Raw genomic sequence first — 136,219 nt, forward strand, 5'->3', positions numbered from 1 at the left:
TCACATCCCTCAGTTCAGTTTCATCACATCTTCTGCAACATCTGTTTTACAGGAAGGTGTGACACAGAGGCTGTTAGACTCCACTCCGAAGATTCAGTTGGTATTCAGTCTGCCCTGCAGTCTGTAGTATTTAGTAGACCACCAAATATACTCCAGTAGTTTGTCCAAAATGTTCTTAAACTGCAACAATAATGTGTTCGTGGTGGTTCTTCTGGGTTCAACTGGACTGGTTTAGCTCTTTGGAAAACGTTTCATCTGTCGTCCAACAGACTTCTGAAGTTCTAATAAACCTGTGGGGGAGTGGTCTTATAAACCTGTGGGAGGGGGTGGTCTTATAAACTTATGGGGGAGTGGTCCAATAAAGCTGTGGGAGGGGGTGGTCTTATAAAGCTGTGGGGGGAGTGGTCTTATAAACCTATGGGGGAGTGGTCTTATAAACCTGTGGGGGAGTGGTCTTATAAACCTGTGGGGGGAGTGGTCTTATAAACTTATGGGGGAGTGGTCAAATAAACCTGTGGGGGGTGTGGTCTGTGCAGGTGTTAGTCCATATGCTAATGACCTTCAGTCAGGGCTGTCCAACCCTTGTTCTCCAGATCTACTGTCCTCTATGTTTTAGTGTGTGTCAGACCACTCCCCCTGTGGGTGTGTCAGACCACTCCCCCATGGGTATATTTCTTCATTTATGTTCATTTCGTAGATGTAAACATTTTCATTACGGAATTTTTTCACTCAAAATATAAGAAAAAACTTTGGAGTTGATATTATTTTTCAGTTCTTATCCTATTATTTATATTATTTCACTGGTCCGGCCCACTTTAGATCAAAATTTTATCAATGTCATTTTCCTTCGTTAGGTGTCTGATGCCTCAGATCATCACTGGACTAACTGTTGGGTTTGACATTTTGTTATAATTTTGTAGCCAATTCAAATCTTAATGATTATCTTCTAAAACCTCTTGTACTTTCTCAACAGATTTTAGACTGTTAGAATGTTAAGAATTATTTTAATATGACAGTGTTCACAGTTTTCTCCTTTGCAGTATTATCTCTAGTTTCTGTATTCCTATAAACCCCAAATGGACTAGTTGATGTAGCTAAGCTAGGCTCATGGGATGATAAGGGGTCTGCCTCTGTGTCCAACTTCTCCTGCAGTTCACACACACACACACACACACACACACACACACACACCCACTCACACACACACACACACACACACTCACACACACACACACTCACACACACACACACACACACACACTCACACACACACACACACACACACACACTCACACTCACACACACACACACACACACACACACACACACACACACACACCAGAGGTGATTTCTCTCAGACTGCAGTGGAAGCACATCTTCTCCTAAAATGACTCAAATTAAATGCTCAAATCTGTTCAGTTGTGTTGACATTTCATTGACTCCAAATGTGTTAGAACACGTTCATCTCACAGACGAGTTCGTTCAGAATCAGCTTTATCACAGATCAGTGGACTGGATGTTGTTCACTTCTCCTCCATTCCTGTGTCTGTGTTTTCTCCTCCATCTCTGCTCAGTGCATTTGTCGTAGACGCTCAGCGTCCATGCACTTCAATGGGACTGAGTGGAACTGGCTTTTTCATTGCCTCAAAACTGGACGATAATTGGATAAATGCCACCATATTGTCCCGCCCCCGGACGCTCAGCGTCTCTGGGGGTGAACGGAGCTGTGGGCGGAGCTCGACCGGGCTGGACGCTGAGCTTCCACCTGCTGATTGGAGGATCGGTCCAAAGACTGAATCCCGTTTGATTGACAGCTGTTTTCAGATCTGCTCCTTCACTGACACAGTTCAGTTTAAAACCGTCACACATTCTGCTGTGGAATCAGACAAACCACTACGAAATGAACTGTTCATTTACTACACTGGAAATAAAACACACTCATTGTACTTTCTTGTTTCATTTTAACATAATTTCAGTGTTTTCTTGTTTAGTTGGTGCGATAACGTCACTGAGCATTTTCTTAAAAAGGAACGAATTTATGTTTAAATAACTGGACATTTTTTTTGATGTAAGCCGACAATGAGCTTCTCCTGTCTGAAAGATGAGCAGCTGACACACACACACACACACACACACACACACACACACACACACACACACACACACACACCCCTTCAGATGGGCTCCTACTCCTCTTCCTGTTTAAGCTCAGCTGAAGAAAATCACCGACCAGTTCACTTCATTCCAAACCACTGTCCAAACACAGATCGAACTCACAGACTCACCAGTAATCGAGCCAACGCCCAATTTCCACAAACACTTCACCTACAAGGCACTTTAATGCACGCAATGTACTTTACACCCACACAAAGAACACAAGCGTCACAGAACATAGAACACAAACATTTATGTGCAGTTTGTCAAAGCAGCAGAACTCCTTAAAACGCAACAGTAACATATGAGGAACCTCTGAGACTTCCACTGTACTTTTGAACATGTGTTTTCTAGAATTTGCACAGTATACATATACATATACATATACATACACATATACATATACATACACATATACATATACATACACATATACATACACATACACATATACATACACATATACATATACATACACATACACATATACATTACATATACATACACATATACATACACATATACATATACATACACATATACATTACATATACATACACATATACATACACATATACATATACATACACATATACATACACATACACATATACATACACATATACATATACATACACATATACATACACATATAAATATACATATACATATACATATACAAACTCCTCCACTTTTCATCTCAGTATATTCACTCATACTCCAACACACCAACATATCCTGCATTCTCCTCTACTCACAGACTTTTTTTTTTTTACCCACACTCCTCTGTCCTCTGCTCACTCACTTTCCACACAATCACACACAAACATCCAATCCAATGGATTCATACAACAGCCATGTTACATGCAGGATTATTTAACATCAAGCAGGTGTGAGCTAATATTACAGCATACAATTCTAGGACAGATATAACATTATTCTAGAATATCCCATAAGGCGCCCACGCAGAGGACTGCATGAATCTGCAGAGTCCTGAACTAACTCACTAAGGCTCACTACTTTCTTGTAAAATGGACAATGCACAATTAATTTACACAACTCCTTGCAAACAACAGATGAACTTTGAATATTTCAGACTCTGGTCCCTTTTTCTACCAGTTCCTACACCTTCTGTACAGTACTTACACCACAGGCTGGACTGTAGATAAGCAAAGGCATGACAGAGAACACTAGAACCATGACTCCAAATAATGCAGTGGACCGTATTCATAGATCCAATCCTGTCCCCAGGGCCGAGGACTGACACAGCACTCACACTCATTTACTTCTGCTCTGTCTCAACAAAACACTTTGTCCCTCATGGACGGCACATAAACTCTGAACTGCCAGTTCTTAACCCTTTCATGCATGAATATGAGAACCTTAATCAAGATTTTTTTCCTGAGTATTTTTATTCATCTTTAGGCATGAAAAAAAAACACAATTTGATTGATTTTTTTATGAATCTATTTTTCATGGAGTTACAAAAATGTCCACTCAGCTGGACACCATGAGTTTAATTTTAGAAGCAAAGAAACATGCATTTACTGATGTTCAGTGGGAAAACTATGAAGTAAAAACACTTTTAATGCTGCTAATCTGATGTTTTCTCACATTTTAACACACCTGCATGGAGATAATAGGCTAAAAATAACCTTTTTGTTTTAAAAGAAAACAAAAAAAAACAAACAGAAAACTGTTAATTACAGTCTAATAATAACTGCCTTTTTTTTTTTTTACACTCAGACATGTTAGTGCAGATCAGGTTTATCTAGAACAGCACAGTTACAGTAATGGTATGAATGTCAGTGTATGGGATGATGCAGAAGTGTCCACTGTGAAGCTGATATGGAACTAAAACAACCAAACCCATGAATACACAAGAGAACACCTTTGAACAGCTGTCCACTGTAGTGACCACTATGCATGAAAGGGTTAAAAACCAGACCTGGGTCCATTTATGGAAGACACCCAGGGGTCCCAGGGCCTGTTGGTGAGTGCAGGTTCCCCAGATCACATCCAATCACTTTGCAGTTCTTTTTCCAACAGAGCCCAAATTCTCCTCACAGTAAGCTGTGATGAGACTGTGCACGTATTTGGATAGAAAGAAAGCTCTTACCTTTAGTTTGGGCCCAAACACAGCGTCACCACGACCCATCTGTGAATCCACCAAGGCCTCTGTCCAGCCCCACGGTGGGCACCAACTGTTGAGGCTCAAATAACGAAGAAACCACGACTTCAGGATGCTCTCAGGAAACATCTGCCTTTCTTTATTCAACAGCTTTTATACAGAGGCGTAGGCACATCCTTACTGCCATAAAAGGAACGAACCATTCACTACGTGTGTGATAAACACTTTTGCCAAATATGATGTTATGTCATTAATGACTTTGTTTTGAACATGGCTTTGGTTGGAACTCTCTCCTTTCTGCTCCCAGATCAAATTTCCACACGGTGCTCTGGACACAAACAGGATTTAATAGAAGTTACTCAACTTCATGAAATAAGATACGCACACTCCTCCCCTGAAATTATGAAAATTAAATGGTTGTACGGTTGTGTTGACATTTTATTGACTACAAATGTGTTAGACCACATTCATCTCAAAGATGAGTTCGTTCAGAATCAGCTTTATCACAAATGAACGGACGCGATGTTGTTCACTTCTCCTCCATTCCCGTGTCTCTGTTTTCTCCTCCATCTCTGCTCAGTGCATTTGTCCGTAGACTGCGGGCGTCTCTGGGCTTTAATGGGACTGAGTGGAACAGTTTTTTTCATTGCGTCAAAACTGGACGGTAATTGGATAAATGCCACCATATTGTCCCGCCCCCGGACGCCGGGCGTCTCTGGGGGTGAATGGAGCTGTGGGCGGAGCTCGGCCGGGCTGGACGCCAGAATCCCATGTTCTGATTGGAGGATCAGTCGAAAGGCTGAATCCCGTTGATTGACAGCTGTTTTCAAATCTGCTCCTTCACTGACATAGTTCAGTTTAATACCGTCGCGCATTCTGCTGTGAAATCAAGAGAGAAACCACTACGAAATTACTCGTTCATTTCTTGCACTGTAAATAAAACACACTCATTGGACTTCCTTGTTTCAATTTAAAATAATTTCAGTGTTTTCTTGTTTCAGTTCCATAATTTAATCATTTCTTGTTCGAGTTTAATAGTTTTGTAGATAGTTAAATCAATCAAACTGTCGGCTAGGTCACAGTGAAAGGAGCATCTGTAGTTTAAAAAGGCTGAAGTCTGACACCCACAATACACTGGGCCAAAGCAATCTGAGCAGAGAGGACACTGGTCCAGTCCCTGGAAAAGACGCCAACTTGGTACGATAAGGTCACTGAGCATTTTCTTAAAAAGGAACGGAGGGCCAAATGTACGTTTAAATAGCTTGACAATTTTTTTTTTTTTTTTTTTGATGTAAGCCGACAATGAGCTTCCCCTGTCTGAAAGACGAGCAGCCGCCACTGTTCTAATGGTACCAAAGGCAGGTTCTAATGTTATCAAATACAGGTTCCTTTCATCTTATGTGTGTTTGTTGTATGTTTTATATTTACTTCTTGGATTTTTTTTTTTTTTGCCACTTACAGGTAAAGAACCAAATATGGTAACTTCATTGACCTTGATTTTCTACATAACAAATTTGAAAAATGTCACAAAAGTTTCAGAGTATTTCTGTGAGTGAACTATAAAGGGTTAAGTCCAAACCAGTTCAGTCTTCATTGTTTCAGACGTCTCTGGACTTGAGTTCGTTCCTCAGTTGATTTGTCAGTGTCACATTTTAAGACGATCCCAGAAGTGAACGTTTGTGCAGGTTTATGTCAATGTGAAGACTTCCCACCCAGCAGTCTGTTGTGACACTGAGTACATGTACGTAGAGTCCACGCAGTCGTAAAAATTGAGCTTGGCGCAGACGTGTCCGATGGATGTGTGCTTTGGGTCCACATTGAGTCCACCTCGAGTACGTGTGGACATCAGCGAGTCAAGTCCGTCAGACTCTGTGGGGGCCGACTACCCCACTGTTGAGCTGCTCATTTTCTTTTTCCCTACCTTCAGAAACTTTCATTTGAGGGGGCAGGACGTTTGTTTAAAAGCACACTGACCCCTCAGACGGTCATCCTTCAGGAGTCTGAGTCTGCTCAAGGTTTCTGCTGTTAAAGGGAAGTTTTTCCTCACCACTGTCACCAATCACAAGTGTTTGCTCCTGGAGGATTCTGTTGGGTTTCTGTAAACTTGATTTGATTCTGATTTGACCTGATAAAGCACTTTGTGACTCTGTCTGTGAAAAGTGCTCTATAAATAAAATTTACTTACTTACTTGCTTACTCTTGACACCCCCACCCCCACCCCAGATCTGAACCTGGATCGACCCTATCTCGTGACTAAATCCAATCTGATCTTCAAAAAAATGCCAGATTGGCAGCTGACACTGATCTTTAGATTGGATCAGGACATCCCTGCTAATGTTCATTATTATTTTTATGAGGAGTGCTGTGTTTTCTGTTGTTCCAGTTCAAACATGCCAGGCTCACATTCAGAGGTGGATTCAGTCTCACAGATATGGACCGTTTGTTTAACAAGTCTTCACTTGTTGCCATTTTGTCACATTATCAGAAATTCAGCAACGACTTCCAGGTGAAAATAATACACAGGGAAAGATGGGAAACACACACCACAGATCTGTCATGTATCTGTGCTCTGAGGCTTCTTCTGAGGAGTACCACTGTCCACAGCTTCACAAAAGGGTTATTTAAATTCTATAGATGAGTGACAAATTAACCCTTTCATGCACAGTGGTCACTACAGTAGACAGCTATTCTCCAGCTCTTCTCTTGTATATTCATGGGTTTTGTTGTTTTCGTTCCACATCAGCTGACACAGTGGATGCTTGTGCATCATCTCATACACTGACACTAGTCGCTTTTCCATTGACCTTCAAATTGCGTGAATATAACTTGTGCATCAAAATTTACCTAATAGAAAAACAACAATTTTGCCAGAACTCTCGTTTTTTGATTAAAAGTTTTTGCGCTGGCAAGAGGTGGTTTTTCAGCTGTAAGCACAAATGGCATATCACGCAAAACTGCAAAGGAAAGACCTTTTTCCACAACTAGAGTCACGTGGATTCAAAAAACCCGATGTTGACGGATGTTACAACAAGAGAAGAAGAGTTTTAAAAGAAACATGTTACGGTATGTGTGGACACACGAGGAAACCCAATCATTTTTTCATTTAGTAGGAGATAGATGGGTAATATCTAATAATAATGAATATATCTGTAAATCAACACCATATTTACGTTCATCGCCATGTTTATGGAATGACTTCTCGTGTCATTTCACAATAATAAATAAACAAATCATCGCATTTGTGATTTAATGGATAAACTCACATTACACACTTCTGTTTTTTCGACATTTAGTAAATATCGGTAAAGTTTCACGCATATGTCCAGTGGAAAAGTGATTATTCACATAAGTACTGTAACTTTGCTGTTCTTGATAAACCTGATCTGCACAAACATGTTTGAGTTTAAATTAACTGCTAGACTGTAATTAACAGTTTTCTTAAAAATTTTTTTTCTTTTTTTGGCACATTATCGCCATGAAGTGAGTAATAACTAGTATTAGAGTATGTTAAAATGTGAGAATACATCAGATTAGCTACATTTAAAAATGTTTTTATTTCATTGTTTTCAAACAGTATATCACTTTTTGATATTGCGTTTTAAATACATGTTTCTTTGTTTCAAAAATTAAAGCTGAATGGACATTTTTGTAACTCCATAAAAAATAGGTTCATTAAAAAAATTGTAATCACATTGTTTTTTTCATGCCAAAAGTGGACTAAAAACAGTCAGGAAAAAAATCTTGACTAAGGTTGTCATAATTCATGCATCAAAGGGTTAATTCTATAGATGAGTGACAAATAAAATGAAAAAGATAAACATAAAGGTGCTGTTTAACTCCATTGGAGAGATGGGCAAATAACAAACAATTTCCAACATTTGGTTTTTCCAGATGGAGGTGGAGCGCTGTCTACCACCATAGTCCAAATATTGAGTTGTGATGGACATTCAGAAGACCATAGTGTATTATTCACAACATTTTTAAATCTTTACAGACTCTTCATGCCACATGAATGTGTGGATTACCATTTTGGAAGACCCCATTTTCATTAGAATTTATCACTCATCTGTATAACATTTTTTTTTATTGTGATGTTATTTTGTTTTAAATCGCTTATTTATAATTAATTTGAGCATAGAGATGCTGCATGTATGCACTATATAAAAATGAATATCAGATTTTCATTCCTATCTACAGAGGGAGCAGGTGAACTTCATGGAGTCCACCATGTTTGTTCAGTCAGTTAGAACAGACTTCCTTTTCTTCTTTGATCATTTTGTAGCAGCTGATACTCAGTGTTTCAGTGCATCACAGATATATACTATGGACTGTAGAAAAGTGAAGCATTTTCAAGCTTCCATGACAAACCAAGGAGTTGAGCGGCAGAACAACTTCTGATGGATTCTTTACAGTGACGGGTAACTCCAGCTGTCAGTAACACATTGAACCCCCTCTGAAAACACTCCTGAGCAGCCAAACCTCCTGTACATTTTCTACATCTGTCTGCACACAGAGGACAGAGTAAGGAGAACAGATCTGGTTCATTCTGTCAGAACACTTGAATTACAATGCAGTGAAAGTGCTGAAAGTTCATTATGGAATGTTAACCCAGTGAAGGCCAAAAACTACAACATTACATCTTTATTATCCTCTTAAAGGTGTAGCAGCCAAAATAAGGGAGGAAAAAAGGCCATTTGAAAATATCCACCTTCTGTCTAAATTCTAATGAAAATGGGGTCTTCCAAAATAATTATCCACACATTCATGTGGCATGAAGAGTCTGTAAAGGCTTAAAAATGTTGTGAATAATACACTATGGTCCTCTCTATTACCATCACAACTGTTACGTCCTAGTCTAGGGGTACAAAAGGGCATAACATAAAATGACTCCCCACTCGAATCCCACTCCCAAGGAAGACTGTGACAGATGATGTTAAATTAAAGCCGAGCAGGAATTTATTTAATGTAGGGTGAGCAGTGACAAAAAATAAACAAAACCAACTCAAACACTCTATACTTCCCTAGTCAAGAATAAAGAAACAAAAAATACACAGGAATAACCTGGCCTCCTAACTCAAAGCAGGAGAAAACGTGATGAAAATAAAATAGACTTCTCACCCTAAACAAGTGCTGCGGTGACCATAAACTATTTACAATGTGATTAAATACAAATATCAAAATGCCGAAAAACTCTCTCTCTCTCTAACACAAAACTGGCGGTGTTGGTTGGGAGCAGGGTGAAGTCAGGGGAGCGGGGCTGGGCTGTCCACAGGCTGTTTTAAAGGCGGAGTCCGTCTTCCTCCACCAATTAGCGGTCCGTGCGCTCCAGGCTGGCCAATCCACAGGACGCGCATTCCACCAATCTGATACAGCCACCTTGACTTCAGCACACACATATATACACATATACACCACTGGCCCTCTACAGGCCAGGGTGGGATAACAGAACAAACTAGAAGCACTCGGAGAGCGCAGACCTCCACCAAGGCTGATCAGTGCCCCCCCCCCCGTGGGCCCCCCCACCCCCGATCACCACCAAAATTTAATAATTTCTTCCTTATCCCATTTCCAACAAACCCTGAAAATTTCATCCAAATCTGTCTGTAACTTTTTGAGTTATGTTGCACACTAACAGACAGACAAACTGTAACATCTCTGTCTTTTTGTTCTGCTGTTTCTTTCTTTCTCTTTTTTCCCCTCACTCTCAGCCACACCTCCTCATTGCCCTTTCTGTCACACCTCCTCATCAGTTCATTCCCCTCACCTGTGAGCACACCTGGGCTCATTAGGTAGAGGGTTTATATTCACCTCTCCCTCCTTTGTTCTTTGCCAGATTGTCTTCTACCTGTGAGAAACTTTCCAGCGTTATACCTACCTGATTCTTCGTGTCTGATCTCGTTCGTCCCTGACCCGCTCTGCTACCCGTCGTCTGATCCCTGCCTGTCTCGTCAGCCTGGTTCTGCCTTTTCGTCCGTTTCCCTGGTGCTCGACCTGCCCTTTGTCCCTGACCATGTCTCTCTGCCTGCCGCCTGGTTTCGACCTGTTTTCGCCTCGGACCCTGTCTTCTGTCTCAGCCCCTCTGGACTCTACGGACTCCCCGGTTACTGGACTATCTGCCTGTCCCCGACGCCCCCCTTTGCCTTACCCCTGTCGGATTACTGAGACTGAGTTTGTAACTGTGTTTAAAACTGTAACTGTCATGTCTGCTCCCAGACTGTGTCTGTCCTTTCTGTTTTGTCTGTCATTTCCTGTTTTATTTTGTTAAGTTTCCCTCTTGTGTCATGTCTGGTGTCTTTACTTCCCCTCCTTGATTGTTTCACCTGCTCCTGATTACCTGACTCCTCCCTGATTGTCTCCACCTGTGTCCTATTGTCTTCCCTCCCTCTTGTGTATTTAAACCCTGTGTTTTCCCCTGTTCCTTTGCCAGTTTGTGTTCTACCTTTGTGTGCTCACTTACCAGCGTTTTTGGATACCTGTCAGTCTGTCTGCCCGTTTTGACCCGTTTTGCCTTCCGACCACCGATTCTGCCTGTTCCTTGTCTGCCTGCTCGTCTGGTTCTGACCTGGTTCGTACATCGACTTCTGATTCTACCTATTCCCTGTTTACCTCAGCCTCCAACGTGTTACCTTGTGTTTCGACCCTCGCCTGGACCTTGACCGTGAGTAGCCTTTCCCTCATGTCCCGTTGCCTCCTGAATTGCCCTCCTGTGTATGACCTGGCTTGTTTTTTGACTATCCTCTGTTTTGCCCTAGTCGGGGTGTTGACGGGAATCCTCCGGCTCGGCCGTGCTGACCATCCATATTCCCCGTTCACAGCCCGGACAAAGAGTCCAGTATCACACGCCTTCACAGACGTGTTAACTATTTTGTGCTGTGTTTTTACTACCGTGATTGTGTTTAATAAACACTCTCAATTGGTCATCTGTGTTCTGGTCTTGCATTTGGGTTCAGCCTTTGTACTAGTCCCATTACAGTACAAACTGGCCAAGAGAATGAACCCAGCAGACCTAGACCAGGTCCGGGAGGCAGTCAGGTCCCAGGGCCAACGTCTGGGGGGACATGAACAGATTTTGCATTCCCTGGTGGACAAGATGACTCAGCTGTCCTCACAGTTTTCCCAGTTTTCCCATAATCAGGCTTCTGCTCCGGTCCCGCCAGTCGAGAACATTAACTCTGTCTCACCCGTTAAAACCTTGGAGGAACCTAACATCCCACCTCCATCTAAGTACACAGGTAACCCTGATACTTGCCGTAATTTTTGTACGCAACTCCAGCTCATTTTTGATTCCCAGCCCCGCCATTTTGCTAATGAGTTAGCTAAGGTTGCATATATTGCTAGCCTGTTGGAAGGCCCTCCTTTAAGCCTTTTCAATGCTGCATATGAACAAGTGTCTCCCATCACTCAGTCAGCCTCGAGTTTGATGGCTGAGCTTAAAAGAATTTATGACCATCCTATCCGTGGACCACAGGCCGGTCAAAGACTCATGAGGCTGAGGCAGGGAGATCGCCCCATTAGGCAGTATGTCAGTGAGTTTCGTTCTCTGGCAGCAGAATCAGAATGGAACGAGAAATCTCTGATCACTGCGTTCCAGAGCGGTCTTAACCGCACCATCGGTCGTGAGATGGCGCTCCGGCAGGAACTCCATTCACTGGATGACGTCATTGAGGCAGCTATCTGGGTTTCTGACCAGTCGGCGTTTTGGCAGCCAGAACCATCAGGGAACCGCCAGACCTCTGTGAGTAAGCCCCACACAGAACCCCTTCACCCAGTACCTGAGTCCAGCGGGGGTTCGATAGTAGAACCGATGCAAGTGGGTCGGACTCATCTGTCGGCAGAGGAACGTCAACGCCGTCTGGTGGCTGGTCTGTGCCTATACTGTGGTCAGGAGGGGCACAGAGTCAGCAACTGCCCAGTGAAACCTAGAACGATGGCAGGTGAGGACTCTCTTTTGAGCAGAACGTTCTGTGTGTCCAGCGCCTCTCGTGTTCAGCCCTTGGTCTGTGTGTGCTCTAGTTCTGTGTCTCTGCAGCTTCCAGTCCTGATAGACTCCGGGTCAGACGCTAATCTTATGGACGAAGAATTAGTTAAGCAGCTCCACCTCAGCCTGCTCCCGGTTCTGAAGCCCCTGGAGGCGAGGGCTTTAGACAATCACATTATCTGTAGAGTTACTCAACGGACTCAACCAGTTACTATCCGGTTCAAAGATGGTCACTCTGAGGAAATCAGTTTTCATGTTTATCGCTCTGACTCTCACCCTCTCATATTAGGTCACCCCTGGCTATCTTTCCATAACCCCTGTATTAACTGGCAAACGGGGGAGGTCCAAGCTTGGGGAGAGGGGTGTGGTTCCTGTCGTGAGGGGGTCCGGAGTCCTGATCCTCCGTCCAAGCCAGTCCAGGTCACAGTGGCGCCTGTCATTTCTCCGGAGGAGCAGGAGACGGTGTTCCCTGCTCTTAGTAAGGTACCCGAGTGTTATCACGACCTTAAGGAGGTATTTAATAAGTCACGCGCTACTGCGCTGCCTCCTCACAGACCGTATGACTGTGCTATTGATTTGCGTCCTGGTACCTGCCCCCCTAAGGGGAGGCTGTATTCTCTGTCTGGTCCGGAGACGGCCGCAATGAAAAAGTATATTGATGAGTCCCTGGCGGCCGGCCTGATTCGTCCATCCTCATCTCCAGCCGGGGCAGGGGTTTTTTTTTGTCGACAAGTAAGATAAGACGCTACGCCCTTGTATTGACTATCGTGGCCTTAATGACATTACCATCCATAATAGATATCCATTACCCCTCATGTCTTCAGCCTTCGAACTATTACACGGGGCCAAAGTATTCACCAAGTTAGACCTCCGTAACGCATATCACTTGGTAAGAATTAGAGAAGGGGACGAGTGGAAGACTGCCTTTAACACCCCAAGTGGACACTATGAGTACTTGGTGATGCCGTTTGGTCTTACTAACGCCCCCGCTGTTTTCCAAGCCTTAGTCAATGACGTGTTACGTGACATGCTCAATGTTTTTGTATTTGTGTATCTGGATGATATTCTCATTTTTTCCCCGGATGAGGAGTCACATGTCCAGCATGTCCGCCAGGTTCTCCAAAGACTTCTCCAAAACCAACTGTTTGTAAAGGCTGAGAAGTGTGAGTTTCACCGCCCGTCTGTTTCCTTTCTGGGTTTTATCATCGTGGAGGGGAGTGTCCAGATGGACCCAGACAAGGTCAGTGCTGTCAGGGATTGGCCCACGCCCACCAGTCGTAAGGATGTCCAGAGATTCCTTGGTTTCGCTAATTTCTACAGGAAGTTCATTAGGGGGTTCAGCAGTGTGGCTGCCCCTTTGCATGCTCTAACCTCTCCCAAGTCCGTTTTCAGATGGAACCCCGAAGCAGACGCAGCTTTTGTGAAGCTGAAAAGGGCGTTCACCTCGGCCCCCATTCTGTCGGTTCCGGATCCAGCTCGTCAGTTCGTTGTGGAGGTGGACGCCTCTGATCTGGGGGTCGGGGCAGTCATTTCCCAACGCTCTCCAAAGGACAACAGGCTTCACCCGTGCGCTTTCCTCTCCAGGAGACTGTCCAAAGTGGAAAGTAACTATGACATCGGCAACAGGGAGTTGCTAGCCATCAAGGTGGCCCTGGAGGAATGGCGCCACTGGCTGGAGGGGACGGAAATACCATTCATGATGTGGACGGATCACAAAAACCTGGAGTATCTGCGGTCGGCTAAGAGACTCAACTCCCGTCAGGCCAGGTGGGCTCTGTTCTTTACACGATTCAATTTTTCACTGTCATATCGGCCTGGTTCCAAAAATGTGAAACCTGACGCTCTGTCCAGACTCTTTTTGCCTGTCAACTCTGATTCTGAACCGGGTCCTATTCTCCCTGAGACCTGTGTGGTGGGGTCGGTGCAGTGGGAGATTGAGAGGTCTGTTATGAATGCATTACATGACTGTGACATCCCGGCTGGCGTTCCGCCAGACCGTCTGTTTGTCCCTAATCACCTCCGCCCACAGGTCATCCACTGGGCTCACACATCCAGGCTGACATGTCCCCCGGGAGTCCAGCGGACTGCGTTCGTTATTAAACAGTGCTTCTGGTGGCCTGCTATGGAGGAAGAAGTGGCGGAGTATGTCGCTGCCTGTCCCGTCTGTGCTGCGTGTAAGACCTCCAATAAACCTCTGGTTGGTCAATTACACCCTTTACCTGTTCCCAGTAGACCCTGGTCTAATGTGTCATTAGACTTTGTGACGGGGCTGCCCCCGTCAGATGGAAATACCACTGTGTTGACCGTTTTTCTAAGATGGCTCACTTTGTCCCACTACCTAAGCTCCCCTCTGCTAAGGAGACAGCAGAGGCCATGTTATATCATGTCTGTCGATTACATGGTTTTCCCAGAGACATTGTTTCGGACAGAGGTCCTCAGTTTGTTGCACGTTTTTGGCGTGCTTTTTGTTCCCTTATTGGGGCGTCTGTTAGTCTGTCCTCGGGCTATCACCCACAGTCCAACGGTCAGACTGAGCGGCTCAATCAGGTGCTGGAGGCCGGTCTTAGAGTTTTGGCCTCCCACAACCCTGCTTCCTGGAGCCGCCAGCTGATCTGGGTTGAATACGCCCACAACTCGCTGCCCTGTGCTTCTTCTGGTCTGTCTCCTTTTCATGTAGTTTGTGGTTATCAACCTCCTCTGTTCCCAGCCCTGGAGAAGGACGCCAGTGTCCCCTCAGCTTTGGCTCTGATAAGAAGATGCAAGAGGACCTGGATTCGCGCCAGACAAGCTCTGTTAAAGGCCTCAGGTGTCTACAAGGCAGCTGCGGACCGGCACAGGACTCCAGCCCCGGTCTACCAGCGTGACCAACGTGTGTGGCTGTCAACCCGTCATCTTCCCTTGAGGATGGAGAGCCGCAAATTGGCACCCCGGTTCGTGGGCCCATTTCCTATTTCAAAAATTATTAATCCTGTCTCTGTCCGTCTGAGGCTACCTAGGACCATGAGGATACACCCAACCTTCCACGTGAGTCAAGTTAAACCGGCTGAGGAGAGCCGGTTAGTTCCTCCCACCCAGCCACCACCGCCACCCTGGATCATTGATGGAGGTCCAGCCTACACTGTACGCCGGCTCCTAGCGGCCCGTCGCCGGGGAAGAGGATTTCAATACTTGGTGGATTGGGAAGGATACGGCCCTGAAGAGCGTTCCTGGGTGCCCGCCTCTTACATCCTGGACCCGGACCTGATCCGGGACTTTCATCGCCGCCACCCGGAGGTTCCTGGGCCGTCCGGTGCCTTCCCCTAGAGGGGGGGGTACTGTCATGTCTGCTCCCAGACTGTGTCTGTCTTTTCTGTTTTGTCTGTCATTTCCTGTTTTATTTTGTTAAGTTTCCCTCATGTGTCATGTCTGGTGTCTTTACTTCCCCTCCTTGATTGTTTCACCTGCTCCTGATTACCTGACTCCTCCCTGATTATCTCCACCTGTGTCCTATTGTCTTCCCTCCCTCTTGTGTATTTAAACCCTGTGTTTTCCCCTGTTCCTTTGCCAGTTTGTGTTCTACCTTTGTGTGCTCACTTACCAGCGTTTTTGGATACCTGTCAGTCTGTCTGCCCGTTTTGACCCGTTTTGCCTTCCGACCACCGATTCTGCCTGTTCCTTGTCTGCCTGCTCGTCTGGTTCTGACCTGGTTCGTACATCGACTTCTGATTCTACCTATTCCCTGTTTACCTCAGCCTCCAACGTGTTACCTTGTGTTTCGACCCTCGCCTGGACCTTGACCGTGAGTAGCCTTTCCCTCATGTCCCGTTGCCTCCTGAATTGCCCTCCTGTGTATGACCTGGCTTGTTTTTTGACTATCCTCTGTTTTGCCCTAGTCGGGGTGTTGACGGGAATCCTCCGGCTCGGCCGTGCTGACCATCCATATTCCCCGTTCACAGCCCGGACAAAGAGTCCAGTATCACACGCCTTCACAGACGTGTTAACTATTTTGTGCTGTGTTTTTACTACTGTGATTGTGTTTAATAAACACTCTCAATTGGTCATCTGTGTTCTGGTCTTGCATTTGGGTTCAGCCTTTGTACTAGTCCCATTACAGTAACTGAAATATTGAACTCCTGTTGCTTCAACAAAGCCTCAGTAAAGGTTTTCAAACTCATACCTTTGTGTCGGTCTGCTTCTGGGTTCCGGTTGTATTTATTACACAAACAAACAAACAAACCCTGGCAAAAACATAACCTCCTTGGCGGAGGTAATGACAGATATATACACTGAACAAAAATATAAATGCCCCACTTTTGTTTTTGCTCCCATTTTTCATGAGCTGAACTCAAAGATCTAAAACTTTTTCTCTGTACACAAAAGGCCTATTTCTCTCAAATATTGTTCATAAATTTGTCTAAATCTGTGTTAGTGAGCACTTCTCCTTTGTCCTTTGCTGAGATAATCCATCCACCTCACAGGTGTGGCAGATCAAGATGCTGATTAGACAGCAGGATTATTGCACAGGTGTGCCTTAGGCTGGCCACAATAAAAGGCCACTCTAAAATGTGCACTTTTACTGTATTGGGTGGTCCAGGGGGGTCAGAAAACCAGTCAGTATTTGGTGTGACCACCATTTTCCTCGCACAGTCTTCATGAATTCTCTGAAACAGCTTTGGAGATGGCTTATGGTAGAGAAATGAACATTCAATTCACAGGCAAAAGCTCTGGTGGAGATTCCTGAGGTCAGCATGACCAGTGCATATTCCCTCAAAACTTGTGACATCTGTGGTATTGTGCTGTGTGATAAAACTGCACATTTTAGAGTGGCCTCTTATTGTGGCCAGCCTAAGGCACACCTGTGCAAAAATCATGCTGTCTAATCAGCATCTTGATATGCCCCACCTGTGAGGTGGATGGATTATCTCAGCAAAGAACAAGTGTTCACTAACACAAATTTAAACAGATTTGTGAACAATATTTGAGAGAAATAAACCTTGTGTGTACACAGAAAAAGTTTTAGATCTTTGAGTTCAGCTCATGAAAAATGGGAGCAAAAACAAAAGTGGGGCATTTATATTTTTGTTCAGTGTATATACGACCTTGGGGTCGTAACACAACTCAATATTTGGACTATGGTGGTAGACAGTGATCCACCTCCATCTGGAAAAACCAAATGTTGGGAATTGTTTGTTATTTGACCATCTCTCCAATGGACTTAAACACCACCTTTATGTTTATCTTTTCATTGAATTTGTCACTCATCTATAGAATTAAAATAACCCTTTTGTGAAGCTGTGGACAGTGGTACTCCTCAGAAGAAGCCTCAGAGCACAGATACATGACAGATCTGTGGTGTGTGTTTCCCATCTTTCCCTGTGTATTATTTTCACCTGGAAGCCGTTGCTGAATTTCTGATAATGTGACAAAATGGCAACAAGTGAAGACTTGTTAAACAAACGGTCCATATCTGTGAGACTGAATCCACCTCTGAATGTGAGCCTGGCATGTTTGAACTGGAACAACAGAAAACACAGCGTTGTGCAACATGCAGGCACAAACAGTCCTCCCTGTTCTGCCTCCTGTCTCTCATTCATCTCTGTCCCTTTAACTTGCCAGTAGGGAGGACTTTTCCAGAGAACACACCTGGCATCAGTCTGGATGATGGGGCACCCCACACCAGTTTCTTCACACCCACTCACTGTGACCTCTGCAGTAGATAGTGAGTCAAACAAACCAGAAGGAAAAGTGTCTTTGTAAATGAACATTCAGAGCCTTTTGGGACTCAATGAAACTTTCTATGAACTTGTCAAAATGTAATGAAAAGTAGCAGACATGGGGAGAACATGCAAACTCCACACAGAAAGGTCCCACCCCATGGACTGGTGTTGGAATGGAACCCAGAACCTTCTGTCTGTGAGGCACAAGTGCTAACCACTGTACCACTGTGTCGCCCAAATTAAAAAAAATCTTTTACAGTAAATAAAACTGACAACACTTTCAAATTAAAACTAACTTAGAATCCTACTATATAATATTCTGTGTCCCATCGATGCTGCAACACAGGAGGGTGTTTGTACAGGTTTTCCTCAGCCTTCACAGGCCCCATCACCGCCAAACTCACCAAAAGAATACAAACATTACCTGACTATCTACTAGGCACGATTTTATGTCCGTATTCAAATGGTGTGAGGTATGCTGGGAGATTTTAGCCTCTCTACTTTGAATTCTTCATCCTTGCCGCCATACTCCATTTTGGAAGTGGTTATGCTGCCGTTCATGAAACTTCAACTGTTAGCAGATGATGCTACAATGTGAAGGCTGCATTTACAATAATGTATAGACACTTTTCACACACAGTGGCACCACGGGTACAATGCTGCTAGTTTAAAAAATAAGTAAAAGTCAGATAAGTGTTGATGCCAGCTTCTCTGAAGGTGGTCCAGTCCAGTCTTCTGTGGTGGGTGGGAACAGGTGGTCCAGTCCAGTCTTCTGTGGTGGGTGGGAACAGGTGGTCCAGTCCAGTCTTCTGTGGTGGGTGGGAACAGGTGGTCCAGTCCAGTCTTCTGTGGTGGGTGGGAACAGGTGGTTCAGTCCAGTCTTCTGTGGTGAGTGGGAACAGGTGGTCCAGTCCAGTCTTCTGTGGTGGGTGGGAACAGGTGGTCCAATCCAGACTTCTGTGGTGGGTAGGAACAGGTGGTCCAGTCCAGTCTTCTGTGGTGGGTAGAACATATGTTGGGTTCTGCTGTACAGGGTGAGTCAGAAAAAACGCTCTTTCCATTTAAAGAAATTGTACTGCTAAAACGGAAACACTGATTTTTCTTTTGACCATACAGTCATATTGATGTGGTTATTGAGCATGTCTGGTGATGTAGTCATAGATTTATTGCATTGCATAAGAGAGAGAAGGTCCATTGTTTATTGGGCACTGAAATACCTGCCAACACAATGTATGCCACAGTGAACAAACTTGAAATTGACAACAATTACAGGAGTCGGGGCTTTGCTTTCACACTCAGGACATAGGCCTACATGACAGTGCCCAGGGAGTTTTCATCATGGCAAGACCACAGCGATTGCAGGTATTATTTCCTCATCGAGTTGTCTGTTTGGGTCAGGAGAGAGAGTGGCCACCTAGATCCCCGGACTTGACCCCCCTTGATTTTTTCTTGTGGGGGTATCTTAAAAACCGTGTATCAGACTGTTCCACAAACTCTTCAGGAACTCCGAAATTGCATCACGGCTGACATCCAAGCCCTACGACGAACACGGATGGTGAGAAGAGCTGTGTTAGAGATGCGACAACGAGCACAGATTTGCATCAATCTGAATGGTAGCCAGGTTGAAGGTCGTGCCGGACGACTTCGTTGAGACAAAACATTTTGATGGTGAGTAAACATGCTGTAATGTTTGACAATTTCAATTTCATTCACGGTGGCATAAACTGTGTTGGCAGATATTTCGGTGCACAATAAACAATGGACATTCCCTCTGTTATGCTATGCCATAAATCAATGATTCAATTGCCAGACATGCTCAATAACCACATCAATATGACTGTATAATCAAAAGAAAAATAAGCATTTCCATCTCAGTGGTACAATTTCTTTAAATGAAAAGAGCGTTTTTTCTGACTCACCCTGTAGTGTCTGTTGGAGTGCAGCTCATAGGTCAGAGCTCCAGACTCCAGCAGGACAGAGGCCTTACAGTCCACCCACATGTCCCATCAGCAGTGCCATCTTCTTCATCGGACGTCATATCAGTTGTGACCCCCCCCCTCCAAAGATCTCCCCCTTGTCGACCAGTTCATCCCTCTTTTGCCTCCAGCTGCTGTACAGACAGAAGTACCATCAGTGCTGCACTGTGAAGTTGACAGAGTAGTAGAGTGTGACAGATTCAGATGAAACACAGATTTTTATAAATCTTACTGTCTTTATTCTCTGCTGTGGGCTGAAATGTTCATGGCTTCTGCCTGGACTGTTAGATCTGTTTGGCTGTATGTGTAGTTCCATCCGACTGTTTCTTTATGTCTTACAGGCCACTGGAATGAAAATATACAAGTTAGGAAGAGAAAAAAAAAAAAGATGCATAGGATTATAACAATAAAGAAGCAACACACAAAAAACTAGAACCACTTGGAGAGTGCAGACCTCCGCCAGGGCAGATCAGTGGGCCCCCGTGGCCCCTCACCACCAAAATTTAATCATTTGTTCCTTGTGGCAGTATCAACATTTCCTGAAATTTTCATCCAAATCCGTCCATAAATTTTTAGTTATCTTGCACACAAACAGACAGACAGACAAACCACCGCCGGCAAAAACATCACCTCCTTGGCGCAGGTAACTGTTAAAGTTACTTGATCAACAGAACTCCACTTTCTACTCCAGTCAAGCCTGGTCTTGCAGCTGGAGCTGCCGTTAAATGGGACTTCACTGCTTCATTGTGTGTTTCAAATATTTTTATTTCGAAGCTTCATCACAGTTACAGATACGAAATCCCCCGGTTGGCACATCATGCTTCATTTTTAATATCAACACAACACAACAAACACACATTCAAAAATAAACGGCATTGATAGGGTGAGAAAAGAAGAAGAAAAGAAGAAGAAAAAAAGGATAAAACAAAACAGAAAACAAGACAAAAAAAAAAAAGCAACATATCATCCACCCCCCCCCCCCCCCAACCTCCAACCCCCCTCCCCATCCCCAGAGCCATTAAAATAGGTTGGTGTAGTAATGTTGTGGGCTACTGCTTATGTAGTGGATCTGAACTATTTGGCCCTTCCATATATGACATCACTGGTTTCCAAATGTTTTCAAATTCTCCCAGCTTGTCATTAAGTGTGTATCTAATCCTTTCTAAGTGAAGGGTGTCCGTCGTTGTTATCCAGACTTTAAAAGTTGGTGTCTCTTTAGACTTCCACAACTGGAGAATAAGCTTCTTTGCACAGAGAAGGCCATAGGACAGGAGGTGGCGCTGTACCTTCTGCAGATTTCTGGAGCTTTCTGAAGCACCCAGTACAACCAGTAGGGGATCTGGTCTGAGCTGAACCTTAAAGATATTTGAAAAGAATGAAAATATTGCATCCCAGTATTCCTCTAATCTTGGGCATAGTACATAGCTATGTAGCAAATCTGCGTCCATTTGATTACATTTTTCACAAATAGGTGATATTTCTGGATAAATTCTGTGCAGCTTCACTTTTGAGTAGTGTAGTCGATGTAGAATTTTAAACTGGATCAGACGGTGTCTAGCATTAAGGGAGCAGGTATTTATATACTGTGAGCCCTTATCCCAGACATTCTCAGCTATTCCCATTCCCAGTTCTTTTTCCCAATCCTTTATTATACGATCCATGTTCACCTGTCCATGTTCTTGTAATACTTCGTATACATATGAAATTGCACTTTTTTCTCCTCTACAGTCTCTGAGACATTGGTCTAACTTATCTGGTATTACACTCTCAAAATTTTTGAGGTGAGTCTTTACAAAATGTCTAATCTGGAGGAATCCGAAAAAATCTGTTCCTGGTAGGCTGTATTTTTCCTGAAGTTGCTGAAATGATGCAAATGTACCTTGAATATATAAATCCCCAACCGTGTATATTCCACTTTCCCTCCACCTGTCAAAGCCTCCATCCAATACAGAAGGGGTAAAAGAGGGATTTGCTGACAGGGGTAATGCAAAGGATAGTGGATTTAACTTTAACTGTCTTCTTATTTGTTTCCAGATCTGAATGGCGCTGTGAATGATCGGATTATAATTGTAGTTTGATTCCTTGAGACGAATGGGAGACATCAGAATAGCACCAATCGAATAGGGTCTGCAGTCCTCTCGTTCCACATCCAACCAGCTAGCAAACACCGTCTTCTCATCTAACCAGTAGGACATGCAGCGTATGTTTGTCGCCCAATAATAGCGTGTGAAATCTGGGAGGGCCAGCCCACCAGTTTCTCTATGTTTACATAAATGTCCCTTACTAATCCTATGGGTTTTATAATTCCAAATAAATGGAAGAAAAATAGAATCTACATCATTTTTAAAGAAAGACTTAGTGAGATATATGGGTAGATTCTGAAAGCCATATAGCAGTTGAGGAAGACAAACCATTTTAACTGCATTTACTCGACCAATCAAAGAGAGTGGGCGTGTCTTCCAAATCTCTAATGTGTTTCTGAATTTCATCAATAGACTCATGAAATTAGCCTCAAAAAGGGAACTATATTTTTTTGTGATCTCCAGGCCTAAATATGTAAATTTTTCTGGTGCTAGTTTAAACGGAACCTGTGTTAGTCTGTCTGGGTTCTTACAACGCACTGACATTAGTTCACTTTTCCCCCAGTTGATCCTATATCCTGAGAAAGAGCTGAATGATTCGAGTGTCTCTAACAGCACAGGCATGGAAATCTGTGGTCTCGTTATATACAACAAAATATCATCTGCGTATAGTGACATTTTGTTTGACGTGTATTCAGTATTGTAACCATGTAACCAATCTGTTTGCATGCACCGTTTCTGCCAGTGGTTCTCATGCAACTGCAAACAACACTGGGCTGAGAGCACACCCCTGCCTCATGTCCCTGTACAGGTTGAATGCCTTTAACAGTGTCTGGTTGGTGAGGATTTTAGCATTGGGGTTTGAATAAAGTAATTTAATCCATGCAATAAATTTTGCTCCTAGTTCAAATTTTGCCAGTACCTCATATAGATAAGACCATTCCACACAGTCAAACGCCTTCTCGGCATCTAGACTCAGAATGAGTAAATCTTCCTTTGGCTGTCTTGGAGAATACATAATATTAAGGAGCCATCTGATGTTATGGTACGATTGTCTATTTGGGATAAATGTCACTGCTTCATTGTGGGGTGAGCTCAGTCTGTGAAAACAAAATAGAAATAGTTCAGAAAAGGCTCATATGTACTTCTATAGAGCAGAATGGATCCAGGCTCTTTCAGATCTGACCCTTGCTCTGGTTCAAACCGTCTGTTGTTTCCTTCACTGTTTTGCAGACGGCGCACACCTTCCTAAAAAAAAATACAAGACAAAAAAATCAGTCACTTTGGGGAACAAACACTTCCAGATTCAAGCAGGTCAATGTGACAGATTCATTACTTTAATCAGTTCCACAAGTAAAACCTGTTATGACCCTGGGTCATAATTTGTCCATTTATCTGTATATGTATATGTGTTTTCTGTTTAGTGTGTGTTCTCCCCCCGTCCTGTAGGTGTGCTGTGCCCTTTTGTGTCTGGTTTGTGTTGCAGGTTGCTGATTGGTGGAACAAGATTGCCCGGCCCCTTTAAAAATGGCCCCGGAGCTTCCGTTCGTGCTCTCTCTTGCCTCCTGCCAGCTCTCAACCCTGTGTTCTGTGTGTGACCATCAGTGTTCGTGTGTTCCTGTGACACTTCGATTGTATATAGCTGTAAATAGTTTTTTTGTAAATTGAACCTTTTTCTGGTAGGGGAGGCCGGCTCTTTTGTTTTCCCGTTTTCTCGTGTTTCTTGGTTAGGTAGTTTAGGTAAGTTTTCTGTATTTTATTTTGTGTATTTATTTTTGAGTAGGTAATTTAGTTTGAGCAGTAAAGAAGATATTTTGGTTTTTGTTTTAGCCGCTCCCTCCCCTAACCCTTCCTTAGTTGTTTAGTAAAAAAAATAAATACTGTGAATTCTAGTTTCGACTGGCACATGTGCTTGGGAACTGGGAGGGGTCAAACTGAGCATATTATGTTCGCCCTGGTGAACCCCTAGGCCAGGGCGTAACAAACCCCACTATCATACATTGTGCAATTAACTAAGAAAGTCACACAGATAAAATTCCCACCCAAATAGCACATATCATATTATTAACTGAATATGTACTTACTGCAGTTTTTGGATTGTGAACCAGCCTTTTTTTTTGGTTCTTGTCCACAGCCACAGTCTGGTCGCTCATCCAGCTGTGTCTGCCTGGTATTCAAGTCAGTCCGTACGTTTACATGACAACTTTTATTCCTAGTTTAAACTGATTAAAGGTTAGATCCTATTTCAGATGACCATGTAAACACCTTATTCCAGTTGAAAAAGAATAGTTCGGGTTAAATTTAAACCTGAATAAAGTCACTGGTTTAATCCCCTTTTAATTCCGAACTAAATTATTCCTCGGACATGTAAACCCTTTATTCCGTTTGGACTTTATTCCTTCCATTCTGCACATGCTCAGTGTTTTGTCCTGTTGCGATGACGCACACATTCTGCGCTGGTGGAAGAATATGCACTGCAGTCTAGTCTTCCCAAAGCGTTCCAGTGGGCTATTCTGATGGGATCTACCAGCCTGGAAAACCCTGAAGGAAGAGTTCAACACCTGTTTTTTATTAATTCATTTGTCATGCACTAATGAGTTCGATAAGTGGGCAAATCAGTTTGCACTGCCGTGCACCGACTGCCTTGTTCTGGCAGCCCTTCAGTTAGCTTATCTTAGCCTAGCTTAGCATAATCGCTTCATTCCTATGGTCAGACGCTTTTACAGGTGATTGGTAGTATTTTATGAGTGATTTTATGAAATTCAGTTCTCCCTAATCATTCCTTTAGTCCACTGGGGTCAATATGATCACAAACTGAGCCTCAGATCATGGTCATGTGACTTACTGCAGTAAGAAAATCTTGGGAAATAAAAACTAATGCAAAACTAAAACGGTAAAGCAAAGCTAATTTAGCGCATGCATCCCTTCCAACAAAAAGATTTTCCAACTTCCGTCAACACAACAGTCCCAAGATTGTATGAGTGCAGTATGTCACAGATCTAAAGAAATAATTAGGGAGAGTTGGATTTCACAAAATCACCTACAAAAGACAACAAATCACCTTTAAAAAACTGCCTTCGTGTGACCATGGAAATGAAGTGACTATGCTAAGCTAAGCTAACAGAAGGGCTAAGCTAAGCTAATAGAAGGGCTGTGAGAACAAGGCAATGTGAGCACTGCAGCACAAACCCTTTAGCTCACTTATCTACCTCATTAATACCTCATGTAAACCTTTATTCGGGTTTAAAATTTCCATGGAAACAGAAGAGAAAGTACTTTAGTTCCGAATTAATTTCTTATGGAAAAATAAATCGGATTTAAAAACATCATGTATCCGTACCCAGTGAGTTGTCGTCTCACCTCCACTGTAAACTGCTGTGTCGTGTACGACTCCATTTGTGTTTGTATACCTCACTGCAGGAGCATTTACATATGGAAACCTCACATAGTCCGAGGGGCTGGAGGAGGGGTTACTGCCAAGGCTCTCTAACCAGAGGTTGGGAATTCACGCCAGTTCCAGGGAGTTAGAGAGAATTTTCTGTGCCGACTTTAAATTCCCACTAGTAGGTGTTAATTTGAAATTCCAAAGCAATTTACAGTGACATTAACTGACGAAAACCCCACGAGGAAGGCTTCAATGTGGGCTGTGCTTTAACCCTTTCATGCATACTGGTCATTACAGCGGACAGTTCTTCTGCAGCTGTTCTCTTGTATATTCATGGGTTTTGTAGTTTTAGTTCCATATCAGCCAACATATTGGATGCTTGTGCATCATCCCATACACTGAAATTCATACAATTACTGTAAATGTGCTGTTCTGGATAAACCTGATCTGCAGTAACATGTTTGAGAGTAAATCAATTGCGATTACTTAACTGTAATTAACAGTTTCTTTTTTTTTTTTTTTTTTAATATGTCCATGAGGTGAGTAATCACTTGTATCAGAGTATGCTAAAATGTGAGAAAACATCAGATCTGCTGCATTTAAAAAAAATTATTTCATAGTTTTCACACAGTATATCACTTTCTGATATTGCGTTTTAAATACATGTTTCTTTTCTTCAAAAATTAAACACATGGTGTCCGGCTGAGTAGAGATATTTGTAATCCCATAAAAAACTGGTCCATAAAAAATTTCAATCACATTGTTTTTTTCATGCCTAAAGAGGAATATAAACACTCAGGAAAAAAATCTTGACTAAGGTTCTTATAGTTCATGCATCAAAGGGTTAAAATATGATATTCATCTTTTAGGTGAGGTAAGCACAGATCTGTCAGCTCTGCAGTAGAAAGATGAGATGAGGGAAATTATTATTATTATTTTCTTTTTTTTTTTTTTTTCTTTTTTTTTTTTAAATTGTCTTGTTTTCTTCATCCTAACAGCTGAATGGTACTCTGTCTGCTTTTGGTGCTGAACACATTTGCTTTGCTGAGGGAAGCTACATAAAGTATATGAGGCTCCCCTTGATATTCTACTGTCTTTAATATGAGTTTTGTTGAACCACATTTTGATGCCGGACCTGACATGGAGGGGGGGCGGAGTGAAGGGGAGAGAGCAAGAAAGAAGAAGGTGGCAAAGAAGACCCTCACAAGAAAGTATCAACAATACAAACAGTAACAACCATGGTGATAATTATAATGGAAACAATAACTACAACCAGACCTGAGTAAACTGGGCAGAAGAGAAAGAAAAAACAAAACAAACAAACAAAACTACAATAAAAATAAAATAAAATACATAAGACCTATTAAATGATGAATATAAGAAAAAAAAAAAAGAATGAACAGAATATCATACACCACGTCCGCCCAAACAATACCAGTAACGAATCCACACAACATCAGCTGTTCAAAGATGAGCGAAATTCAGTAGTAAACAGTAGAAGTAAACCAGGAAGATACACAGAGATGAATGGATTCAAATGGTGAATACAGTTTTGGATTCCATGCAGTGGTGATTTCTCACAGACTGCAAGGGAAGCCCGGCTTCCCCTAAAATTACAAAAATTAAATGGTTAAATATGTTCGGTTGTGTTGACATTTCATTGACTACAAATGTGTTAGAACACGTTCATCTCACAGACGAGTTCGTTCAGAATCAGCTTTATCACAAACCAACCAATACGATGTTGTTCACTTCTCCTCCATTCCCGTGTCTCTGTTTTCTCCTCCATCTCTGCTCAGTGCATTTGTCCGTAGACTGTGTCCGTCTCTGGGCTTCAATGGGACTGAGTGGAACAGTTTTTTTCATTGCGTCAAAACTGGACGGTAATTGGATAAATGCCACGATGTTGTCCCGCCCCCGGACGCCCGGCGTCTCTGGGGGTGAATGGAGCTGTGGGCGGAGCTCGGCCGGGCTGGACGCCAGAATCCCACGTGCTGATTGGAGGATCGGTCGAAAGGCTGAATCCCGTTTGATTGACAGCTGTTTTCAGATCTACTCCTTCACTGACAGTTCAGTTTAATAACATCGCGCATTCTGCTGCGAAACCAAGAGAGAAACCACTACGAAATTACTCGTTCATTTCTTGCACTGTAAATAAAACACACTCATTGTACTTCCTTGTTTCAATTTAACATAATTTCAGCGTTTTCTTGTTTCAGTTCCATAATTTAATCATTTCTTGTTTGAGTTTAATATCATTTTGTAGATAGTTAAATCAATCAAACTGTCGGCTAGGTCACAGTGAAAGGAGCATCTGTAGTTTAAAAAGGCTGAAGTCTGACACCCACAACACACTGGGCCAAAGCAATCTGAGCAGAGAGGACACTGGTCCAGTCCCTGGAAAAGACGCTTACTTGGTACGATAAGGTTACTGAGCATTTTCTTAATTCTTTTTTTTGTTTTGTTTTGTTTTTTTATGTAAGCCGACAATGAGCTTCCCCTGTCTGAAAGATGAGCAGCCGCCATTGATTCCATGATACATGTATTTGTTATGTGACTGGTTTATTTAATTGTCTTTGTGACCTTCTGTCACTGCTGCTGCTACACCAGGGTCACCAGGGTTTTTCAGTCATACATCAAGGTTGTGAAAATGTCCATTTTGTGTTTGTGCTGTTTTTACGTCAGTTCAGATGGCACTGGCACCATGGTTGAATAAAAAAAAGAGGTAACCACAAAAGTATGAGAATGATTTCCCCATCTTGACACTTCAGGAAATTGACTGTGTGGATGCTGACATGTTGCCAGTGCATCACAGAGCTGACATTTCAGAACAACCATCCACTCTCACATTCACACCTATGGGTGATTAGATTAGATTAGATTAGATTAGATTAGATTAGATTAGATTAGATTGACAAATTAACCCCTTAAGGTTGTAATGTAAGATTATGCTAAACTACATAATGTGCTTTACTAAGAACTGTTTTTTGACAGAAAGTTTTATTATTTGGTTGGTTACATCACATTTTTGCTTTCATTCCCCAACGATTCTGTCAATATTCTAAAAGAGAGGGTGAAGCAGCCAAAGGTGAAAAAAATAAATGATTACTAATACCCCCAGTTGCACAACACTTCATCCCTCCAGCTCACTGATACACTGCCCCTATCCAGAGATGAATTTTGAGTCTTAACTTTCAGTCTTTTCAAAAATTTTCAAAAATGTGCAAAAAGGGGCGATTGTGGCTCAGTTGGTAGAGCAGGTCATCCAATGACCGAAGGGTCGGCGGTTCGAATCCTGGCTCTGACTGTCCACATGTCTGAGTGTCCTTGGGCAAGACACTGAGCCCTGAATTGCTCCCAGTAGAGCCAGGCAGCGCCTTGCATGGCAGCAGTCGCCCACTGGTGTGTGAGTGTGTGTGTGAATGGGTGAATGTGAGGAATTGTAAAGCACTATGGGCACCCTGCAGGTGTTGAAAATGTGCTATATAAGTTCAGTCCATTTACCAAAAAAGAGAAAGGCACATATAACAAACGTGTGTCCAATTTGAAAAGAATCGGGTGAATAGCGTAAAAGAAATTCATTGGACAAATTTTCAAAGTTAAAATTTTCAGAAAAAAAAAAAAAAAAATCAAAAATTTAAATTCAGACAGAAATTCTATGTGCTGCAGATACCTATCTGACAATATCAGATCATAGTATAACTGGAACACAAGAATGACGATGCATTCATGGAAAATTCCTGTTTGTCAGTGTGTCGTTCATGTGTTGTCAGTGTCCTGTTTTTATCCAAAAACAGAAGGACTCCTTTTTTTAATTGGCTCAGTCTAAGATGGCACGATGTTTACTCTTGTGAAATATGCAGGTGTGGCATGACAGTGTGTGACGAACAGTACTTTTAAAAAGGACCAGGAGCTGCTCAGAGGCGAAGGTGAACACTCTGCACTCCTGCATCCGAAAGGAGGAGAACTTTGGAAAGAGGTAAGAACTGATGGATTCATTCTAGGGTTTTTAACATACAGTGTTATGGGATGAGACAGATGTAGTGTCACTCTGATCATTTTAATATATTTTTAGAATGTATACATTGAAATTTTCTGTAATTTATATACATTTTCTGTGAAGCAGACAATAACTGCTTTTTATTTCTGGAGTCTGGAAATGATGGAATGTATTTTTAGATTGTTTTGGCCAATACAAGAGAGCTGAGATTTGAACTTTGATTTATGTTTATAAAATTCATCACAAAAATTTGTCATTATATGTCTGATCATAATAAAACCATTAACCATAAAAAAAATCCTAAACCAAATAACACAATCTCTCAACATTAAAAAAACGCAGGCTACAAATTAACAATAATAGTGAGATAAGTAACTCTTGTGGGCACATCTATCATAAATGTACCCATGTTTCTATTTTTTCATAAAAGATGCTGTTTACTTCATCATCTGTAATGTGTTTCTTTAGTTTCTGAAGATCACTCTATAGAATATTTCTTTAACTTTGACAACAGATGTGGTTATAGTCAAATTATCTCAGCAAATTTTTACTACCAAACCTGACCAAAATGACAAAGAAGGACTTCTTGTTCAGGTGCTTTCTTGCAGCTTTATTCTTGCTGATTCTATGTGTAACTTTTCCTTCTCAGAATGAAGACGTCCGCTCTGCTTTCTGCAGCTCTGCTGTCGCTGCTGTTTTCTGGAACTGCCACTCAGAGTAACCCTCATAGTTATTTATCACTCACTTCAGATATGTTATTATTAACACTTTGATAACAGATTATTTTTTGTCTTCCTGCTTTGTCTGTAATGGTTCAGTGAGTCATGGGAACACAGGAGAATCATGTGGAAGCAGGAACCACTTCACAACAGGTTGGCATTTGGTAGATAGTGACAGTGGTGCGATTACTCAAGTACTCAAAGGACACATGGCATTGCATGCTACTTTGTGCTTGTATTTCATAGGCAAATATACTTTGTAGTTGTTATGGAAATGTTCAACTGATAACCCACACACAAAGAGGAGGAGAGAAAGTTAGAGTTAAAATAAATAAATGCATTTATTGAGAAGTCAATCACAGAGAAACTCTGTAAGTGAAGTCTGATTAAACAAGAGAAAAACTAAAGATTATATAGAACCAAATCCAACCCCCTCAAACTATGATGTCATTCCTTTCGTACATCGTACCACCCCGTACTACTCCTTCTCTGCTCCGTTAAGAGGTCATGATGACCTCTTCACTCTAACCTTGCTTGGATCCAATCTGGAGTGCAGGCGCCATCCTCTATCTACACATTCAGACATTTAGGTGTTTGGGTTTTAACTCAAGGCAAGAACTCCGTTCCTGGGTTGGGGGTGTTACAGAGTGGTAAACATCACACATAATGAATAATGACTCAGCATTAAAAGAAGATGTACTAACAGTATAAAATATAAAGAGTATAAAATATAAAAAGTAAATTTTTCCACCACATAGTCCAAAAAAATCATTTGACAGCTCTAGTAGTAAGTATAACACCTTGCTGAAGATTAAACCTGTGCTTTCAGGCCTATTTTCTTCTAACATCTCACGAAAACCAGTATGTAGTCAGCTCACAGTTCTGATGTCTATGAGTTTTTTAATAACTCCAGCAAATACTGATTTTTCCCTATATATAAACATAAATCTGTTTAAATTAAACCATCCGATATCCAAACAAATATCAAAGATAAGCAGAAAAGGGCAAAAACAAACAAACAAAAAACTTCAGAATTCTCCCATTAATTGTATAATGAGTCGTCAGATTTCTCTGGTGCCCCTGAATATGAAACTGGATAGAAAGTCGTTCAAACCACCTCCACCTTCAGCTGAAACAACAGTATCATACCATTACTTTTTGTTGAAAATATTTTAATTACTTTTTCTGGCCAACATTTGTACGTTGTCTGTTGGCTTTACTGGTGATGGAATACTTTTACTGTGTGGTTATTTTTACCGAATAATGGATCTGAATACTTCTTCCACCTCTGGGCAGTGAATTTGACCCTTTTCAGCTCTTGGATTTTGACAAACTTTAGCCTAATTTTCTCAGGTTCTGAGGAAACTCCCATTACTGTCGTGGTGAAGAACAATATAACAGGTGATCCACCTTCATCCTACCCCACCTCTGTGCGTTCCGGAGGCATCCTACTCAGTGGACTGATGAGACTCCAGTATACCACAGACTTTAGGTAAGACTATATCTATGCCTAAAAATGAACATGTAACCTGTAGATTCTTCTTTATATAATTATTATTTATGTTTGTCTACATCCTTTGTTGTTCTTGTTGTATTCCATTTGAATGTGTGCAGGTTCACCTACATACAGGACCCAAATTACGGCCCCTACCTGGAGGGTGTCAACGGTCTACATAGAAGTCTAAAAGATCACACTTACTGGGAGCTGCTGGTTGAAAAACCAGACCACACAACCATCAGACTTGGTGTTGGTGAGTCAAACAGGAGGATGGTTTATGTTTTTTAATATACAGTCTTCATCTTACTCTTACTGGATTACAATACTTGGTTCTTGTCCACAGGTATTGGATGTTACATCCCGGCTGCAAATGATCGAATCATCCTGAATTATAACAAATACTAAATCTGAATCTTTTCAGCATCACTGTAACTGTCACTTATGAAGCAAATACTCTGTGTTTGCTGATGTTTCTGTTTAGTGAGAATGAACAGACATGGGAATAAACTGTTCAGTACATTAACTACACAAAGACTCATGGAAAATATCATGGCATCTGTATTCTATGGTGATTGTGATGATTGTTTTTACATATTTTGTCTTCACTCAGTCTTTATGGGAACGTCATTTATCCATTATTTCGACTAATCAGTTGGTCTGTGGTAGAACATACTACTGTTTCATACTTGCATGTGTTTCTGTTTAACAATGTCATTCAATAATACAATAAATCCATCTTTTACAGCCTAAAGAGATGTCCAGTCCTTTATCTATTGAACACTGCTCTCTTTGTAAAAATGTGTTGTTTTGCTTAAATACAAAAATTAGATGTAGGAAACACACAAACAAACGGGCTGTTGATGTTTATTATAACAATGTATCAACTGAGTTTCATTTCACTGAGTCCATTTACATGCACACCAACACTCCAATCATTATCCCATTTCTGGAGTTATGAGATGATCCAACTGGTCATGTAAACAGGATAATCTGATAGGTTTGATCTGATAATGGCTGTTATCTGATTATGAGAAATCAAAAACACACCTAGATTTCTCCGATCACTTTAATAGTGCAAATGAACACCTCTTTCCTCTGTAGACTTAATGTGCAGTGCCTAGCCTGGCTGCACTGTAGGCATGTCACTCTAATGGGCGGCAGCAGTGCCCATTTATGTCTATGGCGTCACCATCTGAGCGTCACATGATATCCGTGATATATTTAATTTTTTTTAGATTGAATTTGAAAAGCATTGTATTTGAGAACATTGAATTAAAAAACTTGTTTTTTGAATAATTGAATTCAGATTATGAAACTCTGTGTAAAAATTCAACTATTCAAAAAAAAAAAATTCAACTATAAAAAATTAAAATATTGAAATACAGCCATTAAAAAAACAAAAAAAACCCCAACAACATTCAACTATAAAAAAAATTCAAATGATGAAATACAACTATTCAAAAAAAATATTGCAAAATACAACCGTTCAATATCTGATGGCACACATTTGCTTCCACAGTAAAAACAAACAGCATTTTGTAAGAATAGATAAAGTAAACCAAAGAGATGAAAAAGAAGCAATGATTAAAAGGAGATGTATCACAGAATATATTTATTTCATGACATTTGTGATCAGTGCTGTGGTCCAGGCCCAGTTTGGAACCAAACCCCTGAATCCAATCAGTCCCAATACTTTTGTCCACACAGCGTATTTCAGTACAAAAATACAAGGACTCAGGTCCAAATGGTGTCTGAGCTGTTGTCACATGACCAAACACTCATAATGTTTTCAAGTATATATTTTAAATTTATTTAACTGAAATCCTTCACATCTGTGGTTCAAAAAGGTACAAACTAAGAAGTCTGAAAAGTCTGGGTTTAAACTTTTAGGTCAGAGCGCCCTCTACTGGTACAAACGTGAACACACTCTGTACTCTGTAGACCAAACCCTCCTGGTTCTGAAGAAAAGGGTCTGAGCTGTCCGTCACCAACATCGTGGACCTGCTCCTCATACTCTGCTTCAGTGTTAAACAGGAAAACGCTCTGAGTGTCCAGTGTTGAACAGAAGAACAGGACGGTGTTGGAGCTGAAGTCCTTCTGTTCATCTGTGTGGACCAGGATCAGGGTCATGGGACCAAAGGCAGGTTCTAATGGTACAAAAGGCAGGTTCTAATGGGACAAAAGGCAGGTTCTAATGGTACCAAAAGGAAGGTTCTAATGGGACCAAAGGCAGGTTCTAATGGTACCAAAAGGCAGGTTCTAATGGGACCAAAGGCAGGTTCTAATGGTACAAAAGGCAGGTTCTAATGGGACAAAAGGCAGGTTCTAATGGTACCAAAAGGAAGGTTCTAATGGGACCAAAGGCAGGTTCTAATGGTACCAAAAGGCAGGTTCTAATGGGACCAAAGGCAGGTTCTAATGGTACAAAAGGCAGGTTCTAATGGGACAAAAGGCAGGTTCTAATGGTACCAAAAGGAAGGTTCTAATGGGACCAAAGGCAGGTTCTAATGGTACCAAAAGGCAGGTTCTAATGGGACCAAAGGCAGGTTCTAATGGTACAAAAGGCAGGTTCTAATGGGACAAAAGGCAGGTTCTAATGGTACCAAAAGGAAGGTTCTAATGGGACCAAAGGCAGGTTCTAATGGTACCAAAAGGCAGGTTCTAATGGGACCAAAGGCAGGTTCTAATGGTACAAAAGGCAGGTTCTAATGGGACCAAAGGCAGGTTCTAATGGTACCAAAAGGCAGGTTCTAATGGGACCAAAGGCAGGTTCTAATGGTACCAAAAGGCAGGTTCTAATGGGACCAAAGGCAGGTTCTAATGGGACAAAAGGCAGGTTCTAATGGTACCAAAGGCAGGTTCTAATGGGACAAAAGGCAGGTTCTAATGGTACCAAAGGCAGGTTCTAATGGGACAAAAGGCAGGTGCTAATGGTACCAAAGGCAGGTTCTAATGGGACCAAAGGCAGGTTCTAATGGTACAAAAGGCAGGTTCTAATGGGACAAAAGGCAGGTTCGAATGGTACCAAAAGGCAGGTTCTAATGGGACCAAAGGCAGGTTCTAATGGGACAAAAGGCAGGTTCTAATGGTACCAAAGGCAGGTTCTAATGGGACCAAAGGCAGGTTCTAATGGGACAAAAGGCAGGTTCTAATGGGACCAAAGGCAGGTTCTAATGGGACCAAAGGCAGGTTCTAATGGTACTAAAAGGCAGGTTCTAATGGGACCAAAGGCAGGTTCTAATGGGACAAAAGGCAGGTTCTAATGGTACCAAAGGCAGGTTCTAATGGGACAAAAGGCAGGTTCTAATGGTACAAAAGGCAGGTTCTAATGGGACAAAAGGCAGGTTCTAATGGTACCAAAGGCAGGTTCTAATGGGACCAAAGGCAGGTTCTAATGGTACAAAAGGCAGGTTCTAATGGGACAAAAGGCAGGTTCTAATGGTACCAAAAGGCAGGTTCTAATGGGACCAAAGGCAGGTTCTAATGGGACAAAAGGCAGGTTCTAATGGTACCAAAAGGCAGGTTCTAATGGGACCAAAGGCAGGTTCTAATGGGACAAAAGGCAGATTCTAATGGGACCAAAGGCAGGTTCTAATGGGACAAAAGGCAGGTTCTAATGGGACCAAAGGCAGATTCTAATGGGACAAAAGGCAGGTTCTAATGGTACCAAAAGGCAGGTTCTGATGGGATAAAAGGCAGGTTCTAATTGGACAAAAGGCAGGTTCTAATAGGACCAAAAGGCAGGTTCTGATGGGAAAAAAGGCAGGTTCTAATGGGACCAAAGGCAGGTTCTAATGGGACAAAAGGCAGGTTCTAATGGTACCAAAGGCAGGTTCTAATGGGACAAAAGGAAGGTTCTAATGGTACCAAAGGCAGGTTCTAATGGGACAAAAGGCAGGTTCTAATGGTACCAAAAGGCAGGTTCTGATGGGATAAAAGGCAGGTTCTAATAGGACCAAAAGGCAGGTTCTGATGGGAAAAAAGGCAGGTTCTAATGGGACAAAAGGCAGGTTCTGATGGGAAAAAAGGCAGGTTCTAATGGGACCAAAAGGCAGGTTCTAATGGGTCAAAAGGCAGGTTCTGATGGTACCAAAGGAAGGTTCTAATGGGACCAAAGGAAGGTTCTAATGGGTCAAAAGGCAGGTTCTGATGGGATAAAAGGCAGGTTCTGATGGGACCAAAGGCAGGTTCTGATGGGACAAAAGGCAGGTTCTGATGGGAAAAAAGGCAGGTTCTGATGGGAAAAAAGGCAGGTTCTAATGGGACCAAAGGCAGGTTCTAATGGGACAAAAGGCAGGTTCTGATGGTACCAAAGGAAGGTTCTAATGGAACAAAAGGCAGGTTCTAATGGGACAAAAGGCAGGTTCTAATGGTACCAAAAGGCAGGTTCTAATGGGACCAAAGGCAGGTTCTAATGGGACAAAAGGCAGGTTCTAATGGTACCAAAAGGCAGGTTCTGATGGGATAAAAGGCAGGTTCTAATGGGACAAAAGGCAGGTTCTAATGGGACCAAAAGGCAGGTTCTGATGGGACAAAAGGCAGGTTCTGATGGGAAAAAGGCAGGTTCTGATGGGAAAACAGGCAGGTTCTAATGGGACCAAAAGGCAGGTTCTAATGGGACAAAAGGCAGGTTCTGATGGTACCAAAGGAAGGTTCTAATGGGACCAAAGGCAGGTTCTAATGGGACCAAAGGCAGGTTCTAATGGGACAAAAGGCAGGTTCTATTGGTACCAAAAGGCAGGTTCTAATGGGACAAAAGGAAGGTTCTAATGGTACCAAAAGGAAGGTTCTGATGGGATAAAAGGCAGGTTCTAATGGGACAAAAGGCAGGTTCTAATGGGACCAAAAGGCAGGTTCTGATGGGAAAAAAGGCAAGTTCTAATGGGACAAAAGGCAGGTCCTAATTGGACAAAAGGCAGGTTCTAATGGGACCAAAGAGCAGGTTCTGATGGGAAAAAAGGCAGGTTCTAATGGGACCAAAAGGCAGGTTCTAATGGGACAAAAGGCAGGTTCTGATGGGAAAAAAGGCAAGTTCTGATGGGACCAAAAGGCAGGTTCTAAAGGGTCAAAAGGCAGGTTCTGATGGTACCAAAGGAAGGTTCTAATGGGACCAAAGGCAGGTTCTAATGGGTCAAAAGGCAGGTTCTGATGGGATAAAAGGCAGGTTCTAATGGGACCAAAGGCAGGTTCTAATGGGTGAAAAGGCAGGTTCTGATGGGACAAAAGGCAGGTTCTGATGGGACAAAAGGCAGGTTCTGATGGGAAAAAAGGCAGGTTCTAATGGGACCAAAAGGCAGGTTCTAATGGGACAAAAGGCAGGTTCTGATGGGAAAAAAGGCAAGTTCTGATGGGACCAAAAGGCAGGTTCTAAAGGGTCAAAAGGCAGGTTCTGATGGGATAAAAGGCAGGTTCTAATGGGACCAAAGGCAGGTTCTAATGGGTGAAAAGGCAGGTTCTGATGGGACAAAAGGCAGGTTCTGATGGGAAAAAAGGCAGGTTCTAATGGGACCAAAAGGCAGGTTCTAATGGGACAAAAGGCAGGTTCTGATGGTACCAAAGGAAGGTTCTAATGGGACAAAAAGCAGGTTCTAATGGTACCAAAAGGCAGGTTCTGATGGGATAAAAGGCAGGTTCTAATGGGACAAAAGGCAGGTTCTAATGGGACAAAAGGCAGGTTCTAATGGTACCAAAAGGCAGGTTCTAATAGGACCAAAGGCAGGTTCTAATGGGACAAAAGGCAGGTTCTAATGGTACCAAAGGCAGGTTCTAATGGGACAAAAGGCAGGTTCTAATGGTACCAAAGGCAGGTTCTAATGGGACAAAAGGCAGGTTCTAATGGGACCAAAGGCAGGTTCTAATGGGACCAAAGGCAGGTTCTAATGGGACCAAAAGGCAGGTTCTAATGGGACAAAAGGCAGGTTCTGATGGGAAAAAAGGCAGGTTCTAATGGAATGAAAGGCAGGTTCTGATGGTACCAAAGGAAGGTTCTAATGGGACCAAAGGCAGGTTCTAATGGGTCAAAAGGCAGGTTCTGATGGGATAAAAGGCAGGTTCTAATGGGACCAAAGGCAGGTTCTAATGGGTGAAAAGGCAGGTTCTGATGGGACAAAAGGCAGGTTCTGATGGGACAAAAGGCAGGTTCTAATGGGACCAAAAGGCAGGTTCTAATGGGACAAAAGGCAAGTTCTGATGGTACCAAAAGACAGGTTCTAATGGGACAAAAGGCAGGTTCTGATGGGAAAAAAGGCAAGTTCTGATGGGACCAAAAGGCAGGTTCTAAAGGGTCAAAAGGCAGGTTCTGATGGTACCAAAGGAAGGTTCTAATGGGACCAAAGGCAGGTTCTAATGGGTCAAAAGGCAGGTTCTGATGGGATAAAAGGCAGGTTCTAATGGGACCAAAGGCAGGTTCTAATGGGTGAAAAGGCAGGTTCTGATGGGACAAAAGGCAGGTTCTGATGGGAAAAAAGGCAGGTTCTGATGGTACCAAAGGAAGGTTCTAATGGGACCAAAGGAAGGTTCTAATGGGATAAAAGGCAGGTTCTAATGGAATAAAAGGCGGGTTCTAATGGGACAAAAGGCAGGTTCTAATGGGATCAAAAGGCAGGTTCTAATGGGATCAAAAGGCAGGTTCTAATGGGACCAAAGGCGGGTTCTAATGGGATAAAAGGCGGGTTCTAATGGTACCAAAGGCAGGTTCTAATGGGATAAAAGGCGGGTTCTAATGGGACCAAAGGCAGGTTCTAATGGGACCAAAAGGCAGGTTCTAATGGAATACAAGGCGGGTTCTAATGGGACAAAAGGCAGGTTCTAATGGGACCAAAGGCAGGTTCTGATGGTACCAAAGGCAGGTTCTAATGGGACCAAAGGCAGGTTCTAATGGGACCAAAAGGCAGGTTCTAATGGAATAAAAGGCGGGTTCTAATGGGACAAAAGGCAGGTTCTGATGGTACCAAAGGAAGGTTCTGATGGGACCAAAGGCAGGTTCTAATGGGTCAAAAGGCAGGTTCTGATGGGACAAAAGGCAGGTTCTAATGGGACCAAAGGCAGGTTCTAATGGGTGAAAAGGCAGGTTCTGATGGGACAAAAGGCAGGTTCTAATGGAATAAAAGGCAGGTTCTAATGGTACAAAAGGCAGCTTCTAATGGGACAAAAGGCAGGTTCTGATGGTACCAAAGGCAGGTTCTAATGGAATAAAAGGCAGGTTCTAATGGGACCAAAGGCGGGTTCTAATGGGATAAAAGGCAGGTTCTAATGGTACCAAAGGAAGGTTCTAATGGGATAAAAGGCAGGTTCTAATGGAATAAAAGGCGGGTTCTAATGGGACAAAAGGCAGGTTCTAATGGGATCAAAAGGCAGGTTCTAATGGGATCAAAAGGCAGGTTCTAATGGGACCAAAGGCGGGTTCTAATGGGATAAAAGGCAGGTTCTAATGGTACCAAAGGCAGGTTCTAATGGGATATAAGGCGGGTTCTAATGGGACCAAAGGCAGGTTCTGATGGGACCAAAGGCAGGTTCTGATGGGACAAAAGGCAGGTTCTAATGGGACCAAAGGCAGGTTCTGATGGTACCAAAGGCAGGTTCTAATGGGACCAAAGGCAGGTTCTAATGGGACCAAAAGGCAGGTTCTAATGGAATAAAAGGCGGGTTCTAATGGGACAAAAGGCAGGTTCTAATGGGACCAAAGGCAGGTTCTGATGGTACCAAAGGCAGGTTCTAATGGGACCAAAGGCAGGTTCTAATGGGACCAAAAGGCAGGTTCTAATGGAATAAAAGGCGGGTTCTAATGGGCCAAAAGGCAGGTTCTGATGGTACCAAAGGAAGGTTCTGGTGGGACCAAAGGCAGGTTCTAATGGGTCAAAAGGCAGGTTCTGATGGGACAAAAGGCAGGTTCTAATGGGACCAAAGGCAGGTTCTAATGGGTGAAAAGGCAGGTTCTGATGGGACAAAAGGCGGGTTCTAATGGAATAAAAGGCAGGTTCTAATGGTACAAAAGGCAGCTTCTAATGGGACAAAAGGCAGGTTCTGATGGTACCAAAGGCAGGTTCTAATGGAATAAAAGGCAGGTTCTAATGGGACCAAAGGCGGGTTCTAATGGGATAAAAGGCAGGTTCTAATGGTACCAAAGGCAGGTTCTAATGGGATAAAAGGCAGGTTCTAATGGGACAAAAGGCAGGTTCAAACAGCTGTCTGTTTCACTCAGTCATGTGACTTGTCACATTATGCTCTGCATGTAACGAGTCGTGGAATGAGGAACCAAGTACAGACACTCAGACCAGCCCCAGTTGCAAACATAGGCTTTTTTTAGACCCTTCACTGATGCAAAACCAGAGTTTTTCAGAGCTTGGGTGAACAGGTGCATGTTCCAAATTCATACCTGGGTTTCCTGTGTAGAAGGTTCAAACACTGGCACTAAACCAACAGCTGCCCTGGTCTGAGGTCTCTGTTCAGCAGTCTGTGGAGAAAGGCAGAAGTAGAAAACAGGAAACACCAAACAATGACAGGAGGACGAGAACCAGGGAGCAAACACACAGATACAGTAGGAACAGACGACCGGTGGGTTTACCAGGGCAGGGACAAGGAGGTGAGGTCAATAACAGAAGACCGGTGGGTTTACCAGGGCAGGGACAGGAGGTGAGGTCAATAACAGACCATGGCAGAGGGTCGGGGAAAACAGACTGAGGAAAGAAGTACGTAGGACTGTCACTGAGGGGATGTCAAGGTAAAAGGAAGATGAGATGACAGGAGATACAGAGATCACCAAGATCCACACAGACCACAGACCAGGATCCACACAGACCACAGACAGACCTGGATCCACACAGACCACAGACAGATCAGACCACAGACCTGGATCCACACAGACCACAGACAGACGTGGATCCACAGAGAGGACAGACTGTGGACCCACTGGAGCCAGTGGAGACCGAGGTGCCCTTTCTGTCCAGTTTCAGGACATCAGAAACACATACTTCCCCCTGATCACCAACACACTAAAGGACTTTGAGGACCTGTCCAGTGTCCACAGGCTGTTGTACCTGCTGGGGGAAGAACAGCAGCACCATTCATCAGCCTCTGATTGGACTAAAACCACCATAAAACCAGAACAGGAGGACAGACCTGAACCAGGATCTGCTCCTGAAGGACCCTCCTACACTGTCTGTGGGCTGTATTTACTGGAGGAAAAAAAGGAGAGAAAACAACAAAAACAACAAAACAAAAAACAATGATACAATATGTAGACCGCTGTAAATACCTTATCTTTATTTTAATGTTAATATTCTTCTTAAATTTGTATTATTTTCCCATATTCATTTAACACATTTCACTTTAGAACACTGTTCTTCAAGCTTGGACCCCACGTGGGGTTGCCTGAAATGTGTAGTAATTGCTAAAAAACAAACAAACAAAAAAACAACAAAAAAAAAACCCTGACTTACCAATAAAAATATATATATATGGTGAGTTGAGAGAGACAGTCATAGTACATAAAAGACATGACAAACTGTGGTTCTGTTTATCTGTCAAATGTTCATTGTGGTCGGTTTCAGATGCTGCAGCTCTTTCATAATTCATAGTTTGAGTTCTTGTTTGTTCAGTATTAATTTTCAGCCTTGTAAATCCAAGCTGGACTGACTGTACATATCCTGACCAAGGAAAATAAAATTCTCCCTTTGTGCAGTAATCTACACTTGGCTTTACTGCCTCCATCCACAATAATGTGCATTATATAGACTAAATGTTGTCTAAAATTAACGATTATTTGCAACATAGTATAGAAAACTATTACATGATCAAAAACAAATTAATTTTAGCAAAAAAAAAAGAGGGTCTCCGTTTTGAATGTCTGGGTTCGCAAGAAATTTGTGATTTTAAAATGGGGTCACGAGCTAAAAAAGGTTGAGAACCACTGCTTTAGAACGTACAATTTGCTTCGGCAATGTAGATGTTTGTTTTTAGTGACAGTAAAGCTTTTTCTAATTGAATTGAGTTGAATTGAGTGACACAGACAGATGCAGAGTGCTTTTTCCATGCACTAGATTTGAAGGTAAAATGCAGTAAATCGTTGTTTTTGTCATCACGTGGATATGTTTACGTCTAGAGTCACATCCGGAATACGGTGATTGACGGATGATTCGGCCAATCCAAGGCTGACTCTTGAACAGCGCGTGAGGCGGAAGTGTGCTTGTGACATGGAGTCTGTGCAGAGTGTGTTAGCGGACAGGATCATCCAGTAGCATCTGTGTTTACAGGCACTGAGCCTCTGTTCGAACGGGACGAAGGCCCACCACCACATTCACGGCTGTATACATGTCTGAGCACAACATTTACTAAAGGAGGGAGATGAGCCTGTGCGCAGCAGCACAACTCCTGGACCAGATCAACCTCCAGGCACAAATCAAGGTAAACACTCTCGACAAGTATGCTAGTTAGCTTTAGCATGATGCTAAATCGGGTGCAGGACGAGCTGTTTTCATGGCCATTCTTGTTTGCATGTCCATAATTGACCTTTAATTTACTTCTGTGTGTAAGTGCAGCCTAAAAATTTAACCTAATGTCTTGATCCGAATGCAGTTGGTGTTGTTTGTTGCAAGTATTGTGTTAATAACTCATTTGGCAGTGGAAACACTTATGAAGTATTGGTACAGTTTAAGACAAAAGTCTAACACTACAAATGTCCAACACTACAAATGTCCTTACTGTCTGGTGTTGTGTCTTGTTGCTCGATTTTAAGTATTATTGGTTTTCCTTGTTTACTATTAGTTCAAAAATAGCCATGTCACCATCACCTCATAGTGTCTTACAGGAAATGGGCTGAGGTTAACTGTCATCAGATGTATTCACACAGGATACATACTCACACAGCACACATACTCACATATATGATCACACATGTTGACGTCTAGGGCTGTGTATTGGCAAGAATCTGGCGATACGACACAAATCACAGTACTAGGATCATGATACAATACATCATGGTACTGTTAAAAAGGCAATTTTCTGTACGTTTCTTTTTAAAAAATGATTATTTCCCTGAAGAATTGAATTACACCAGAAATCTGCACAAATACTAACCACATTTTTATTTGATCGCAACAGGATTTAATGCTATATCACAAAATGTTCTGTGTTCAAACTTAAATTCTGTTTTACAGACATTACAGTTTCAGATCCTGCTCAAATGTTCATATTCTGTTAGTTCAGAACTAACATCAGAACATTATTTTTGTCTTGACAGAGGAACTACCATCTACCTCTCAGACAGTAAAAAGTGCTTTTAGGACGCTTCAAATAACTGTTATTTAATAAAACAGTGTTAAATAATAATAATAAATAAGACATAAACAACAAAGAAAACCAAAAACGAACCTCTGCCATATCTGCATGTGAACAAATACCTAAAAATATCAATACAGTACTTGTTAATATCGATGCAGTATTGTGAAATGAAATATCGCAATACATTGCAGAACCAATATTTTCTTACACCCCTATTCATCAGATGTGTTCACACAGGATAGGCACACACACTCATATATATGATTACACATGTTGACATCACTTCTTTGGATTCTGTCTGAGTCAAATCCACTCTCCCCTCGGGTCTTCCCCCTTTTCTCTTGCTGTGTAAATGTAATTGTTCATGTTGATTTTCAATTTTTGTCTGGTCAGTTCCATATGTAGCCCTAAATCAGATCCAGATCTGATAATTTTTAATGTGACCTCAGTCCAAGGGCAGTCCGATCGAAGTGAATACAACTTTTATTCCATTATAGATTGAGATTCACTGTAACATTGGTAGGAGACATTCAACTGAAGCAGAAGAGGGCTTGGGAAACTCATAATCTTAATCTTGCATATGATGTATTTTAAAGAGCGATTGTGCAGGTTGTGTCACCAAAATAATCAAACAAACAAACAAATGACTAAATGAATGGATGCACTGTCCAAATGTTCCTGCTCTGAGCCTGCAGCCTGGCAGACAAACAACAACAGTATTTGTGGTTAATAGGTTCAACTAAGGAGACAGTAAAAGTACTCTGTTATGAAATGAAAATATTCTTTCAGCACTGGATTCTTCTCCAGATCAGCAAGAAACTAATCGTACTAAAAGATATTGTCATGTATTATGTGTGTTTATAGAAATAACTGCCTTTTCTTTAAGAAAATCACAAAAATGTTCAGAAGAGCAATATCTCTAATAATTACTTGGAAATTTTTAGACTCAAGCTTTAGATCTGAAAATCTTCTCTGCGGATTGATATACAGTATGTGGAGACCTAAATTGTGTAAAATATTCAAGTAAAAATGTGCAGCGGTATTTGACATACAGACAGACCTGATTACAATACTCTGGTCCAACCAAGTCCAATCTGAACTGAGCACTAAGGCTGTCTGGGACCTCTCAGTGCCTCCACTATAATAATATGGAGATCTTGAATGTCCTTTCAATTCATTTGATGTCAGATTTCATCAGGTTACTAATGTGTCCTGCACTGAGTCTAACAAAAAGATTAGTGCAGGAACACATGATTACTTCAAGAGATTTAGGTATAATTGGTTTCAGGCCAGCAATTGGGTCAGTTTATAGGTGCAGTGATGAATGAAAAATACAATAATATTACTAGCACTAATAATAGCATATTTAATTGTAGGCAGTAGCATACTGTCATTTCAGTTGTAAATGTAGTGTACATCCATTCGTCTTATTCACAATCAATTTAGGACCAAGAATAAGATAAAATGAAAACAGGTGATGTAAACATGATTGGATTCAAAAGCAGAATACAGGAAAGGTCTAGTCCTTTAAGAGCAAAGATAGGCCAAGGATCAAGTGTTTGAAGACAAATGTTTGAGAAATTATTGAAATGATTAACCCATAAAGACCCAGTGTTACTTTTGTGCCAGTTCCAAAATAGTATTTACTCTATATTTAACTTTTCTTAACTGATTTATCACCATTTATTATAATATTATCCTCTCTATTTTGCGTGTTTTCAGTGTAAATCATGTATTTTCCTGTATTTTATTCACTGATCGTGTAGATGTTCATTAAAGCTCAGATTAATGTTTATGGTTATTATATCAGAAACAGATCAAACTGAATAAACAGTGTCTTTTTCAGTCCAATCTGTCATTAACTGAACATAAACCCAGTGTGTCCATCCACTGTCATTGATCCAACTCCATGGGTTTTACTGGGGAATCAATGTTGGAGAAGATGACGGTGTTTCCACGGTAACTACGGAGCCTCTGAACGTCCAAATATGGTCATATCTGATGACCATGAAAAGATGAAGAACTGTATTTTACACCAATTACTGACATGGATTTATAGGATTAGTGGATCAACAGGTATTAAACAGTTTAGATCAGTAGATGGTTTGGGTTAAAGGTGGACGTTTGGGTCTGTAAGGGTTAAAGGTGGACGTTTGGGTCTGTAAGGGTTAAAGGTGGACGTTTGGGTCTGTAAGGGTGCAGGCCACTGTGATCCCTGAGTCAACACAGGAAACATTCATCTATTTCAGGATTATTGTGAGAATATTTGAACTACAATAACACTGCAGAAGCTTCCACTAATGCCTCCTCTGTGACACCACTGAAGCTGAAAAATACTCTGACATTTGGGGTCAACACACTTTCTTTTTGAATTTAGATTTCCCGTACATCCCCAGTTTTTGCTTATTTGCAGTTGTAAATTGTGATATGACATGTCCTATTGTCAGTATTAATACACTGTGGTAGAATACTTTATCAGTGTTTGTAACTATAACACATGTATTTGTGTTTATTCTGCAGTTTCTACTATGTGTGCTCATTGTTAGTGTTAATCAAATGTTTGCTTAAATATGTTATTACTTGGCTTTGGTAAGACTTCACTTTTGTGATTATAACATAAGTGTATGTATTAGTGTTGTCATGGTGACTGTGATATAACTGTAGTTGTATTAAGGCCTGTGGTGCATGTGCACTTGTATTAGACTGCAGCAGAGAAAGGCTTCCATTGTTTTGGTACTAGGAGTCTAGGATCTGAATTATGAAAATACAGACACAGTGCACCATGGTTTATATTTCATTTTTATTTGACCTTTATTTAACCAGGATGTCCCATTGAGATTAGAAATCTTTTTTGCAAGGGGGACCTGTCCAAGGTTTCAGCCATACGAAGTCCAAACAACATAAAAACACAAACATGAGACACAATGAACAATAAAACACAATAACAACTATTCAACCATAATGGACTCAAGAAAAACAGTGACATTCCTACTTCACTTCATTCTCCATCATACTTTTAAAATTATTAACAGAAATGAATGGATGTAGTTTAAGAGGTTTTTGAAGATTATTCGATGACTATGGTGCATGATAGGAAAATGCTGTTTTTCCAAAGTCTGTCAGAACTCTGGGAACAGTTAAAAGCAACCACTTAGAGGAACGTAAATGAAAACTACTAGAGCTAACAGAAAGAAGAGTACTGAGGCATTCTGGGAGTTTACCCAGTAGAGCTTTATAGATGAACATGAACCAGTATTTTTGTCTACGGAGGGTTCATGATGTCCAGATCACTAAGGCATAGAGGATACAGCGGGGAGTGAGAGATTCTGCATTAGAAATGAAACATATAGAAGCATGATCCAGTGAACTGAGGCTCCTTAAAGTGGAGGTATCTGCATGTGTGGACAGTAGATCACCACAGTCAATGACAGACACAAAGGGAGCTTCCACAACTTTTTTTCTTTGTAGAGAATGTGAAACAGGAATTATTTCTAAAATAAAAGCCAGTCTTCAATTTGAGTTTCTTAACTAGATCAGAAATATGAACTTTAAAAGAGAGCTGTTCATCGATCCATATTCCCCAGTACTTATAGAAGACACCTTTTCCATTAATGGACCATCAGATGGAAAAATTCTTAGATTGTGAACTTTTGATAAAATCATAAACTGTGTTTTCTTGGCATTTAAAACCAATTTTAGGCCCCTCAGAGCTCTTTGAAAAGTTGAAATGCAGCGTGGAGTTCTTCTACGGCCTGTGCTGCAGAAGGTGCAGAAGTATAGATGATTGTGGCTTCAGCATACAGATGTAATTCAGCTTCAATGTCTTTACCTAAATAATGTATAAGAATACAAAATAAAATAGGAGCCAAAATGGAACCTTGGGGTACTCCGCAGGAAATGACTGCACTCATATGACAGTTGGGATTGAAAGTTACATAATGGAGCTGTTTTTATTTATTTATTTGTACTACTATTGTATGAATATCAGTCCTTAGTACCAGCTATATGTGTTCAACAGACCGAACAGAACCAGCAGCTGGGAGTTCAGCAACAGGTACTGACGTAGACATCTGTAGACATGGTGTTTGGGAGCCCAGGTTATCAGTTAATTCAGTCATAACAAGTACACAAATGTGTTTGTGTGTGTGTACAGTCAGGTTGGTGTCAAATTATTTCCTAAGGTGTGAATTATTCTCTGGCCTCCTTTGTATAGTCCTTTTATTAACAGTATTTGAGGTATTAATTGATATCAGGACATAGAGATATTTAAAAAAAATTATCTCTGCATGGACACCATGCTTTTAATTTGAAAACTTTCTTATTGTCTTTCAAAGGCCTACAACAAACAGAAACAACACTTGTTTCCTACTCGTACAGTATGGCAGGGGGTGGGGATGGGGATGGGTACCTTTCACATTTAAACTGATGCTCGATTTCTGTGAACTGGTACCAGTATACAATGGTACCTCTATCTGTTGCTTTTTGTGTGTATGTGTAGTCTATAAAAAATAGTAAAAACTTCTGCATTCTAAGTATAACTGGTGGTAAGGTTTTGCTGTGGTGCAGCGCACAGCAGAAACACTGTGTGTGCGTGTGTGTGTGTGTGTATATATATATATATATATATATATATATATATATATATATATATGACATAATATAAGACAAATACAGAGACTCTAAGACAGGACTAACAGACAGAAGTCTCCTCCAGATGCTAAAGTTGGATCAGTTGTCTTTAACTCAGATTGACCAGAGGATCAGAGGCAGTCGAACCCACAGAGGATGACACCGATTTATTATTTTAGGGATCATGTCTTTAATTTAGTTCACACTTATTGTTTACACTTTGTTGTTGTTTACATTGTTCTGATGTGGATTCCAGTCCTGGAGTTGAGCTCGTGTTGGCAAAGTAGTTCAGGTGTACTCACACCAGGTAGAGTAGGACCATTAGCATTCACGTTTTTATTATATCCTCATTTTTATTCAAGTTTTATTTGTGTATATAAACATATAATTACATATATACATATGTATTTATTTATGTATGTATGTATTTATGTATTTCTGTAGTGTTAAAATGTTCTCTGTGGAAAACTTTACCGTAAGGTTGTTTTGCATGGAAGTTTTCTGTAGTTTTTATTGTGCCACAAAGTTTTTTAGGTGAGGGAAGATTCAAAATGGTGATCTGACTGTCAGAGCATGAGGATATAGCACCACCTCATGGAATGTGTACAATGAAAACACAAGACAAAGGAAATTAGAATCAATATTTCACAATAATTCCCACCAATAGAGTATATATTCGAGGGAAGTGTAAGTTTGAATTATTCTGATCCAAATCTTATCTTATAACTGCTAACTCTTTCAGAATTATCTGAATGACGTCATTGTTTGTCAATATCGGACCGATAATTATCGGTGCTGATAGTTATTGTGCATCCCTAGGCTAAAGCCTTATCCATATGAAACAAAGAGGAAATGTTGAAATTTCTCTGTGTGTTTATCTGTTCTTTTTCTTTTGACTTTTCTAGGAGTGAACATCTCAGGAGGAGTCAGCAGGCTGCTGTGTGTTTAGGGCTGTGTATGTTTATGAATGAGTGCTGAAACTGTTGGTGGTTGTAACGTGATGCCAAGATGCTGCTGTCCTTGGGAATGCTCATGCTGTCCGCCACACAGATCTATACCATCTTCACTGTTCAGTTCTTCGCCTTCCTCAACCTGCTGCCTGTGGAGGCAGACATTGCTGCTGTGAGTAGTTTGAAGCACAAAAACATTTAACACTAACACACATCTACACTTACTGACCATCGGAGTCATGAACAAATATCATTCAGTGGCAGGATAATAACACGTCATGTCTGTTCATTTTGATTTTACAGCTGTCCTTTTAAATGGTGCATTAAAATAAGATAGTCAATGAAGTGAATTCTCCCCTCTTTCAGTACTCATTTGAGAACAAAACAGAGAACTTTGATGACCTGCCTGCACGATTTGGCTACAGACTCCCAGGCGATGGACTGAAGGTGAGTATAAAGAGGCTTTGTGTTTTCAATCATCACAAATGGAATGACTAGGATCATCATTCTTAATAGTCAAACAGTGTGAATTAGGCTCCGTCCAGACGACAGCGCTCATAGTATTATTTGTCTTTAGTGGATTCTAACAGTTTGTTGTCCATACACGGATGGTTTCCATAAATATCTGTGTCCAGGTGGAAATGGTCCAACCGGGTTAACGGTGTAATACATATGCCACACCTGTATGTGGCGCTGTACACAAACACAGACAGAGCCTACGGCAGGATACATTCAAACCACAGAAGAATGCACTGAGCATGTGCAGGAGGTTCCATCTGGGGTTTTCTTCTTCTGGTCACATGGTACTGTGGCGTCATGGTTTCTATACAGTGGTGTTGGTCCTATCCATACGCCAACACCAGAGTGGAGCTGGGACATGTTTACGCTCTGGGACCCGTTCTACAAAAATACCGTATCAGGCACCAACAACGCCAGTGTCATGTGACCAAAGGACCAAACCATAGTAAACTGTAGTGGACTGACATAATGTGGTTGTGGTGTGGACAGGATGTTATTTACACAGTGGTGGCCTACCGTCAGACAAGACAGGCTTCATTTGAAGAATAACTGGTCAAGAAATACAGGGGTACCACAGTGGAGCAGCTGCCTGGTCCTGGTCCTGGATTAGACCTGGGGGTGTGCCATGTGATAATATTAGATGGTGATGGATTAGAACGTATCGACCATCTGATAAAGCAGAGAGATGGTGGAATGGTCTAGAATCTGATGTAGTCATAGAGGATTCAAGGGCTGTGGGTGGAGTTATATGAGACGCATCACAGCGGCTCATGTTCAGGTCACATGGATTTCACAAACGTTGTGTAGAGGAGTCATCGCTGACAAACAGATGAGTTCCTTCCTAAGAAGAACTGCACTTCCATCGTATGGAATTGGTTTGACTTTTCCCCAAATGACAAAGTACAAACAACAGTCGTGCAAAATTTGCACAAACAAGGTTTGTACGTCAGATGGAAACACTACGAACCTGTTCAATCAGCCGAAGAGACGACATCCCAAACAGTATGAGTCCAACTGAACTAGACCAACCACAGACTGACCCTAACCCTAAGGCGGGGTACACGCCTAAGGATTTTCTCAATCTGAAGAGATTTTTTATCTGGTACAGACCCCACATATGAAGACAAAAAATCAGACATTGAACAGTTTTGATCATACTGTGTGTGGTGTGCTCTGATAATCTCAGCACAGCACACCACACACATAATGATTCTGTCCCACCGCCGATCTAGAATCTAGTCCTCCAAGCCAGAAATCTCACGAGTTCAAATGTGATTTAACAAAAATGAAGAAGAAACATAGTATGACTCGGGAGCAGAGTCCTGAATCGGGTGCCCCCTGGGTATTTTTCCCTCTAGATTCGCGAACTAGTGGATGTTTGGTGAATCTAACACAATAAACCCGTCAGCGTCTGTAATTTCCACATTTAGCTCCTTCTCCCATTTTTCTTTTATGTATTTGGTTGAGTTTTGTCATGTGAGTTGAACCCACAATAGATTGTTGAAATTGTTCTTGATTTATTTTCCTTATATGCTTTGATAATGATTTGGACCACACTGTTCACTTCCCTGGAGGGGTTGAAACCTTACCAGATTCTACGTGTACAACCCCCCCCCCACACACACACACACACACACACACACACACACACACACACACACACCTCTGTTCAGAGATCCTGTCTGGACACTCTTCAATGACTGTGTTTGGAGGAGGGGTACTTAGTATTATGAGATAACCCACTTTGATGAACTTATGGCATCACAAGGCAGCACAAGGCTGTTTGTGCCTGAGGATTCCCCACAGAGGACAGACTTCCACACAGAGCCTCTGCTGTCTCCAGTGGAACAAACAGGGGGGGTTACAGCAGCTGCAGGGAGTCACTGTAACTGTGGCTCTAAATGACAAAACAGCAGGAGCTTCTTAAAGACGGACGCTTTAATTTGGCTTATCAAACACTGTGGAAACTACAGGACATAAAAGACAATAGATTTAGACACTTAACCAGGTCATAGACAACATACAAAGTAAACAGCAAAAGACTGTCCTACCTCATGACTACCTGACACTTCAGAGGTCCTAGCTAGGGCTGCACAATACTGAAAAAAATGACATTGGGTTTTTGTTAACCCTGCGATATATATTGCTATGTGAAAAAAATATTCAGGAGGATATAATATCTGTGTGATGCCGACGTAAATGCTGAAACTAATTAGTTGTGTTTCCTCTGGTTGTGTCGACACAGAACACATGTTTCAGTTTCATCCTTCTGTAGCTGAAATAATTCCAGATAACTGACCCTGCTTTTCTTTTTGGCACCAAGTCTTCATTTTCAGTGATTTTCTCTTCTTTGTTGCTCATTTTTCAATGTTGTTACCAGCAACTCACTCCATGTGCAGGGGTGTGGTCTACTTTGACAAACAGATTAAGAATGATTGTGATTGGTGGATGGCTGTGTGTGTCAGGTCCCCAGGATGAACTTAGATGAGAATGTGTTCATTTCATTTACCTCCTACATTACAGGACCTGCAATGGGACTATTGTGCACACGTACATTGCGATGACGATGCTCAAACAATATACTGAGCAGCTCTAGTCTTAACGAACAATCTTCCATGTGTGCTCATTCTAAATAAACATACCTTAATTAGAACACCTTTGATTACAAACGTACACAGTGTTACAGAACAGTTTTTATAAAATACCTTGTGCTGCTAGCTCCTTATCCCAGCTGCTGCAGACATGGCTCGGTCAAAGGCTGTTAACATGTCTGGGCTAAACATGACTCACAGTCTCTCACACTCTCACCAAGCCTCACGAAATTAGCCATATAATCGAAAAAAAAAGTCCAATATAACAAACAATAGGGATGTGTATTGACAAGAATCTGGTGATAAGATACAAATTACAATACTAGGATCATGATACGATATATCATGATACTGTTAAAAAGACAATTTTTTGTTTGTTTCATTTTTTTTATTTCCTTGAAGAATTGAATTACAGCAGAAATATGCACAAATACTAAATATATTTTTATTTGATCACAACAGGATCTAATGGTATATCACAAAAGTTGCCTGTGTTAAACCTTAAATTATGTTTTACAGACATTACAGTTTAACCCTTTCATGCATAGTGGTCACTACAGTGGACAGCTGTTCTACAGCTGTTCTCATTGTATATTCATGGGTTTTGATGTTTTAGTTCCATATCAGCCAACACAGTGGACGCTTATGCACCATCCCATAATACCCTGCAATTCATACCATTACTGTAACTTTGCTGTTCCAGATAAACCTGATCTGCAGTAATATGTTTGAGTGTAAATCAATTGGTAGTTGTTAATAGACTATAATTAACAGTTTTCACAAACAAAAAGTTTTTTTTTTTTTTTTTTTAAATATTATCTCCATGAACTGAGTAATAACTAGTATTAGAGTATGATCAAATTTGAGAAAACATCAGATTAACTGCATTAAAAATGTCCTTATTGTACAGTTTTCATATCATTTTCTGTTGTGTTTTAAATACATGTTTCTTGGCTTCAAAAATTAAATGCATGGTTTCCAGCTGAGTGGACATTTTTGTAACTCCATAACAAATAGGTTCATAAAAAAAATTCAATTACAAGAGGAATAAAATCACTGGAAAAAAAAATCTTGGCTAAGGTTCTCATAATTCATACATCAAAGGGTTAAGATCCTGTTCAAATGTTCATATTCTATTAGTTCATAACCAACATGATAGCATTATTTTTGTGCAATCCCAACAAAGGAACTAACATTACTTAATAAAAGAGTGTTAAAAAGTAATAAATAAAAGAAAACAAAAAAGAAAAACAAAAACGAACCTCCACAATATCTGCATTTGAATAAATACCAAAAAATATTGATACAGTACTTTTTAATATCGATACAGTATTGTGAAATGAAATATCGCGGTATATTGCAGAACCGATATTTTCTTACACCTCTAACAAACAACGCATCTTATGCATGAGATGAAACATATTCAACAACGTTAACTGTAATAATATTTCAACAAAATATCTTAACTCTTAAAGCAGAATATTAATTTCCTTTCTGCCTAAACCATTTCAGTGACACTTACAGTAACTCCACCACAACTAGTCATTTTCATTTAAGTTGATGAATGCTCCTCTTGGAGAACCTTCAGAGAATTCAACAGTAACCAAAGCTCCTCTCTGGTCTCTGTCAGATGTACACATCTGGAGGCTGCAGGTTTCTTCTGTGCTAAACTGTTCAAGCTTTGTCAGCTTCCAGCATGAACAGTTTTTCAAGTTCAGTCTCAAACTGTCTGTGAGACTGAGCTCTGACATTGGACTGGGACACTCCAGAACATTCACTGTTAAGTGTGAGGGTTCCAACAGGGTTTTAAACCAGTCTTCTGTGTGTGTTTGGCACTTTGTCCTCCTCCTCCTTTCTTCTGTAGTGGCAGGCAAGTGTTTTGATTTCCTGTTCAGCCAACAGAGGGCACTCCTGCTGTTCTTCCAAAGCTGGAAAGGCAGCTGTGAAGCAGTGAAAGGCACACTGGTGTTGTTCCTCAGTGTGTTTCTGCTGCAGTGGAGGCGCCACTCAGAGCTGACAGAGGCAGCTCCTCCACCCCATGGACCTGTGACAGTAACCGAAACTGCACAGTCTGACCCTGCATTCACATATGACAGATGGTAACTCAGAGCTCGTAATCACATTGGAACAGTTTGACTAAGTAGATGTTTAAATAATGTTGTACGGTACAGATTGAGACAAATGTGAGTCAGTAAGGTTCAGCAACACTGACACTAATCCACTGATTTACATCAATATACAGAACATTTCAGACACTGTATGTTTAACTTTACACTCTACACCAGGGCTGTCAGACTCCTTTGAGTTCAGGGGCCACATACAGCCCAGTGGGATCTCAAGTGGGCCGGACCAGTAAACAGGGTTCATATGGGTCCTTGAAATCCTTGAAAATACTTGAATTTCACTGTTGTGTTTTCAAGGTCTGATTTTAATTTCAGTGCTTCAAACTCTGTGATGTGATTTATTTATTCATTTTTTTTTTATTAACTCTGCCAGGTTAGATGTCCAGCCAAAGTATCGCATTAATGTGGTTTAAATGTGATCTAACAGATGGTTTTCATTCATTCATTCATTATCTGAATCTGCTTTATCCTCACTAGGGTCATGGGGGTGGAGCCTATCCATCACAGGACTGACATATAGAGACAGTCACTGTCACATTCAAACCTATGGGTGATTTAGATGAACCCATGAACCCCAGTGGATAGCATGTGTTGGTGTTGGAATTGAACCCAGAACCTTCTATCTGAGGCACTAGTCCTATCCACTGCACTATCGTGTCACAGATTGTTTTCAGTTTGTTCATATTAATAATGAATCCTCTCAGTGCACTACAGTTAGTTATGGAGTTCCTCAAGGTTTGGTTCTTGGACACATACTGTTTATCTTATACAAGTTTCCTTTAGGAAACTGAATAAGGAAACAGTCCATCACACTAGTTTATAACAGTTATATTTCAGTTTGCTGTGCGTCCATGTGTCCCCCATCTTCCCCCCCCCCATCCCTCTCTCTCTCTCTCTCTCTCCCTCTCTCTGTCTCGCTCTCTCTTTCTACCACTCCCTCTCCCCCCCCTCTCTCTCTTTAACCTCCTTTAAATTGTCAAGGCAGATGACCATCCTCCAGAGTCAGGGTCTCCTCCAGGTGTCTGGTCTGGTCTGGTTTAGACCAGCTCAGAATCTAAAGGGTGATGAGATAACTTCTTATGATTTGACTCTATATGAATAAAATTTGATTTGAGTTTAAAAGTTTGATGCTGAAAGTGTTTTTAGATTAGATAGAACTTCATGGATCCTTTGGGCAGAGTCCTCAGGACACTGAGGAGGTTCACTACACTGGAACATTTGATTATGAAAGGTATGGAGGTTCTAGTTGTGTTCTGCCAGTTTTGGTCCATTGGTCCATTTGGTACACATCTACATTTGATATTAAACTCTGACAGTTCTGTCCAAAAACACAACAAAGCAGAAGAGTGTTTTTGGAGCTGAAACCTTGATACCATAGTACAGATGTTTGTCAGTGATGAGCTTCATGTTGTGTTCAGTGAATGGTCCAGTCTGTGGAGACCGGACCAACACCTACAACACTGTCCTCTTTCACAGCCTTGTTCTCCACAGACTTCCTTTACTCATTCATGTTTTTGTCAGCATCCACAACACAGACATGTTTTTTACCCCTCTAATATCCAATGATGTCACCCCACAGGGCTTCCTGATTGGTGCTCGTCCAGAGAATGCATGTGAACCTATTGAGCCTCCTCCGAGGGACAACCTGACGGGCGCTTTCATCGTCCTCATCAAACGTTTTGACTGCAACTTTGACATCAAGGTACAGTTACTAACAGTGTGACCTCTGTGTTAACCTCAACACAACATCCACATGACAACTGTGATTTATTTGTATTTTTATAGCTTCTGACCATCTCATAATTTTTTTTTTTTTTAAATATGCAACTGTTTCCATTTTTCACAACATCTGACGTTAAACAGACTCAGTTATAGGACTAACCTGGTGGTTTGTTGTCAAAACTACAAGGACACGTGAGGTGCAGATGTGTTGAATGAGTCAGAAGGTGAGTTTGTTCCACTGAGATCCTCAGATCATCTGGTTTTGGTACAAAAACACTATTTCCAGTATGATCAGTTATGCATATTCTGTTATTTTACTGTGTCCTTTTTATTTTTCTATTTCTGCTGATCTTGAATGGGAAGTTGAAACTTTTGGTTCAGTGTTTCAAAGTCAGAATAATGGTAGAAGGATGGAGAGAGCTGATCCCTGTTGAACTGTCTTCTCTCATTTTTTTTTTAGATATTTGTCATTCTAATGTATTTATATGTGATCTAGGTTTGAATGCTGAGGGCTTTAATACATTTAATTGTATAGTTTCTCCTGCAGAGGCTGAACTGTGGCCACATACCTTAAAGCCAACACATTAAGACTGCCCTTTGATTACAACTTAGAATTTGTGATCTGAGCTGTGTGAATCTAAATTTTGCACAAGTGTTTGCAGTAATTATATCCTTGAAATGGAGTTTCAGGGATATAATGGTTTTACCCGAAACACCGCTGCTAGATCCACTGGATGTGCTGCCCCTGGTTCTCCTTGGTGTTTTGTCGATAACTTGGACAGATTTGGTTGGATTTCTTGATAACCACCATTGTGGACCCCTAGTGGGAGAACCCTATGGATTTCAGCTTCTATCAGTATTATCAGTCATCCACATGGGGGCGCTGTAGTTGAACATCAGTTTTTTGGACATAAATCATCAATAATAGGTGGATTCAGATCAAATGTGGTTCATATTGATGGTCTTCCAGATGTCCGTGTTCTACCATCCAGTGTTCATATGGGCTCATTTTCATTCACCAGGTGGAGTTTAGGGTTAAATGGGTTCATTATTCTGACACTGTCAGGTCCATGGAGCTCAAACTAAGTTCAGATCCAATGTCTAACAGTTCTCTGTCTTCATGACACTACCTTGAGTTTACATGATGTCATATTTGGACACCAGGGGTATATTTTTTCCAAATGACTGGGGGAGCTTCTGTTGAAAAATCTATTTTTTTGGACCTTATTAATAGATATAGTAGGAAAATCAAGCTCAAACTGGGTTCATATCGATGATCCTAAATGACGTTGGTATCTTTTGTACACTGTGTGGTTTATTTGCTTTATTATATAAAAGAGGATTGGGGGGATTTCGGGGATATACTGTTGCTGTTGGCACCCTACAGCGTAAGCCTCGTTTAATTCTGGTGTTAATTACAGTGGTAACATGGCACCCACTGTTGGTTCCCACAGAGGGTTTGTGTCAGTAAAGCACTTCAGTTTGTCCACTCTGTTTTTTCACTGTATTACCAAAATAAAGAGTAATGTACTGAAGACTTGTTCTTCAACTCAGCAGAATCATCATATTGTGGATGCAAAGACAGAGAACAGAACATGTCAGATAGAAAAGGGGGGAGGCAGACGGGGAAGGACAGAGGTGGGATTCAGAGAATGAGAGCATTGATGAGTAATGGGGTGAAAGTTGAAAGCATGCAGCTCCTCAGCATCTTTGTCTGCCTCCTTTTCCATCTGTGTGTTTTGTTAGTTTTTAATGTTCCTACTGCCGGTGGTTTTAGAAGTTGTTGGTCTGGTCCAGGGCTGTTCAACTCTATTCTCCCATGGGCCAAATGGTGGTAAGGCTGTGGCCTGTTAGCCGGACTATCACTCTCATACTGGTGCTTCACTACATTCTCAACATTTTAATGAAAGTAACACATAAAATCAGCCACAGTAACTGTTATAATTACGAAAGGTCAACACAACCAGCCTTTGGTGTAAAACTAACACTAAACAGATAACAGTAACAGTATTATTTCTCTAGTTTGAAAACTCACTGAAAAAGCAGAGATAAAGGTGACATTATGAAGCAATGATTATGAATTCTGCCCCCCCCCCCTTAAAAAAAGGTGAGGGGGGGCAAGGGGTATTGTTTTTGGTTTGGTTTGTTTGTTTGTTTACACTTTAGCAGCAAAACTATTGGTCGAATTCAGACCTAATTGGGTTTATAGATTACTAGTGACCCAGAATAGATGTGATTACATTTTGGGAAAAGTAGGTCAAAGTTTAAACATTTTTTACAAATTTTTTTTTTTAATCTTTTTTTTTCCCCCCATTTACCTATAAGGGATTAAATGTGTCTATGCTGTCTCTGTCTATGCTGTCTATGTTGTCTATGCCTATGCTGACATCAGCACATGCATAGACATGATGACATCAGCTGGATCGATGCCAAAATAAGCTACAATATGTGAGGGGCGGAGCTTGTTGTGCCTGGAACCACTAGTTTTTGTTGTTTTCTGGCCATACCTTGGTTTTATATAAATGAAGATTGTGCTACCAACTAACCCATAGTTTTGTGTCACATTGAAATGATTCCCACTAGAACCAAATGGTGAACAGTAGGGTTAGGGTTATTGTATTTTGGCCGTCTGTCTTGTTTCTGTCCTCCTCTGACAGGACCAGGACGCCTGCCTGTCGAGGCCTGTGTCCTGACAGGTCAATAACCCTGGTCTTATGCGTTGGTCTTGTGTTCTCATCTTGTTCTGTCATTTTTGTCCAGTGATTCTGATGTTGTTTTTGTCCTAATATATCTTTTATCTTTATTATTTAAAACCACAAATAACCATCTGGTTTATTCAACTGTCACTTAGTATCAAAAAACATGTTTTAAGACATAATGACCTGGCATTTATTGTTGTTGTTGATATGGCAAGAATGATGATTTACTTAAATGATATATACTGAACAACAAAAGAAACGCAAGTTTTGGTCGTTAATTTAGGCAAGAGTTCAGCTGTCGATAATGCCTTAACGATAATCTGAGAGAACACGCCATTGGTATGCTTGATGCGAGCCGTTAAACCAGCATCAAGCATACCAATGGCGCGTTCTCTCAGATTATCGTTAAGGCGAGGCATCGTGGTAATGCAGTAACTTTTGAATCTTACCATTTCTTTTTATAGCCCCCGGATAAACAAGGGAATTGCCACTCCCATTTGTTGCTCCCACTACCATATCACTCAAAACGTACCGCACCTCTGATACTTTGTACATGTGCTCAACACCACTCATGGCCATGTTTGCGTGCAAACACACGCTCCAACGGTTACAACTCACTTATTTTAATGTGTATCTCAGTTGACAGCTCAACAGGACAGCTGAACTCTTGCCTAAATTAACGACCAAAACTTGCATTTCTTTTGTTGTTCAGTATATTTGTGGAAAAAATGGCAAAATAAGGCCGGTAATAGATGAAAAAAAGTCTCATCAGTTTTTTTTTTCCTTACGCAAATGACTAAAATGCCCTGTTCCCAACAAAACTTCACATAAAATACAATTAAGTATGTTAATTAATATGTGTTTCTATAACACCATTTAGTGTTGGAGCAAAAATCTGTTGTAATTAAAATTTCATTAGAGGCAAAAGAAAGTAACGCCCACTGAGTAACAGATCCAAACAGACCATAGTCTGAAAAGCACTGTTTAGTTTGAAGAAAACACTTATGTTTCCAATTGCAACTGTATTATATACAACAAAGCTAATATAAGAGATAAGTGTTCCTTCCTTCATTCATTCTTCTTCTGAACCCACTTTAATATAGGATTCATTTATAGGATTTTGCAATGTACATTGCTGGACATGAGTACTGATTTTGTTTCATGTATACACTACATGTAATGACAATAAAGTGAACCTTGAACCTTTATCCTCACTAGGGTCAGGGGGCGGAGCCTATCCTAGCTACTTATGGGTGAAGGCGCGGTTCACCCTGGACATGTCTCCAGTTCATCACAGGACTGAACATATAGAGACAAACAACCACTGTCACACTCACACCTATGGGTGATTTAGATGAACCCATGAACCTATCAGTGCATGTGTTTGGATGGTGGGAGGAGCCAGAGTACCCAGAGAGAACCCACGACTGGTGTTGGAATCAAACCCAGGACCTTCTTGCTGTGAGGCACAAGTGCTGTCCACTGCATACTAGTAACTGTACATAATTAAACTGAGTACCTCGATGTTATTCTTTTATCATACATTAACAAAGTTTACAGTCTGTGCAATTTGCTGGAACTTGCAGTTCCCAGATGTGTTTTCACTGAGCAGATCTGCCCGTCTGTACACAAATGGAACTTTATGTCAACAGGAATTTTTCAAAACCAAAAACTAGACAAAATTTGCTTAAAGGAACAAAAAGTTATAATAGGTTATTGAGGGGACAATTAACATTTTTTTTTACCACACATGTATACCTCCTTTTGACCAGGCCCATATATATAATATATTGTCTGTTCCGTCTGTTCACGTTCTCAGTTTTTCCCCTCTGTGTTGTGGCTCTGGTTCAGACATCTGGCCTTATAAGGTCATACTGCCTCACACACACACACACACACGCACACACACGTACACACACACACACACACACACACACTCTTTTGTCAGTCAGGGCAGTGAGGTGTTCCCTGGGCTGGAGTCTAACCAGTCTGCACTTCACATAGTTGTGTGTCAGCCACACATATACACAGATACACACACACGCACACACACCAGTCTTCCTGATCTACGTATGATTTCTCTGAGGTATTCCATCTGTAATATGGTTGTTTTTAATCTGTTTATACGTCTAATACAATCCAGTGTCCTTTTGTGATGTTGTGGATGTCATACATGTACCTGTGATACATGAACATCTGTACTGGTTCAAATCCTGGGCTAGAATCACCGCTATACAAATGCTGTAAACACTGTACAGAAGGCAGTTCAGTGGTCCAGTCTGAGTCCTTTTATTGGTGTTAACACTAGGGCTGTGTCAATACATCGATTATTAGATTCATTGTGATGCGACACATGACGACACGATAACATCAACAACTAGAAGCACTCGGAGAGCGCAGACCTCCGCCAAGGCTGATCAGTGGCCCCCCCCCCCGTGGGCCCCCCCACCCCCAATCACCACCAAAATTTAATCATTTCTTCCTTATCCCATTTCCAACAAACCCTGAAAATTTCATCCAAATCTGTCCATAACTTTTTGAGTTATGTTGCACACTAACGGACAGACAAACAAACAGACAGACAAACAAACAAACAAACAAACCCTGGCAAAACATAACCTCCTTGGCGGAGGTAATTATTTTTCATAATTACTAAATGACAGGAACACAACCACAGAGCGGCAAGAAAATAAAAGTGGTGCATGTTGCCCAGACGCCTTAAAGAACAGACCAGAGGAACACAGTCAAACCAACTGTAACTGTTTGGATACAGTTCCAGAGCGTCACATTCACCCAACAGGTTTAAAAGCTAGTGTTTGGAAGCAGTTGTTGTGCTCTGATGCAGACGCTGGAGCGCAGATACAAACTTCTGAACCCAAAGTATTTTACCCAGAAAGCAGTTCCTGAACTGTACAATGAGACCTTTGGTTGTAGATAGCGGAATATTTTGTTTGTTGTTGGATTTCTGCTGCTCATGGAGGATTTAGTTTGGATATCATTTATTCTGACTGAATAAAATAGTGCTTGTGTTGGTTCAGACTGAATCAGCTGTTTTCTACAGAAGCGTGTGTGTGTGTGTGGGTGTGTGTGTGTGTGTGTGTGTGTGTGTGTGTGGGGTGTGTGTGTGTGTGTGTGTGTGTGTGTGTGGGGTGTGTGTGTGTGTGTGTGTGTGTGGAGGGTCTGAGAGTTTGAGTGGGTTCATGAGAAGCTTTGGAAGGGACACAAACCTAAAATTATAATTATAATTATAATAATTATTTATTTATTTATTATTAGACTAGTACAGAAATCTGTGAAAACTACTTTGGATTGAAATAAGTCTTATTTATTTCTAAAGACACTTTATTTGTTTTCCTAAAAAAAATGTGGATGTCTTTCCACCACAGGTTTTTTTGTTCTGTTAATAGGTATATATTTTTAAAAGTTTTGCTTTTGATCCAGTAAATGTTTTGCAGGTAACTGTAAATCTGTATTTGTGACAAAGAGCAGCTTTTGCTGTATCTGCCACTGCTGCCTTTGTCCTTTTGGTTCCCTGATGGAAAATCTGTCAGATCATTCAGTGGTTTGACACAAATAAAAGATAATGGAGGCATATTTGTTTGATTACTTAAGTTTATAGATACTGACAAATATGTCGTTTAAAAGTATAAAGATGCACTGAAAATCGTTATAATCGTAATAATCATTAATTGAATTGTAACAACCTGAATCGTAATCAAATCCAATCATCAGGTGCCTTCGATGACACCCCCCTAACATACACACAGAGGAGTCATCTTCTGTGAGACAAAAATGACACACGTGGAAAACACTGACTGAGGCCACCTTCATTAAATGGATTTATAATGGTCTGTTGTGTAGTCGAATTGGGAAAGTCACCTCTCCCCTTGTCTCCTGTGTGCTGACATCAGTCCAGAGTAAGAGCACAGGAGTTTGAGTGGAGCTGATGCCTCAGACCCCCACCCACCCCATCCCATCCTGTCCCTACTGCCCTCCAATCACATGATTCAACTCAGTCAAAACTCAGTACGAGACAAATGACCATGGTGTAACCAACTGAAACTAAACTGACTGATGCTGAAAATAACACTAATGCTGAAAAATGCTACATTTGAGGAGTCAAAGAAAAGCAGATGTACTGACCAGATCCACATAAAGATTAGGTATGAGTTCATACCTGTACACGTCTGTAAACCTGCTCAGTCAGTCCAACTCAAACACATTAGACTTATTTAAATGTTAACCCAACAGAAGGGCAGTGGGATGCTTCTGTTCATGGTTTGGGCTGAACCTCGTCTCTGTAGTTTTCATCCATTTACTTTAAGCATAAATCTATTGTTATAATAAATAAATAAAACTGTATGATGGATCTGCAGGAATATTTATCTGTACTTTATGATTAATGACACATCATTGATAGTTTTGTGAATACATTTTTCAACAGAATGTTACCATGTTTGGATTCCAGAATACTGTATCTGAACCTTTGGGTTCTCACCCCTAAAAAAAACGGACAAAAACAGACTATTAATAGGATTCAACAATTCAGCATTAAATAAGAAGTGAAACCTATCCTAATCTGGTACACACACCCACACACACACGCACACACACTCATGTCCATATGTTGAGACATAATGTCCTGCTTATGCAACATGTACTCAGACTCAGTCAAACTGTGAGTCCACGTTTGTCTCCTCCCACTTGTCTTCCTCTGACACACACACTGCTTTGGTCTCTACTGCCCTCTATCTGTCACCACATCACTTCTCACTGTTTTAAATGTGATTTTCACCCCCTTCTCAAACTAATTCCACCTACTGCATGATTTTGAAATAGGAGACAAACTGAGCAGCATGTCCAGGTGTAGATGGACACAGTGGTTCAGGGAAGTCCCCAGGACAGACCAGGGTTTAAGAGGGTCCTTTGGGTCTTCTCTTCTGTCCCACATTTACCACTCAGTGTCACTTACAGAGTATGCTGTATTTAAATATTTGTTCTGTTTTCCCTTGTTGTCCAACAAACTGAAGTCCTGAATAATCTTCAGATCCCCTCCAGTCACTGAGCAGTAGTTCTACTGTGGTCTGAGTGAATCAGCCAACAGTGTTCCTGTACTCACATCTCAGTTCAGAGCCAAGCTGACAAATTAAACACCTGATGGAAATGGAGGAGGGACTTCACAGTCCTACTAAAGGACACACAGACTAAAAAATTTTTGTATAAGTAAATATGTAGGGGGTGCTATGCAGCTAAAATTCTGACTTGCGGTTGGTTTAGGGGCGTGACCATAATAATATTTTTTGTTTGTCTCCTGATGATGACTCTGCGTACCGATTTTCGTGGCTCTACGACAAACTTTACACTGGACAAGGTCCCATTTGTGTAATGTATTTCCACTTTTCAAGGGGGCGCTGTCGTGGCATTTCTTTACGGACATCTACGAAACTTATATGTAAATTAAATGTTGTTGACTTCTGAATTTTGGGCAAAATTTGGTGAGTTTTCGTAAATGTTCAGGGGGTCAAGTTTGAGCTCAAAGGGTAGGAGAAAGAAAAATAAAGCAAAAAAAAATAATAATAATAATAATAATAATCTGAGCAAGAACAATATGGCTGTTTTTGTGGCAACCACACATTTGGCTTTATTTGAAAGCTCTCCAGGTCCCCCACGTCTCCGTGGGCTCCAGTGTCTCGTGTCGTGCACTTACACACACGTGACTGACCCTGACTGGGCGTGTCCTATTGACTCATATTCATTCCAAGCAGATGTAAATGTGTGGTTTGTGCACATGTCATGTACATGTTCTTAAAGGTCTCACTACCGTGAATATGAATATGTGTGAGAGTGGAGACAGTGGCGAAAGGCGACCGCATCACTGGCGATTTCGTCCCCATGCGCCCACTGCAGACTCAGTAGGCCCTGCGCCGGCTTTACTCGGCTTGGGCCTAAAAAAGTATTGCCAGAACAATCACTCGGTTGATGACGTAAAGGTTTGTCACTTCCATGTTTGTTGGATAGCTATAGAATTCCTTCCACACCACCACCGACTGTTTAGGCCCTGTAACACCCGCTCATACTCGGGCACAGGCTGCAGTATGTGCTTCTGAACGCAACATTTGCGGGAAAGGTGTGAACATTTCCCGATACGGTACGGCTCCAAATACCCAGAGTGAAAAAACCCCTTCACTGACCATGACTTCTGCTCTGAGGTTAACAATCTGTGTTTTCCCTTCAGCAGGATGATCAGTCCAAACAATGAGTGAGTTTTTTGGTTGTTGTGTGACCTCAGAGCTCCCAGTACACACACACACACACACACACACACACACACACACATGCACACACACACACACACACACACACACACACAAGGCCCGGTCTTTATCCAGACAATGAACTGTGCTTCCTGCTCAGTCAGTCAGTCTTATGACAGGGTATGACTATGGCTGACTGGACGGATGACGAGGGAGAAAGAGAGAGAAGGAGGGGGAGAGAGTGAGAGAAAGAAAGAGAGAGAGGGAGAGAGGCTGTGACTGTGTCATTTTTATGAGTGGTTTCCATGTCTGTTGTTAATTTGTTATGGCAACAAACTGCCTGTTCCTGAGGCCTTTTGACCTGTATGACACACACATGCAAATAGACACACACACACACACACGCACACACATGCAAATACAGACTCTGTTGTAGAGGTGTGGACAGTTTCCATCTCAGATACATGGTGATGCAGACATCATACCTGAATTGTGAAGCCAGTTCATCTTCACATTTGAAGGTTTCGTGTTCTGACATGGGTCCACAGTGTGGGTTGTTGAATTGTTGAGGATCGTTAACTAACTAATCAAAGCGAGTTTGTGTGGAAAGTGTAGATTCCCACCTCTACTTTGTATCAGTCTGTTGGTAATTATCACAAAAATGTCTCTACATTTTTTCCAGTTTGAAGGCAGAGTTAAAGTTATGTATTTTCATTCATAAAAGACTGTAACAAGACAAAATTCATAGATATGTGGTAACAACACAAATACTGTAAAAAAAAAAGATTAATACAAGAGGATTGAAATACCATAAAAGATGCAATAAAACACCAGCCCACCTGTAGTCGACTTAAGGCTTATTTTGTTGAATTTTTTTTATATTTTATGCAGTCTTTCTTATTCAGCACAACAAAAACACAGTAAAAGATTATTATTTGTGATTTTAGGCTTTTCTTTAGAGCTAGAACTGTGATTATAATATTAACTGTAATTAGTTATGCATGAATAAAATGATTCTTCCAAACACATACAGGCCAATAAAACACAGTCGTAGATGTTAATGCAGATCAGACTTCCTCTGTTGGTCCTTCCTAAATGTCTCTGACTTCAAAAGCCTGCACAGATGTTTGGTACCTGTTTCCTCTCAGTATGGGCTGGACTGCGTCAGTTTGAACACTTTCATGGTTGTAAACCCAACGTACTCCTTCTGTATACTTCACCTGTGCAGTGTTATCAGTGGGTGTGTTCTGCTGACGTTTGCAGTTTTATTGAATTCTTTATCTAATCAGTCGTCTGGACCTTGAAACCAAAACCCAGCTCTAAGTGTAGCATTCATTAGAAACTCAGGAACGGTGTGTGTGGGTGTGTGTGTGTGTGTGTGGGGGGGGGGGGGGGGGGCATTTAGTGGGGAGGGGGCAGTTAGTGTTAGTGTGGTACAAGGATAATGAGGACAAAGAGAGTGAAGGAAATATGTTAAAGTACATTACACTTAGACAGAGGTAGGTAAGAAAGCACAAGAGGTTCAGTTGAAGAGGTGAGTGGAAGAGGGGTTAGGGGCTAGGGGGTAGGGGTTAGGGTAGTGAGAAGAGGCGGCTGTGGCTCAGGAGGTAGAGTGGGTCGTCCAGTAACCAAAGGGTTGGCAGTTTGAATCCCGCTCTGTCCCAGTCATGTGCTGTCGTGTCCTTGGGCCAGACACCTCACCCTCCTCCTCCAGTGCTGCTACTCACACTGGTGTATGAATGTTTGGTGGTGGTGGGAGGGGCCGTCGGTACAGACTGTCAGCCATGCTTCTGTCAGTCTGCCCCAGGACAGATGTAGTTTACCACCACCAGAGAGAGAATGAATGAAAAATGGATCCAATGTACGCACTTTGAGTGTGTGTTCATAGAAACAGACAGACACACACACACACACACAGATGCAGGTGAGGTACAGGGACATCGATCCTATTTTAATTACTTACAGTAGTTATATTTTAACATTAAATCATTCAGTATATGAATTGCTTAAAACAGTGTGGATGAAATGGAACTTGGAAGGTAGAAATGGAATGAATAGAACTTTCTGGAACCAATTCACATTGTTTTAAGTATGTCAAGTTGTCTTTGAAAAGGACTCCACTTTTCCAGGGAGCTTCACAATAGTTGCATGTTGACGTATAAAAGTGTTGAATATTGTCCATGAACACCAAACCACGGGAACAGGTCAGTTTTATGACGCTGCTCCAAAATGAACCAAAGGCCAACCTACGATGAAAAGCACAGGTCAGTGTATTTCTGCAGCAGTGCACAAATAAGACCTACCAACTGGTTTAAAGCACCAGTAGTACAACTGTACTTTGACTGGTTAGTGGAGAGACTCTGAGCTGTAGTAGGTTTGTAGACACTGGGGTGAAATGGGATGTTTGTATCACATGAACAGGACGATCTATGGGGACTGACTGAAGCACTAGAGCGCTGCTGTCATTTTTAGTCTCAAATATTGTCACCTGCACTTTTTCTGCCACAACACCTCTTCTAAGAAGGTATGTGAACATTAATGTCATAGACAACAACAGGAACTGCACAGATATGTTTTCACTGATGACTGCTGTAGTTTTAATGGGGGCAGTTACAGGACAGAGAAAAAGGTGGTAGGATGTTAGTACACACACACACACATACACAAACCCATACACACATGCATACATATCTATACTGTACGTTTCTTGTTGTTTCCAGAGGTTTTCCATCTCCTATTGCCTTGTTTTCGCTGCCTTGGCCTCTCTTATTTCCTCCCTCTGGTGTGTCTCAGGAATGCTCTGAATGTCCTTATCTGTGCCCAGGCAAACACAGGGCTGAGCCAGCAGCAGAGGTCGAATTCCTCTGCAGATCCCAGGCAGACAGACCGCAACATACACCGACGTCTACACAGTCTGCAGCCAGAGCAGCCCCTACAGAAAACACACCCAGACCTGCTGTGCCATGGTCTACTGCAGGACTGGACTAGTTTGACAGAAAGTAGAAAAAAGTCCTGACACTATGTATGAAACTCATGTTTACTGTAGTTAACAAAAAATGGGGAAACTAAATGAAAACCATAATGTACAATGTAGGACAGACTACTAGAATGGTCCATGCTTTACTCCAATAAAATGAAAAACAAAGCAACACTGTTGAATAATTAGCTGTTTTTTTGCCTTGGCCTTCCTGACCCAAAGCTGTCCTGTCAGTCGGACCACTGTGTCATTGCAGCTCCTACTGTCAGCTCTGTCCACTGGTTTTATCAAAGAGTCAAATCAGTCACATTTGTACACGAGGCTGGTGGTAGGCATGGGCAGGGGTGGGCTAAGCCCACCTAAATGTCCATCTTGCCCACACAATCTAAAGTCAAGGGAAAATGTTTATCCAATAGAAAAACATAACAGACTACACTACTATTGGCTCTTATTTGTGATTGGATGGACAGCCTACAGCCCGCCCTATTCGGTCAGTGATTGGTTGTCATTACTGTTTTGCATTTCCTGAGCGCTTCATTCGATCGTACAGCACCTCACAGTCCGTTTCTGGGCTGCGGGGAGATAAATGTCCCTCCTTGGTCTCTTTTGCACCTGTTGGAGTTTCTGTTTAATACCATGATTCTCTCTATCGGAGTTTCACTGTATCTGTGGCTTGTTGATGTGCTCTTGGGCTGAGCATCGTCTCTGGGCTCCTGCAGAGCAACTGGCCCAGTTTGGCGGCCACTCATATCATGTTATGTACGCACACACTGACTAAAGCAGCGCCAATAAAACACACACACTGGGCAACACAACGCCAGTAAAACCAAAAAACATACACAGCACCAGTAAAACACACACGCACACACACACACACACACACACACACATACACGCACAGTCTCTCAACCGTCGCCCAAGGAAGGGACAAAAACTGAGTGAGGGGCAAATGATCTGTCACTTAATTATATGAATTATTATAATAATTTTGTCATGATGGTCTATATGTATACGGTTCTTCTGACATTTGAGCCTAAAGTTCAGGGTTTTAGATGAAAAAGAAAGATTTGTTGTTCTCTTTGTCATTTGTCACTTTTCAGATTGAATTTGAATCAGACTTTTTTGGTTTGTGAAATATGAAAAAATATAATTTGCTTCTTTATTTTTACTTTTGGCCCAGTTTCAGTTGTTTGTGCGGTTCTATCTGTGCCACTTTTCAGTCTGAGTTTGAACAAGAGTAGACTGCCTTCTTTTTATATAAATTCTGGCCACAGTGAGAATAATTTATTTTATGAGTATGTAGAATTCATTCTTTTATTTTCCAAGCTCATCCAATGAAGAGAAATATGCACAATGGACTTTTAAAATCATTTTTATTATTTTATATTAAAGAGTAAATGAACACAGATGAGCTGCCCGACAATTGAATTTCTCTTTGGGGATCAATAAAGGGATTCTTATACTTACATAAACCCCCAAACCACTTCTTTTCAGTGCCGCCAGGACTGCAGTCAAAACTGTGAGCCTTCAGGCCACTATTACTATCATCTGTACACACCAACCAAGTTGCCCATCTGCTGTTTCAACCAGCCCACCCTAATATAACAGGCTAGAACCGGCCCTGTTTGTACAACCTCTGCATCAGTGATAATGCTGTTTTCAACAAGCTAATGTCATTTTATCAGCGGTTAACAGACATAATGAAGGTCGGTTATATGTCATAACACTTGTAAACTTTTCTGTTTGTGGTTTCAGATTCATAGCCCTTTGTAGAGCCATACTGGGACATTCTGACAAGTCTTATTGTAGTAGATTGCTGGAATCAAGGATATGTGAACAAGTTCCTCTACTATGTGCCTGATCTGTACTATCTGTAAATACATACACACACACACACACATATATATATAGTTTTGGCATATTCTTCTTTGACAGTGTAGTTAATGAAATGTCTAAATTCAGAAAAAACGTCAGTTGGTAATAGATATCATTAATGGATATCATTAAGATTTGATTGATTCTTTTATGGATACTGCTGGTGCTTTTTTTTTTTTTTTAAACTTATTATTTATTGGACACATAGACATTCAACATACAGACATAAGACTTAAATTGTAAATACTCAAAAGACTGAAGTACCACATCAGATAGATTCATACCAACAAATTTACACACAGACAAAATGAAAACAGAATGATGCTGGTTCTTCAGTAATATTCTTCTCAGTTGTTTTTTCAGGCTAAGGTTAGAGTTCCAGTCCAAGCTGTAACCACTACTGTTTTCTAGGGATGCACCGATACCACTTTTTTCCAGACCGAGTACGAGTACTTACATTTGAGTACTTGCTGATACCGAGTACTGATACGAGTACTTAATAATCCCATTCCAGTTCTTAGTTCCTTTTGTAAATGTGCTTCATTGTCGTTGTCATTAGTCTGACTGGAACAAAGTGCTGCTACTGACATTTAATGTGTTGGAATGAGCGTTTCTCAATTAATCCACCAGGGGGCGCCGCTCTGAATTAACCATACTGGACAAATACCACGAAGAAGAGTAAAGTTTAATGAGAAGAAGAAGAAAGTCAGTAATAACAAACATGGAGGCGACAGAGGTAACACTAATGTGATACTAATATTGCAGCGTTTTCACTGATAAGGTTTAAGAGCTTAGCTTCAGCAGGAAGAGAAAAGAGAAATGAGTGATAAGTTTCGTTTTCACTTCTGCTGGCGGCGGTCCACACCGCTCTGTACTCCCGCTGGTATTCTCCATCAGGGTTTGCATCCACCAGCACCTGGAAAATGGATGGAATGTACACAGAGGACGGACAGAACGCTGCATCCATATATGTCTGTGTCGTTAACGTTACTGTCAGTCACTGTTACTTTGATCACCATCATTTATTTCGTTAAATCTCCACACTCTTCACACTCCACACACATTATTCCACTGCTGCGTACCTGCTGCACTGAACTGGGAATGTCACACGGCCGTAAGTGGTATCGGTGCAGTTATATCGGATTACTTTTATGAATACGAGTACACACACTGAGTATCGGAGCCGATGCCCGATACTGGTATCGGTATCGGAGCATCCCTACTGTTTTCTTAATTTCCTCATGGTGTAGTGTAGGTGTATGACACCAGAGCCTGGGCCTGTCAGCTGGAGGTAAAGTAGTACCTGTCGTCTGAGTACCAGGCAGGACCAGTACTGTTTAATGACAACTGTAGTCCCACACAGCCACAGTAACTGTAGCTCCTGTTGGTTCATGTGTTAAAGGGGCCTGTTGGGGTCAGGCCTTATCTTAAATGTAAGGACTTCTTCTTTAAGTGGATCTACAGGCTGTTCTAATACCTTCTCCTGGACTCAGGGCCTTATCCACAGCCCCCACCTATCTGCCTGTTCTCCCTCTAAACACACACTATCCCAGTATTTTGTGTGTCTTCTGCGTCCTGCCAGCCTGCAGCTGGAAGCACAGAACAATAGGCATTGATCTGTAAACACAATACAGGCACACAGGCCGACACATGGGATCAGAACGGACAGGCTGATCTGCACAGATTCACATATGTGTGGAAAATTAGAATGACAGGAGAAGGACAAAAGACAGAGGAGTTCAGCTGGAACGGCCATACACACTACAATACACACTATAATACACACACACATGCACACGACAATACACACTATAATACACACACACATGCACACACACACACACTACAATGCACACTATAATACACACACACATACACACTACAATACACACACACACACTACAATACACACACTCATACACACTACAATACACACTATAATACACACACACATACACACTACAATACACACACACATACACACTACAATACACACTATAATACACACACACATGCACACGACAATACACACTATAATACACACACACTACAATACACACACACACACTACAATACACACACTCATAGACACTACAATACACACTATAATACACACACACATACACACTACAATACACACACACATACACACTACAATACACACTATAATACACACACATACACACTATAATGCACACGACAATACACACTATAATACACACACATACACACTACAATACACACACTCATACACACTACAATACACACTGTAATACACACACACACACTACAATACACACACACACACACTACAATACACACTATAATACACACACACACATACACACTACAGTACACACTATAATACACACACACATGCACATGACAATACACACTACAATACACACACACACATGCACACTACAATACACACTACAATACACACACACACTACAATACACACACACATACACACTACAATACACACACATACACATGACAGTACACACACACACTACAGTACACACACATGCACACTACAATACACACTACAATACACACACACACTACAATACACACACACATACACACTACAGTACACACACATGCACACGACAATACACACTACAATACACACACACATACACACATATACACACACACACATACACACTACAATACACATACACATACACACACTACAATACATACACACTACAATATACACTACAATACACATTCACGACAATACACACACACATACACACTACAATAGACACACACATGACAATACACACACACGACAATACACACACACATACACACTACAGTACACACACACATACACACACATATACACACACGACACTACACACACACATACACACTACAATACACACACACATACACACATACACACACACTACAATACATACACGCTACAATATACACAACAATACACATACATGACAGTACACACACATACACACTACAATAGACACACACGACAATACACACACATACACACTACAATACACACACATGCACATGACAATACACACACATACACACTACAATACAATACATACAATACACACACATATGCACTACAATACACACACATACACACTACAATACACACACACATGCACACTACTATACACACACATACATACTACAATACACACACATGCACACTACAATACACACACATACACACTACAATACACACACACATATGCACTACAATACACACACATACACACTACAATACACACACATGCACACGACAATACACACACTACAATACACACTACAATACACACACATACACACTACAATACACACACATACACACTACAATACACACACACATGCACACTACAATACACACATACATACACATTACAATACACACATACATACACACTACAATACACACACACACACACATACACACAAACACCTACACACACACACACACACATATATACATACACACACAAACACACACATACATACATATACACACACACACATATACACACAAACACATACACACAAACATATAAAAGTATTACAGGTTTAGTTGACTGGAGGACACACTGTATTTACTCCAGTGATTGTTTCAGAGGGTTAAAGTGATTAAAGCTGTTGCTGTGTTTCCTCCCGCTCTCATGTGGTCATTTGGTCATTTGGTCATGTGGTCATGAGGTCATGCACTTGCATCATGTCCACATCTGTCGAAGGAAACACAGAGTGTATAATGACTCCAGGAGTATTTGGTCACATCCCGTTTCCTCCACTACATCTGCAGTAAACAATGGTAGTACAGAACCCAGGAGCTGCTACTGTGTCCAAGGCCCAGAGACTGTCCACACACAGACTGTCCACACACAGACTGTCCACACACAGACTGTCCACACACACAGACTGTCCACACACACAGACTGTCCACACACACAGACTGTCCACACACAGACTGTCCACACACACAGACTGTCCACACACAGACTGTCCACACACAGACTGTCCACACACACAGACTGTCCACACACACAGACTGTCCACACACAGACTGTCCACACACACAGACTGTCCACACACAGACTGTCCACACACAGACTGTCCACACACACAGACTGTCCACACACAGACTGTCCACACACAGACTGTCCACACACAGACTGTCCACACACACAGACTGTCCACACACAGACTGTCCACACACAGACTGTCCACATACACAGACAGTCCACACACACACACACACACACACAGACCGTCCACACACACACAGACAGTCCACACACACACAGACAGTCCACACACAGACCGTCCACACACACACAGACAGTCCACACACACACACACAGACCGTCCACACACACAGAGACAGTCCACACACACACAGACAGTCCACACACACACACACAGACCGTCCACACACACAGAGACAGTCCACACACACAGACATTCCACACACAGACAGTCCACACACACACAGACTGTCCACACACACACAGACAGTCCACACACAGACAGACAGACCGTCCACACACACACAGACAGTCCACACACACACAGACAGTCCACACACAGACAGACAGTCCACACACACACAGACAGTCCACACACAGACAGACAGTCCACACACACACAGACAGTCCACACACAGACAGTCCACACACAGACAGACTGTCCACACACACACAGACAGTCCACACACAGACAGTCCACACACAGACAGACTGTCCACACACACACAGACAGTCCACACACAGACAGACAGTCCACACACAGACAGACAGTCCACACACACAGACAGTCCACACACACAGACTGTCCACACACAGACAGACAGTCCACACACACAGACTGTCCACACACACACAGACAGTCCACACACACACAGACAGTCCACACACACACAGACAGTCCACACACAGACAGACAGTCCACACACAGACAGACAGTCCACACACACAGACAGTCCACACACACAGACTGTCCACACACAGACAGACAGTCCACACACACAGACTGTCCACACACACACAGACTGTCCACACACACACAGACAGTCCACACACAGACAGACAGTCCACACACAGACTGTCCACACTCACAGACAGTCCACACACAGACCGTCCACACACACACAGACAGTCCACTCACACACACAGACCGTCCACACACAGACTGTCCACACACACACAGACTGTCCACACACAGACTGTCCACACACACAGACTGTCCACACACAGACTGTCCACACACACAGACTGTCCACACACACAGACTGTCCACACACAGACTGTCCACACACAGACTGTCCACACACACAGACTGTCCACACACAGACTGTCCACACACAGACTGTCCACACACACAGACTGTCCACACACAGACTGTCCACACACACAGACTGTCCACACACTGACTGTCCACACACACAGACTGTCCACACACACAGACAGTCCACACACAGACCGTCCACACACACACAGACAGTCCACACACACACAGACAGTCCACACACACACACACACAGACCGTCCACACACACACAGACAGTCCACACACACACAGACAGTCCACACACAGACCGTCCACACACACACAGACAGTCCACACACACACACACAGACCGTCCACACACACACAGACAGTCCACACACAGACAGACAGTCCACACACAGACAGTCCACACACAGACAGACAGTCCACACACAGACAGACAGTCCACACACACACAGACAGTCCACACACAGACCGTCCACACACACACAGACAGTCCACACACACACACACAGACCGTCCACACACACACAGACAGTCCACACACAGACAGACAGTCCACACACAGACAGTCCACACACAGACAGACAGTCCACACACAGACAGACAGTCCACACACACACAGACTGTCCACACTCACAGACAGTCCACACACACACACACAGACCGTCCACACACACACAGACAGTCCACACACAGACAGACAGTCCACACACAGACAGTCCACACACAGACAGTCCACACACAGACCGTCCACACACACACAGACCGTCCACACACACACAGACTGTCCACACACAGACAGTCCACACACACAGACTGTCCACACACACAGACTGTCCACACACACAGACTGTCCACACACAGACAGTCCACACACACACAGACAGTCCACACACACAGACAGTCCACACACAGACAGACTGTCCACACACACGCAGACTGTCCACACACAGACTGTCCACACACAGACTGTCCACACACACAGACTGTCCACACACACAGACTGTCCACACACAGACAGTCCACACACACACAGACAGTCCACACACAGACAGTCCACACACAGACAGACTGTCCACACACACAGACAGACTGTCCACACACAGACTGTCCACACACACAGACTGTCCACACACAGACTGTCCACACACACAGACAGTCCACACACACAGACTGTCCACACACACACAGACAGTCCACACACACACACACACACACAGACAGTCCACACACACACAGACAGTCCACACACACACACAGACATTCCACACACACAGACAGTCCACACACACACACACACACAGACAGTCCACACACACACAGACAGTCCACACACAGTCAGTTTCCCCTCTATCCACTGCTACAGTCTTCTGTCTTCACCTTCAGTCCAGCTACAGGCATCATCAAAACAAGTCTTCAGTGGACATGTCCTGGTCTTCTCAGTGTTTGTATGTCTTTTATAAACAGGTGTGTGTGTCTCAGATGCATAATTGTGTCTGTAAAATCCTTTTGGTCCACGTTCACTGCTGCATGACTCAGTTCCTGCAGTAAAACAGTCAGATCCATCATCTCCAAATGGATCCTTTATCCTGATCATGTCTGTAAAACTAAGTCTGAACTCTGTTGGATTCATCGGGACATGACTGACTCAACTGGAAAGGAGTTCCATTAAAGCCGCTAATCCTTCTGATCAGAAGAATAACAAACATGAGTAACTCAGGGTGCGCAGACATATGCCCACAAGACATATGCCCACAACCTTAATGAAAAAAGAGACAAATGCCCACAACTTAATTTCATAATATTTTATTAGCAACAAAAGTAACAAAATTATATACATTGTTAGTAAGGAAATGTAAAAAACAGTACCTGTGATTCATATAGTCCCCCCCTTGGAATAATGCCATACTACAAATTGTGGGCATTTGTCTCTTTTTTTCATTAAGGTTGTGGGCATTTGTCTCTTTTTTTCATTAAGGTTGTGGGCATTTGTCTTGTGGGCATTTCTCTTGGAATCGTAAATCAGGCATGTTTAGGTGATCAGTTGGATGGTCCATTCACTTCTACATGGAATGGATCAGTGTTCAACCTTCTTAGTTGTCCTTCAAACTGAACATCTGTCCCTCCTCGTAGATTCTACAGCTGATATATTTGGTGGATAAATATAGTGTGTTGAACAGATTTACACCCATAGAATCTCCAAGGTGGACAAGAATGTTCTTTTAGGTTTGAAAAGTCCAACCTAATGATTGGACTGGATTTTCCACCATGATATTCAAATGAGTTCAGGTCAAAGGTCATGTTTGGTCATTCTGTGGAGCTGGATACGGATTAAAGGCACTATTTCACGATTATATGTATGAATGATATAGAAGTGGATCCAACCACATCAGAGCTTTGATGGGATTTGGAGGAAATATTGGTGGTTGAAGGTCATGTCAAATGGAGCTGAGTTCAACATCTGGAGGTTGAGAGAGTTGGACAAGATCAATATATGGAATCAGAAGATGGATCCAACTAGGAACCAAACAGTCAGCTGTGTTTGAGGAAGTCTAGGACAGTGGGACAGGTAGGGACAGGAAGGGTACATGTACATGTTTTCTGTGATTAATGAGATTGTATTCATGGTGGCATGTTTCCACAGTATGTATACAGTATTATATTATATTATAGTATGTGTTACTATATAATATTTTGTGTTATTTATAACACTTAAAAACATGTGGGCAGGCACAGACATGTAAAGGTTCACATTTTTCAGAATACTGTACGTTGATGCTTTCTGATTGGCCCCAAATTCAATCCCATGGACCAGATTCATCATATCTTTTTATCTTCTGCAGTAAGGAGACAGTGGATTGTATTAGATAATGGAATGTTTTAGCTGACTACAGTTTAAAGGACAAGCACCAGTGATGATCTGCTCTGGACATGATATAAGGTACAAGAAAAATGTGGTCAAAGCAGCTTTGTTTTCGAAGCACCTCCACAGGTCCTCCACCGTCTTCATATGGTCCAAACCCATGCATCTGCATTTTAGATTTGAACTCATGGAAGAGCTGAGACTGATGGACTTCTATGTCAGCCGTGGACACGCCCCTTTGAACAAATGAATATGAACACTGACTGATGATGATAATGATGATGATGTCAGACTTGGCAGAATCCCAGAGGAACCAGTTGTAAATGATGGATCTGCGTAGATGAGGAACACATTCTGTTGTGGATCTTCTGAAGGCTTGGGTCCTTCAGGGTTTTTCATGGAGGAACAAACTGCCCAGTGTCGAATGGAAACATCTGGTCTCTTCCAAACTGTTAGTTGGAATCAGGCTCTAAATGTGTTTGTCAGCAGATGTTAGGTCAGATGCTCCAGCGCCTTATCTGTTGTCTCTTCTGCTTTTTCACATTACTGTTGGACAGAAAATGCTGACAAACAGAAAACAGTAGCAGTTATTATGGACATGGGAGTTCAGTTTTCAAGGCCAGCAGACAACAATATCCTGAAAAGGGTTGTATCTAAGGCTCCGTTCACAGCAGGTCTAATGCACAATTTGGATATTTGGGTGAAATTTGATTTGTTTGTGTTCATATTCCACATTAAATGCAACTTTTTTCAGTTTTGAGTCTGAACTGAATGTGACCCTGAAGTGACCCACATGCACTAAAGACGTCCTGATGGAATACGCGACCACGCAGACACACACTGTGTTTACAGAAGGAAATGTGGTTTTCCTCCACTCCTCTTCCTGGTACGAACAAAGTGAAGTCACATTGGAAATAATCAGATCTGTATCAGATTTAGGACCACATATGAAAGTGGTCTGGGTCAGATTTAGGACCATACATGAAAGTGGTCTGGGTCAGATTAGTGCTGTTCAGACCGTCTGTAACAGATCAGATCCAGGTCACATATGGACACATTTGGGCTCCATTCGTCTAAACCCACCCTTACAGGTGTGTGTCTGTGAACAGACTGTCCCTTTGGATGATGGCTGTGACTTCAGTGACACAGAATGTCATTTTGGATTCCCCTGGTTCTTCCACTGCTTCCTATTTATATATGGTGGTTTAAATTGGAACCTGGGTTTGACGATGTTATCTAGAACCCTGATCCCCTTGGTGTCACATGCAGGCCTGTTTTGGTAGGTGTGGGGGTCTAACCTGTTGGTCACCTGGGTGCTCAGTCCAGGTAAAACTCTTGTGTTGTTGCAGGTGCTGAATGCGCAGAAGGCTGGGTTCAAGGCTGCAGTCGTTCACAATGTGGACTCCAACGACTTAATCAGCATGGGTTCCAATGACTGTAAGTACCTCCACCCTGTGTGTGTGTGTGTGTGTGTGTGTGTGTGTCTGCTGTCCGTCTGTCCACCAACACACACTGACTTCAGCCACAGGTGTCTGTTCACATCTGCCTTTGTCCGTCAGACCGACCAAACACAAACAGAGCAGTTCCATACAACCCCAGTTCCAACCACATCCTCTGTCCAACTGCATGTGAAGGACTGCCTCCAAAAATGGACCATTTCTCTTTACCATCAGCACCAGTTTGTGTTGCTGCAACTATTGCATTATTATTAGTGGTTTGTACATTTATTCGTTATTATTCATATGATCATACATATATTGTTATTTTAGACCATATACGGCTCTATCCCTTTCAGAGTTAAGGACTGATAACATGTTCTGAATCCTGCTCCTCTTTAGATCACTGAACACACCATCCATGGTTCACTAAAAGAATTTCAGTTCATCTGATCCCAGAACAGTGTATGAGGCAGCAAGTCGTCCACCTTTGATTTACACGGTTAGTTTTACAAAAGCACGGCCAATAAAATGGTGCAGGTCTTACTCAAAGCCGTGTTAATTATCTATATATTCTCTTATCTTGTCTTGGTCTAATTCTGGCTAAATCCATCTGTTTTTAGTTCAAATGCAGTGAATCCTCCATTAACTCTAGAGGGTCTGTGGACCAAGGTTATTATTGTTAACGAAAACTAACAAAATGACGAAAACTAGAATTGAAAAAACATTTTTGTTAACTGAAATAAATAAAAACTATAATTAAAAGAAAAAACGATAACTAAATGAAACTGTATTGTGTGCTTACAAAACTAACTAAAACGTATAAAAATTATGGATAAAATTCCCTTCATTTCGTTTTTGTCGATGTTGGATTGATATGGAATTGATTTATTTTGCTCTAGCAATTTTAGCTAGCAGCACCATATGACACTTCACAGTCCGTCACTTCTCATCATGTGTGGTTTAGAGTCCTCTTCTCGTCCCCACTCAACCTGGAAACACGGAGACTAATGTTGGGAGAAAGCAGAATCCTGTCTGGGATTTATGGGAATATGACGGCGAGGAAGATAAAAGATTTGACAAAACTAAAATTAATACTAAAATTAAACTAAAACTAAGCATTTAGAAAAAAATGAAAACTAATAAAAACTAGCAAAGGTGCTCTAAAAACAAATTAAAATTAACTGAATTAGAGAAAAAAAAGTCAAAACTAAATAAAACTAAACTGTAATGAAAAATCCAAAGCTATTATAACCTTGCTGTGGACGCGTCGGTGCGTCCTGATGACATGTGTGATGTCAGATGACGTGTCAGCAGACAGAGCCTCGCTGAAACACCATTTGAATGTGTGTATTTAGTGCAGATGTCAAACTAATGCTGTTCAGTCTACAGCGTTAAAGCACAGTTCAAACTATCCAAACTGAATGTTTGGGCCATAGTGTCATTGTGTTTAGTGTGTGTTCGCTGCAGGTACAGACAGAAAAACAGGCTTCAAAGGGAATTTAACTGCAAACAGGAAGAAAACATATGACTGTGTTTCTGTTGGTGGAAAAGTGCATCACATGAACCAATCACAGACGTCCATACTGTGTGTAATCTAGGGGTACAGCAGTACACATCATACCGTTCGGTTTGCCCCTCACGGTGCGTTACGAGCATGTACCACGGTACGGCTCCTGGATGTGAACAGCAGCAGCAGAACCACCAGCTGACCCAGGCTGTAGTGGAATATTACACCCCTTTAACTTCCATGATCTTTTGTCTTAGATAACAGCACTGCTTTGAAAATATTTCAAGGTCATCCAGTTGAGCTGATCCACAGACATGTCACATATTCAGTCAAAAGAGTGATTAATCATGTTGATAATACATTTGACATTTATCAGTATCAGAAAACTTGTCTCTGATTTTTACATATTGAAAATAGTACATTCCACATGTGACGAGAACAGCAGATTCACCTGTAATCTACGTTCCCTGTTCCAAACTGCGGTTCAACCTCTGATCTACAGTTTTCTGTTTGCCTTTTCAGTGGATATTATGAAGCAGATCGATATCCCGTCTGTCTTTGTGAGTGAAGAGACGGCCAACTCTTTGAAAGAAGACTACACATATGAGAAGGGGTGAGTCTACGTGCTGGTCCTGGTTCCTGTCTGTGTAAATACAAGCATTTCTTAACCATCGGTTGCTTTTATTCAACCTCACTTCAACATATGGACCCATTCTAGTTATGTCTTGTGTCTTGTGATGCTTTGTTACTGCTGCTAAAGTAACTAGAAGCACTTGGAGAGCGCAGACCTCCGCCAAGGCTGATCAGTGGCCCCCCCCCGTGGGCCCCCCCACCCCCGATCACCACCAGAATTTAATCATTTCTTCCTTATCCCATTTCCAACAAACCCTGAAAATTTCATCCAAATCTGTCCATAACTTTTTGAGTTATGTTGCACACTAACGGACAGACAAACAAACAAACAAACCCTGGCAAAAACATAACCTCCTTGGCGGAGGTAATAATAATGTGGTGATGAAATGTCTCAGCTGGGACATTTTATCCTGGGCAGAGTTGACTTTTGGGAAAAGATGTGAGTATATTTTATAAGTACTGACATAAATAGTTTGGTAAATCATTCTTTAAACTTTAAATGTCCATTAATATATTAATACTGATATCTAGGGACTGAAGTGAGTAAATGCGTTGTTCCTGTTTTTAACTTCATTTCCCATCATGCACTGTGGTACTGCGCTTCCCATTAACCACCATGGCTAGGGATGGGAATCGAGATCCCAGTAGCTTGATTCCTTGGAATCGTTTGCCTGCCTGCTTAACAATTCTGCTCATCGATTCCGCCTTCTTTGTGCAATGACATCACACATACGCTGCATTGTTTTGGTCAGAACGTAGCCAACATGGCGTTGAGGCAGAAACGGTCTGAAAAGACGACACCAGGTCCACTTGTAACACTTGCAAAGCTTCCATTTTTTCAAAAGGGTAGAATCCCTCCAATCTGCTCAAACATTTGTCCACAGCATGTGATTCATTTGATTCTCTACTTAGCGGTGCTTGTGAATCTAGAGCAGAGTGAACACCAGACCGTCAGCCGGGCCCAGTTCCGGTTCTGGTGTGGGCAACAAACGTCGTACCCCCTCAAATACAAGTTTCCAAAGGTAGGGGAAAGGAAATGAGGTGCACAACAACAGGAGACAGGCAGAGTCGAACTGGTTCCACGTAGTGGAAATGCGGCAATAGAGGAATTAGTAAAGTGTCTTTAGTTTAACTTTCATTGTACGCCTCCCCCCAAACCGGGCCTGGCATCATCTGTTTTATTATTTGTCCATACTGTATATGTTATATTTTCTGTGCAGAGATGGAAATATAAAAGACAGTTAATGCAAACACACCTGTTTGTACTATTTTATTCCCTCACCCAAAGAGAATTGATAAGTGAATCAATAAGGAATCAGATCGATAAACAAAATCGATAATGGAATCAGAATCGTTAAATTCTTATCGATTCCCATCCCTAGCCATGGCCATAGGAAGGTGATTGTAAGACTACCGTATTCAAAATGACTAATATCTGCCAAAATATTGGTCTGATCAACTTACTGAGATATTTAATGTGGAGATGGGACTGTTCCTCAACTGTAGGAACCAAATAGGTCAGATAAAAACAACTACATTTATCAGAACCACGCAGATACGCACACACACACACGCACACACACAGACGCTCGGAGCCCTTCCAGTATTATGATACAGATAATCATTATTATCTCAGATATTTGGGATGTGGTCATTATGTGGTAAATGTGAGTCCAAATGGTGTTGTGTGTGTTTGTTCTTTCTTAGGGGTCATGTGGTCCTCATGCCAGACTTCAGCCTGCCACTAGAATACTACCTGATCCCCTTCCTCATTATTGTTGGAATTTGCCTCATCCTCATTGTTGTGTTCATGGTAAGTCAGTGAAATGTCCACAGGTAGCCGTGCTTGTTCTGACGTCTAGTCTGTTTAAGCTTTATGAATGAACAGTGATCCAGTCCCACAGAGGAGCACTGACTGATGGTGTGGCCTTTAAAAACTCTAATTAGGTCGATGAAGATTTCACAACAACATGAAGCCACTACATCTATCTACAGACACGTGGTTTGATCCTAAAGCATTTGTCCTCCTACCCCGCCCAGATCACCAAATTTGTCCAGGATCGACACAAGGCCCGGAGGAGCCGCCTGCGCAAAGACCAACTGAAGAAGCTTCCCATCCATAAGTACAAGAAAGGTATGAACGCTGTTAGTGTTCCGTCACAGGCTGGAGCAGGACTGTCCACCTCAGCTTAGTTCAGGTTCCACCGTCAGCCCAGTTCTCCAGTGGACCGCACCAGTACACAAATAACCTAGAAATAATGACAACTTTTCTTTGTTGTTTTAGTGCAATGAAAAAAATTCAATTATGAAAATGTTTCCATTCGCAAAGTCTCAGAAAAAAAATGGAAATAATCTGAAAAAGTTGAAATTTTATAAGAAAAATTTGTAAAATTTTAGCAATATTCTGCCTCAATTTATCATTTATACATGTGTATTACACACAATGTTACACAAACAGGTGGGAACAGGCAGAATATTGGTACAATTTTAGAGTTTGGAACTAAAATAAGAACAATTTCTATAATATTCCATCACAGCTGATTATGAACCCAAAGTACAGATCCCAGTGGATCTACAAATGAACCAAACATTTAACAACAGAATATTAGTAATATTGCACATAATGTTCTTTAGACATTTCAGGTTGTTCATATTTGTTCAGGTTATTCACATTTTATTGTTACAGGATAGTTTGTCATTGTAAATATTTTCATAGTGTCGTGTTCTTTTTTTCACATTCAATCAAGAATAACATTTGTAGTTGTTAATTATTTATAGATTATGCTGTTATTTGACTGGATCACTTTGGTCTGATTGTTAATATCTTTTGTGTAATTTCTGCATTTCGCAAATTCATTCCATGGGCCGGATTAGAACCTTTGGTGGACCAGATTTGGCCCATGGGCCGCCTGTTTGACAGCCGTGGACTAAAGTATTGGCTTCTGTAGATAAATGTGTTTGGTGGTAAACACACCATGTGGTCTGCAAGTGATCAGTTTTAGGGATTATTATCATACACATTATCTACAACACAGGTGTCAAACATGCGGCACGGGGGCCAAATCCGACCCGCCAAAGGATCAAGTCTGGCCCATAGGATGGATTTGTGAAATACAAAAATTACACTGAAGATATTAACAATCGAGGATGTCAAAATCATTTTAATTCAGATTCCACACACAAACTAATTAGATATCAAGTGGGTCAGACCAGTAAAATACTATCATATTAAACCTGTAAATAATGAAAACAGCAAATTTTCCTCTTTGTTTTTTTTTTTTACTGTAAAAAAGTGAAATTACATGAAAATGTTTATTTTAAAAAAATTTTATTTTACAAAAAACGTGAATAACCTGAAATTTCTTAAGATAAGTAAATGCAATTTTACCAATATTCTGCCTGTTATTAAATGTTTTGTGTATTTGTAATTGTAATGTAAGTTGTAATGCACACGTGTAAATGAAAAACTGATAATCTGAGGCATAGTATTGCTAAAATTGCAGTTGTTTTTCTTAAGACGTTTCCAGTTGTTCATGTTATTCCGATTTTTGTAGATGTAAACATTATCTCTTATTATTTTACTGGTCCGGCCCACTTGAGATCATATAAGGCTGAAAGTGGCCCCTGAACTAAAATGAGTTTGACACCCCTGATCTACAACATCTACAGGGTTTTTTAGACTACTCCATGGCACATGTCGGGGCGGGGGGGGCTGATTGATCCCCCCCTTAAGGGTAAAATGCAATGTCCCATCTCGGAAGATTTTGGTGTCCAAAGGGCAAAGGCCTGATAAAGACATGTTGTGTATAAATACTGGGTACAGAGAGAACAGCAGGAACAGACTGTACGTCTGTGTACAACTGTGGACCAATGAAGTTCAAAGTACAGACGTAGAACCACCTCACCAAGGTTTGGACCACTACGCTGAATGAACACAGGTTTGGTAGCAGCCCTCCAAACAGAAGGGGATTCCACCTTTTCCAGGCAGTGGCAGTAAGATCTAGTACTGTTTGTAGTTAAAGTCTCACAAGTTGGGGATGATGGGAATCTGTTTGTCAGTACACCACTACAGGGTCTGTGTCACGGTCTACGTCACCGCAGTTGTTCACTCTGGTGTCAGAAAAACATTGAATATGAACTTAGGTAAACAGAAGAGGACAGACGTGTGTTTGTGCTGTAGGTTCACAATAGAAATGATAAAAAACCAACCTTGACTTTTACTGAATACTGTGGTTGAAGACGTCCTTTGAGTCAAACCGTACACTTACGGTTGAAGACATTAAATGGACGGACTGGACTGATGGAACCAGGTGGAATTCTGGGAAACTGTGCAGTGTCCATTTCATATCAGTGTGTCCATGAGACAACACTGTCCCATCCATGCCGGTGCAGTTGGTCTGTCAGTGAAGAGTTGGTCCACTGGTCCATGATCGTCCATGTCTGGTCCAACTGTGTTTTATGTCCTTGTCTCTGACCAGGCAGGACGTCTGTCCAACACCAGAACCATCAGACTAATCTGGGTCTTCAGTATCCTGGACATGACCCTATAGTCCACAGTCTGTCCTATGTCCAACCTGATGTGTAGGGGTGTAAGAAAATATCGGTTCTGCAATATATCACAATATTTCATTTCACAATACTGTATCGATATTAAAAAGTACTGTATCGATATTTTTAGGTTTTTGTTCATATGCAGATATGGCGGAGGTTCATTTTTGGTTTTTGGTTTTCTATATTGTTTATGTCTTATTTATTATCATTTATGTTTATGTTTATGTTTATGCATTTGGCAGACGCTTTTTTCCAAAGCGACTTAGAGGGGAAAACCAATTAAATCACTCAATCAATCAAATTTTATTTATATAATGCCAGATCACAAAAAAAGTTCTCTCATGACACTTTATATGTAGAGTTGGTCAAAACCAGACTGTAAGCCCATTTACAGAAACCCAACAGAATCCTCCAGGAGCAAACACTTGTGACTGGTGACAGTGGAAGGAAAAACTTCCCTTTAACAGCAGAAACCTGGAGCAGACCTGTGATGGTTGACCATGTGGAGGAGGAAACACACCAGGAGGCTGGAATAATCTTCACCGCAGTATGATTTATTTACAGTGTTTGCCCAGGTGACATTGCCGATTGAGCTATGTTAGTGAAAAAAAAACAAAAAAAACTAAAAACAGAAAAAAACTCAACTAATTGATGAAAAACAGCGTAACAAAACATAAGGAAAATCAGTCTTAAACCACAGAAAATAAAGCTCAGCCCATGGCTAAGGGCAGCCAGCTTCCGTGACCTGCTTCACTCAAGCAGAGTCACACTTCTCCTCGAGGAGCTTCTACTCCAGGCTTTTTATACCCGTTGCCCCTCCCACATGAACAAACCAATCCCCAATGTTCAGTTTACCTTTCAATTAACATTTACCAGAATATTACTGATATCTTGACCTATACCTCATTTCACTACTTATATTTAATACTTCCCCAAAAAGTCTCTAACAGTTTAAACCTGGTTTAGAGCATTTTTAAGCTTAACTACTGGCCAACTCACAAAACTCCCCTCTGATGGCTGCCACCCTTGGTAAGTTCCTGATGCCCTCTACTATAAAAGGTTTGGGAACCTCCCTCTTCCTGTTTGTCTGTCAGGCCTGGGATCTGGTGATGGGATGGAGAGAGCATGGAGTGAGCATCAAACAGTTAGGTAACAAAAGGAACAAAAGAACCAGACTTAAGCTATGCAAAATGTGTTTTGATCTGTGGGCCCATTATGTAGCTATTTCTAAGGATGCAAAAATAATAAATATGAAATGAAAATATGATTAATAGAAACAAACAAAACTAGACCAGCTAAGCTAGCAGGCCCAAACCCATGCTCCCCCTGTCACTCCAACCCAGAACCAGGCCCAGAGCCTGAGAACAAAGGACACAGGTTCAACCCACTCACAGGGCATGGGCTGCCACCATGACATTTCCCCCTCCCTCCCCTGAGGACGACAACTGTGGAGTCCTGGAGAGATAATCAGCTGTACAGTTCTTCTTCCCACTCTTGTAAAGAATGTCAAAGTCAAAGGGCTGCATGGCCAGGAACCACCTTGTTATTCTTGAGTTTGTGTCCCTCATGTTCATTAGCCATGACAGTGCCCTATGATCTGTCTCTAGGACAAATTTTCGTCCCAACAGGTAGTAGCGAAGGGAGTCCAAGGCCCATTTGATGGCAAGGCATTCCTTCTCCACCACTGAATACCTGACTTCATGCTTATTCAGCTTCCTGCTGATGTAGAGGACAGGCTGGAGGTTTTCCGGCTCCCCCTGCAGGAGAGCTGCCCCAATGCCCACCTCAGATGCATCAGTCTGCACGGTAAATGTCTGTTGGAAGTCAGGGCTCTTCAGTACCGGTTCCATGCACAGAGCTCTTTTCAGAGCCTGAAAAGACTCCTCACATTCGCTGGTCCACTGCACCTTATTGGGCTGGTTCTTCCTGGTCAAGTTAACAAGAGGGACTGAGAGTGTAGAAAACCTGGGAATAAACCTTCTATACCAACCAACCAGGCCCAAGAATGACTTGACTTGTGTTTTTGTGGTTGGTCTCTCAGCAGCACTGATTGCATCCACTTTACCTACTTGAGGCCGGATCACTCCTTTCCCGAGCACAAAACCTAGGTACTTGGACTCTTGTCTGGCAAGGGCACACTTGTCAGGGCGGATGGTGAGACCCGCACCTTTAATCCGCTGCAGCACCTCATTCAGATGAACTAGGTGTTCTCCCCAGCTGGAACTGTAGATCACCACATCGTCCAAGTAAGCTGCAGCATATGGCTCTGTGCCAACCAGCAGTTTGTCCATCATCCTCTGGAATGTTGCTGGGGCTCCATGGAGGCCGAATGGCATAACAGTAAACTGGAAGTGCCCAAAAGGCGTTCGGAATGCTGTGATTTCTCTGCTCTCCTCTGTAAGTGGAACCTGCCAGTATCCCTTACATAAGTCCAAGGTGCTGATGTAACTTGCACTGCCGAGTCTTTCCACCAGGTCATCCACTCTGGGCATGGGATACAAGTCGAACCTGCTCACCCCGTTGACCTTCCTAAAGTCCAGACAGAACCTCAGCGTACCATCCTTTTTGGGGACGAGGATGATTGGACTGCTCCACTCACTGGCGGAGGGCTCGATGACACCCATTTCTCTCATCATGTCCAACTCTTTCTTTAGTACTGGAAGCAGACGTTCAGGGACCCTGTAAACAGGCTGTCGCAGTGGGGTGGGATCCTTTAAAGAGATGTGATGATGTACCACATCTGTCCTTCCCGGCGTCTGCAGAAAGAGATCAAGGGGCAAAATCTGCAGAAGCTCCCTCCTCCTTTCATCCTCCAGGTGAGTTAAATCCAGTTGAGGTCCCTCCCCTTCCACAGGAAGAAACTGTTCCACTGCCTCCTCCTCTTCTTTTACTGCACGAACAAAGAGGGAATGATGCGCTGGCAATTCTGGAACTGAACGGGGGTGCCATTTCTTTAACATATTGATGTGGAAGGTCTGGAGTGGTTGTTTACGCTCTGGCATGAGAATCTCATAAGTCACCTCCCCCACCTTCCTCTTCACCAGGTATGGTCCCTGCCACTTTGCCAACAGTTTGTTTTCAGCTGTCGGCAGCAGTAACAGGACTTGTTCACCAGGCTCCAAGCTTCGCTTTCTAGCTGAACGATCATACCAGTCTTTTTGCTTGGCCTGGGACTTCAGGAGGTTGTCACGGGCCATGGCTGTGGTCTTCATCAGCTGATCTCGCATCTTCATCACAAACGAGATGATGTTCATATTTTGAGGTGAGTCAGCCTCCTCCCACATCTCCCGCAGCACATCCAGAGGGCCTCTGACTTGATGACCATACATCAGCTCAAATGGTGAAAACCCTGTAGAGCTCTGGGGAACCTCCCGGTAGGCGAAGAGCAGGAACGGCAGCCACTTGTCCCAGTCTTTTCCTGTTTCTGAAACAAATTTCTTCAACATGTGGATCAGGGTTTTGTTGAAACGCTCTACCAAGCCGTCAGTCTGAGGGTGGTAAGGGGTGGTTCTTACTCTCTTAATTCCTAAGAGTTGGTAGACTTGTGTGAGTGTACGGCTCATAAAGTTGGGTCCCTGATCAGTTAACACCTCTTTAGGAATACCCACCTGACTGAAAAACTTAAGCATTGCTGTAGCTATTTGTTTAGAAGTGACCTCTCTCAAGGGGTAGGCCTCTGGATACCTTGTTGCATAATCACAAATCACTAAAATGAACCTATTACCTGAACAACTTCTCTCAAGTGGACCAACTATGTCAACACCAATACGCTCAAATGGAGCAGAAATCACAGGGAGTGGAACAAGAGGAACAGGTGCTATATGCTTACCTGCAGTAAGCTGGCACTCAGAACAACTTTTACAGTAATCTTTGACTTGTGTGTACATTCCTGGCCAATAAAACCTCTTGCTTATTCTTAGAAAGGTCTTCATGAATGCTAAGTGACCTGCCCAAGGTATGGTATGCCCAACCTTCATCACCTCGGCCCTTGACTCTTTAGGGAGAACCAACTGTTTTCCCTCCTCTGACTGTCTGTATAAGAGACCATTTTCCAACACAAAATGCTCAGAGAGTAAGCCAGAATTAGCCCCTACTTTCCTGAAACATTCAGCTAGAGTAGGATCATTTTTCTGCTGGAGTGACAAGTTACAAGAAAAAGAAAATTCTTTATCAGACAGCTCTAGAGCCTCAACTTCCTCCACTGACTGCTCTGGTGACTGAAGTAGCAACTCCCCAACCTGACTTCTGCGCTTTTCTAATCTTTCCTCCGTGTCCATCCCTGACACATTATCTACCTTCTCATTGCAGAATGGCATCAACTGTAGTGTGTCATTGGTGTTAGCATCCGGAACACTGGATTCTATTATCACCTGAGCTGGCAATGCAGGATCAGCAACAGCAGACTGTGAAACTACAGGATCTGATGACCTAAACTGTAGCCCTTTGCCTCCTCTCGGTGCCACAGACTGCCTCGCTCTAGCTCTGGTGACGACCCCACAGAACTTACTTTTGCTCTCAAAGATCAGATCTAACAAGACAGGAAAATCTGTCCCCAATAACACAGGAAAAGGTAACTCAGGAGCTACACCTACTTTCATGAGATATGACTGGTTATTCACCTCTATGTAGACCTCAGCAGTTGGTACCTCAGAGCCATGCCCATGTACACACACCACTGGCACTGTGTTTTCTAAATCCCACAACTCCCTTGAAATGTATTTAGCCTGTACCAGAGACTGGGTGCAACCTGTATCTAGTAACGTAGAGAGCGATGTGCCATTTATCAGTACATTAGTTACCAGTGACAAAGATGAAGCATCTTCAGACAGACTCAGTTCAGGTCTCGGAACATAACACAAATTGGTACTTCTAGGTTTTTTAACGGGGCATAAAGGACGAGTATGGCCTGTCTCCCCACAGGTATAACACACAACATCACCTTTATTGCCAGATTGAGGTTTACGGTTGGGTGAGTCTAACACTAAGGCTTTCCTGAAACTAGCCTGACCTAAGGGATAATTTGCTGAACCACCACCTTTCCCAATCCCCTCAGACTTACCCCCCAGAGGTCTGAGCTGGCCAGCGTAGCGGTAGCCTCCTGGTCCCTTATGAGCAGTCACATAGGCATCAACCAGGTCAGCAGCCTCCCCCGCCGTCTCTGGATTATGTTCTTTGACCCAGGCCTTCACGTCTGGGAACAACAACTTCAGGTATTGTTCGAGGACCATCTTCTCCATCATCTCCTCCTTGGTACATGTGTCATACTGAACCCATTTGTAAAATAAGTCTTTAAGGCGTGTATATAGTTCTTTAGGGGATTCATCAGCAGGTGTGTCATAGGAGCGAAACCTCTGGCGGTAAGTGTCTCTGTTAATCTCATACTTCTTCAGCACAGCAGTCTTTAACAAGTCATAGTTTTTTGTATCTGCAGGGTTCATTGCTACAAAAGCACCTCTGGCCTTCCCAGTCAAAAGAGGAATCAGTCGAATAGCCCACTGTTGTCGTGACCAGCCATAAACTTCTGCCAGTCTTTCAAAGGTGGTGAGATAGTGTTCAATATCATCAGAATCTTCCAACCTTTGTAACTTGGGTTCTGCCGCAGGTACTCCCCGAGACTGTGCCAACAGCTCACCTGCTCTGGTGGCTTCCAGGTCCGACTGGAGTTTTGTGATCTGGTGAGACAGGGCGCTGAACTTCTGCTCCTGCACTGCAGCCTCCTTCTCCTGCCTTCTGTCTCTTTCCATCTGAACTTGCATGAAGCCCTCAAACATTTTAGCCAGTGTGATAAAACTTGATTCAGCCGATGTAGAAGAGCTGACTCCTGGTGGGGGGTCACCCTCAGCAGCATCTCCAGTGGCAACTTCCTCCACAGAGTCCTCTCTCTGTTGCTGCTGCTTCCTGGGAGGCATCCTTGGCTTTACTTCTGACACCACGTGTGATGGTTGACCATGTGGAGGAGGAAACACACCAGGAGGCTGGAATAATCTTCACCGCAGTATGATTTATTTACAGTGTTTGCCCAGGTGACATTGCCGATTGAGCTATGTTAGTGAAAAAAAAACAAAAAAAACTAAAAACAGAAAAAAACTCAACTAATTGATGAAAAACAGCGTAACAAAACATAAGGAAAATCAGTCTTAAACCACAGAAAATAAAGCTCAGCCCATGGCTAAGGGCAGCCAGCTTCCGTGACCTGCTTCACTCAAGCAGAGTCACACTTCTCCTCGAGGAGCTTCTACTCCAGGCTTTTTATACCCGTTGCCCCTCCCACATGAACAAACCAATCCCCAATGTTCAGTTTACCTTTCAATTAACATTTACCAGAATATTACTGATATCTTGACCTATACCTCATTTCACTACTTATATTTAATACTTCCCCAAAAAGTCTCTAACAGTTTAAACCTGGTTTAGAGCATTTTTAAGCTTAACTACTGGCCAACTCACAAAACTCCCCTCTGATGGCTGCCACCCTTGGTAAGTTCCTGATGCCCTCTACTATAAAAGGTTTGGGAACCTCCCTCTTCCTGTTTGTCTGTCAGGCCTGGGATCTGGTGATGGGATGGAGAGAGCATGGAGTGAGCATCAAACAGTTAGGTAACAAAAGGAACAAAAGAACCAGACTTAAGCTATGCAAAATGTGTTTTGATCTGTGGGCCCATTATGTAGCTATTTCTAAGGATGCAAAAATAATAAATATGAAATGAAAATATGATTAATAGAAACAAACAAAACTAGACCAGCTAAGCTAGCAGGCCCAAACCCATGCTCCCCCTGTCACTCCAACCCAGAACCAGGCCCAGAGCCTGAGAACAAAGGACACAGGTTCAACCCACTCACAGGGCATGGGCTGCCACCATGACAAGACCCAGACTCCTGGAGGATGGCCGTCTGCCTTGACCAGTTGGGGTTAAAGAGAGAGGGTAAAGAAAGAGAAAAAGAGAGAGCGATAGAGATAGAGACTGGGGGAGAAGGGGGGAGTAGGGGGAGACACATGGAGGCAGTTGAGGATAAGTGAGTGGTGATGATGAGGGCAGGGAAGAGGCAGGACCACCACAGCAGGTCCAGAAATAATCCTGGAAGAATCTGTGATAATCCTGGGAAAAAACCTATTAGAATATTTAAAATGGAATGTTTGAATGTGTTAGGATAGGAGGTGCTCTCGGAAGAGCTGGGTCTTCAGGAGCTTCTTGAAGATAGGCAGGGATGCCTCTGTTCTTGTAGCACTTGGTAGAGCGTTCCACCAACGTGGAACGACCCATGACAAGAGCCTGGATTGTCTTGTGCAAGGTCTGGGGACCACCAGACTACGTTCCCCAGACGAGCGGAGTGGTCGTGGGGCGACATAAGCTTTTATTAGTGCACTGATAAATGCTAAAACACTGTTTTATTAAATAATGGTTATTTGAAGCATCCTAAAAGCACTTTTTACTGTCTGAGAGGTAGATGTTGGTTCCTCTGTTGAGACAAAAATAATGTTCTGATGTTAGTTCTGAACTAATAGAATATGAACATTTGAGCAGGATCTGAAACTGTAATGTCTGTAAAACAGAATTTCAGTTTGAACACAGGAACATTTTGTGATATAGCATTAGATCCTGTTGTGATCAAATAAAAATGTTTAGTATTTGTGCAGATTTCTGGTGTAATTAAATTTTTCCGGGAAATAATCCTTTTTAAAAAGGAAACAAACAAAAAATGGCCTTTTTAACAGTACCATGATGTATCGTGATCCTAGTATTGTGATTTGTATCCTATCACCAGATTCTTGCCGATACACAGCCCTACTGTTGTCTGTCCTTTTTGCTCTTAAACTGAAGGGACAAACAGGATGTCCACTCATAAAGGGACACAGGCTCAGTGAGTTCTGGTCCGACGGTACCGATGGCTACAGATGTGGTTTTTCTTTGGTGAACTGTGTGAGTTACCACGGTATTCCAACCCTTCACATGTCCGTCCAACACAGGACGGGTTTTAGTCATGGACGGGTTTGTCTGTCTTCAGCTGTTCTTCAGTGGAAACTCTGGGATTTTCATCCACATATAAACACATGTCCATCCACTGGAGCTGCGTCCATTTGGTTGGCTCCGCCCACTGAGCCTACAGTGAGTCTGGATCAGGAACCCCACACACACACACACGCACTGCTAATGGTCCACGTATCTGTGGAAGACACCTTGTCTCTGGCGGACAGACCATTCCAGTAATGGGACAAGGATCTGGATCTGCCAGGACTCTGTTTGTGTCCTGACCCCGCCCACACCAGCTTCATCTATTATTGACACCAGTTAGGCCCCACCCACACCGGCTTCATCTACTGTTGTCACCAGTTAGGCCCCGCCCACACTGGCTTCATCTACTGTTGACACCAGTTAGGCCCCGCCCACACCAGCTTCATCTACTGTTGTCACCAGTTAGGCCCCGCCCACACCGGCTTCATTTACGGTTGACACCAGTTAGGCCCCGCCCACACCAGCTTCATCTACTGTTGACACTACAACTGTCACTGTCTGACACCAGTTATGCCCCGCCCACTAAATACATCCTCACTGTTTACCTGTATCCTAATGGTCTATACAGTCCCCACTACATTCTGGCTTTAAAAACCAGTGAAGATGTTCCAAACATACACCTTGAAGTAGAACATGGGTGCATTTGTTCATGTCATTAGGTGTCCCCTCCTTTAACGTTGATCTTCGTTCTTGTTTCATCTCATTGGTGTGAATCCCGTCCCAGGGGAGACTGTAAATGTGGTGCTGTGTGATGTGTTTTCGGAGTTAGTTCAGTGGTTTTGGAAGGCGTGGTGCAGCTGATCAGCCTGACCACAGCCTGGGATGCTGCTGCGCTGGCAGGATGTCCTTCTGCGGATGGGTGGACCTGTCCACCCTCCACCCACCCCCCACCCACCGACATCAGCTGTCTGTCCCAAACCTCTGCACACAGATTTTAGATTGAGCTGTTCTGTCCCCAGTGGTCCTGTTTGAGTGTATGTGTTTTTCATTTATTTATCTCATTTTATTCTTCATAAAAAGCTGAGTCTTTATATCCTTTTATGGTAAAGGTAGAAAACAGCTGTCTGTTAGTACGGAGGAGATGCAGCAGATTCCCCCCATGTGGAAATGTAAGTGGTTGGACTATTCCAGTGTTTGGCAACGGGGGCAGTACCTCTGTGTAAAGACCCCATGTAAGGTCTGATGGATAACAGAGGCACATACCCCCATCCCCCTTTTTTTTTGGGGGGGGGGGTACAGGAGGCTCATGATGCTGTTAGTGGGCCTTTGTTCAATAAAGGTTGAGGAACAGTGTGCTAGCTGGACTTCCACTGTGGGTTTACTGCAGGGTCTGGTGTCATCAGTACTTATGGTAGTCTAATGTCTGACAGAGTCCTCGTCCTCTGGATCAGGACTTGTCCCAGCTCTGGGTCTGGCAGACGCTGATGTCAGACACTGAACATATCCACCATGTATGACCAGCAGAGGATGAACAAGGGCTTGTTGTTCTTTTGAGTGTGGCCTGTTGGAGGCTGGAGTCTTGTTGGGACCCCTGTCCTCTGGTTGGATCCTTCCCTGGGTATGAATGTCTGGGCGTCCCCCTCCTTGGGTATGAATGTCTGGGCGTCCCCCTCCTCTCCAGCAGTGGCTTGAGCGCACACACACCAACACATTGTGAGCGGAGCAGCTGCAGTGTTTCAGTCATGGCTGTGTGAAGCATGTTGATGTCAGCAGAGGAGCTCCCTCACTTCCACCGTCCACTGACTGACCTCCAACACTGACTGGACTCTGACTTTTACTGCTCCTCACTCACCCTTAAGCTCCGTTTACACATATATGGGTATTTTAGAAAATGGATATTTTTCCCTCTCTGGTTTCAAAAATAACCTCATGCACATGTGACCATTTTCAGGAAAATCTTCATTTCCACAGCTCCATATCTGAACCATCAGAGCATGAAAGTGTGTAGATGCCAGTGTGGTGAGACCATCCAGTACCACAAACCAATCAGAATCCCCAAAGGAGTCACAACAAAACGTTACTTCTGTCGTGAACTGATGGGGGATGGTAGGTGAGGACAGAACCATCACATGTTTTCCTGGTTCTGGGTCCAAACAAATCCAAGACGTTCAACCTACCATGCAGATGTCTGAGCCAGTGACTGTGTTTAACATGTCAAACTGACCGAGGGGATGAAGAAGGGTCTGAACTCTGAGTGGAACCCTGTTAGTTCTGTAGTCGTTAACAGCTGCGTCTGTTTTTAATCCTGTTTTGTCTTTAGTTGTTGTAGACCGCTGTACACAGACATAAATGATGAGTTCATTTACCTTCTACTGAACTGGACAGAACAGAGAAAGGACTGAGAAACAGCAGATGAAGGATGAACATGTGGAGACACCTCAGAACAGCCTTATTCTACAGTCGCTGAAAAATTATTAGACCACCCTTGTTTTCTTCAGTTTCTGTTCATTTTAATGCCCAGTCCAACTAAAGGTCCATTTGTTTGGACAAATATAATGACACCAACAAAAATGTCTCAGTTTAATTTCAGAGCTGATATCTGTCCATTTAACGTGTTTTCTTGATAATAACCAAAGTCACTTCAGTTCTTCCATCAGTATCTATGTCATTGTACTGACAAAAACAGTGCTTTTAGACATTCCATGTTTTCTTTTCTGTCTGCTTTAGTCACATGACACACACAGGAGTTAGGACTGGATTACAGAACCATTGTTTTGGTTGACTTTGGATGGTCTAATAATTTTTTCTGCAACTGTATATCACATAAATACACAGAGGTCCTGATAAGCAGATGCAGTGGCCAATAATTAGATATTAGCTAAGATGCTAACATTGACTAGCACCAAACTTCTTTGTTACCTCCGCCAAGGAGGTTATGTTTTCATCAGGGATTGTTTGTTTGTCTGTTAGCAAGGTAACTCCTAAAGTTATGGACAGATGGTGATGAAATTTTTAGGAAATGTTGATACTGGCACAAGGAACAAATGATAAAATTTTGGTGGTGATCTCGTTTTCCCATGTAATCCTTGTTCTTAACCTCTCCATCCTCTTCCTCTAAACTGTATCATCACATGTGAAGTGGTTGAATATTTTCTTTGAAAACTGTGACGTCCATCCCAGATCTCCGTTTCCCTGTTTACACACAAATGCAACATTTTTTGGAGATTTTTTCAAAACCATCATTTTTGGTGGGCATGGCCATCGTTGTCTTGTAAACAGTAGGTACAAACACAGAGGAAAAATCTCTGTTTAGCCAGATATGGGCTGTGTAGACATAGCCTTACTGTACTGCACATGAACCCTAACAATGGATGTAAGACGACTACTGTTAGTACTAATACTATAAACCTGTACCGACTACTGTTAGTACTAATACTATAAACCTGTACCGACTACTGTTAGTACTAATACTATAAACCTGTACCAGCTATGGAACTGTAGAAGAAACACTAGGACAACTATGAGGATACATGAAGAATGATGATGGAGGAGGAGAGAAGAAGAGGAGGAGGAGCAGAGAGGAGGCGGAGGAGAGAGGAGGACAGACAGGAGTTTGTACATTAGTTTGAATCTTAGTCTTAGTCCCAGTCTTAGTCTCAGTCTTAGTCTCAGTCAGGGACCACATCTGATCCTTTGGTCAGTGGATAAATACTGGACTCCTTCCTGCACTAACCCTCCTTCAGCCCAGATCTCCAGCTCAAAGACAAGTCCAGAAGAATATATGGTCCTGTTTTAACTTCTGCCTTAATACTGAGTGTTGACTGAAAAAAAACATTTGAATAATAACAATAATATCTGTTCATGATGTTTGGAAAAAAACAAGCAGAGTTAAAAGTGTGAAGAGGAAGGAGTTAAGTAAAAAAGAAAAAAAAAAAAGACACTTGGAGGGAGGGGAGGGGGAGGGGGGGGTTAGAGGGAGGGAGAGGGAGAGAAAAGGGAGGGAGGAGAGAGGAGGAGAGGGAGAGAAGGTGAGGGGTGGTTAGAGGGAGGGAGGGGATGAGAGAGAAAAGGGAGGGGAGGGGGTTAGAGGAAGAGGGAGGGGAGAGAAAAGGGAGGGGAGGGAGGGAGAGGGAGAGAAAAGGGAGGGAGGAGAGAGGAGGAGAGGGAGAGAAGGTGAGGGGTGGTTAGAGGGAGGGAGGGGATGAGAGAGAAAAGGGAGGGGAGGGGGTTAGAGGAAGAGGGAGAGAGAGAGAAAAGGGAGGGGAGGGGGTTAGAGGAAGAGGGAGGGGAGGGGGGGTTAGAGGGAGAGAAAGGGGAGGGGGGTTGGAGGTAGGGTAGGGTGTGTTTTTTGCTGTGCCTTCCCTCCTTATACGGTCACATGCTGCCCTGGTGTAGACTGAAGGGAAAACAGGCTGATTTAGAGTTTGGATAAACACACAGCAGGACCGACCGACCGACCGACCGGGGAAGGGAAGGAAAAGGACAAGAGGAATCTGGAGTCTGGAGGGGAGGGCACGTACATTCCTGCACACACACACACACACACACACACACACACACACACTCTTTGCACTTCCTGTGTCAGACACTGTGTTTTGCTGGTGGTTCATACGTCTGTATTTCTACCTGTTGATGAATGGGGGGGGGGGTGTATAGGTCACAGATCATGTGACCTGTGACCTATCAGATGACAGAACCATCATTCATCTGTAGCCAATAGAACCAGGACCAGTGGGTAGAACTGTGCAGAACTCTACAGTTCCAGACCCATGTGGTCTAATGCCACGGTTCCTCTACATGGTACCGGCTCAACTCCACTCAGCCTTTTTGTGTTTCCATTACATAAAAGAACCTGGTTCTCGTTTTTTGGTACTTGTTCAGCAGAGGTTCCAAAACATGACGTATAAACACTGCAGACCTCTGATTGGTCAGAGCTGTCTGTGTGTCATTGCATCATCAATGTGCGGCACGCCATTTAAAAAGAAAAACAGATGTGGAAGTGTACAGTAAATATACCATAGGTTAATCCATGATGACGGAACCACAGAACCGCAGTGTGGTCGGTCCAGGAGGTCCAGACACGTCTGTCCTCAGTGGACCATGAAAAGAGTCAGTGTGAACTGAACAGAACAACAGGCAACCAACAAGTTTATCAGCAACTCTGAGCAGAGCGTCACTATGACGACCAGGTACTGTAAAGTGGGTACTATCCTGTAACGGGAACGGTCTGGAATAGGACCTGGTACCAGAGTCCAGTCCAGTCCCGGTGAGCCGGTTCCACGTTCTGAGTCCGATAGAAGTGTCCTGTTCCTGTGTCCTGAGGGTTAGAGGAGTCCAGGATCAACATGTGATTATGTTCAAACCAATCAGTGTCCAGGAATCCAAATCCAAACCCTGGACTGTCCTGATGTGTCCTGGGGTGGACGGTGTCAGTGTAAAGGTCAAAGGTCAGGATCACCTCTGCCATGTTCACTGATGTTGAAAAGTACAGTGAGTTTGGATCAACACACACTGACTTTAGATGGAGTGGAGGATTGAACCAGTCAGTCCAAACACACTGAGCACATGTTATAAAAGGTGTGTGTGTGTGTGTGTGTGTGTGTGTGTATGTGTGTGTGTGTGTGTGTCTGATGAGGAGAACGTGTGGAACACCAGACTATTCCAGACCCACAGACATGTGTACAGGACAGAGAAGAACAAAGGACACCTGCTGGGTTTGTTTTAATGTCCTTCATAGTGGAAAAAATGTCATCGTTATAAAGTGATAAATGCTTTACATGGAGAGAACACACACACACACACACACAGGGTTAAGGGTTGAACATGCAGATTCCACACAGAAGGTGAAAATGCTTCCATCTGAACTGTACCATCCCTAGCCCTGACCCTCAAACCCACTTCCAGACTGATGTGGAAGTGTTGCGTTCATGGCGATAACAGAAATAACAGGTGTGTGTTTTTGTTCTTAAATGTGTGTGTTCTGTTGTGTTCCAGGGGACAGCTACGATGTGTGTGCCATCTGTCTGGACGAATATGAGGAAGGAGATAAACTACGAGTGCTGCCGTGTTCACATGGTGAGTCCAACACACACACACACACACACACACACACACACACACACAACCTGGTCGAGTGGGTGGAACCTTCCAGTGTTCAGACCCACTCCACCTGGAAAACACACCTTTAAACCTGATCACCTGTCATTTAGACAGTTAGTACATTGGATAATTACAGTTTAGAGAAGGTCCTGGGTTCCAATCCAACAGCGGCCCATGGGGGTGGGGCCTTTCTGTGTGGAGTTTACATGTTCTCTGGCTCCTCCCACCATCCAAACACATGCACTGATAGGTTAATGGGTTCATCAGTGGTTGTGTGTCTCTATATGTTCAGTCCTGTGATGAACTGGTCACATGTCCAGGGTGAACCCCACCTTCACCCATAAGGAGCTGGGATAGGCTCCGCCCCCGTGACTCTAGTGAAGATAAAGCAGGTTCATATAATGAATGAATGAATGAATGAATGAACTTCTAGAGTTTTTCAAAATGGACAGTAATTGTGTCCATTTTAAATCTTAATGTGTTATTTAGGGTCCGATCCACTATCTGACCCTTAAACCCTGACCCTTAAACACGTCTTTTCGTTGTAAATGGTCTACAGGGGCTGAACTGTCCCATTCAGTGGTCTTTGTCCACTTTCATACTGAGGAAAAAGAACAAGTATTCAAGAAAAACAGTTTGTCCACTGTACTTTTACTAAAGTCCCAGGTTAATTCTGTTCATAAATGATGTTCATTTCCTCTATAATTAGTCCTGTTTAGACTTAGACCTGTCTGCATTATTCTATTAGTATTATTTCATATAGTGGGGACGGTGGGCGTATAAAAAGGGTTTTCCACTTTACTTTCAATGTAATGTTCCTTTTTAGGATTTACAAAAACATCCTTTTTTAAATGAAAACACATTTCTGCAAAGAAAGGTCATTGAATTAAAAATATAAAATATGATTGTATAAATATTAATTCTTTGAAAGTGACAGACCTGAATCAGCTGAGGTCCAGTGGGCGGAGACAGACGACCAGTGAATGTGTCCCAGGTGTGTGTTCTACAAACGCACCTGTGTCTGGATCCAATGAAACCAGAAGGATTAAAGAACACACTGAGCAGCTCAGAGTCCAGGGTCTAGACCAGGGGTATTCAGTTCTGGTCCTGGGGGGCTGGTATCCTACAGGTTTTAGATGTTTCCCTCTTCCACCACACCTGGAAGCCATTCCATCATTATGAGGCTTCTGCAGAGCTGGATGATCAGCTGATCAATAATTGAACCAGGTGTGATGGAAGAGGGAAACATGTAAATCATGTAGGATACCAGCCCCCCAGGACCAGATTAGAATACCCCTGTTCTAGAACGCCCAAGTGAGAGGAAGGATACAAATATTCAGAGTCACTAAACCAGTGATTTTCAACCTTGGGGTCGGGACCCCACGTGGGGTCGCCTGGAATTTCTAGTAATTGATAAAAATTAAAAAAAAAAAAAATACTAATAAAAAATATATGGTGAGTTGACAGAGACAATCCCAATCCATAACAGACATGACAAACTGTGAGTGTGAAACTGCAGCACTGTGGTTCTGTTTATCTGTCAAATGTTCATTGTTTATGTTTATGTTTATGCATTTGGCAGACTCTTTTTTCCAAAGCGACTTACAGGGGAAAACCAATCAAATCACTCAATCAATCAAATTTTATTTATATAGCGCCAGATCACAAAAAAGTTATCTCATGACATTGTGGTTGTCATTGTGGTCAGTTTCAGATGCTGCAGCTCTTTCATAATTCATAGTTTCAGTTCTTGTTTGTTCAGTATTAATTGTCCTCCTTGTAAATCACAGCTGGACTGACTGGACAGATCCTGACCAAGGAAAATCCAACTCCTTTTGTGCAGTAATCTACACCTGGATTTACTGCCTCTGTTCACAATAATATACATTATATAGACTAAATGTCCTCTAAAATTAACAAACTATTACATAATCCCCCCAAAAATTATTTTAGCAAAAAAATGTGTCAGTTTTGAATGTCTGGGGTCACCAGAAATCTGTGATGTTAAAATGGGGTCACGAGCCAAAAAAGGTTGGAAACCACTGAACTAAACAGTTCATTTAAATCTGTCAGTAAATATGTGGGTGTTCAACAAACTGGATAAATATTCAAGAAAGACACGAGTGACAGAGGACCAACCAGACATCCAGGGGTCAGGGTTAGGTTTAGGGGTCAGGGTTAGGTTTAGGGGTCAGGGTTAGGTTTAGGGGTCAGGGTTAGGTTTAGGGGTCAGGGTTAGGTTTAGGGGTTAGGGTTAGGTTTAGGGGTCAGGGTTAGGTTTAGGGGCCAGGGTTAGGTTTAGGGGTCAGGGTTAGGTTTAGGGGTTAGGGTTAGGTTTAGGGGTCAGGGTTAGGTTTAGGGGTCAGGGTTAGGTTTAGGGGTTAGAGTTAGGTTTAGGGGTTAGGGTTAGGTTTAGGGGTCAGGGTTAGGTTTAGGGGTTAGGTTTAGGGGTCAGGGTTACGGTTAGGGTCAGGGTTAGGTTTAGGGGTCATGGTTAGGTTTAGGGGTCAGGGGTCATGGTCAGGAGGGCGTCCATTTCTACATTTATGAACACATGACTGTGATGTTCCGAGCCGTGCGTTGGCTGAGGTTTTGGCCATTGTGGCTCTAACTGTTGTTGTTGTTGTTGTTTGTTGTTTGTTGTCGTCATCAGCGTACCACAGTAAGTGTGTGGACCCCTGGTTGACCAAAACCAAGAAGACCTGCCCGGTGTGCAAGCAGAAGGTCGTCCCCTCACAAGGAGACTCCGACTCCGACTCTGAGGAGGGCGACAGCGTCCCCGATGACAACGAGGAGGTGTCCGAGAGCACGCCGCTGCTGCGCTCCCTGGCCTCCACCAGCGCCCACTCCTTCGGGACCATGTCGGGGGCGTCCCGGTCCGAGCAGGACCCGGAGTCCTCCGAGTACGACGAAGACCTGGACAGCAGCGACAGCGAGGAAGAGGTCACCGTGGAGACGGTGGTGGTCCAGATGCAGCAGCCACGCCCCGACGACCACGACCCGCCCCGAGTCTGAGCGGACACGTGACTGTCTGCTGGCCCGATGGTCATTAAGCTCCGCCCCAACGCCGGCCTCACAGCAAGAGACTTTTGCCATGAGTGTGAGATCAGTCCATCATGTCTCACAGCTTCAAACACATTTTCCAGACGTTCAGTCAAATTTAAACGGTTTAAAATGTTCATATGATGAAGCGCTGATTTGTACGAAACAGGAAGTGAGTGTGGAACCGTAGAGACACGTAGGTCCATTTGGCTGTTGTACCGACGTCCAATCACAAAGTCACATGATACATGAGGAACCCTTCAGGGTCCAGGACACAGACTCACATGTACAGAGGAAGTCCAGACCACCTCCATCCCAGTCTGAGAATGTGGTCCAGGTCTGGGTCTGATGATGGTAGAGGGTCCTGGTTGTACATATATGTTTATTCTGCTTTAACACACACTCTACAGCTATGCAGCATCTGTAGAAAACATGTACACACACTTTAAAAACACATCTGCCAAGTTTTCTGATCCTGATCCAGATCCTGATCCAGATCCTGATCCATGGGAGCTTCACTTGTTCATGTCATAAAATGATTCACATTAAATCAAACTGAAGCCAAATCAGTTTGAGTGACATCACACTGTTGTGGTTCCACTGGTCCACATGTACTAAGGTTCTGTTCCAGACCCATCCTGTAATGGAACTCCACTGACGGCTGATGGGCCTTAAAACACACGTGTGAACTGTTCAGATAAACCCCGCCCCCTTCTGTACGTCACATGGCTTGACTTCTGTTTCATCCTGTTGCCTTGTTTGTGTTTTGTCTTTTTGTTCTAATGTCAGTTCTCAATATTCACCCAAATAAAGTTACACTGACAACGACTTTCTGTCACTGCGTCGCCCAAGTTCCATCAAACACGTCATATTGAATGTGGGCGTCGACCTGGGGGGGGGGGGTTGTTTTTGATTCAGTTTGTTGTTTACCACAGACCAAACAGGTCCGTCCGTCTGTAAAAGCTTTGCTGTGCACTGATAGGTCAGGCCGAGGGTTTTCCAGTGTGTGCACCTTCTGTTCATAAAACTGCCTTTAAAGGGTTCATTCCTTCCATTTCTTCAACTTCCTGGTTTAAAGTCTGTTCTGACGGTGCCGACACTAGGAGCTGATTTCAGACAGTGGTGTCCAGAGGATTCACTCCAACACTGGCTGCGTTTACTTTTCCCTTCTTTGCAAAAACCTTTTCTAATGAACCCTCTGAGTTTAATAAACATTTCACTAATAATCTGGTTTATATTCAGCCATGCTTAGTCCAGTTAAAAACAGGGGTTTGCTAAATCTGCTGGACAAACATTTCTCCTTTTCTTCATCAAACGTCTGCATGTGTCTAAGGTTCAGTCTGTTCATGACCTTTGACCTTATAAATGGAAGGAGGTCCAGTCAACACCTGGGATTTAGTTCTGTGAAAGACTCAAAGTACAACAGAAACAACTGTAGAAACAGTCTGTAGGACATGGGGGTCAAACATACATACCCCCCCCCCCCCCCCCCCCCCCAGTCTGAGATGGGTCAGATCAAACACTGTCATAACAACCTTTAACTAATGACAAGTCCATCGTCTTTGTTTTAGTTTATTAAAAAAAAAATTTAATCACATTTTGATTTTTATATCTACAAATTATCCTTTCATAAAAAATGGAAATAACATGAACAAACTAAAATGTACTCTGATAAATCCATGTAATTGGGCTAATGTTCTGCCTGTTAGTAAATGTTTGTAGATCCACTGGATCTGTACGCTCTCATGTACACATGGACATGAACTGAGGCAGAATATTGGTACAATTACACTGATTTTTCTGAATAAATTTTAGTTTGATCATGTTATTCACATTTTTTAAAAAGTTTGTAGATGTAAACTTTTACTTTTGTAACTTTAAAACATAGTGAAAAGTTTGGAGTTATGTTTTAAATATTATGTTATTATTTGACTGGTCAGGCAGTGAGTCGTGCACCTGTGATTTACACGGTGAATTTTACAAAAGCACAGCCAATAAAACGGTGTCGGTCTGACTCAAAACCGTGTTAATTATCTATATATTGTTCTTTTATCTTGTCTCGGTCTAATTCTCGTTAAATCCATCTGTTTTTCGTTCAAATGCAGTGAATTGTCCGTTAACTCCAGAGCACAGGTGTCAAACATGCGGCCCGGGGGCCAAATTCGGCCCACCAAAGGGTTTAACCCGGCCTGTGGGATGAATCTGTGAAATGCAAAACTTACACTGAAGATATTAACAATCGATAGTGTAAAAATCATTTTAATTCAGGTTCCATACAGACCAATTAGATCTCAACTGGGTCAAACTAGAAAAATATTATTATAATAACCTATAAATAATGACAACTGCAGATTTCATCTTTTAGTGTAAAAAAAGTAAAATGACATGAAAATGTTTAAAGTAACAAACTATCCTTTTACAAAAAATGTGAATAACCTGAACAAATATGAACGTGGGATGTCCTGAGAAAAGTAAATGCAATTTTACCAATATTCTGCCTGTTACTAAATGTTTTGTGCATTTGTAATTGTAATGTAAGTTGTAATGCACATGTGTAAATGAGAAACTCAGGCAGAATATTGTTAAAACTGCAGTTTTTCTTAAGACATTTCAAGTTGTTCATATTATTCAGATTTTTAAGGAAACGTAGATGTAAACATTATCATAATGGAATTTTACTTTTTTTACTGGTATTATTTTACTGGTCCGGCCCACTTGAGATCATGTTGGGGCGAATGTGGCCCCTGAACTAAAATGAGTTTGACCCCTTTGCTCGCGTCGGTGCGTCCTGATGACATGTGTGATGTCAGATGATGTTTTAGCAGATGGAGCCTCGGTGAAACTCCGTTTATATTAGTGTTTAAAGTGCAGATGTCAAACTAATGCTGTTCTGTCTTAAAGCACATGTTGAAGCACAGTTCAAACTATCCAAACGGAATGTTCGGGCCGTAGTGTCATTCTGTTTGGTGTGTGTTCGCTGCAGGTAGACAGAAAAAGCAGGCTTCAAAGGGAATTTAACTGCAAACAGGAAGAAAACATGACTGTTTCTATTGGTGGAAAAGTGCATCACATGGTCCAATCACAGACGTCCATACTGTGTGTAATCTAACTACTATAACCGTGTGTAATGTAACTACTATAACTGTTGTACCTAGTCATCTGCATCTGAGATCAATTTATACTGAATCTCTAATTTTAGTCACTGAAAAGGAGGAGGATTGATTATTTCCTCTATAATCATTTTCATTTTTTATTTCTAAACTATTTGTGTTCATTTTTTCATGGTTGAAAAAATGTTTTGAACCAAGGCTGTCAAACTCTTTTCAGTTCAGGGGCCACATTCAGCCTAATATGATCTAAAGTGGGCTGGACCAGTAAAATTATATGAAGAATAGGATAAGAACTTATAAATAATGTCAACTCCAAAGTTTTCTGTTTTTGAGTGAAAGAAGTAAAATTCCATTATGAAAATGTTTACATCTACAAACTGTACTTGAACATAACACGAACAAATATGAACAACCTGAAAATTCTTAAGAAAAAAAAGTGCAACGTTAACAATATTACGCCTAAGTTGATCATTTATACACGAGCATCACAACTTAAAAGGCAGAATATTGGTACAGTTCCATATACTTCTCTTAAGACATTTCAGATTGTTCATATTTGTTCAGGATATTCATATTTTTTGTTAAAGGCTAGTCTGTAAATGTAACTTTTTTTATACTAAAACAGGAAAATTAGCAGTTTTCATTATTTATAGGTTATTATGATAGTATTTTACTAGTCTGGTCCACTTTAGATTGAACTGACCTAAAATGATTTTAACATCCTTGATTATTAATATCTTTAGTGTAATTTTTGTATTTCACAAATTCATCCTTGGGGCCAGACTGGACCCCTTGGCGGGGCCAGTTTTGGCCCCCGGGCCGCATGTTTGACACCTGTGTTCTGAACTGTTCAAATGTTTGTAATGAACAGGATCTGATCATACATTCAACCACCTGCATCGGTTTGATGCCTTCAGAATATTACACACCCTGGTTTTATTAGGGCTGGGGTTTTTTTTTTGTTTTTTTTAAATTTTACACATCCTGTTCCTCCATTTGTGCCTCCGACACTGTGGTCCACCCACTTCACATCATATTGTGCTAAATGTGGCTCCTGAGCTGAGTTTGATAGCCCTGCTCTAGGACATTTATACACAGTGATGAAAGTGAGGAAAGAAAAAAATTGAACTTTTCTGAGCATTTCATTCTGCATGCTCTTCGGTGCATTCTGGTGCACTCTGGGAGCAAAAACCTGTAAAGCATTAAGGTTCAAAATTAATGGAAAAATACACGAACTTATTTTTGATTCCTGCCTCATATTTCAGTTCATTCCCACGCTGAAGGACAATGAATTCTGACATGATTTCACAGAATATTTCAATGAAATACACCAGTGGTAAAATACTCAAAGCGAATCTGCCATCTTGTCTCCAGAGACGCGAAACGGACCACTTGTCATCAACGGACCAATCAGAGCAGTCGATACAAGTTCTGCGTTGTAAACGAGTATCTCATTGGTCGAGATGAATGGCAAAGACCACAATATAGCCACGCCCATGAGACAGACCCAAATAAACACAATTTACACTTTTTGGAGTGATTTATGCGTAATTTTCCGGCTGAAATGTTGCCAAACCAGATGAAAATGATCTGGAGACATTTAATTTACCAGAACATATGCTCAGTTTTTGGAAAAAAAAAAAAAAAAACTGATTTTCGGCAAAAACCGGAACACTTTCATCACTGTATACAGGAATCAAAGGGAGTTTTCCCAGTTCAGGAGTCGATTCACAAACATGAACCACTGACACATTCTGAACATGAGAGCATGTGAACATCCTCAGTATATTCTGACAGATGACCCCTAGAATCAGGAAAGCAGATTTAAAATTTCAAGGAAAAAAAAAAGGCAGCACATGTTTAATCTGGTTGGAATAAATTTATTTGATCTGTCTGTAAACAAGGTGATAAATCAATTTATGGCATTTCTCAGTTTTATGCATATGAAATCAGATGCATTAAAGAGACTGTATCCCAGATGTAAGAAAAAAAAAAGTAGTGAGGAAAAGAAACGAACATAAATGAGCAAACAGGACTTCAAACTGTTTGAGTACACATATCCCACAATGCCTAAGAGTGGAGATGAAGCGTTCAAAAAAAAAAAAAAAAAAAAAAAGTACAAATGAAAAGTGCCAATGAAATGAAGTGGTGAAAGTGGGCGAAACCAGTCTGACAACAGCAACAGATCTCTACGTTTATGGCACAGGATACACAGGTTCTGCAATTACAATTCAACAAAGACAACCAGAAGTGTCATGGTTCCAACCGACCCATCGCCCATTGAGTGTCATCTCTTGCTCTTTTAGAAGTGTTTTAGTTGGACGTTACAGTTAGCAGTACTGAGCATGGGCAGACCGTGCAATATCCCAGGTCAGCTGACTAGAAGAGTAGAAGGCCATTTATTCCACAGTTTTACAGTTGTCAACACAGCATGGGTTTGGACAAATGCATGGGTTTTGTCTAAACATGACAGAAATAAAAAGTAGTGACTTGAGTTTCCTTCCGGTGCTTCCACCCTTACCTCCCCTGGAGCGTCATGGGTATTTTAACCTTAGCTTTACAGTCGGATTAGTGTTCAAAACTAAAAAAAAAAAAAAAAAAGCTGTCATCCTTCATATGATTAGAAACGCCCGAGCTTCAACTACACTTGGTCCTCTAAAAACAAAAGTAGAAATTCTAACTGGACGAGCTCCAGATGGTTATATGCTGGGATGTCTACTGTCCAAAAAAATGGCAGCCTTTTAAAAAAACAATACAAGGAAAATACATGAACAGGAGCTGAAACCGAACAGGAGGAAGTGCCTGAGCCAGAGTTACTGTGGAATGTCCATGGGCTTGTGTCGCTGCAGACGCTGTGATGGTGGCATGGCGGGGCGGTGGGAGGAGCCACCGGCGTCCGGACCATCGGGTTTGTAATCGTTTAACAGAGTTGATCCCAGCGTCTCCCACACACACACCATCCCATTTAGACAACGCTTTGAGGACAGAGAGGAGGATGTGGAAGGACAGGTCAGGAGGCGTGTGTAGTGTTTCCTGTGTAGTGTCGAAAGCAAACAGGAAGTAGAGAGGGGAGGAAAAGACGATTTGGCAGACAGGAGTAGAGGAGGGAAACTAACTGGACCCAGATATGCATGTACACCCCCCTCCCCCCCAAAAGACAAAAATAGGAAGACATGATGAGCTCGTTACCACTCAAGTGCTCCAAAGGCATCGACTGCACAAGGAGGGAGTGTTTTAGACGGGTGGGGGTCGAGGACTAATAAGTAATGGGCACCATGACTGGAAGAAATGCACACTTCAATTGGATGTCAGTCTTCATTTTCCTTTTATGGCCACAATTTCTCTGGTTTAGTACAGATTTGTTATGATATCCTGTTAGCATCATGCTCACCTTTACTATGCATCAACTTATAGTGCTTAAAGGGGGGATAAGAGATCACAGCGCGAGTGGATTGTGGAAAAGGGGAAGGGGGGGGCAGGTTAGGGGAACAGGGGAGAGAAAAAAGGTAGAGAGAGAAAAGGCAGAAAAAAAGAAAAGAAAATGACTAAGTGGAAGTGGTGTGAAATGCGACAGGGTGGTAAGGGTGAGCCGCTAGGTGGCCACAACAGGCTTTAGTATCCAGACTTCCTCAGGTAATCGGCCATCTGAAATGCTTTCTTGTTGAGCTGTCCTCCATGGACACCTTCCTTCCCCATGACAAAAACCAACGCTGGAGTACACAAAGGAAAAAAAAGCAAAGAAATGAACAGACATGATGACAGCACGGCTGGAAAAGCAAAGACTGGTTTTATTGCCACCTTGTTCATATGGGTCTATACTGATGAGGTCAGGGGTCAATCTGTCCCAAAGGCTCCTGGGAGTTTAGTTTCAACTGGACTATTTGGGGGAAGTTGATAGGAATTTATTTTTATTAAGTTTTTTAGTTTTGTGTTTTTTTTGTTCTCCTTTTCATTTGTTTTCCCTCTAAACTACATCACATAAGCTATGTCAAAACTAAACTAAAACCCTGAATCCCTCAAGTATTTTGCCATCAAGTATGCCTTCTTATTCAGTCCGCCTCCATGGACCCCTTCTTTGCCCATTACCAAGACCAAGACTGGAAGAAAAGAGACAGAAGGGACATTTAGAGAAGGTGTGGACATCACAAGTAGTTAAAGTAGACAAGGACAGAGCAGACACACAAGCTGCAGGCCGACACACACACACACACACACACACACACACACAGAGCTACTAAGACACAGGCTGAGGCGGGAAATCCTCCTGAGACCCACCCCTGCATGGGAGTCCTGGACTGGACCGGTTCAACAGTTTGGCAAAAACACCGGCCACTGTTGAGGACAGGCCAATTAAAACTGAATCTGGACAAACTGTTGCACTGTGTTGGTTCTAATCTATTATTATTATTATATGAATTATTTAATGTAAAAAAGTCCAAAGTTTGTCTCAGTGGGTCTGAGGAGGACGAACAGGCTGATGTTGGATCAGTGCTGCTGGAGGCAAACGGCAGGACAGTGGACATGAAGGAGGACAGAGGACAGGACAGTGGCATTCACCACAGTCATGTGTGAACTGGGTCAGATCGACCCAGGCAGTTTAGGGTTAGTCACTGTTTTACACTGATCTGTCTGAAGACCATGGGTCTGGTGTCTTTAGGTGGACCACAGACCGGTTTGATCCACATCAGGAAATGGGACGAGTCAGAGCCAGCCCACTTCAGCCAGTCATCTACTGGAAACCAGTTTAATGAACTGCCTTTAAAACTCCACTGGCAGTTAACCCGTAGTTCAAACAGTATTTAAGGTCAGAGTTCATATTAGAACTGAAACTACCCTTTTATTTACAGATCTGGATCAAGTCTACTGGTGGACCAGAACCAGGACACAGATCCAGCAGTTCCACATGGACCCATGTCCTGTTCAACAGTGTCTGTGTTTAAACTCAATAACTGATCTGTTTAATACATGTATGAATAGGTCTGAGTAAGTACTGTCAAATGACACATGCTACAACTGAGACAAAGAACATTTAAGGGTAAAAATAGTTAAAATTCTTGCTGCGTGACACAGGGACTGAAAATTAACCTCATTTTATTGACTTTATTCAAATGTCCAAAACATGCTGTTCTCATCATAAATGGATCCGACATGAAACATAGGGCTTTAGCTCTGATGATAAACTACAACTAGGATCAATACTGGATCAAAATGTGGAAATGATCACTTTGGATGAACACAAATCTGTTGGAACACGGGGACAGGTGGGAACTGGGACAGGGGGACAGCAGTTTGGACCTTTGTTCAGTATCACAGTAAAAGACTGACTGGAACTAAAACATTACAAATATGATCCTAAACTTTTATTGAACAGACTTATTACAACTGAAGTGATATAAACAGAAAATAGCAGAGAATATTAGACTAGTAATTGGATTGGACAGAACCTTTGAATATTCATGTACTGATGGAGAATTAGTTCAACAGATTCACAGACTGAAAATATCACTGATACAAGAACAAATATTATTATTGAAGTTAACAGTGCATTTACATGTGAGTCCGAACAAATATTATTAAAGTTCATAGTGCGTTTACATATATGAGTGTGAACAAATATTAAAGTTAATAGTGCATTTTCATATTTGTCAGAACTATAACTTTACATAATCAGTTATGCCTTCTTTTCTACAAGTGATACTGAAATTTTGTAAACAGTTCCATAAAATAGAGTTCTTAAGTTAAAAAATGAGTCAATTTGATAAATAATAGGTGGAACTTGAATATATGACACTAATGTTGACTTCGGTTGGATCTGGTCCTGCTGTGACACACTGACCAACATCCCATATTAGACCCTGAAAGTAACTTTCATTTGAAATCTGCATTCTTTACTTAACACAAGTACTGTATTCAGACAAAACCAGGTAACTTCGTGGTCCAGACCACCGGTTCTGTCCAGGTGTTTGTTTTTAAGTAGCCATTTCCCCTTTACTTGTGGGTTTCATGTATATTCCACTTCCATAGTCTAGCCTATTATTTCATCTGCACTCAATATGCACCACACCAGCAGCAAAGAATAGGACTGAATGCATCGATTCACACTAATAAGCATCAGTACCAGAGCACACATGCAGATTACCAGCAGCATGCTAGTGGGACCTCTCCTCAATACATGTGAGTGTCTGAATGCAACACAATGGCAGCATGTGAGCAAAGGAATGGACTCAGACTGAGGATAGAACAAGGTGGTGTTAACTGGGAAGGAAGACGCATGCAGTTTAGGAGAGTTTTGGAAAGCAGCCTGAAGAGCACGTCCATGTGCATGTGTGTGAGCGGCCTGAGGACAGAGCAGACTGTACAGGACAGTCATTGAGTGGCTTTGGTTCTGATGATGGTAAAGAAGGAACCAACTAACTGAACTATGGAACCATCACAGTTCATTTTAGGCCAAATGTTGCATGTGCTGTTAACGTTATCATGAACAGTAATGAAAATTAAGCCAACCATGTTTAGGGTTACACATCAACAATGTACACATGTGGTCACACAGGTTTGGACCATCCCAGGTACATAAAAAGCCACATCTGAGCCCAGTCGGGTCGGTGTAGACTGAGACGCTGGCTTTCCCTTACTCGTCTTACCATGGATATTTAACTAGTACATTAAACCAACACATACTCTACATGTGTCTGTTACACACTTTTCCATCCTTACTTTCATTCTCGTGGGTCTTCAGTGTAAGGTACTTCTCCACCACATATCCACTGACTGACTCAGCACAGGCTGGCACAGTTAAGGACTAACAAATCAGGGACCCAATCCTTTTAATACAATGAAAAAAATAATCCCTGTGGAAACGCTGACAGTGTACAGGAACAGGCATCAGAAGCAGCATCAACATCTGTAGTGTTCTTCAAACCTACACAGGACTGGACCTACAGGTGCTGTGGTTTGGTACTGAGACACTTGTGTATCATTCAAGTTCCATTTGCTTTAAAACCCTCATGGTACCTTGATTCCTTACAAACAAAACACAAACTACAAGTCCAAGAGTAAGTTGTTGCCTCAGTAAAAACGGTCAAATTGGACCCAAAGAGTTTCAGACCTAGTAAGAAATGACCAGCGACAAAGTTTAATAACTAAGCATGAAGGACTTCACTGAAATCAACTAAAATAACAGTGTTTGCATATAACTGTCAAATGTATGAGAAAGTAGACATGAAAACACTTCCAATCTCAAAGTGATTCAAATTAGCTTTTCCAGTTAAACTGGGGGGAAACTCACTGGATTAGGATTCTTCTATCAACAAAAATGCCTAAATAGCTCTGTTTTCAACAAACTACAAAAGGAGTTTTCCTCAGATGTCATGGAGTGAAGTGTGCTGGTCTGGTCAAAGTGAAATCAAACGACAAATGTCAAAAAACTGTTGTTGGCAAGTGAGGGATTCAAACTACAACAATAAGGTTCGCCCTGAACCAGTAGAATGGAAATCTAAAACTCAGGAGCGACAAAAGAGACGAAAAGGAATTAACTGGAGTCTGTCAACTGGGCACTGCTAATGCAAGTGAAAGTGAACACAGCCAGGACAGTTATGACCCACTGGAAAAGAGGAACACTGACCCCTGACCAACCAAGGCTTAGTCTAACCTAAAAACTGAGTCTAACCTAAGAGACCTGCAGATCTGATTTTGGGCATATTACATTTAGGTTTCTGTCTTGTTTTTTTTATTTTGGGCGCATTACATTTGGGGTTTTTTGTCTTTTATATTTTGGGCTTATTACGTTTGTTTTAAAGCCATTTGTTACAATTTAATAAAAGTGTAAGTTTAAAAAAGGCACTATTCTTTGATGTTTGAGTGCCATGTCATATATTGAGGAAAGGTGCATTCATGGTCTACCCACATGCATGGACAACACAGAAGTTCTAAGAGAAGGTAACCTAGTGGTACAGTGTTACTGCAGACTAGGCATGGCTCTAGTACTACTACTAAAGTGTACTGTGCTAAAACCCCACCCCAGGTCTGGTGCTCACCTTTTCCAGCTCTGCCTACAGATACATTGTATGTTGGCTCTCCTCCTTGACTCTTTGTCCGGATGTCCATTGTCCAGTCACCTTCAATTTGGAGGCTGTCTCTGATAACAGAGCACTTTTTATTGCCTAAGGTCAGCCCACAGGTGAAGAAGCCCTCTCGGTCCTTTCCTATTAACACATCGATTTCTTCAGGCTGGGGAGGGAAACATTGCAGTTAGAAGATTTGTCAAACTCATTGTTTTTTTCCTCATTATGATTGTATGGATTTTGTTCATTTATTACTATATTGTCAGAGCACTGCAAAGAATGTGAAATATACCACAAATCACATAGAAACCAAGTATTCTTTCACTATGAAATCTAACAGAAAAAAATATACTGAGCATGCTGTTAAAACCTGACCTCTCTGAGGACATGAGAGCGTGGGAAAATCTAAGAGCACAGTGATGCACAAGCCCAAGTCCTGTGGTGTGGCCTTAGAACATAGAGGTTTAGAATAATACTGCAGACTTTGAAAAAGATCCTGATATTCACACAAAGGCCTGGCAAGGTTACCCGAGTTAAGGCTATGATGGATCACAATTCAGAAAAATGAGCACAGGAAGGACAGATGATGAGGCCCATTAGTAGATGGCAGGTTTGTAGTTTTATACATACATTTATCATGCTCTGTTCATATTGTCTAAATACACACTCAAGTGTATTTTGACTGGTGATCATCTTAAAATTTTGGTATGAGGATTTCACTGAATTAAAAACTATATGGAAGCAGCCAAAATCTCAAAGTGCTGACTAATAAAAGGATTATTTCCACACCTTGGATCCTTCCACTCACTACTATTGTATGTGATGCACTACACAGTGCAATTCAGGTTTAAAACAAATTTAAATTATGAGCATGGATAATGTTTGAGTTAGTCAAAAAAAAAAAAAAGGAAATTAGACTTAATTTTATACAATTAAAAAATACAACTCAGCCTTGCCATCACTCTGCAAGAGCTGCTACATTCAGTCAAGTGTGATATTCGAGAAACAGCAAGAAATGGAGTGAGGGGCTGCATGTGTTGGCAGCCCAGTGTACAATGACGATATCAAAAAGAGTAGCACAATTCAGAGTCAACTGACAAAAATCGAAGTAAAGACTATTGGTAAAGACAAATAAAGGCCAATCTTTTAATAATCAAAAAAAAATTGTAAAGCATCTTGCTTTAAAATTCTCATTCAGTGACAAACTTTTGACATGTAGCTGCATTTAAGTTTTGACTGCTCATAAAATGTAATCGACCTACATTTGTGAGAACAAGTACTTGGCTGTTCAGAAAACAGTCACTGGTTCTGAATCAAATAGAAGAGCCATCCAACCATCTGATGACAGTGTTAGTCACAGCTGTGGAAGTTCAACCAGCCACACAAACTAAGAGGCCCCAGAGAAAATTTTTCAAGGTCAGAGTCAAGCCCTTTTCAGGGTAATTTTCTACTTTTTTTTCCCCAGCCGAGCCCCTTATCACTGGAGTAAAATACACATCTACTCAGGACTTTTTTTTCTTCACTCTTTAATCACAATAAAGTACATCGTATTATGTATAAACATCTAAAATTATGTTTCATAATAGCATAAAGTTCAGAAATTAACAGAACACAAAGTTTTATCCCAAAAAAGGGAAGCCACTTGTCATCCTTCAGACACTGACACTGAGAAAACTGCACCTGGAGTCGACCTGAGAACACCTGGAAATAAACTTTTTTTGACAAAGTTGTATTTTTCCCAAACCTCTATGTAAGTAGCTTTGGCTGGACGTCTAACCCAGCAGAGTTAATATTAAAAATGAATAAATAAATAAATCACATCACAGAGTTAGAACTGCAAGCACCGAAACTAAATTCAAGCCTTTTCAAGGATTTCAAGCCCCCGTATGAACCCTCACTAAGGCCTGCAGCAGATCTCTCTAACACATGCTAACTCAACAGCCTGTGGACACTGACCACCTCCAACCGGACTTCTGCTGCAGCTTCCAGCCTCTGCTCCTGGGACTCAAACAGCCAAGAAGCCGAGGCTCTTGTGAACCCATGTGCAGAAAAAAAAAGGCGTCGCCCTTTGGTCCAGAAGTGCACAGTCATGGCACAGCAAACCCAGACCAAACCGGGCGGTAAACGGACGGGCTTCCTCTGGGCTCACAGGATGTTAGCATACCGGCTAACAGACACCTGGGCCCGGTTCGCTCCTGTTCTTCCCCTTTCACTCCATTTGTTCCTGAACTTTGTGCTGCGGTCCTGTCCGTAAAGGCCTCCCCCACATTCATTTACTGAACTAATGTGTTCATTTGGGTCTGAAACCAGGCTGGTCCACACCGGCCTCAGAAGGGCCTTCAACACACATACGGATCCAAGTTCCTCAGACGGTCATTCCGAACCGAACCGGAGGACACTCCCCAGTCGGCGGCGGACTCGGTCATGGTTGTGTTCCCGGTGCACAGCCACCAGGACGAACAACCCACCCACTGTTTACTGCATTTACGCAAGTGGAAATAGACCGCCACACAATACTGAAGTTATCGACTAATCGCTTATTTATCGGACAAAATGGTGGCTTAAAAAGCGAAATCATTTTAACTTTTACATTCGGAGGGGGGACTAAAGCAGCTGGGGAGTACGTTTTGTAATTTTAAGACTTTAAGAAAAAGTTAGCGGGACATTCCAGTTCCGTGCCACCGCAGATCCTTCACACACGTCTGCCTCGGTTTACATGAACAAATGAATAAAAACTGGGAGTGTATCCGCCATCTTGGAAGATAGGGGCGGTAGCGGCGGTGGGATTCACGGAAAGCAACTAAGAAGAAAAGACTAGACCAAATGCATGCCGAGGACGCGTGATAGGACCCCGACATTTGCGCAAATAGTGGTAGCTAATAGTGATTTTCCAAGAGGAAATGATGGGCCTGATGTAACTATGCTAACCGCTAGCGACAGATGCTAATTAATGTTAACACTTTGTAAATCAGACAAACCCTCCCCTCTGCCCAAGTATAGATATCAAGGCAATTCAACGTATATAAGGTCAAATCCCGGACGTTTATTCAGTCTGGTTTTGGTTGAAAACGGAACAAATATCTTCGTATTTTTTTCCTGCATTTTCGATTATTCAGATCCGTCTCACAGGCGAACACGACCATTTAATGCTAGCTAGCCTGTTAGCTGTTAGCGCCTTTAGCTGGAGTTTGCTCACTAGCTTTCATCTTAGGTAGAGAAACTGAAGAAAAATTCGCTTAGTGGAAACACTATGACTTGTGGTGAACCTCTGAACGGGCCTTAACTCCGTCCATGTACCAGTGTGTGATAAAAGCTGATGTGTGTGGGGAGGACCACCGGATACCATGTGTACCACTGCCCCCTGATCCTCAGTCACAAGGCCGGACGATGCAGACAAATGCACCGGTCTGCAAAATGGACACTTGCTTCTTGTCTAACAATTAACGCTGACAAAAAGATCATACTAACCGTCAAATTGGCAAAAGTACCACCGGCGAACGATGCCCAGACGTACTTGGCGTCCGTGTAGCCAACAATGGCCGCGTCCTGGCAGCTGCCGTCAGCCATCAGGTTGTCCACGTAGCTTTGCCAGGACATGTTAGTGATATTAGTTCTAAGATGAAACAAGTGCGATGGGTTCAGGTAGGTCACAGACGTGTCTTAAGCGACGAGGAAGCTGTGTTTATCGGTGTTTAATGGGCCTCCAGCGAGCAAACCCCCCCTGTTCCGTCACGTCCCGGCTTTCTTCTGGTCTGAGTAACGAAGGGAAGCCGCTGCAATCGGACAGGAGCTTGGGTGTAGTCCTCAAGAAATCAATCCGCCGAGCTGTTCTTCGCCCTCCTCGTTTTAAAATATACTGCTCGGCGGATGAATACACCGTGGTTGATCAAAATGGCAAAGGGAAACAGCCTATTTTCTTCTTCAGCACCAAAAATGGTTTTCTGTTTGCCCAGTTTGTGTTATTTTTTTCTATCTGAGCCTTTTGAGATAAACATATAAAACAGTAGAATTACAGAGATTCGGTGTAACAAATCTTTTCACTTTTTTTCAACTCTATTGAATTTTCACACTTTTAGAACATGTTCAACAGATAATGCAAACATCACATGTTCTACATGAACACACTTACACTGCACATCAGTAACACTCATGGTTATGTTGGATATCTTGATTAGGATATCTTGACAAGAAAATTTAAGAAAGGGGGATGGGGGTCCTTCCCTCATAATAATGCTAAACATTAATCCTATATCTTACCACCGGGCTACATATTGCTTTTAAAATGATAAATGTCTGCCAAATTCTATAGAGGGTATGCACGTGATGTCACCACTAGTGGAAGTCACCGCGGTTATGCCCACTGAGTGGCAGAAAGAGGGAGTAGAGTAGCAGCGTTGGCTTCAATACTGTCTAAATTTAAGAACAATATTAAATTTTAAAAAATGGAGAAGAGCTGTTGTGCAATTGATTGTATGAACAGGTTTGAAAAGCAGTCGGAGCTATCGTTTTACAGACACCGAAAGACAAAGAACAGAGAAGTAGAAGATAGATCCACAAATCCAGGAAACCAATCTAGGTTTGTGGATCCCGTTTCTTGTCAGCTAACATTAATTTATGCTGTATTTTTGAGTAAAATCAGACCTTAAATTACGTATTGTTTTGGCTAACGTTACTTCTTAGTAAAGCTCTTGCTTTCATGATCAGATCTTTCATGGTTTTTGTCTTCATTTTGTTATTCTGAACCCTGTGTTCCTACATGATTAGTAAACTAACTGAAACTAAGGCTAACCCAGTTTTTCAAATATGGGGGTACTTGAGCACAAAGCTACGACAGCGTATTAGGGCCACATGAGAAAACAAAAACACTTGTTACTACAAGTATAAAGTCATAACATATGGATATAAAACCCGTAATTTTATGATAGTAAAGTCGAATAGAAAAAGATTCACAATGTTATGAGAATAAAGTCGTAGTTATAAAAAACACTCATAAAAATGTCATCGTTTATGAGATTGAAGTCGTCATATTCCGAAAACAAAACCATAATATTACAAGAATAATGTTGTAAATTTAAAAACAGGTGGGCAAAATATCATAATTTACAAGAATAAAGTCGTCCCCTGCTGGTCCACAGCAGTAGTATCTGTGTTGGATAAAGTACTGGATCTGAACTAGACTCAGTAAATCTCCTCAGTCCCAGTAGATCATGCATATATTCACTGGGGTCAGTCCACGCTCTACTGGAAATGCACTTTGGATCAGCTGGTTCTGGGCCCTAGTTTTGGACCCTTTGGATCAGCTGGTTCTGGGCCCTAGTTTTGGACCCTGGTTGTCAGTAATGATGAAACCATGTATATTAGTTTCAGGTAAAAATAGCGCTGATCCCCTCCACCCTGGATGTCTGGATACGCGATCTCTGTCCACATGTCAGTGTTCGTGGACCACTTGTTCTTTGGTAGTTCATATGGATCCACGTCGAGTCCAGTTGTCCTTAATTTAATTTCATATTTCACATTTTCCTGGTCTGGCTGTGTTTACTGCTATACTCTGTCATGTTGAGCAGGTTGGTTTTTGACACTCAGTCTGACTTAGAGGGGCGTGGCCCAGGGAGGGAAGTGACATATGTGCATACCCTTTATACAATTTGCTTTCTTGATTTTCAATAAAAAATCTTATTTTCTCTAGTTCCATACGTTTCATGCATCTTTGAAAAGATTTGAAAGAGTTGGGGGTGATTTTTTCACTTTTTACCCTGCCCACTGAAGGGGAGGCAAGGGCTATTGTTTTTGGTTTGGTTTGTTTGTTTACATTTTAGCAGCAAAACTATTGCTTGAATTCATACCTAACTGGGTTTATAGATTGCCACTGACCCAGAATAGATGTTATTACATTGTGGGAAAAGTAGGTCAAAGTTCAAATTTTTTATGATGTTTTTTTTTTTAATCTTCCCATTTACTCATAATGGGTGAAATATGTGCGAGGGGCAGGGTTTGTTGTGCCTGGCACCACTTGTTTAACGTAATATTCACTTCAGTGACTTAATATTGAGCTTTTCCACTAATTTTGTTGCTCACACTATGTTCATGTCATTCAAGTTTCTTTATGCTACACATTTACACCGTACCAATACGACAAATCGTATCACATTATGATTCACAGTCTCAAGACTGACAAATTCATACAGATATTTCAACAGATAATTTCTTTTCAGTATTTCTAAACAAAAATCAGATGCAAATGTATGAAAATCAGAGAAACACAAAAAAAATATTTTTTTTATTTAATTTAAATATTTAATTAAGTGACATTATACTTTAACTGGTCATTTGTTCCTAAATTGATACTTTGAGCAGGGCCTTGTCAAACCAGGCCTGAGTCATTTAGCCACCACCACCCTTAGCATCAGGAGGGTCAAAGAAACTCCTTGTGTCTTACTAAGTTTACATTTCAGGCATACCATACTGTCCCAAGTATTTTGCAATGAAAAGCAGCAGGAATTCAACACGTTTGGTTTTGTGTTGGACACAGTTTCACTCAGTGCTGATGAACGTATATATATGCTGTAGTATTTATTAATATAATCACTGTTATGTTGTGCTTTTTAATAACTTCAGACCTTCCTAGATTATTGCTCCCTGTTTCCACTGATACATGTGGTCATGCCTGGAAAGGACTGAAGAGGTGAGAGACGATTCCAGGAAAGAAAGACATGTTTGGAACCTCGCTCAGAGGAAAGTCAACTATAGTTAATGAGGGGACAAACGAACATTAATCAGTGACTTTCACCGTGCAGGTCAAACAGACTAGCAATGAATGAAACACATGAGACGTGTCTAAAGCGGAGCACAGTCATGTCAGTGTTCTTGTTGAATGTTTCAAACTCAAGCTCCAGCTGCATGAAAATGCAGACAGATCATTTACACTCAGTACAACAAATATTACAAAACTAATTTATATGAAATGTTTGTTGAAGAGTTCCTTTAATTTGAAAATCTGATTTGCCTGTCCTTTTATATAAGACATATACACTGCTTTCTTTATCTGTGTTTTATGCCAGCCTTATCATGTGACAGTTCTTTATCCAGAAACTTCCAGTGAACTCTCTCTCTCTCTCTCTCTCCTCTCTCTCTCTCTTCTCTCTCTCTCTCTCTCTCTATCTTTCTCTCTCTCTCTCTCTCTCTGTCTCTCTCTCTTTCTCTCTTTCTCTCTCTCTCTCCTCTCTCTCTCTCTCTCCTCTCTCTCTCTCTAACAGGAGAAGAATGTGTGCTGAAATAGTTATTAATTGACCAGACTAAAGGAAGTGAGCAGGGCTGCAGTCCCTGTCAATCAGCTGGCCACACCCATCTGCTCCTCTTCTATTGGCTGTTGTCCGTTTCCATGACCACCTGTGTTTTGCTTGGTCTAAATAGTCTCCCACAGCCAAAGCCCTTGGACTGAGTCAGATAGATAAATACAGGCACAAGTTGTTTCTTTTACAGAAGAAAGTAAGTTTTCCTCTGAGCTGCTGCAGAATCTTTCCTGATTGTATTGGGTCAGATGAAGGGACCATGAGCATGTGCTAATGCTAATGGTTTTCCTCCTGCCAAAGACACTGAAACACCTCACATTAGTCTGTGTTGACTGAAGCTGAGACCCCAGAACCATCCTCCTCAACCAGAACCAGAACCACTGAAGTGAACCAGGGCTGAGTTCAACAGTGGGCTGCACACATTCACATGTTTAAAAGGTTCAAACCACGACACTGAACATGAACTATTATAAAACAGTGTGAGCCAATCACATGCTGGATGAGAAACATTTGAAATGATCAGTAATGCTGTCAGAGAAACCTTTGAAACATGAAGCAGAGTTAGAAGAATGATGCTTTTCACTGTATACTGTTTATTAGTTGATCAAAATTATCACCAAGGTATATTTGTTATATTTACTTTTTCTATATAATAAATAAAAGTGATCAAGGGTTTGTGTGTTTTTATTCAGTATTTAAGTCCATTAAATGTTGGTTATTAGGTCTGTCACTACAGAACTGAGTGTTTTCACTGTAATTCATACAGTTAATCAATATTTTGCTGCAGAAATGGTCAGTCTTGTATATAAACATGTTCTGTCAAATACCAATGTCCATTTGGAACAATAGTGGAACAGGAACAGCATATTCTCCACTTTGGGCCCAAACCCTTCATCAGCCACATGACTGAGCAGGTTTTTGGTCCTTTTCATATAATAAAGTGAACTCAGGACAATGATCATCCACACCAGTTTAAGTATTTGTTAATACCTACAAACATGTTAGTGTCATTTAGTTAAAAGTTACAAGTCATTGAACAGTAACTTTGGGCCTTGGTGAGCGCTGGATCTGAGCCTTCTGCAGATGTGGTGTTTCATCCACTTTTAATCAATCAATCAAGCTGATGAAACACTGGAGAATATAAATAAAAAAAACAATAAAAAGATTTTTTTAAAAAACAAGCATTGGTTGAAAGAATCTAAATATAAGACACAGAAATATAAAATAAATATACAACATTAGATAAAACTGAAGCATTGGTTAAAAGTCAAATTAAAAAACTATGAGACATGAAAAGTTAAAATATAAGACAAAAAGGGGCATTAGTTAAAAGTCAGATTACAAAGTTGGGTCTTGAGCCTGGTTTTAAAAATGTCTGCTTTCTCTGCAGCCCTAAGGTTCTCCTCAGGTTCCTGTCAGGTTCCCCTCAGACTGTTCTGTAAAAACAGGCATCCTTAGTTAGTGGAGAAACGGAAAGTTAGGTAGATGTTAGACAGCATTTAAAGCTGATAGAAACAATTTAAAAGTACAAAGTTAATGCTATATTCAAATGTTAGTATAGTTCATTCATAAAAGTGGTAATCAAAATGAAATTAATTCATTGTCATCTTACAGGGCCATTAATTAAGACACCATGTACACCATTAAATGACTAACTGATAGGTTAGATATAGTCACATAATTTGAGCTATTGAAAGAGTGGAATTTTTGCCTCCGTTTGTCTGTTTTTCTTAGCCATGGCTGAATATTGTAAAAAGTTCATTGACCTATAAAGACCCAACATCCACCTTTAACGTAAACCATCTACTGATCTAAACTGTTTAATAATTGTTGGTACATTAATCCTATCAATACATGTAAATAATTGGTGTAAAATACAGTTATTCATCTTTTCATGGTCATCAGATATGACCCATCTGGACGTTCAGAGGCTCGGTAGTTACTGTGGAAACACTGTCATCTACATTGATTCACCAGTAAAACCATGACACTGGATGGAGTCACTTGGTTTATCTTCAGTTAATGATATATTTTATTGAAAAAGTCACTTTTTCTTCAGTTTTCTCTTTTTTTGACATAATAACCATCCACTTTAATCTGAGATTTTATGAACATCTACCATGATCAGTAATTAAATATGGAAACTACCTGATTTACACTGATGAAATACAAAATACAGAAGATAATATTAAAAATAATGGTGATAAATCCCTCAGGAAAGGTTAGATATAGAGAAATGTCATCTGAGAACTGACCTAACAGTAGCACTGGGTCTTTATGGGTTAACAGGTTTTGGCCTGTTCAGCAGGTTTTAATGCTAATATAGATACAAAAAGGACCACTTGTATATAATGTTAATTACTGATGTTTTGTTTACCTCCAGCTTGTGCTATCTGCAGTGCAACAAAATCAAATGGCATCCTTACAGAAGAAAGGATGTCTACATCTGAGGAGCAGACTTCTTTATTTGAAACATATTTGTCTTGTCCAGCTGTTAATGACTGTTATACATCTTGTGTTGCTTACAATACGTTTACATTTAGATATACAGAACCAATCTTTCATGATCTCAATTATGTGTGAATTCATACTTTATGATGTTAATGAGCATGGTGGTTCTAGTGTGGGGCTGTTTTGGAGCGGCTGCCTGCTCTGGGTGGGGTGCTGCGGGGTAGCTGTTGCTCTAGGATGGGGGTGTATGACGCTGGGAGGGGAAAAATCTGAGTAGACCCACTAGATTAACTAGACTACACCACTGGTCTGCACTGACTTCACATTCTCTTTCAAAGACTCCTTCTCGGCCAGGACTCGGTAATAAAACCAGTGTCTGTCTGCTGAAGGAGAAACCCAGAAGAACAAATGAAAAGAGCTGTATGTTTTTTCCCGGTTTTAGGGTCAGGGTTAGGGTTAGACTGGGGTTAGGGTCCATCTAATCTATCGTTCTATGTATCTATTATGGACGGATTTGGATGAAATTTTCAGGAAATGTTAATATCGACACAAGGAACAAATACATTTTGGTGGTGATGGGGGGGGGTTGATCTGCCTTGGCAGAGGTCTGCACTTTCCGAGTGCTTTTCCAGTTTTATTAATTCTTCTCATAATATTACAGCTTTACTCTCGTAATATTATGACTGTTTTTGTATTTGACTTTATTCTCATAAAATTCCAGGTTTTATCTCAAGATCTGACGACTTTATTCTCGTAGTGTCAGTGTTTTTTTTTTTTTCATGTGTGGCCCTAATACACTGTCGAAACCACAAAACTGTATCTGTAAAGGACGAAAATCAGAAAACATGACCTTCATGATGAACCGAGTTTAGTTTTGTTCTGAAGTCTGAGGTTTTCACAGAAGGATCAGCTGTTTGACTGTGGTGGAAAATGTATTTCATGTCTCATTGTCTGGACACAGTTCAGGCTCCATTTGTTTACCTCATTAGGACAAATGTATACATTTTTATGACTGAACTTATTTATGACCTAATTCCACTCTTGGTCCTGGCAGAAGAACCTTCTGGAATGTCTTGGCTGTTTTCTTCATCAGATTGATCATTAAATAACTCCAGTTTTAGGTGCATGATGTCTGGAGGCTCCGCCCCTGGGCTTCAGTCTAAATCAGACCGTTATGACGTACCTCATGTTTAACTGAGCTGGAGAACGTCACATGACTGAGAGAACAGGGTCAGTACTGTCGCTGTAAAGGCCCACACTAAGAACACACCAGAAGAATGTGTTTGGACAGTTTGAACCATGGGTTTGAAACACAAACCTGGGTTTAATCAACCTCTGTCCTCTAGAACAGTCCTCAGTCCTCTAGAACAGTCCTCAGTCCTCTAGAACAGTCCTCAGTCCTCTAGAACAGTCCTCTGTCCTCTAGAACAGTCCTCAGTCCTCTAGAACAGTCCTCAGTCCTCTAGAACAGTCCTCAGTCCTCTAGAACAGTCTTCAGTCCTCTAGAACAGTCTTCAGTCCTCTAGAACAGTCCTCAGTCCTCTAGAACAGTCCTCGAGAATAGTCCTCAGTCCTCTGTCCACATTTGTTTGGTGCAGAGTATGAAATATTCAGGAGCAGGTGGAGAAGACTGAGCACTGGCACAGCTAGAACTCATGTCCTTTATTTAGAAAACACCCCCTCAATCTAGAACACATGTCCTCAATCTAGAACACACACCCCCAATCTAGAAAACATACCCTTTATCTAGAACATATGCCCTCAATCTAGAACACACAACCCCGATCTAGAGCACACGCCCTCAATCCAGAACACATCCCTTCAATCTAGAACCCCCCCCCCCGTCTAGAACACACCTCCTCATTCTTGAACACTTCCCCTCAATCTGGAACACACCCCGTCAATCTAGAACCCCCCTCAACCTAGAACCCATTCCTTTAATCTAGAACTCCCTCAATCTAGAACCACACATCCTCATTTAGAACACCCCCCCTCAATCTAGAACACATGCCCTTGATCTAAAACATACGCCCTCATCCTAGATAACATTCCTTCAGTCTAGAACCTCCCCAATCCAGAACACATCTCCTCATTCTAGAACACATTTCATCAATCTAGAACACCCCCCCATTCTAGAACCCCTCCTCCACAGAGTCAGGTGGACTGTGGGTGTGCAGACCCACCCTACTGTCTGCAGATGTTTCAGGTTTCACAGCTGAAGGTCCCAGTGTCCTACTTTTACATCATCCTACTTTGTGGTGACACTGAGTACAACGTACACAGAGTCCACACAGTCATAAAAACTGAGCTTTGTGCAGATGTCTCTGACGGACATCCACTTTGGGTCCGCATTCAGTCCCCTCATGTACACGCAGATGTCTGTGGAGTCGAGTACGACAGAGTCTGTGGGGCCTTTAGGCCGAAATAAGGCGGAGTCTAATTGTGTTGTATTCCTTACACTCCAAACCTGATTGTAGATGGAGGGACAACGAACCCCCATCATTTATACACTGGGTCAAAGATGCACTTTTAGGTCTTCTCATAGGTCCAGTTTACACCACAACGCTCTCAGGTTAAAACAACTAAATATCTGATCAGATGTGCTTTCAGTTAGACGGCAACTGTGTTTTTGGGGTTGAAAAGTCAAAAAAATGAAACCGCCTTCCAGAGTGGAAGTACTAAAAGGCTCCACTGTGGCGTCACCATCTAAAGCATAGGTGTCAAACATGCAGCCAGAGGGCCAAATCCGGCCCACCAAAGGGTCCAATCTGGCCCGTAGAGTGAATATGTGAAATCCAAAAATTACACTGAAGATATTAATCAATAGTGTAAAAATCATGTTATTTCAGTTCCATACGTACACATATAAACCAATTAGATCTTATTTGGGTCAGACCAGAAAAATATTATCATAATAACCTATAAATAATGACAACTGCAGATTTTATCCTTGTTTTAGAGTAAAAAAGTAAAATTACATAAAAATGTTTACATTAATAAACGATCCTTTTACAAAAAATGCAAATAACCTGACCAAATATGAACGACGTGAAATGTCTTCAGAAAAGTAAATGCATTTTCATCAATATTATACCTGTTACTAAATGTTTTGTGTATTTGTAATTGTAATGTAAGTTGTAATGCACATGTGTAAATGATAAACTGAGGCAGAATATTGTTAAAACTGCACTTGTTTTTCTTAAGACATTTCAAATTGTTCTCGTTATTCAGATTTTTAAGGAAATGATGTAGATATAAACATTATTATAATGTAATTGTACTTTTTTCACTGGTATTATTTTACTGGTCCGGCCCACTTGAGATCATATTGGACTGAATGTGGCCCCTGAACTAAATGAGTTTAACACCCCTGGTCTAAAGGGTTGTCATGTAGAGTTTAATCACAGACAGGAGCCAGAACAGGAAAAACACGACATGTGGGATTATTTCCCTGAGACAGACCTTCAAGTTACTTTATAGAGAGTTGTAGAGCAGAGGAGGAAGATGTTCTGTTTCCTGTTTAGTGATTGCATTTGGTGCTAGGAGAGAACAGGAGCAGAAGTAGAACCGTTCTAGGTAGGTGCTTGGTCTGGGTGGTGGTGGTGCCCCCTGGTGGACATACTGTGTCCATAAATAGGACAGTTCACACACTGTTACGTGTCCGTCTGGATGCAGATTTACCCCCAAACACACGACTAAATGCAGAACTAAAAGTGAGAACGCCACTGTTGCTTTTTCATTTCGGATTGTTACTAAACGTAGCCTTATAGGATCAGTTTAACATATGAGGACCTTTTGTGGATCATGTCCAAGCCCACATTGCATTACCCTTAGGCTCTGTCCATATGAAAACGGATTCGGTTGTTTCCGCAAAACTATTGTATCGGATCAGCCTTTCGTCCACACAAAACCAATGTTTTCAGTCACTAAAACCACAGCTTTTTGAAACCAGGTCCCAGAGTGGATACATTTGAAAACGTCTTTGTCTTGCATTGAAATGAGCAACAAACAACCATAGATACAATATTCACCATATGCTCTGGGATTGACCACAGAGAGGGGCAACCAGAAGGACAACCAGAAGGACAACCAGGAGGACAACCAGAAGGACAACCAGGAGGACAACCAGAAGGACAACCAGGAGGACAACCAGGAGGACAACCAGAAGGGCAACCAGAAGGACAACCAGGAGGACAACCAGAAGGACAACCAGGAGGACAACCAGGAGGACAACCAGGAGGACAACCAGAGGGCAACCAGGAGGACTACCAGAAGGACAACCAAAAGGACAACCAGAAGGACAATCAGGAGGACAACCAGAAGGACAACCAAAGGACAACCAGAAGGACCACAAGCAGGACAACCAGGAGGACAACCAGAAGGACAACCAGGAAGAGAACCAGAAGGACAACCAGGAGGACAACCAGGAAGAGAACCAGAAGGACAACCAGGAGGACAACCAGAGGGGCAACCAGGAGGACAACCAGAAGGACAACCAGATGGGCAATCAGGAGGACAACCAGGAGGACAACCATCAGACCCAGTAGAACCAACCAAGCTTCATGCTCATGCTCCACGTCTTCTCCATTTTTTAAAGTTTTTTTTTTTTTTTTAATTTTGTGAGACCATTCCAACACCATCTACAGGCCTGTCATCAGTACTACATGTTCTTCAGGTGTTTTCAGTGGTTTCATGTGGTCACACCAATATTTTGTCAGATATTAGTCATTTTTAATCCAATATCCTTACAATCATGTTGCTATGGATAGAACACGTTGGCGGTGACTGCTGGACAAATGCAGTACAACATGTATGAATGCACAACAGTATAAAAAACGAGCACGTCTAGAACCTGTGGATCCGTGCAGGTCCAGGCGCTGGTGCAGATAGAACCTGTGGACGGTCCATACTGTTCAGTCAGAGGGTGGATCCATGGATGCTTCTGGATGTTGACTGAACAGGTGTGCACTTGGACTGTTGTCTTTACTGTTCATTTATGACCTCACCCATAAACATGTGTCCAAACGCCGTCCCTGAGCCGTGGACGACCATGAAGGACGCTAACGGTGAGGGCGTGTCATCTGTTTCAGTTCCACCAATGGTGTTGTTTTCATGTGTGACCTGTGACCAATGAGAACACAGCACCTGAGTAGGCCTCTGGAAGCCACGCCCACTAACATCAACACGCCTTTACAGGGGACATGTGACTTAAATATGTACATACACACCTGACCAATAGCATCACACACACACGCACGCACACACACGCACACACACACACACACACACACACACACACACACCTTTTGCAAGTCAAACGAATATTAAAGAGGAAGTCTCAATGTGTTCCACAGTAGGTGTGTCCTACAGTCTGTGTGTTCTACAGTAGGTGTGTTCTACAGTAGGTGTGTTCTACAGTCAGTGTGTTCTACAGTAGGTGTGTTCTACAGTAGATGTGTTCTACTGTCAGTGTGTTCTACAGTAGGTGTGTTCTACAGTAGATGTGTTCTACTGTCAGTGTGTTCTACTGTCAGTGTGTTCTACAGTAGGTTTGTTCTATTGTCAGTGTGTTCTACAGTAGGTTTGTTCTACTGTCAGTGTGTTCTACAGTAGGTGTGTTCTACAGTAGGTGTGTTCTACAGTAGGTTTGTTCTACTGTCAGTGTTTTCTACAGTAGGTGTGTTCTACAGTAGGTTTGTTCTACTGTCAGTGTTTTCTACAGTAGGTGTGTTCTACAGTCAGTGTGTTCCACAGTCGGTGTGTTCTACTGTCAGTGTGTTCTACAGTAGGTGTGTTCTACAGTCCGTGTGTTCTACTGTCAGTGTGTTCTACAGTAGGTTTGTTCTACTGTCAGTGTGTTCTACAGTAGGTTTGTTCTACTGTCAGTGTGTTCCACAGTCGGTGTGTTCTACAGTCCGTGTGTTCTACTGTCAGTGTGTTCTACAGTAGGTGTGTCCTACAGTAGGTGTGTTCTACAGTAGGTGTGTTCTACAGTCAGTGTTTTCTACAGTCAGTGTGTTCTACAGTCGGTGTGTTCTACAGTAGATCTGTTCCACAGTCAGTGTGTTCTACAGTCCGTGTGTTCTACAGTCCATGTGTTCTACAGTAGGTGTGTACTACAGTCCGTGTGTCCTACAGTAGGTGTGTTCTACAGTTAGTGTGTTCTACAGTAGGTGTGTTCTACAGTCGGTGTGTTCTACAGTAGGTCTGTTCTACAGTCGGTGTGTTCTACAGTAGGTCTGTTCTACAGTCAATGTGTCCTACAGTAGGTGCGTTCTACAGTAGGTCTGTTCTACAGTCAGTGTGTTCTACAGTCGGTGTGTTCTACAGTTAGTGTGTTCTACAGTAGGTGTGTTCTACAGTCAGTGTGTTCTACACTCAGTGTGTTCTACAGTAGGTGTGTTCTACAGTTAGTGTGTTCTACAGTTAGTGTGTCCTACAGTAGGTGTGTTCTACAGTAGGTCTGTTCTACAGTCAGTGTGTTCTACAGTCGGTGTGTTCTACAGTAGGTCTGTTCTTCAGTCAGTGTGTTCTACAGTCAGTGTGTTCTACAGTAGGTCTGTTCTACAGTCGGTGTGTTCTACAGTCAGTGTGTTCTACAGTAGGTCTGTTCTACAGTCGGTGTGTTCTACAGTAGGTCTGTTCTACAGTCGGTGTGTTCTACAGTCGGTGTGTTCTACAGTAGGTCTGTTCTACAGTCGGTGTGTTCTACAGTCGGTGTGTTCTACAGTCGGTCTGTTCTACAGTCGGTCTGTTCTACAGTCGGTGTGTTCTACAGTCAGTGTGTTCTACAGTATTCGACGACTGCAACTGATCCAGAATGCTGCTGCTCGAGTCCTCACTAAGACCAAGAGAGTGGACCACATCAGCCCAGTTCTCAGGTCTCTACACTGGCTCCCTGTCTCTCAGAGAATAGACTTCAAAATTCTCTTACTAGCATATAAAGCACTGAATGGTTTAGGCCCAAAATACATTAGAGACCTTCTAGTCCAGTCTGAACCATCCAGACCACTCAGGTCATCTGGTGCAGGTCTGCTCTGTGTTCCCAAAGTCAGAACTAAACATGGAGAATCAGCGTTCAGTTCTATGCTCCGTATATCTGGAACAAACTACCAGAAAATATCAGGTCTGCTGAGAGTCTGAGTTCTTTTAAGTCCAGGTTAAAGACTCACCTGTTCACTGCTGCCTTTGAATAAAAGGCTTTTGACTTTTAAATTTTATATTCTCTTTGAAACTCTGCACTGCAACTTTTACTTTAATATGTGTGTGTTTTATTTTTATTTTATTTTATTTTATTTTGATTTTATGTGTTGTTTTCTTACTCGCTGTTTTTAATCACCTTTTATATGTTTCTTTTATAATGTTTGAAATGTGTTTCTTTTTGTTTCTTTTATTTCAATGTCCTGTGTGAAGCAACTTGAATTGCCTTGTTGCTGAAATGTGCTATACAAATAAACTTGCTTTGCCTTGCATTGCCTTGCCTTACAGTAGTAGGTGTGTTCTACAGTCGGTGTGTTCTACAGTTAGTGTGTTCTACACTCAGTGTGTTCTACAGTAGGTGTGTGCTACAGTCGGTGTGTTCTACAGTCGGTGTGTTCTACAGTTAGTGTGTTCTACAGTTAGTGTGTCCTACAGTCAGTGTGTTCTACAGTAGGTCTGTTCTACAGTCAGTGTGTTCTACAGTTAGTGTGTTCTACAGTTAGTGTGTCCTACAGTCAGTGTGTTCTACAGTAGGTCTGTTCTACAGTCGGTGTGTTCTACAGTCTGTGTGTTCTACAGTAGGTCTGTTCTACAGTCAGTGTGTTCTACAGTAGGTGTGTTCTACAGTTAGTGTGTTCTACACTCACTGTGTTCTACAGTAGGTGTGTTCTACAGTCGGTGTGTTCTACAGTTAGTGTGTTCTACACTCACTGTGTTCTACAGTAGGTGTGTTCTACAGTCGGTGTGTTCTACACTCAGTGTGTTCTACAGTTAGTGTGTTCTACACTCAGTGTGTTCTACAGTTAGTGTGTCCTACAGTCAGTGTGTTCTACAGTAGGTCTGTTCTACAGTCGGTGTGTTCTACAGTCGGTGTGTTCTACAGTAGGTCTGTTCTACAGTCGGTGTGTTCTACAGTCGGTCTGTTCTACAGTCGGTGTGTTCTACAGTCGGTCTGTTCTACAGTCGGTCTGTTCTACAGTCGGTGTGTTCTACAGTCGGTGTGTTCTACAGTCGGTCTGTTCTACAGTCGGTCTGTTCTACAGTCGGTGTGTTCTACAGTCGGTCTGTTCTACAGTCGGTCTGTTCTACAGTCGGTCTGTTCTACAGTATTCGACGACTGCAACTGATCCAGAATGCTGCTGCTCGAGTCCTCACTAAGACCAAGAGAGTGGACCACATCAGCCCAGTTCTCAGGTCTCTACACTGGCTCCCTGTCTCTCAGAGAATAGACTTCAAAATTCTCTTACTAGCATATAAAGCACTGAATGGTTTAGGCCCAAAATACATTAGAGACCTTCTAGTCCAGTCTGAACCATCCAGACCACTCAGGTCATCTGGTGCAGGTCTGCTCTGTGTTCCCAAAGTCAGAACTAAACATGGAGAATCAGCGTTCAGTTTCTATGCTCCGTATATCTGGAACAAACTACCAGAAAATATCAGGTCTGCTGAGAGTCTGAGTTCTTTTAAGTCCAGGTTAAAGACTCACCTGTTCACTGCTGCCTTTGAATAAAAGGCTTTTGACTTTTTAAATTTTATATTCTCTTTGAAACTCTGCACTGCAACTTTTACTTTAATATGTGTGTGTTTTTATTTTTATTTTATTTTATTTTATTTTGATTTTATGTGTTGTTTTCTTACTCGCTGTTTTTAATCACCTTTTATATGTTTCTTTTATAATGTTTGAAATGTGTTTCTTTTTGTTTCTTTTATTTCAATGTCCTGTGTGAAGCAACTTGAATTGCCTTGTTGCTGAAATGTGCTATACAAATAAACTTGCTTTGCCTTGCATTGCCTTGCCTTACAGTAGGTGTGTTCTACAGTCGGTGTGTTCTACAGTTAGTGTGTTCTACACTCAGTGTGTTCTACAGTAGGTGTGTGCTACAGTCGGTGTGTTCTACAGTCGGTGTGTTCTACAGTTAGTGTGTTCTACAGTTAGTGTGTCCTACAGTCAGTGTGTTCTACAGTAGGTCTGTTCTACAGTCAGTGTGTTCTACAGTTAGTGTGTTCTACAGTTAGTGTGTCCTACAGTCAGTGTGTTCTACAGTAGGTCTGTTCTACAGTCGGTGTGTTCTACAGTCTGTGTGTTCTACAGTAGGTCTGTTCTACAGTCAGTGTGTTCTACAGTAGGTGTGTTCTACAGTTAGTGTGTTCTACACTCACTGTGTTCTACAGTAGGTGTGTTCTACAGTCGGTGTGTTCTACAGTTAGTGTGTTCTACACTCACTGTGTTCTACAGTAGGTGTGTTCTACAGTCGGTGTGTTCTACACTCAGTGTGTTCTACAGTTAGTGTGTTCTACACTCAGTGTGTTCTACAGTTAGTGTGTCCTACAGTCAGTGTGTTCTACAGTAGGTCTGTTCTACAGTCAGTGTGTTCTACAGTCTGTGTGTTCTACAGTAGGTCTGTTCTACAGTTAGTGTGTTCTACAGTAGGAGTGTTCTACAGTAGGTGTGTTCTACAGTCGGTGTGTTCTACAGTTAGTGTGTTCTACACTCACTGTGTTCTACAGTAGGTGTGTTCTACAGTCGGTGTGTTCTACACTCAGTGTGTTCTACAGTCAGTGTGTTCTACAGTCAGTGTGTTCTACTGTCGGTGTGTTCTACAGTCAGTGTGTTCTACAGTTAGTGTGTTCTACAGTTAGTGTGTCCTACAGTCAGTGTGTTCTACAGTAGGTCTGTTCTACAGTCAGTGTGTTCTACAGTCTGTGTGTTCTACAGTAGGTCTGTTCTACAGTTAGTGTGTTCTACAGTAGGAGTGTTCTACAGTAGGTGTGTTCTACAGTCGGTGTGTTCTACAGTTAGTGTGTTCTACACTCACTGTGTTCTACAGTAGGTGTGTTCTACAGTCGGTGTGTTCTACACTCAGTGTGTTCTACAGTCAGTGTGTTCTACAGTCAGTGTGTTCTACTGTCGGTGTGTTCTACAGTCGGTGTGTTCTACACTCAGTGTGTTCTGCAGTCGGTGTGTTCTACACTCAGTGTGTTCTACAGTCGGTGTGTTCTACAGTCAGTGTGTTCTACTGTCGGTGTGTTCTACAGTCAGTGTGTTCTATTGTCAGTGTACAACACACCGACTGTAGAACACACTTTCTTTCAGCTGTAACTCTTTTGTTTCCTAATATTATGATGAGGTCATTAAATTATCTGACTCATATGATGTCATGTGTCAGCAGTAGCAGGAACAACAGGAACCTGGATGGAGAACAGCTGTGGAAGATCCTAAACTGGATTCCATTGCTCATGGGTTCCATCTTGTGTTCATAACTGTTTACTACAGGTTAATGCTGTTGTTGAGGCTCCAGGTGTCATAACCACAGTCTGACACAGGTGGTGCACTAGAGCTACAGGGGACACAAGGGTCTGTCCAAGGAGGACAGGAACAACCAAAGCCTTAGGCCACAGGAGGCAAACATAAGGCCTGAGGACCAGAAACAGACCCCACCAAAGTGTCCAAACCGGTCCACCAGAGGGTCCAAACCGGTCCACCAAAGGGTCCAAACTGGTCCACCAGAGAGTCCAAACCAGTCCACCAAAGGGTCCAAACCGGTCCCTGGGATGAATGTGTGAAATACAAAATTACACTGAAGATATTAACCCTTAAAGACCCAAACGTCCACCTTTAACCCTTGAAGACCCTTAAAGATCCAAATGTCCACCTTTAACCCTTAAAGACCCAAACGTCCACCTTTAACCCTTGAAGACCCTTAAAGATCCAAATGTCCACCTTTAACCCTTAAAGACCCAAACGTCCACCTTTAACCCTTGAAGACCCTTAAAGATCCAAATGTCCACCTTTAACCCTTAAAGACCCAAACACCCACCTTTAACCCTTAAAGACCCAAACGTCCACCTTTAACCCATAAAGACCCAAACGTCCACCTCTAACCCTTAAAGACTCAAATGTCCACCTTTAACTCTTGAAGACCCTTAAAGATTCAAATGTCCCCCTTTAACCCTTAAAGACCCAGATGTCCACCTTTAACCCTTAAAGACCCAAACATCCACCTTTAATCCTTAAAGACCCAAACGTCCACCTTTAACCCTTTAAGACCCAAACGTCCACCTTTAACCCTTAAAGACCCAGACATCCACCTTTAAGCCTTGAAGACCCAAACGTCCACCTTTAACCCTTAAGACCCAAACATCCACCTTTAACCCTTAAAGACCCAAACGTCCACCTTTAACCCTTAAAGACCCAAACGTCCACCTTTAACCCTTAAAGACCCAAACATCCACCTTTAACCCTTTAAGACCCAAACATCCACCTTTAACCCTTAAAGACCCAAACGTCCACCTTTAACCCTTGAAGACCCTTAAAGATCCAAATGTCCACCATTAACCCTTAAAGACCCAAACGTCCACCTTTAACCCTTGAAGACCCTTAAAGATCCAAATGTCCACCTTTAACCCTTAAAGACCCAAACGTCCACCTTTAACCCTTGAAGACCCTTAAAGATCCAAATGTCCACCTTTAACCCTTAAAGACCCAAACGTCCACCTTTAACCCTTGAAGACCCTTAAAGATCCAAATGTCCACCTTTAACCCTTAAAGACCCAAACATCCACCTTTAATCCTTGAAGACCCTTAAAGACCCAAACGTCCACCTTTAACCCTTAAAGACCCAAACGTCCACCTTTAACCCTTTAAGACCCAAACGTCCACCTTTAACCCTTAAAGACCCAAACGTCCACCTTTAACCCTTAAAGACCCAAACGTCCACCTTTAACCCTTAAAGACCCAAACATCCACCTTAACCCTTAAAGACCCAAACGTCCACCTTTAACCCTTAAAGACCCAAACGTCCACCTTTAACCCTTAAAGACCCAAACATCCACCTTTAACCCTTTAAGACCCAAACATCCACCTTTAACCCTTAAAGACCCAAACGTCCACCTTTAACCCTTGAAGACCCTTAAAGATCCAAATGTCCACCATTAACCCTTAAAGACCCAAACGTCCACCTTTAACCCTTGAAGACCCTTAAAGATCCAAATGTCCACCTTTAACCCTTAAAGACCCAAATGTCCACCTTTAATCCTTGAAGACCCTTAAAGATCCAAATGTCCACCTTTAACCCTTAAAGACCCAAACGTCCACCTTTAACCCTTGAAGACCCTTAAAGATCCAAATGTCCACCTTTAACCCTTAAAGACCCAAACATCCACCTTTAATCCTTGAAGACCCTTAAAGACCCAAACGTCCACCTTTAACCCTTAAAGACCCAAACGTCCACCTTAACCCTTAAAGACCCAAACGTCCACCTTTAACCCTTAAAGACCCAAACGTCCACCTTTAACCCTTAAAGACCCAAACGTCCACCTTTAAACCCTTAAAGACCCAAACATCCACCTTTAATCCTTGAAGACCCTTAAAGACCCAAACGTCCACCTTTAACCCTTAAAGACCCAAACGTCCACCTTTAACCCTTAAAGACCCAAACGTCCACCTTTAACCCTTAAAGACCCAAACATCCACCTTTAACCCTTA

The 136,219-nt window shown here is 42.0% G+C and overlaps 3 protein-coding genes and 1 long non-coding RNA gene across 5 annotated transcripts in view; 2 read left to right on the forward strand and 2 right to left on the reverse strand.

Moving 5' to 3' along the window:
* LOC115418565 (uncharacterized) overlaps positions 1-4,510 on the reverse strand; it is a 9,536-nt gene extending 5,026 nt beyond the window's left edge. The window contains exon 1 of the long non-coding RNA XR_003935319.1: positions 4,274-4,510. This is a non-coding gene — a long non-coding RNA (uncharacterized LOC115418565). The remainder of the gene's footprint in view (positions 1-4,273) is intronic.
* Positions 4,511-29,262: 24,752 nt separating this feature from the next.
* LOC115418552 (transcobalamin-1-like) lies at positions 29,263-32,369 on the forward strand. Its single transcript, XM_030133062.1, has 6 exons — positions 29,263-29,380; positions 30,051-30,118; positions 30,220-30,273; positions 31,474-31,612; positions 31,735-31,871; positions 31,962-32,369. The coding sequence occupies exons 2-6, from the start codon at positions 30,052-30,054 to the stop codon at positions 32,021-32,023; spliced, it is 459 nt and encodes a 152-aa protein (XP_029988922.1). The 5' UTR covers positions 29,263-29,380; position 30,051; the 3' UTR covers positions 32,024-32,369.
* Positions 32,370-41,807: 9,438 nt separating this feature from the next.
* On the forward strand, positions 41,808-103,449 carry LOC115418545 (E3 ubiquitin-protein ligase RNF13-like). The gene is made up of 10 exons (XM_030133052.1): positions 41,808-42,019; positions 48,430-48,646; positions 48,841-48,921; positions 55,287-55,409; positions 78,751-78,838; positions 80,870-80,960; positions 82,688-82,793; positions 83,021-83,114; positions 99,478-99,558; positions 102,236-103,449. The coding sequence occupies exons 2-10, from the start codon at positions 48,533-48,535 to the stop codon at positions 102,595-102,597; spliced, it is 1,140 nt and encodes a 379-aa protein (XP_029988912.1). The 5' UTR covers positions 41,808-42,019; positions 48,430-48,532; the 3' UTR covers positions 102,598-103,449.
* A 4,144-nt stretch (positions 103,450-107,593) lies between these two features.
* LOC115418554 (profilin-2-like) lies at positions 107,594-117,587 on the reverse strand. Of its 2 annotated transcripts, none has more exons than XM_030133067.1 (3): positions 117,263-117,582; positions 113,768-113,960; positions 107,594-109,444 (listed from the first exon to the last, which is right to left on the reverse strand). In XM_030133067.1, exons 1-3 carry the CDS (start codon positions 117,389-117,391, stop codon positions 109,347-109,349), a joined length of 420 nt encoding a protein of 139 aa, XP_029988927.1. In that variant the 5' UTR covers positions 117,392-117,582; the 3' UTR covers positions 107,594-109,346. The 2 variants fall into 2 exon arrangements, with proteins under 2 accessions (XP_029988927.1, XP_029988928.1); XM_030133068.1 differs by lacking the exon at positions 107,594-109,444 and adding an exon at positions 109,503-109,831 and having other exon boundaries at positions 117,263-117,587.
* Between the last annotated feature and the right edge of the window lie 18,632 nt (positions 117,588-136,219).

This window comes from Sphaeramia orbicularis, chromosome 4, assembly GCF_902148855.1.
Source record: "Sphaeramia orbicularis chromosome 4, fSphaOr1.1, whole genome shotgun sequence".
In the NCBI taxonomy this organism is placed as follows: domain Eukaryota; kingdom Metazoa; phylum Chordata; class Actinopteri; order Kurtiformes; family Apogonidae; genus Sphaeramia; species Sphaeramia orbicularis.

Bases quoted from the DNA above. Each gene is read 5' to 3' on its own strand.
- LOC115418545 (XM_030133052.1), top strand. From the start codon at position 48,533: ATGCTGCTGTCCTTGGGAATGCTCATGCTGTCCGCCACACAGATCTAT. The intron at 48,647-48,840 runs GTGAGTAGTTTG...CCCCTCTTTCAG, and splicing joins TGGAGGCAGACATTGCTGCT to TACTCATTTGAGAACAAAAC. The intron at 80,961-82,687 runs GTGAGTCTACGT...GTTCTTTCTTAG, and splicing joins GACTACACATATGAGAAGGG to GGGTCATGTGGTCCTCATGC.
- LOC115418552 (XM_030133062.1), top strand. From the start codon at position 30,052: ATGAAGACGTCCGCTCTGCTTTCTGCAGCTCTGCTGTCGCTGCTGTTT. The intron at 30,119-30,219 runs GTAACCCTCATA...GTAATGGTTCAG, and splicing joins TTCTGGAACTGCCACTCAGA to TGAGTCATGGGAACACAGGA. The intron at 30,274-31,473 runs GTTGGCATTTGG...TAATTTTCTCAG, and splicing joins CAGGAACCACTTCACAACAG to GTTCTGAGGAAACTCCCATT.
- LOC115418554 (XM_030133067.1), bottom strand. From the start codon at position 117,391: ATGTCCTGGCAAAGCTACGTGGACAACCTGATGGCTGACGGCAGCTGC. The intron at 113,961-117,262 runs GTTAGTATGATC...TTCCCTCCCCAG, and splicing joins GTACTTTTGCCAATTTGACG to CCTGAAGAAATCGATGTGTT. The intron at 109,445-113,767 runs GTGAGCACCAGA...TGTGTACTCCAG, and splicing joins TGTAGGCAGAGCTGGAAAAG to CGTTGGTTTTTGTCATGGGG.